The sequence below is a fragment of the Chlorocebus sabaeus genome, chromosome 25, assembly GCF_047675955.1.
Source record: "Chlorocebus sabaeus isolate Y175 chromosome 25, mChlSab1.0.hap1, whole genome shotgun sequence".
Taxonomy (NCBI): Eukaryota; Metazoa; Chordata; class Mammalia; order Primates; family Cercopithecidae; genus Chlorocebus; species Chlorocebus sabaeus.
The window spans coordinates 26,303,455-26,422,483 of NC_132928.1; the positions used below are offsets into that span (position 1 = coordinate 26,303,455).

General features: G+C 49.1%; 4 protein-coding genes across 10 annotated transcripts; 3 read left to right on the forward strand and 1 right to left on the reverse strand.

Moving 5' to 3' along the window:
* Positions 1–5,689: 5,689 nt before the first annotated feature.
* CHI3L1 (chitinase 3 like 1) lies at positions 5,690–13,665 on the forward strand. Its single transcript, XM_007988888.3, has 10 exons — positions 5,690–5,983; positions 6,259–6,288; positions 7,219–7,420; positions 7,972–8,028; positions 8,812–8,962; positions 9,749–9,870; positions 11,308–11,431; positions 11,944–12,126; positions 12,720–12,836; positions 13,012–13,665. The coding sequence occupies exons 1-10, from the start codon at positions 5,959–5,961 to the stop codon at positions 13,150–13,152; spliced, it is 1,152 nt and encodes a 383-aa protein (XP_007987079.2). The 5' UTR covers positions 5,690–5,958; the 3' UTR covers positions 13,153–13,665.
* A 3,192-nt stretch (positions 13,666–16,857) lies between these two features.
* On the forward strand, positions 16,858–25,250 carry MYBPH (myosin binding protein H). The gene is made up of 11 exons (XM_007988890.3): positions 16,858–17,396; positions 17,486–17,620; positions 18,352–18,519; positions 20,932–21,020; positions 21,391–21,586; positions 21,769–21,908; positions 22,519–22,678; positions 23,583–23,719; positions 23,880–24,066; positions 24,298–24,348; positions 24,881–25,250. The coding sequence occupies exons 1-10, from the start codon at positions 17,192–17,194 to the stop codon at positions 24,312–24,314; spliced, it is 1,434 nt and encodes a 477-aa protein (XP_007987081.2). The 5' UTR covers positions 16,858–17,191; the 3' UTR covers positions 24,315–24,348; positions 24,881–25,250.
* Positions 25,251–25,556: 306 nt separating this feature from the next.
* ADORA1 (adenosine A1 receptor) lies at positions 25,557–113,571 on the reverse strand. 7 transcript variants are annotated; one of them, XM_037985727.2, is made up of 6 exons: positions 113,363–113,571; positions 112,244–112,466; positions 65,277–65,377; positions 64,780–64,934; positions 63,995–64,316; positions 25,557–27,743 (listed from the first exon to the last, which is right to left on the reverse strand). In XM_037985727.2, the coding sequence occupies exons 1-6, from the start codon at positions 113,569–113,571 to the stop codon at positions 27,104–27,106; spliced, it is 1,650 nt and encodes a 549-aa protein (XP_037841655.2). In that variant the 3' UTR covers positions 25,557–27,103. The 7 variants fall into 7 exon arrangements, with proteins under 7 accessions (XP_037841655.2, XP_072867726.1, XP_072867727.1 ...); XM_073011625.1 differs by lacking the exons at positions 64,780–64,934; positions 112,244–112,466; positions 113,363–113,571 and having other exon boundaries at positions 25,557–27,347; positions 27,443–27,743; positions 63,995–64,392; positions 65,277–65,551; XM_073011626.1 differs by lacking the exons at positions 65,277–65,377; positions 112,244–112,466; positions 113,363–113,571 and having other exon boundaries at positions 25,557–27,347; positions 27,443–27,743; positions 63,995–64,392; positions 64,780–64,912.
* On the forward strand, positions 110,692–113,385 carry MYOG (myogenin). The gene is made up of 3 exons (XM_073011628.1): positions 110,692–111,313; positions 112,087–112,168; positions 112,862–113,385. Exons 1-3 carry the CDS (start codon positions 110,768–110,770, stop codon positions 112,981–112,983), a joined length of 750 nt encoding a protein of 249 aa, XP_072867729.1. The 5' UTR covers positions 110,692–110,767; the 3' UTR covers positions 112,984–113,385.
* Positions 113,572–119,029: the final 5,458 nt, after the last annotated feature.

Consider the following 119,029-nt stretch of genomic DNA (forward strand, 5'->3'; position numbering starts at 1 on the left):
AATCACATTTCTACATGGTTGTCAATCATGACTACCCAGTGAAGTCTCCATAAAGGGCCATGATGACAGGGTACAGAGCACTTCCAGGTAGCTGAGCCTGTGGAGGTTCCTGGAGAGCAGCACCCCCAGGGAGGGCATGGACGCTCCAAGCCCCTTCCCCATACCTCGCCCTGTGTATCTCAGCATCTGCATACTTTGTAATATCTTTTATAATGCACCGGTAAATGTGTTTCCCTGAGTTCTGTGAACCGCTCTAACAAATTAAACCTAAAGAAGTGAGTGTGGGAACCCCAACTTGAAGCTGGTCAGTCAGAAGTTCCAGAGGCCCAGACTTGTGGTTGGTGCCTGAAGGGGCAGCGGTTTTGTAGGACTGAGCCCTCAACCTGTGGTATTTGATGCTCTCTGCAGGCTGAGAGCATCAGAATTGAACTGGAGGACACCCAGCTGGTGTTCACTGCGAGTGCTTGCTTGGTGCTGGCGAGAGACCCACACACTTGGTGGCAGAAGTCTCCTGTGTTGATGGTTGTCATTGTGTTGAGTGAGAGAACAGAACAAGCACACTTTATGTTTTTTCCTCTTATCAGTGCTTTTACAAGTTCCTTTCCTTTTTATGATCAAATATCCTATGTTATAAATTTGAGGGGGAAAATTGTAACCAAATAAATTAATATAGCTTATTCACTTCTAGGTAGAATGAATGTTTATGGTCGTGTAGGTTATTTATATAGATCCAATGAGAATCTGTCCTTTTTCTTACCAGAGAATAATTGGATATTGACCATGCCAAAATTCCATTTAATTAGGTATGTGTTAAAGAAAAAAATTATCCAATGCCACTTGTTGAAGTATGTAAGGATATCTTTATTCAAGATCGTCATGATAGGTACAGGAACCAGGGCAATGGGGTCTTGCGGTTGTAGGGAGAGATTGGACTCAACTATGAATACAGCATGGGCAAGTGGAAATCAGTAGCTAAGGACCAGGAGGTCAGTGGATAGAAATTACTAAGAGGAAACAGGAGGAAGGGGGATTCTGGCTAAACAGACCTAGCAGGATTCTTGCTGCAGACAGGCCAGGGTGATCAAACATCCCCTGGGGCACGATGAAGGACAAGGAACCTGGTCAGATGTCAAGGGTGATCAGATGTTGAGGGTAGGGGGTTCTTGCTAAATTGACTTAGCAGGGCTCTTTGCTAAAACCGGATTTTACAAGGAAGCGCACAGATGGGCCTAGGAGAAGATTCAGAAGCCCGACTGAAATTTGGCCAAACAAAGAATTTTTGTTATATGATAAGCCACTATTAAGGAATAAAGAATACATTTTACATGTGGAAATGACACCTATGAAGTCCTCTAGAAAACTCTGGCATGGTTTTAGAATGGATGAAATTCCAGCCTTAGAGGTAGTAAAAAAAAAAAAATGAATAAATAAAACCTACATTTCCTGGCAGTCTAGGAATATTAACACATATGGGAATCTTACAGAAAATGGTGCTGATATAATACTTTACACATAAAAGTAATTTCTTCCCAGCCCTAGGGGCTTTACAAAGCCTCCAGACAGAAGCTCACTGTAAAGCATTAATATCATGTGGCTCTGGTTTCACTAGCCATACAAAAAGAAAGTATTTATTTATTCATCAACATCTCCTGTTTTGTCAATAGAAATACATTTTGGTCAAATAAAACAAAATATCAATTTGATGATGCTGCATCAGGAAGTTATTAAGCAACATATACTGTTAAACCCATGCCTCAATGGCAAGGATTTGCCCACAAGGAAAGAAAATCCATAGATGCAAAGCCCAACTCTTCACTCTGCTGGCTTCATTCATGACCAAGTACCACTGCCGGGTGGGGATGGGGGTAATTTGCATCTGGAGATAAGCCAAAAATAATATGTTATCCTGACTGGTTTAGGACTCTAAAATAATAAGCCTTGGCTATTTCCCATAAATTTGGATTCCCAGCTGGGTGCGGTGGCACACGCCTATGATCCCAGCACTTTGGAGGGCTGAGGCAGGAGGATGGCTTGAGCCCAGAAGGTTGAGGCTGCAGTGAGCCCAGATTTTGCCACTGCACTCCAGCCTGGGTGACAGAGTAAGACCCTGCCTCAAAAAAAAAAAAGAGAGAGAATTCCCTGACAAAAACAATTTCATCCCTGATTTTTGCTATGCTGTTAAGTGAAGCTGTGTTGTAAAAATGATGCTGATCTCCACCAAACGTGATAACCTTGGGTCATTTTTTTTCCCCTTCAAATACTTGTTGCGTTTCGTATTTGACGAGCCCGTCTTTCTGAAATCTGACTCGCTTCCGCTTTTCACAAGCAACTGTTTTCTTCTCTAAGTGTTTCTGCCTCTGAGTCTTCGACAGCTTCTACTGTGCGCCAGCACCACCGCCGAGCTGAGGATTTGGAGATGATTTGAATTCCTGCCTGGCAGAAGTCCACCCTCTGGAGGAAGAGACTACTTGAAAAAGAGAGAATTCTCCTCAAGTATTTGGTGGGGCGTCAACACCACCTCTGTTTGCTCTGACACGCCATGCAAAATGAAGGAATCCTCAAAACCACTGTGCCCAAGGAGCCAGCCCAGCCTCCCAGGAACTTGTTTTCTGAATGGTGGTAATGTCCACCCTTTGGCTCCTGATCCAGCCTCACCTTGTGCCTCTCTTGAGCTCCCTCCCCCTAATTCCATGCCTCAACCACTCTTGAATTCTTCTGGTTCCTGGAACATAACAGCCTCTTCCTGCTCCAGGTTTTTGCACAGTTTTTTTCTGTGGGGCTGCAGTGGGCAGGGGGCAGGCTAACACCTACCTTTCCTTTGTAATACATTACTTGTTTTTCTTTGTTTAATATACATCTTCTTGGCCAGACTGTATGCTTCATGAAGACAGGGACTGCCTCTCTGTTCCCATTCACCTTTCTGTCTCTACTGTCTACCTCAGTGCAAGGCAACTAGTCTAGTACACTTGCTTAACAAGCATTGATTGAACACTATCAATGTACTGTGGGGCCTAGAAATGTTTGATTAGGGAAATTAAGTCAGGAAGCTTGTTTTGTGGTTTTACGGCACCTCCTGAGTCAGTTCTTCACAGGGTAACAAAAACTATTGAATGAGATGAAATTTTGAGAACATCAGGGTTTAAACTCAAAATATAAGAGTATGAAGTTATGCACCATTTTGAGATCATGTGTTCATTTACTAATTTATTCAATGAGTACTTTACTGAGCATGTACTATGTCTCAAGCACTGGGGATAGATACAAAGGTGGATAAAATGACCCAGCCCTTGCCTTTACTGAGTGTCTAGTGAGGGAGGCAAACAATAAAACATCCACTCCCACACACAACATATAAAATTATAACTGAGTCACGTATTAAGGAGAGAGGTACAAAGTGCTCTGACAGCCCCATAGCAGGTTTTCTGTCACCTGGAGATTGCCTTTTCTGCAGACAAGGTGCCTGCTGAGCTGCAGTCTGAAGGATGAGGAAGAATAAAGCAGCCAAAGAAGAGCAGTGTTAGGCTGCAATTCTCCATGGGTGGCCTGCATTTCCTGCACAGCTTATGGGCAGAGGCACCGGCTTCTTTGTTCTAGGTAATCTTTTTAGTGATGTTTGCACAGCAAACAGCCTTGGAAGTTAGAAAGAGTGTCCCCCTCCAGACCAAAAGGCAGATTTGTTTACTGTCCGGTAATAAAGATAATGTCTCCCTTATCTTGGGCTGGCCAAGGTGAGGAAGGCTTACTGCTCAGCATGAAAGATTTGGGTTCCTTAAACTAGTGATTCCTCTGCTGTAATGTAACTCATTGCATTCACAGCATCTACCCAGGCTCCTCCAACACTGCCCTTGTGGGACTTGGGGGCTAAGGGGAACTGACCCAAACATGAAGTTCATGCTGCTTGCTGTGCCATGGATAATAAAGTCCTTTGTCTCTGACCTAGGAATCTCCTGTCTTCTGCCAACATCCATGAAACTGTAGCTATCTCATTAATTTTCAAGCAGCATAAAATCTCAGATCTTTCATAGTTATTTACAGGCAAGTGGATGTCATATATAAAGGCCCTGTGGTGGGAGTCAGTAGAGCAAATATAAGGATTTTAAAAAGACATACAAGCATGAGTGGAATATAGGGAGTGTAGGGGTCATGGTCTGAGATAAGGCTGGGAGGTGGTGAGCCTATGGGACACTTGGCAAATCCTGTCGACACAGACCCAGGGGGTATCTTGGCCATTCGTTGTGACAAAGCTGCCTTCAGACAGAACATGTGGAATTAATAAACTGAGCTGGAGGGAGCATAGGACAGCAAGGCTTGGGCCAATGTAAGCCTATGAAATAATTTTTAACAAAGGAAGATAGTGAAAATAGGAGGTGTTTTCTTAACATCCTGTGCTCCGTGGTGAAAAATTTTGCATTAGCATGCCACTTCATAATATCACTATTAGAAATTAGAAGTCCTCCTCTCAGCGCCCCAAGTGAACAAGAAGCTATCATTGACTATCATTGCTGTCAGTCATCTTGGGTACAAAAGGAGGCAGTCATCTTAAAAAGGAAAAGTGATGCCCCTTTAGTATTCACCAAGCGTGATTCTGGACAAGCCACTTTTTGTCCACCCCTCTTACAGTGAAGGGAAGGGACTGGCTGAGTTTTAAAGGCAGACAAAAGGGAAAGAGGGAGAGAAGAGGGAGAGAGGAGATAGACCTCACCAAGTGAGAGCTGCAAAACCAGCCTGGACAAAATTTGATTATGACCTAACATTAGTGAAAAATAAACGTAATTTCTTGAGCAGCCCTCGGATCCATTCTGGCTCTTGGAGATCTGAACTGTTCACTCACTGCCTAGTAAGCCTGCAAAGAATGGAGTTGTCCTGGATATTTGGCCAGAAAAAAAAAAACAAAAACAGTATCCACAAACAGGGATGTAATCAGGCAGAGAGCCTCGTTAAGAAGTTTTGTTCTTGTCCTAGGAGTGATGAGAGATCACCGAAGGATTTAGAGAGGGGCTGTATCATCAGGCTTGGGTTCCAAAGCCTCACTGAGAGAGCCGGGGAGCTGACTGATCTGAGATGCTCCATGCAGCTGCCCTGTAGGGCCTGTATTTCCTCCGTAGTGCCTCACTGCAGCACTGAGCTTGCAAAAGATCCTATCTCACTCATCTTTATGGAAATTTCAAAACGGAAACAAAATAGCACCAGGGCTTAAACCATTCTTGGGAATTTCCCCATCTTTCCCTCTAAATAATCAGCACATAAATTGCAAAAAAAAAAAAAAAAAAAAAAGCAGACATGGGCCCAAAAGGGAGTGCTCAGTTTCAAGCTGTTTGCTTTCCTTCCTCCCAAGGCTCTCTGGCCCTTACCCGGCCTGAAGACACAGAGAAAGTGTGAGGGGGAGGGTAGGAGGGTAGGTCAGGCAGGGCAATGCTGAGCCTGGGAAGAAAACAAGAGCCTTGTTTAGGGTACTGTGGCTTATGTAACTCAATTGTGCCCAGTTTCCACCTGGCCAGGGGCCTGGAGTGAATGCTGAAGATGCAAAAGTAGAGGCTGCCAGAAAAGCCAGGAAACTGCTGGCAAGAGCGCCAGTGGTGGGGTGCAGGAGTGGGAGGAAGGCTGGGAAATGCGGCTGAGTCACATCTCCGGAAGCCCCCCATCATCACCCTGGTGGCTCCTCTGCTGGCAGGTGCCTCATGAAGACCTGACCCAAAGTTTTCAAAACTCTGCGGTTTCTCAACCCTCCTCTAGTAATCCATAGTACTCCCCCGCCTCCACTTGCCAGCCTCGTGATTCCTTCATTGACACATAGCTCAGTTCCCATAAAAGGGCTGGTTTGCTGCGTCGGGGAGTGGAGTGGGACAGGTATATAAAGGAAGTACAGGGCCTGGGGAAGAGGCCCTGTCTAGGTAGCTGGCACCAGGAGCCGTGGGCAAGGGAAGAGGATACACCCTGACCTGCTCTGCGGCAGCCAGAATGTGTGTGAAGGCAGCTCAAACAGGTACCGGGGCTAGTCAAGGTCAAACCATCAGAGTTGTGTTTTCAGGCCCAGACAGCCCGCAGAGCCCTCTACCTGCTGGGTAGGGGACTAAGGGACTGGGGAAAGGGGGAGGGGAAGCAGAACCAGGGGCCAGGGGAGGGACTAAGGCTACAACCAGGAGGCGGGGTGGGCTGGGGGGACAACGGTGTGAGGGGGGTTCTCAGTTGCTTGGGGGAGGGAGCAGGGCGGAAGGGCAGGATGCACTTGTGGGGTTCTGACCCTGGATTTCTCTTCAGGCTTTGTGGTCCTAGTGCTGTTCCAGTGCTGTGAGTAATCCCTCCACCCCTACTTTAAGTCCAGCGGTGTGGCGAGGGCACAGGGCAGCTGTGGAAGAGGTCTTAGATCCAGGGGAACACTTGGCCAGGTTTCTTCCGTGCTTTCAATGGCTTGGAAATATTCACGTTTGCTAAACCGGAGTGAAGAGTATATGAATGTTTATTTTACTATACTCTTTGGTTATGTGAAAATTCTCAAAATAAGAAACTTTTAAAGGTCCTGGTTCAGTGAAGGCTTTGACTAACAGTCCCTGGGAGCCGCTAGTACAGTTGCCCAATAGCTGCTTGGATGAGTGATGCCCACATTGTTTGCAGCAGGAGAAACGGAATTAGAGGCGAGGAAGGACTTCCTGGTCCATTGTGATATTGTGCCCCAGCTTGGGGGACCTGCTGAGAGAGCACAGGACAGCCATGCTGGGTGGGTTACGAGTTAAAGGCACTCTCACCAGGAGGCAGAGAAAGGTGGGCCAGAGTCCCTCATGGATGAAGGACCTCACTACAGGTCACTAAAGGTGCCAGCCTGAATGCCAGAGCCATCTGTGACACAGGCTGTCTTGGGCCTGCCCCTCCCACAAAGCCACTGCTTCCGAGAAGCCTATTGTGTTGGCACCAGGTCCCATCTCACCCTTATTCCCCAGCTCCTACCCTTCCCCCACACAATGCCCGTAGCGTATTCATCCCCTGCATTTGATCTTTTCTAAGCATTTTCAGAACAGGCCTTATTTTCCATAGTCAGGGAACTCCCCAGAGGCAGGGGGACCTGAACCAGCTCCTTTCAATTAAGAATTAGGACTTTGCTCACAATCTGCGTCCCACTCCTCCTCACCCACCCCCACACCCCACTGGTGCTCAGCTCTGGGCTCAGCCTGAGGTCTCTTGCCGAATCCTGGCCCCGGGCCCCACCCCTGACTTCTCCTTCAGGCTCTGCATACAAACTGGTCTGCTACTACACCAGCTGGTCCCAGTACCGGGAAGGCGATGGGAGCTGCTTCCCAGATGCCATTGACCGCTTCCTCTGTACCCACATCATCTACAGCTTTGCCAATATAAGCAACGATCACATCGACACCTGGGAGTGGAATGATGTGACGCTCTACGGCATGCTCAACACACTCAAGAACAGGTTGGGCCAGGGCTGGCCAGGAGCGGAGGGACCCGCTGGGCTGGTCCCAGGGCAGGGCAACCCCACCCAGAAGGATGGGCGAGGCCCCACCCTACTCATCTATGACTGGAGAATTAGAGGGGCTTGGCTTAAATGGGCGGAGGGGATGACCGTAGGTGCTGGACAATATTTGGGGTGATGAGAGAGTGTAGATGGAAGCACAGCTGAGCCCCTCTGGGAAGGGGGAACCCTCTCCCTGCCTCAACGTGCTCTCCAGGGAGCATGGAAAATGTGCATGACTCTACTTTGCCATACTCTGTCTTCTCCACTGGGGAAAACAAAAATGGGCAGCAGACCTCAGAGTAACTCCCATGAAGCCTATGACCCCTCAGAGATCCACCACTATGAATCTCTATGGGATTCCCAAGAAGTCCTATGGGAGGACATCAGTGACTTAACCCAGCCTCTCACCCAAAGCAGGAAACCTACTATGGCCCCTCAGACATGGGGCCACCCAGTGTCATGACAACCACATTCCACCCCTGCCCTCCCCACCTCCCTGTGCCCCACAGGAACCCCAATCTGAAGACGCTCCTGTCTGTCGGAGGATGGAACTTTGGCTCTCAAAGGTAGGAGCCTCTCCCCAGGGGCAGGACAGCAGAGGATGATGGCAGAGGAGTGAGGAGCTTGGGTCTCCCCCACCCACGGTATGGATGTTCCAGGGGCTCCAGACTGGTTAGGTACAAGGCCTACCTGGTTGTCAGGGGCCTGCCTGATGTGTAGCAAAGAAAACAGAGCCCAGAGAGGGAGCGGGACTTGCCAAGAGTCACACAGCAAGTTAACAGTGGATCTCCCAATTCCCTGCCGACGCTCTATTTACTACCTTACAGGCCCAAAAATATGGGACTTCTGGGGCTACTGCCATTAGGGCTGGAAAGAGACAGATGGAAACCAATGGTGAAATTGAGGAGTGGGGAGACCCTGGGAGAAGTCTTCGGATTAGGTGGGGTTGGAGCAGGGCTTGAAATGGGGGTGGGTATGGCCATTGTTGGCACCTATGTGCTGGGTGCTCTCTCTGTGTCCAGCACCCTGTCTCCCCATGATCCCATGTCGTCCTCACAATAGCACGGTGAGCTGTTATGATTGTCCCCATTTTACAGATGATAAAACTGAGACTCAGGTTATAACCTTTCACAGTAACTGGCTAGTAAGTGATAGAGTAGGACTTGGAAACCTGGAATGCTTGGCTCTAAGGCACATGCATGCCTGGAGGTGACCCCTCTCCCAGTCATGCCCTCCCAGAGCTGTGTGGCCTCAGGCTCCCAGCTCTGCAGGTCCTGGAAACCCCACCAAAGGCCCAAGGCACCTAGCATATCAGTGTTGAGCACACCTCAGGGCTGATTTGGTCCTAGATTTTCCAAGATGGCCTCCAACACCCAGAGTCGCCAGACTTTCATCAAGTCAGTACCGCCATTTCTGCGCACCCACGGCTTTGATGGGTTGGACCTTGCCTGGCTCTACCCTGGACGGAGAGACAAGCAGCATTTTACCACCCTAATCAAGGTGCTGGTCAGGTCAGGGACAGGGAGGGAGGTGGGCAGGTAGGAGGGAATGGGGTGGGCTAGAAGCTGGCTTCAGCTGCTGTCCTCCTGAGGACAGGTAAAGAGGGACTTCAGCCTCGCTGCAGTGTCCTGGGACCCTGTGCCCTGAAGACCTCACACAGCAAGGAAGGTTTCTTGTGACCATGGTGGGAGGTGGGAGTGGGGTTCTAAGAGGTGGAAGGTTGTGACTGAGCGGAGCACCCACTCGTCACCACCCACTTAGTGCAATGCCCACTGTCCACCCTGCAATCCCATCCTGATGCCACCCATACCCAGCATGCACTGCGTCCAGTGGCTCTCAGCTCTGTCTGGGGCAGCCCAAGCATCTCCAGTTACCAGGGGCAGAAGGAAGTCTAAACAAATTGTTCACAATACCAATAGAAATCACTTTAACTTTGGGATTTCACGTACCAGCTAGAACAAAGCACAGACCGAAAGGCAAATGTCTCCCAAAGTCATTTGCAGGCCAATAGGGGTCACCCACTGTTCCCATGCTCCCTCCAGGACAGGGAGTAATTGAGTGCTGATGGGTGTGCATGGGTCTGGGGACAAGAGTAGTCAGTTTTTTAGGAAAAGGATGGGTGACCTGAGGACGGGACCACTGATGAGCCACTTTATCACTTCCACTAGGCCCCAGGCAGGTTGGAGATCATAGCAAATGGGATGCACAGAGACCTAGGCCCCCTCGACAAGTCTACCTCTCATGCCCTCTGGGACCCTCTCTCTCACCTGCCTGTCTCCCATCTAGGAAATGAAGGCCGAATTTGCAAAGGAAGCCCAGCCAGGGAAAAAGCAGCTCCTGCTCAGTGCAGCAGTGTCTGCGGGGAAGGTCACCATTGACAGCAGCTATGACATTGCCCAGATATCCGAGTGAGTCTCCTGCCCCAGGCAGCCTCCCCAGAACCTCTGTCAACACTCCTGTTTCCCCACCACCCCCAGCCCTAGCACTGCATGTAGACTGAGGACACTGGGCTTCCAGTCCCAGTTCTTCCAAAGCCTTGATGTGTGACCTTGAGCAAGTCGCTTACCTGCCCTGTGCCTCAGTTGCCCCATCTGTCAAATGGGGCATAACAATCCTTGCCTTTCCTTTTTCACTTGGGCTGTTGTTGAGCAGTTGAGAGAGTTGCTATGAAAGTATTTTGGAAAGGGAAATGGAAAAAGCTATTCAAACCCTCTGGCCATTGCAGAGTTACTTTCTCCATGCCAGGCTGAGCAGAGTGCTGGGCCCTGGAAAGGCCAACAGCAGCCTCTTTCTGGAGTGCTGGGGAGTCCTTAAGGCTCTCTCACACACACAGGCCTCCCCCTTTCCTGTTGGCCCCACGCCTCATCCTCACCCTGCCCCTCATGCCTGTGAGGAACAAGGAGCAGCCAAGCAGCCTCATCTCTCCAGAGAGCAGAGCCATGGGTCTTGGGAAACCCAGGAGTAAGGAACAAAGACTCTTCAAAATGACTTCAGAGCTTCCTTTAGGATCCCAGGGAGGTGTGAACTCAGTGCTTAATTAAATGGATTCTTTAGAGGGTGGGAAACAGGTGGCTCTCAAACATTTGCCCCACGTATCCGAAGAAGCTCGTATTCGTGCAATCCGCCCCCAGTGGGCTCACCGGGTTTTGCGGGTGTGCAAAACCTCCTCCCACCCAGTGCCTCTTAGGTTCAGGTCATCCTTTGGCCTTGCTCTTTCCCCGCCAGGCTGTCTGTTGATGCTACTTTGAATCTGCTTTCACTGAGATAAGCATGGCAGGAGTGGTGGGGGGTAAGGTGGGATAGACGCCAGCTCCCAAACGTGTGCTGGGCATAACAGAGGACCCGTTCTTGACTGAAGTGCCCTTGTGGGACCCTGAGCCCATGCCCTGGAGTGGCACAGGGTGGTGTGGCAGCAATGGGGTTCAGGCTAGCAGCCTGTCCGGCTGCTGTCTGCTTCCCTTGTTCACATCCTGCTGGAGCCTTAAATGGGAGCCCAAAAGCTTTCCTCTTTTTTTATTTGTTTTTTTGTTTTTTTGAGATGAAATCTCACTGTGTTGCCCAGGCTGGAGTGCAGTGGTGCAACCTCTGCAGCCCAGGTTCAAGCAATTCTCCTGCCTCAGCCTCCCGAGTAGCTGGGATTACAGGCACCTGCCACTGCCTCTGGCTTATTTAGTAGAGACGAGGGTTTCACCATCTTGGCCAGGCTGGTCTTGAACTCCTGGCCTCATGATCCACCCTCCCCAGCCTCCCAAAGTGCTGGGATTCCAGGTGTGAGCCACTGCACCTGGCCGAAATCTTTTCGATTAATAATTTCCTGCCTCACCCTCCATCACCTTCCTCCTCAGACACCTGGATTTCATTAGCATCATGACGTACGATTTTCATGGAGCCTGGCGTGGGACCACAGGCCATCATAGTCCCCTGTTCCGAGGCCAGGAGGATGCGAGTCCTGACAGATTCAGCAACACTGTGAGTTCTCAGAAGGAGGGAGGGCCAGGAAGGGGCCGCAAGACCTGCCATCTGCCAGTGCTCACACACCAACCCCTCTAGTCCTCAGTACAGTCCGGCAAGACAGGGGTTATGAGGCCCATTCCACAGATTAAGAAACTGAGGCCCAAAGTCTGGGCATGCTCCGTGCCTCTGGGAAGGTGGTCTGCAGGGTAAATGGAGTGTAGGCAGGGGGCAGAATGGGGAGAAGCTGGGAACTGAGGAGGTGGGAGCCATTGTGCCCCCAGAGCCAATCACCTGATTTCTGCATCTGTCAAATAGTAATAGTCCCTTCCTGTGCCTCAGAGGATTTTTTTCAAGAATGCAACCGTAAAATTCACTTTAAAGTGACATGATCAGTTCCCGGAGGGACAGGGGAATCCCCAGTGCACCGTATACCTATAATTGCTGTCAAGACAGCAGCAGTATTAATTGCTCAATCTTCCGCACCTGCGCACTAACTGCTCACGTTGTTCCCACCCTACCCCACCCAGGACTATGCTGTGGGGTACATGTTGAGGTTGGGGGCTCCTGCCAGCAAGCTGGTGATGGGCATCCCCACCTTCGGGAAAAGCTTCACTCTGGCCTCTTCTGAGACTGGTGTTGGAGCCCCAATCTCGGGACCAGGAATTCCAGGCCGGTTCACCAAGGAGGCAGGGACCCTTGCCTACTATGAGGTAATGGAGTTAGGGGAGAAGGTAGGATTCCCCCCACACCACCAGCAGGCCTGGGGAAGGTGATTCCCCACCACGTTCTTGCTTTTTCTCCTTTGGGAATAAAGAAAATGTCCGGTTGCCCCCGCATGCCAGAGGAAGTGGAAGGGAAAGGTTAGGACATTTGTTGCTGAAAGTCTCCAGCAGGTACAGGCACATGGGCCTGCACCACTAGGCCCCTGGGATATCCCTCTGGCTGCGGGGCTGAGGTCTCCCTTCCAGCCCAGGAAAGAGCAGAGGTCAAGAGGCAGGGTTTTTGTTTCATCTAGCCTCCGCTGCTCTATATGTCCTTGGGCCTGTCCTCAGTGTCAACCAGCAGGCCTCGCATCTCTGTTTAAATGGAAGAAGCTAAGCAGGGCCAAGGCAGCCACCATCTCTGGGATATTTGCATCTGTTTTCTATAAACTTGTGTGACGCATGCAGCCTGCAGACCCTGGAGAGAGTGAGGCCGCAGGAGGCAGCAGGAGCTAAAAGAGATTTGGAGAGTGGCATCTCCTGGTGACCTGCAAGGTCTCAGAACGACTCCCCACATGACCCTTCCCCTGTTATCTGCTCAGATCTGTGACTTCCTCCACGGAGCCACAGTCCATAGAATCCTCGGCCAGCAGGTCCCCTATGCCACCAAGGGCAACCAGTGGGTAGGATACGACGACCAGGAAAGCGTCAAAAGCAAGGTAGGCTTCCCCAAGGCCACGCCTCAGGACAAAGAGAAAGAAGGAGGCCCTGCTCCCAGCAGCCAGATTCCTGTCCCTTGCACTGAGGGCTGGGCTGGGCTCACAGAGCACATGTGCCCTGTACACACTCTGTGCCAGGGAACCCAGCCCTGCTCCTCTGGGCCTCCCCTGCCAGGTGCAGTACCTGAAGGACAGGCAGCTGGCAGGCGCCATGGTATGGGCCCTGGACCTGGACGACTTCCAGGGCTCCTTCTGTGGCCAGGATCTGCGCTTCCCTCTCACCAATGCCATCAAGGATGCACTCGCCGCAACTTAGCCCTCTGTTCTTCTGCACACAGCACGGGGGCCAAGGATGCCCCATCCCCCTCTGGCTCCAGCTGGCCAGGAGCCTGATCACCTGCCCTGCTGAGTCCCAGGTTGAGCCTCAGTCTCCCTCCCTTGGAGCCTAGGCAGAGGGCCACAACACACAGATCTGAGCTCAGCCCTGGTGGGCAGGGAGGTAGGGATGGGGCCGCACGGATAGTGAGGCATCACAGTGTAAGACTCGGGATTAGTACACACTTGTTGATTAATGGAAATATTTACAGATCCCCAAGGCTGGCAAGGGAATTTCTTAAACTCCCTGCCCCCCAGTTCTTATCAAAGGACACCATTTTGGCAAGCTCTATCACCAAGTAGCCAAACATCCTACAAGACACAGTGACCATACTAATTATACCCTCTGCAAAGCCCAGTTTGAAATCTTCACTTAGGAACGTAATCGTGTCCCCATCCTACTTCCCCTTCCTAATTCCACAGCTGCTCAATAAAGTACAAGAGCTTAACAGTGTGTTGGCGCTTTGCTTTGGTCTATCTTTGAGCGCCCACTAGACCCATTGGACTCACCTCCCCCATCTCTTCTGGATTCCTTCCTCTGAGGCTTGGGACCCCTGAGCTTGCAGAGATGAGGCCATCATGTCCTCTGCCTAGCCGCAGAGAGCCCCAGTGGGAGGCCAGCATCCTCAGATTCACCTGCCTTGGACTTAACCCAAGCATGGCTGATGACCTTCCAAATATTAAGAGGCCGAGTCAGGGTGGATCACGAGGTCAGGAGATTGAGACCATCCTGGCTAGCATGGTGAAACCCCGTCTCTACTAAAAATATAAAAAAAATTAGCTGGGCGTGGTGGTGGGTGCCTGTAGTCCCAGCTACTCGGGAAGCTGAAGCAGGAGAATGGCTTGAACCCGGGAGGTGGAGCTTGCAGTGAGCCAAGATCACACCACTGCACTTCAGCCTGGGCGACAGAGGGAGACTCTGTCTCAAAAAAAAAAAAAAAAAAAAAAAAAGTCATTGCCATCCAGATTTCTAAATTAAATTCCCTGTTGAAAGAAACTTTTTATGTTTCCTGAAGGTTAGCAGGCCCTGGGAAAGAAGTCTTTTCATCCCAACACTCCATCTCTTCTGACCCATGGGAAGGTGGTGGGAGCTCATCACAGGACCAGGTTAGAAAGCCCCGAACCCTGGACCCTCAGGGCCAGCAGGAAATGCAGATGCCATCTCATGCACCCTTCCTGCCTATTGGGACTGGAGTCCCTTCAAAGTGCTTAAGAGATAGCCCTCCAGCCTCCCAGTGAGGGGCAGCTCATTACCTTGGAAGCAACCCATTCCATTGCTGGACTGAAATCTGTCAGCAGTCCTAGGGCTGGGCTTAGCCCTTTGTTCTGTTCATCCCTCCCCTAACACTCATCCCTCCACCCGTCCAGAGATCAAAGTACCTCTGCTCAAGCTGGACTGAGAGAGGAGGTCGGGAGGATGTGATGGGGTTGTTCAGAAGAACAGACAGATTTCCAGCCTTTATGAGATGGAGATGGTCTCATCAGGCTTCTGTTGAATTCCCAGAGCCCTAGGAATGCCTTTATCCAAAGAGACTCCAGATATACACTCCAAAACTAAAGAGAATTGATTTGTGGATTCTCTGATGTTTGGATTATCTGTGACTTGGGATAATCACAAGCTGGCCTGATGATTTGTGACTCTGGTTTGAAGTGGAGGGAAGGAGGAAATATCTGAAATCTGAACCAGCTGGAGCTGGGCAGATGCTACTGATCCCAAGGTCATAGCCCTGCTGAAGGCGAAGAAAGCAAGGACTCGGCAAGGCGTGGGGTGGGGTGTGGGGAGGGGGTACCTGGCATTTCACCTTTGGCTAGTGGGGCCAAGTATTCCCTAATCCCTGCCACTGCCCACCCCACCACACAGGGATCTTTGAAACCCCAGGGCTGCAAGCCTTCATGGGCAGCCAACCGCCCTCCCCTGGGGCCACCCTTCCCCCCGCCTGGGACAGACTCTCCAGGGCTGACTCAGGGTCCTGTGGGGTTAGTCACATTCGCTTATAGCTGCAGAGTCAGAGGCCAAGGATGGAGATTGGACCAGCTGGGCACCAGCACCCTGGCTGTTGAAGGCCAGTCGGGGTGATGGATGAGGGAGTGACTCCTCAAGGGGCCCTTGTGGTTCCAGGACCCGCTCCCTGCCTGGCAAGACATGGAGTCATCTAGCAGAAGGCAAGGGCATCCAGGGAGGGCCAGATCCAGAGGCTCCCAGGCCCTGCACTGCCACTCCGCAGCCGAGACAGCAGGGTTGAGAGGCAGCCACACCCTGGTGTCCCTAGTCCCCAGGAAAGGGAAGAGCATGCATGCTGCTGAGGCCCCTGAATAAATCATTTACTTATTTTTACACTGTGAGCACGTCTTACATGCTAAAGAGTGCATAGATGTATTTGTTTCATTTGAAGAATGACTATGTAGTGAGAACCTGTGTAACCACCACCCGGGTCAGGAAAGGAAACCTCATTAGCACCCCTGCAGCCACCATGCTCACATACACTCCTGTTCCTCTGCCTAGAGGCCATCGCCATCCTAACTTTTGTACTGGCCTCATCTTCCTTTCTGGCCTTACCACCCACGGATGCACCTTGAAGAAGAGAGCCCGGTGTTGACTACATTTGGATTTAATGTAGATGAGACAGATGAGACGCACCATTTCTGTGTGCCTTGCTCTTCTGCTCATCACTGGGTCTGTGAGTAGCTGAAGTTGCTCATTTGACCCCATGCTTTGCTTTATATTTGCATAAACACTCCACAGTTATTTATCCATCTATCCATCACACTGTTGAGGGGCAGCTGTTTCCCCCCAACATTTTACAAGTACAAATAACATTACCATGAACCTTCTTCTTCACGGCTCCTGGGGCATGTGTGGGTGTTACATGAGTGGCACGGCTGGGTCATGGAGTAGGCACCTCATCCATTTTACTAGGCACTAGTAAAACTCTCACATTTTCCAGAGTGACTGCTCCAACACCAGCAATAAAAGTTCTTAATGCTCTCCCTCCTTCCTGACACATGGTATTTTCTGGCTTTCCAATGATTCCCAGTCTTAACATTTTATTGAATAAATGAATCAACAACTGGAAATCTGGCCATATCTGCCTCCTTTGGCACACTGAGAAAGTCCAAGCCCACAGACTGCTTGGAAGAGTCTAAAAGCTTCAGAGTGCTCTCCTCCACTGGGGCGTCTTCAAGATCTGCCTATGACTGCACCCCACCCCGAAGGGCAAGGGGTTCTCTGTAATAGGTGGAAAACTGAGGCCCACGGCAGGCATCAGGGAGAGTAGCTCCTTACCAGCCGCCCAGCAGAGACAGGAGCCAGAGGACTTAGTCCCCCTTTCTTAGTTCCAATGCTGGAGGACCATCCTCTGAGCAGCTCCACCCTCAGCATCTCAATTCCCTCCCTCTCTAGGGCCCTCAGCCTCATACAGCACAGGCAAGAGTCCCTGGGAACTGTGGGAGCCTGGGGAGCGTGGGCCCCAGAGGCAAAGCTGGGAGTGTTCACAAGGAAGACTATTCCAAACTCTCAGGGCCCCAGCACCCAGTCTGAGAAGCTCTGGGCACAAGCGGCCCCATAGAGGCCAGACACACAGAGCCTGAGCTGGGCTCATTCTCCAGATAGAAGTTCTTCCTCCCATTGCCCTGACACCTGGCACACGGCCTGCTTGATGTCCCATCTCACCCATCTGCGCCCTCCCCCAGCTGGGCACCAGCACCCTGGCTGTTGAAGGCCAGTCGGGGTGATGGATGAGGGAGTGACTCCTCAAGGGGCCCTTGTGGTTCCTCCCCCAGAGCTATTCCTGGCCTGGGCGCCTCTCCACCCTCCAGTCCTCCTGCTTGACCTGACCCCACAGCTGGGAATCGTTTGCTGGGGGTGGGGCAGCCCCTGACTATATAAGCCTGGACCTAGGTGTCCTGGGCACCCTAGAGGCCCAGGACCCCCAACGGCTGACCCCTGCACACTCCAGCCTGGCCCCCCAGCCAGTCCAGCAATGATGGAAAAAACCACCTCCGAGGACCCTGCCTGCAGTCCAGAGGAGACCGCATCTGAATCTGCCAAGGTGCCCACCGCAGAGCCTCCTGGAGAAGTGGCAGTATCAGAGTCCACCAGGGAAGAGCAGGTGCCCAAGCCACAGGCCCCTGCCCCTCAGGCCCCTGCAGCCCCCACAACCACTAAGCCTGCACCCCCAAGTGAAGGTGACTGAAGGTGGGGCAGGGGAAGGAGGGAGGCAGGCATGTCAGGGGTGGAGGGGAGCTCTTGGCCATGAACCTCTTCATCTCCCCAGATGTCCCCAGTGCCCCACTGCTGCTGACCCTGGAGGATGTGAGCAACAGCTCTGTGACTGTGAGCTGGGAGCCCCCAGAGAGGCTGGGGAGGCTGGGCCTCCAGGGCTATGTGCTGGAGCTCTGCAGAGAGGGAGGTGAGTGCTGGGCTAAGTCTTGCATACACCCAGGGGAGGTTGTCATGGAAGGTTGCAAGGACAAGTGCGCAGGCCCTGTTGTTGGTCAATCTGGGAGAGACACAGAAGGGGGTGATGCAAGCAGTGGGCTCCTCAACCCACCTATCCTTTCTTGCTCCACCAGCAGGAGAGCAAGAAAGCGTAGGTGGGTGGGTTGAGGAGCTCCCTTGTCCTCAGTTCCAAGGAGTCTCTGAGTAAGAGAAGGGTAAGGGGACTCTGGGTTCTCCTTTGGCGAAAAGGGAAGGAAGTGCTAAGTCTCAGAGGACCCTGAAGTGTAGGAAGTGGAGAGGGAGGAGCAGGAGAGGGCAATGTTAGCATAAGAGACAGTGAGGAGAAAGCAGGAATGGGGTGGGAGTATGGGGGCTACATCCCTGATGCCACTGTCCCCCTCCATGGCCCAAGTCCAGCCTGGCCTCTGCCTCTGTCTCTGCCCTTACCTTGCTGTGTGACTTTGCAATTGTGTCCAACCCTCTCTGGGCTTCAACAACCCCATCTCTGGCCATGATTTCAGGGCTCTAACATCAGGTGTCTTTTATGCCATTTGACAAGAAGTCAGGGAAGGCAAAGAAGGGAAAAATGAGGCCCAGAGAGGGAGGCTGATTTCCCCAGATCACCAGCAGGAAAAAAAGCCCCATGGAGAGGGGCGCCTGTGGCCACACTGCCAAGACCTCACACTCCCTCCACCCCCTCAGCCTCGGAGTGGGTGCCTGTGAGTGCCCGGCCCATGATGGTGACCCAGCAGACCGTGCGGAACCTGGCTCTGGGAGACAAGCTCCTCCTGCGGGTGTCTGCAGTGAGTTCCGCAGGGGCTGGCCCGCCGGCCATGCTGGACCAGCCCGTCCACGTCCGAGAGAATATCGGTAAAGCCCATCCTGGCCTTTAGCTCCCCAGCCCTTCCCAAACACCTCATCTAATGGAGAAACTGAGGCCAGCAGGTAGAGGGAGCCAGGCAGTCATTTCCCCCGTCCCACACTCGCATGCACAAGCCACACACTATCACATCTTGCCTGAAGAGAGTTCCAGGTTCCTCAGCAGCAAGGGGCCTCTGGAGGTCTAAGAAGCCATTTCCCTGAGTGGTCCAGCCCCCACGCCTTGAGGAAAGGGCCTCCTGATGCTCAGAAACAAAAGGTCAAGTTCCCTGGGTCGCCTGCTCAATGCTAAGGGTCCATCTGTTCTTTCTCCCATCTAATCTCAATTCCTCCAGTGGCCATAAACACTCATTTTTTGCCCATTTCCTGTGTCCTGGGTTCCAGATTCTCTCAAAGGTCTTGAAACAGAGAGAAGGCCCTACTTGCCCCTCGTTCCACCACGGCCCTAATGGAAAGAAAAAGAGGGTCTGCGAAAGGTCCATGAGGACTTCTCCATCGCAGAGGGCGTACCTCACTGGGGCCCCGCAGGCCAGCTGCCATCCCCATTGCTAATATTTCTATTTGCAAGGTGCATTAGCCTCAATCCTCCCCTTGCTCCCCTCCCAGAGCTGATCAGGTTTCAGTCTGTTAATGACAGTGAGTCATTTGGTGTGATCTGAGGTCTCTGGGGACGGCACAGTCCCCCAGGGTGAGGAGAGACACAGGCAGGCAGGTGGCCTGAGGCCTTCTCCACCTTCCTTCTTGTTCCTCCACAAGGGGATGGATGGTTCCTGGGAGAGGCTAAACAGAACTCTGTAGCTCTAGACAAGGCCTCCAGAAGGAGAGGGGATCCACAGGAGGGGTCAAGTCTGGATTCAAAAGGAAATGTTCAGCTCTGAGGCCTGAGACACATGGGAACCATGGGGTTAGGGAGCTTAGATTCATAGACTATCGAGGCCAAGCAGATCCCAAGGAGCCCAGAGCATCCCTTGAGGTCACCCAGCCTTTTATGGGCAGTCCCAGAGTCTGATGCCTACACAGGACCACTCATGCCCCACTGCACTTCACGGCATCTTCTCCAGTGGCACCCAAAACCCAAGGACATTCCCAGCCTTTGGCTCTGAGTGAGATGTGGCCCCACCTGGCAGCTGCAGTATGGCTGTGTCGACTCTAGTCTTGGAGGTGCCAGGAAGGCCTCTTGGTTGGGAGGGTGCTGGGCCTTCCCCAGGGAACCAGGGAGCTCAGACTCTGAGAGGCCCCTCAGGCCCAGCATTGATGGACCCAGCCAGACTCAGCACCCACTTCTCCATTCAAATTCCTCTGGCAGGAGAGAAGGGGATTTCCTGGAGAGAAGAGGGAGAGGAGGCTGTGAATAAGTGGGGAATAGCCAGGCTTGTCATGGGCAGGGCAGAGTGGGGGCCCTGTCCAGGATCCTTGACTGCTCAGCTGTCTCTCCTCAGCCACCTGGAGCTGCCAAACATTCTTGACCCCCTGCAGCTGTCCCTAGAGCATTCCATGCCTGAGCTCACAGAGCCAAGTGCCCACTCAGCTAATCCTCAGAGACACCGTGTTCCTTCTCACTGTCTCATCCTCCTCCGCCCTGCGTGCCACCAACCAACTGCTGCCACCTGTTTGCTGCAAAGGAGCCTCAGTCATGGGCCCAGCACCCACCCCAGGGGACAGGGGTGGTGGCCACTGCAACTTCCTTTAGAATGCCCAGGGGCTTCAGTGGTTGCCCCTGACCAGATGAGGGTCAGAAGGTCATTCCTTAGCATAACAGGTGGCTGAAATAGGACTTCAGGAAGGACTTCCCAGCTCAGTGACTAACAGATTATGGGAGGGTGACAGAGGAAGAAGGGGGGATACCTGCCCTGGCTTCACTTAGGAAGGGAAAGATCCTAATCCTCTCAATAAGGCCTGGAGACAGAGGAATGGACAAACAGGGTTTCATAAGGACTTCTCTGAAAGTCCTGGGCTTGTGGTGGGTGGGGGGTATTAGAGCAGGAAGACGGCAGTGGCCTCCCCTTCTCAGAAGTGCAGCCGGACAGGTGCAGCACCTGCTCCCCAGCAGGGGGAGACAGAGAGTCAGCTGGGGCCCATCTGGTGCTTGGGAATGCCTGGGCTGCAAGGCAAATCCCATCCTGGCAGAGTCGAGGCGCCAAGGGAGTGCCCAGGATGCTTACCAGTTCACACCGTGGAGGCGCTGACCTCCTGAAACCTCCTGCTCCCTTAAGGGACGTGGGCCCCTAGACCTCAGGAGTGAAAGTTTCACCCTTCCTGCAAGGAGGGACCCCACGGCAGCCAGGCACACGCAGGACCATCCTCCCAGCCAGCATCCCTCACCAGCTATCCCCTGCCCCACCTCAGAAACCCCAATCAGCCACCCCACTGCACTGCTAAGCCCAGACTCTTGCTTTGATCCAGAGGACCCCAAGATCCGTGTCCCCCGCCACCTCCGTCAGACCTACATCCGCCAGGTGGGAGAGACGGTCAACCTGCAAATCCCCTTCCAGGTGGGTATTACCCCCACCAAGGGTAAGAGGCTGGGTGGGAACCAGGGCCCCCATTTAAGGGGAGCCTGGGAAATGGCAGGATCTCCAAGGGTTGGGCTGAGACCCAGTGAGACGGCCTCATCCTCCCACAATCATGTACATGACTCATTGGTGATTCTCAGCCTGGGGATGGGCAGGTGGGCCCCAGAGCGGGCTGGACACCTGGAGGATGTGGCTCAGGGCAGCCCCTGTGGCTCCAGCCTCTGCTGCCCCTCCTGAGAAGGCCCAAAGGGACAGGCTTCCCCGAGAACAGCTCGAGACTCCTGGAGTTCAGGGGGTGTGGGGATGCTGGCACCTCCCTACACTCACCCTGGGGGCTCCTCCCTGCCAGGGGAAGCCTAAGCCTCAGGCCACATGGACCCACAACGGCCATGCCCTGGACAGCCAGCGGGTGAGCGTGCGCACCGGGGACCAGGACTCCATCCTCTTCATTCGCTCGGCCCAGCGCTCCGACTCGGGCCGCTACGAGCTCACCGTGCACGTGGAAGGCCTGGAGGCCAAGGCAGCCATTGACATCCTGGTGATTGGTATGGAGCCAGGGGAACAGTGCTGCCTCAAGGGGGACCTGGAGCCCCCGACCTCCTATCCCAGAGCTGACGGCTGATGGGAGCAGGCCAAGGGAGTGTGGCAGGAGCCAAATCTTGGATGTAGGGGCTTTGTGGCCAGCCTGGCCCTCACGCTCACTTCCCCTCACACTCTGGGCCTACAGAGAAACCTGGACCTCCCAGCAGCATCCGGCTCCTGGACGTCTGGGGCTGCAACGCTGCTCTTCAGTGGACGCCACCCCAGGACACAGGCAACACAGAGCTCCTGGGCTACACGGTGCAGAAGGCAGACAAAAAGACAGGGGTGAGGCTGGCTGAGGCAGAGTGGGGTCGGGGTACGAAGTGGTCAAGGTGGTGGAGAAGGCCCATCCCACTGAGTCTAGGGACCGAGTCTAGGGATCCAGTTCTGGTCTGCCCACTGCTAACCTGACTCCCTAGGAGGCCCTTAACAAGACTTTTCCTCTCTGGACCTCAGATGCCTCCTGAAGACTGTGAGGAGGGCTGGCCCGGGCTATCTGAAGCCTTTCAAGCTCTGGAGCCACACTTCTCAAATCTTAATGTCCACATGAGTCACCTGGGGAGCTTGCTAAGAGGCAGAGTGTGACTCAGTAGGTCCAGGGTGGGGGCTGAGGGCCTGCATTTCTAAGAAGTTTCCAGGTGATGCTGAAGTTGCACATCTGTGGGCCACACTTTGCACACGAAGGCTCTAGGATTCTCTGAGGACCCTTCAGAGGTCACCTGAGTGACCCAGGGGGCCCTTCTTCCAATTCAATGTCCCTGAGGTCCAAAGCTGGATGGTTCAGCATCCCAGGGTTGGGGGCATGGAATGAGTTCCTGTGAGGAGAGGGCTCCAGGGTAAGCAGGGAGGGCAAGGACAGGGGTGAGAAATGAGGGTGACGCCCAGGGCCCTGCAGCAATGGTTCACAGTGCTGGAGCGCTACCACCCAACCACCTGCACCATCTCTGACCTCATCATCGGCAACTCGTACTCCTTCCAGGTCTTCTCAGAAAACCTGTGTGGACTCAGCGCCTCAGCCACCGTCACCAAGGAGCTCGCCCACATCCAGAAGGCAGGTGGGTTTGGGCCCAGAGCTGGCTGTGCTAACTCTCTCCCTGTCCCTGCCTCTTCCTCGGCATCTCTGCACCCCTCTCTCTGGGCTTCTCCTGGGTGTCTGCCCCTGGAACACGTGCTGTCCCCTCACTCCACAGCTATGCATACACACGCACAGAATGGCTGTAAAGTAGTGGATGTGGCTGGTTGATTTTAACAAACACATCAGAGCAAATCCACACAAATGAAAGATGCCCCTTTGGAGGCTGTGTACTTATTCCAGAGAAGTGTGTACATCTGCCAAGTTTCAGGCAGAGAGTGTCCGAAGGGAATCTAAAGGGTGACCTGTGCATGGATGGGTAGTGTGCTAAAAAGGGTGAGTTTGCTAAAAACAAGCCTCCCAACCCTAATACACACCACATAGATGGACAAGAGAGATAGGAGTATTTACTGTCTCCACACAGGCACCTGACCCTCTTGCGTCAAATGTTAAACCCTGGGCCCTTTTCCCTGTCCCTTGTGTGCCCCGAGGCCCTCTCCGACCCACAGTCTGTGTGGGTTCCAGAAGGCTAACTTTTTTTAACACTAGCCTGAACTGCACAGAATTAGGAAGAAATTTTTGTTTAGAAAAGGAAAGCCAGTCAAGTCTCCAATGACAAACACAAAGGAAATATGGCATCTCTGAGTTACTAGCCTCCACCTTCTGCCAAGATGCTCTCATCTCTGGTTTTTCCACCTTCTCTTCTCTGCTCTCCACCCTGACCCACCCAGCTACAGTCTCAGCTCTCTCTGCCTCTCTGAGATTGTCCAAGTTCCCGCAAATAAGCCATGACTTGCTATCCATAGATCGTGGATCACAGTCAGTCCTAACAGGTCTCCTTCACTCCTGTAAGCTCAGATTCACCCGACTTTCTCCCCTGAACCCAGATATTGCTGCCAAACCTAAAGGGTTTGTTGAGCGAGACTTCTCAGAAGCCCCTTCATTCACCCAGCCCCTGGCTGACCACACCTCCACCCCTGGCTACAGCACCCAGCTGTTCTGCAGTGTCCGAGCTTCACCCAAGGTGAGGGTCCAGGCCCTGCTGTGCCCTGGGCTGGTGGGGGCAGATGGTGACAGCAGGGCTGAGGAATCCTCCAGGCATCCACACCTAAGCCTGGGGATAGCCTTTGAGTGCCCCGCTCCAGTCCACACCTCCTCAGCTCTCTTCTGACCATGCCTCCCAGCCCAAGATCATCTGGATGAAAAACAAGATGGAGATCCAGGGCAACCCCAAATACCGCGCCCTCTCTGAGCAAGGCGTCTGCACCCTAGAGATCCGGAAACCCAGCCCCTTTGATTCTGGGGTCTACACCTGCAAGGCCATCAACGTGCTGGGGGAGGCATCTGTGGACTGCCGGCTGGAGGTCAAAGGTGAGAGTTTGAGGATGGGAGAACAGGAGTAAGCACCTCTCTGGAGCTGAACTAGAGGCAGCAGAGAGCTTAAAATCAAGGCAGAAGAGAAGGGGTAGTAAGATTGAGGTCAGGCTGTGCCGATTACTTTCCAAGCGGGAGGGTGGACAGGTGTAGAAGAGGGTGTATAACCATGAACCTTGTCAGTTCCCCGCCACTTCCCCCAAACTCTAACTGCAGCCTTTCTTCCAGCCTCAGCCACGCACTGAAGAGCCACAGGAGGAGGCTGTGATGAGGAGCAAGGTAAATGGCCTGACCCACCCCCTCTGTCACCTCTGCGGGTGGCACGGAAGCAGAGAGGAGGCCGGGAGCAGGGGGTGAGAGTGAAAAGGGAAGGTGGTGGTCAGCTCTGGGTATAAACTTGAGGACACAGGCAACTAGCACGCATGTCCAGAGACTCGCAGTGACGTTGCAGGGCCAGGCGATGCCGGTGTGGTCCGGAAGGGGGTTGATTCCGTGGACCGCCACATGACCAGAGTCTGCTCCCAGCTCTGAGTGACCTTCAGCAAAGGTGTTCTCTCTGGACACATTTCCTCATCCGAAAACTGGGGATAACAACCTTTCCCTGCCTTCCCTCCCCTGGTGGTTCTGAGGCTCTGCATAAGTACAGAAGTATCTAGAACTGCAGTGGGCAGAGTTCAGACCTGGGCTTGGTCCTGAGGGAGGGAGGCCTGGTGAGAAAGAGGGTGCTGCTCCCCCTCCCCTCTCTGCACCTCTCTGGCCTGCAGCCAAGCTCTGCTCACACCAGGGGCTCAGGAAGCATGTCCTCCTCCAGGTGCTGCAGGCCTGAAGGGTCAGGTCCGCCAGGCCCACAGTCAAACTCCAGAGATGTCCAAGACCCCCACTTCCATAGCGACGGCTGATGGAACTGCCCCTGGTACCTGCTGGCCTCCCTCCCACAGAGGCTGTTGTCCAGAACTCAGGACTGGGCCTGGTAGGCCCCGGGCCATGCTATCTGGGCTCAAGGGGTGCTGGAAGGCGCAGAGATTGGCGTGCCCTGCGGAGTTGTGCACTGGGTGGGAAGCACTCCAATAAAGATGCGTGGTGTTACAGTGCGGGGCCTCTGTGCCACTGAGCGTCATCATCTAGGGGGAGGTGCTGTGTCACCAGGAGGCGGGGGTGTCTGAATGTTTCACCATGAGGGGTTCTCCAGATATGTCACCATGAGGAAGATGCCAGGGGGAGAGGTCTCAGGATGTCATGGCTGGGGCGGGGGGTGGGGGTTCTGGACATGTGAGTTTTCAGGATCTCACTTCCTGATCAGGGTTTGCTACCCCAAGTGTGTAACTATGGAAACAGACACACCCTCTCTGGAACCTTCCTTCCTTGAACGCCTCCACAGGCCCACTCTCACAGCTCCTCCCGGCCCCCGCCATTGCTTCCTCTCTGCTGAAGCTGTCTTGTTGCCCTCAACAGTGGTGGGGGTGGGCGCCCAGCAATGTGCTCTCCACAGGGTTCACAGTTTTTTATTAGTCACATGGGCCTCCCTTGGGAGCCAGGGCACACCCCCTTTCCAACAGAGGGAAGGGCCTGGAAGCAAGGCCTGGAGTTGACACTCATGTTCAGAAGGTCAACTCAGTGACCACCTCCCCTCCCCCGCCTCGCCCCCCGCTACACGGGGGCTCCAGGCTCCCCCACCTTACCTCCCCTCCACCAGGGCTCCAGGCTCCCCCGCCTTACCTCCCCTCCATGGGGGCTCCAGGCTCCCCCGCCTTTCCTCCCCTCCACCGAGGCTCCAGGCTCCCTGCCTCACCCCCCCAACACAGGGGCTCCAGGCTTGGCAGGGCATGGGTTGGTCCTTCCCCAGATCCCTAAAGTCCTAGACCCCCAGACACCTGCAATAGAGCTTCCAAAGTCCCTGAAAACCCAGACAAATACTAGGGTTATTGAGGGATTCACATGACAGCAAGGCCTTCTCCCACACACTCTTGGGGGGTGCTCTCCTCTGCCTGCTGCAGCCTGCTAAACCCACCCCAGGGGGACCCACAGTCAACACTGAGTCCTTACAGACCCTTTCCTTTGTCCACCCCGTCCCCAGGCAGGCAGAATGTCTAGGGTTCTCCTCTCCATTAGGCCCAGAAGCAGCAGAGATGGGGTCACCTAGGACAGTTCAGGCCCAGCATCGGGTGGGCCAGTGGAGCTGGTGGCCCAGATGACAGGTAATTACACTCCAGGCTCCTCCCTGGAAAACTCAGGGCAAGAAGGAGGGCTCAGAGCTGCCACCTCATGGCTGTTTGAAGCCAGCACCTACCGCACCAAGCTCACTCCCCAGGGCATGGAGCCAGCACTCCAGCAAATATCAGAAATGATTTCTGAACCTACCCTTTCTGCCCCTCCCACGTACAATCCTGGGCTGACCCACAGCAAGGAGAGCAGGCACCCTAGCACCTGGTATGGCCTGGGGCCCAGAGTCCTCAGAGGTGGGAATGGAGGCGCCTTGATTCCTGCCCCTTAGCTGCCTCTGGCCACCTTCTCCTACAGAACAGGAGAGACAGGCAGGCCAGTGCGTCCTCGACCTCTCTCCTTCCATCCGTCTCAGAGGGGATGCTCTCCTCTCCTTAAGCTTGGTCCTGGGGCTGCACCACCAACATCTAAGACAAGCAGACTCCCCTGGCTCACTGCAGAAGCCCAAGCACCTTCTCCCAGCCCAGGTGGCTCCTCTGCAGTCTTGGCCTCCCCAGGACCTGCCCAGCCCTGAAGCACTGGACTGCTCATGGGATGGTCAGGCAGGTGGAGGCTCAGGACACTCTTGCCTCTGGACACCCGGTCCCTCTGTAGGATCCCTGCCCTCCCAAGCCTCCTGCAGGGCCCAGAAGTATAGGGTAGTTAACTCCTAGTGGAGGGACCACACTCTGTGGGTATCTCTTCAGAGCCTCCCCCGTGCCCCTGGCCCACAACCCAGCTGGGGCAGGCTCAGGGAGACCCCCGGGACAGTGAGCAAGTGAGGACTGGACTGAGACCCCACTGGATGTGGGCTGGTGGGAGCAGAAGGTGGGGTCTAGTCATCAGGCCTCTCTTCTGGGAGATCCTCGTCAATGGGGGGTGCAGGCTGGCAGCGGAAATGGTCATTCCAAATCTTAAGGAAGGTGACGCGGAACTTCTGGATGCGGAAGGCGTAGACGATAGGGTTCATGGCTGAGTTGCCGTGCGTGAGGAAGATGGCAATGTAGGTGAGGATACTGGGCTTGTGGCAGGACGGGCAGAAGAGGGTGATGCAGTTGAGGATGTGCAAAGGCAGCCAGCTGAGAGCAAAGAGGAAGAGGATGAGGGCCAGCGACTTGGCGATCTTCAGTTCCTTCCCATAGTACTTCTGCGGGTCGCCAGAGGAGGCCGATACCTTCTTGCTGAGCTGCTTGCGGATTAGGTAGAAGACCTCCAGGTAGATGAGGACCATGAGGAGAAGCGGGGGCAGCACCCACACAAAGAAGTTGAAGTAGACCATGTACTCCATGCTGATGACCTTCTCGAACTCGCACTTGATCACGGGCTCCCCCATGCTGCCGTTGGCTGCCCAGGCCCGCTCCACTGCGCTCAGATTGTTCCAGCCAAACATAGGGGTCAGCCCCACCACCAAGGAGAGGATCCAGCAGCCGGCGATGGCCACCGCCGCCCTCCGGGGGGTCACCACCATCTTGTATCTGGGGAAGAAGAGGGCAGAGTGTCAGGATCTGCCTCCCAGCTGCCTCAAAAGGCCCCTCCAAGGCACACCTGGCCTCCAGGGGCCTCTAAGAGGAGCACCCTCCCCATCCAGGGCCCAGTGAGTGGAGAGATGCATGTCTTTTGCTTGAGGGCCGAGTCTTCAGGATCTAAGATTTAGTGCTTGCCATGCATTGGCTCACTCTCCTGCAGAGAAAGGAAATCCTGATTAATGACAAAAATAATAATAGAAAATCACGGAGGAGCTCCTTTAGGAATTTCAAGGAAAAGTAAAAATTCCTCCCATGCGCTCAGCACGCCCCCACTGGTTATCTCACCCTTGCTTCATGACAGCCTTCGTCGCGTAGGAAGTCACCGGCAGAATGAGGGCTACCCAATCGACAGATGAGGAAACTGAGGTTCAAAGTAGTCACAGGATCTGCCCAAGGCCACATGGAAGGTGGCAGTGCCATTCCATGCTTCCTAAAACGTGTCTACACTGACCGAAACACCCAGGTGGTTAACAAACCATCCCTTCTCTTAGGCCAGCAGACACAACTGTCATTTCAAAAAATCTTTCACACAACCCCCCTTCTCTTGGCCTTGTCCCATACTCCCCTGCCATACCCCGTCTCCCACCTCTACATTAACCTCCTGTTTCCCCTTCCAATCACTGTGCAGCACTTAACTCCCAACGGCTTTATCTCAAGAACCAGCCCTGCACTCCCAAGCTAACTGGAAATGATGCTCAGGAAAGAAAACTGATATTCACTGAGCATCTACTACATGCTGGATACTTTCACTCATTCATTCATGCATTTACGCATGCATACATGGATGCATTCATTCAGCAAGCATTTGTGAAGTGCTTTCTGTGCTAGGCATTGCTCTCTGTGCTGAGAATAAGATAAAAGATCCCTGCTTCTACATATCTCACATTTTGGGTGAAGAGACAGATAACACCAAAGCAAGAAAATAAACAAGACAACTACAGATCATGATACGTCCTTTAAAGGAAATAGGTTGAGTCAAGGGCCTAACTTTTTTCATGTCATGACCCACAAAGAAGATGGAAACATCTGGATGATGAGGCTGCTCATGAGCCACAAGGGTTGGGCGTTTTCACATCTCAGGGGTTCCTGCTTCCCTTTAAACCAATCTAGCCAGCGGCCATCATGGCTTCTGCCTACACACTGGCCTTGGAGACAGTGCCAAGGGCTGGGTCTCGCCAGCTCTGTGCTGAGGAGCCGGCTGAGCAGCAGCAGCTTGCCCAGTTGTTATTTTCCAAAGCAGCTTCTGAAATGGATGGAGTGCCCTCCTGAGCATGTAAACAGCTTCTGAGACCCAGGAGTGTGAAGGGAGAGGCTGCCGACCGTTTCCTTCTGCCCCAGGGATGCAGAATCTGCGGCTTTCTCCTGCATGGTGATGATGCCTAAAGTCTGTCTCACCCCAGACAACGCTTCTCCTAGATCCTTTACCATCCATCAAAGCCCACCTGCTCTGTGAAGGCTATAGAAGTAGGAAGGGAGACAATTTGCAGAGTGGGAGGAACCAGATGCCCCCTCTCCACCCCATCTAGAAGATAAGGACTAGAAGAGACCTTTGGAATCTCATTTTCTATCCCTTCATTGTCCCAGTGAAGAAATTGAGGACTAGGTGACTCCAACACCTCGGAGCAGTTCCCCTCTCCTACTCTGTGATCATAGGATTCTTGTGCCCCAAACCACCACCAAGGGGCCTTGAGAGGTGACTGGTTCACTTGTGACTCTGAAGTTTTCTTAGATCCAATCCTCACTCTCTTGCTGTAATTGAAGCCCTTTCCCTCCTCTGTATCCTCAGCAGAATGGCCAGGCCTGGTGCAGACACTGTGAGTCAGAAGACCCAAACTTGGGCCGCCAGTCTGCAACTTGCTAGATCAATGTCTCCTCTGTAAAAGAGACCTACTTCAGAGGGGGAGGATCAAATGAGATACTACATGTGCAAGTACTCTGTAAACACCCGACCAGTATTCCTTTGCCTGAGCTCTTCTTACCCCTCCAAGCTCCTAGACAAATGGCCACCTGGAAAACTCCAGTATCTCTGGATGCTCAGCAAACACAGCCTAAGGGCTATTTAAACATCTTCCTCACATCTTGTTCCTGACCATCTCAAAGCGTTCCCCACATGTCCTCTCAGATATGGTGGAAAAAGTTCCAGGAGTGAGTCTACAGGAAAAGACCAAAGGAACGTTGGTCATTCTGAAGGCTGAGAGATGCTATCTCAGCAGCCACACAGCGGAGAGCAGGGCCAGATCCCCAGGTGAACCTCAGCAGGGAAAGACAGCTGCTGCTGCAGAGAGGACGGGGCCAGGTGTCCTGCCTACCCCTACCACCCACCACATCTGCTATTTATACCACATTTATCATGTACAAATCCCTTTCTCAGTCCTATCTCGGGTAATCCCCATAACCGCTGCTGTGGTGAGCACAGCAGACAAGGGAATGCCCATTTCACAGATTAGAAGCTCCACTGGCCTGGGTCTCCTGACTCCAAGCCTAGCTCACCTTCAGGGTGCCAGGCTGACTGTGGGTTGCTGAGATGCAGATGATTGGCAGGTTGAAAATATCCCTTGCCTATTAGATTTAAAAGGAGAACTTCTAGACCTTGCCCAAGGAAGGCACCGCCCAGAGTCAGTGGGGTGGGCCAGGTGACCTCTGGTGCTGCCGTCCAGCCTATGGATTGAGGGATCTAGCCTGGGACTGACATCAGGGCAGTGATGACCTATGGAGAGAGGAGAGGTAGACAGTGACAGTCTAGACACTGACAGGAGAGAGGGAAGAGACAACTTCTAGCTACAGAGGTGGCTCCCTCCCCTCTTCTCTCCTCACACCTCACCCTTCTGACCGCCTGGAGCCCCCGGGGTTAAAGCTTTCCTGGGGCTCCTCCAGTACCCAGTCCCAGCAGACCCTGCAGCTTAGGGTATCAGCTCTCATCTGTTTTTCTTGCTATTTTCTCCCTTGTGGGAAAGGGCTGGACCCAAGACCTTGGCTGAGGTAGGGCAGGCTCTCACAGGAAGGGCTGCCTCCCAGGGCCAGGGGAGAAGCTCACCTCTCCTTACACGTGGGAAAGGAAGCAGAGGCTGCAAGTCCTGGGGCATGCATGGGGTCGGGGTGTATGGAAGGTGCCTCTGACTTGGGAATGCCCCTCCCAAGTCCACAGCATCCCTGAGAGCTGTGCTGGGAGCTAAGCAGGGAGATGCTGCTCTCAGGAGTGTGCAGCTCAGGCGTGCACGAACGGGAAGCAACGGAACAGAGACAGGAAAACACCAAGTGGGGCCCCGTCCACAGGCCAGCAGGGCAGACGGTGCCTTAACGATAGCCCTGAGGGAACCGGGTGCAGTAGCTCATGCCTGTAATCCCAGCACTTTGGGACCCCGAGGCAGGATCACGTGAGGTCAGGAGTTCAAGACCAGCCTGGGCAACATGGTGAAACCCTGTCTCTACTAAAAAAAAAAAAAAAACACACACACACACAAAATTAGCCAGGCATGGTGGCGCATGCTTGTAATCCCAGCTACTCGGGAGGCCGAGGTAGGAGAATTGCTTGAACCCAGGAGGCAGAGGTTGCGGTGAGCCGAGATCGTGAGATTGCGCCATTGCACTCCAGCCTGGACAACAAGAGCGAAACTCTGTCTCAAAAAAAAAAAAAAAAAAATAGCCCTGAGGCAACCAGGGAGAGCCCCACCTCCAGAATCTCCTTCAAAGTGCATAAAATCCCACAAGGAATGAGACATTCCTTTGGGTTAAGAGTTGCCTTCTCTGTGTGCTATTTATTTATTTAGTTTATTGAGACGGGGTCTCCCTGTGTTGCCCAGGTTGGTCTCGAGCACCTGTGCTCAAGCAGTTCTCCCCCCTCGACCTCCTGAAGTTCCGGAATTACAGGTATGAGCCACCACGCCCACTTGTATGTTATTTTTAAAAGCTGAAATGACATGAACTCCATAGTATGAATTAGTTTATTAGTCGGAACTTCTTATTGATGATGATAACATGAAAAGACTGAGTCCCCAGAGCAATGGGCCACAGAGACCCTGAGAGGAAAAGGGATCGCTTGAGGAAAGAAATGGAAGGGGGTTCCTGTTGAGTCTCTCAGTGCTGGCAAGAGCTGGTGGCTGAACAGAAAAGGATTTCATATCATAGCTGCTGCAGGGGTGTCAATATGGTTTAGAGGTGGAAATGAGGGAACGAAGTCTACAAATCCTGTGTCCAAATAGGGCACGGCAGAGAGAGCCGTTAGTTCTTCCCAGGACACCCTGGCAGGGCTGCCATAGGAGGGGTGGGAGATTCTGGAGGCTAAGTGAGGAAGGAGTTCGAAAATAATAGTTATCTGATCAATAATAACAATAATAAAAATGCTGGTAAGCGTTAACATTTATTTCTATGCGCTGGGCACTATTTATGTATGTATGTATGTATGTATGTATTTATTTATTTAAGAGATAGGCTCTCACTCTGTCTCATAGGCTGGATTGCAGTGGTGCAATCACAGTTAACTGTAACTCTAACTCCTGGGCTCAAGAGATCCTTCCACCTCAGCCTCCTCAGTAGTGGGGACAAGTGTGGGCCACCATGCCCAGTTATTTTTAAGTGTTTTTGTAGAGATGGGGGTTTCACTATGTTGACCAGGCTGAACTCAAACTCCAGGGCTCGAGTGATCCTCCTGCTCTGGCCTCCCAAAGTGCTGGGATTACAGGCGTGTGCCACTGCGCCCAGCCCGTGCGCTGACTTTATAGACATGGTTTTATTGATACTTCAGCACAACCCTATCACTTAGATACTACAGGTTGAGCATCCCTAATGTGAAAATCCAAAAGCCCAAATGCTCCAAAATTCAACACTACTTGAATGCCAACAAGACACTCAAAGAAAATGTTCACTTGAGCATTTCAGATTTCCAGATTAGGGATGCTCAACCAGTGAGTATAATGCAAATATTCCAAAATCTGAAAAAATCCCAAATTGGAAACACTTCTGGTCCCACGCATTTTGGATAAGGGATACTCAACCTGTGTCATTATTCTTATTTCTTAATTGCAGTAACTGAGACTTTGAGAGATTAGAAAACATGTCCAAGGCCACTCTGCCAGGAAAAAGCAGGAAAAGAATTTCTAAGATTCCAGTATGTCCAAGTGCAAAGCCCATATTGGACCCAGCTCTGCCACTCTGGGAGACGGAGGACACATGAGGATTGGAGGGCGGAAGCTTGGAGCAGAAGAAGGGAGCCATGGCTAGGGCCCGGAAGGCAAGCCTCTCCTGCCCCAGGCAAATCTCCCTGGACTAAGCAGTTGTGAGGATGCCATTGTGCCTTGCCTGGGAGCCTCACTTCTCCCGCAAAGTCTGACCTCTTTCTGAGTCATCAGAATGACCTGTTCACATGCATGTGCTGCCCAGCTATTTAGTTGGTGTCTTGTTCCTTCTGGGGGCAATCAGGTGGTTGAGACTCACCCTTTCATTTATTGAAGGGGTATTCATCGAGCACCTATCAGGTGCCAGGTTCTAGGTGTTAGGGTTCAGGAATATAAAAGAGAACAGACTCATGAAAGTATCATTCTGCAGACAGAGAAACAGGCAATAGATATGCAAACAAATAAACCAGATCATTTTAGAGAGTGAAAAGACCTACCAAGCGAAATAAGCAGGGTAACCCAGGAGTGAGTCAGTGGGCAGGGCACGCTGCTGATATGCAGGGCAGCCTCTCTGAGGATGAGACAATGAGCTGAGAGCCAAAGGACCACCAGCGAGTCAGCCAGGGAAAGATCTGGGACAGAGCCTTCTAGGCAGAAGGTACCATCCGGGAGAGGTGCTGAGGCCAGAGTGGCAAGAGAGGGCTAGTGTGAAGGAACCGCAGGGGTGAAGGCCAGAGAGGCCGGCTCAGTCAGAGAAGAGGCCTAGGGCTGAGAGGGCTGCAGTACGTGTTCTGGGGTTTATTCTAAGTACAAGGGAAAGTCATTTTAAGCAAAGGAATAATATAATCGAATTTCTGTTTTTAAAAAACAACTCAGGCTGCTGTGTGGAGAATGCGTTGCAGCAGGGAATGAGGGAAGGCAAGAAAACCAGCAGGAGGCTATTTTAGCCATCCAGGCAGATGAGGGTGGGATGCTGTAGCAGGCGGCATGGGAATTGAGAAGAAGCATATGGCTTTGAGATGTATTTAGGAACAGGGCCAACAGGACCTGCTGCTGAGTTTGGATGTTGCTATGGTTTGAATGTGTCCCCCAAAGCTCATGTGTTGGAAACTTAATCCCCAATGCAATGATGATGAAAGGTAGGACGTTTGAGAGGTCATTAGATCCTGGGAGCTCCGCCCTCTTGAATGGATTAATGCCATTATTGCAGAAGTGGGTTCATTATCACAGGAGTGGAGTCTTTATAAAAGATGAGTTTGGCCACCTTCTTTTCTGTCTTGAGAGTGTTCTCTTTTGTCCTTCCACCCTTGAGCCATAGGATGAGCCAGAAAAAAAGGCCCTTGTCAGATGCAGACCCTCGATCTTGGACTTCTCAGCTTCCAGAAATGTGAGCTGAGTAAACTTCTTTTCTTTATAAATTATCCAGTTTCAGGTATTCTGTTATAGTAGCACAAAATGGACTAAGACAGAAAATTGGTACCAGAAGTGGGGTTGTTGCTATAACAAATACCTGAAAATGTGGAAGCAGCTTTAGAACTGGGTAACAGGTATAGGCTGGAAGAGTTTGGAGGAGTAGGCAAAAAAAAAATGCCTAGACTGCCATAAATGGAGCATTAAGGGTAATTCTGGTGAAAGCTGAGAAGACAAGAGCTGTAGGGAGCAACTGAATCTTTTAAGGGATGATTTGAATGGTCGTGATTAGAATGCTAGCAGAAAATCTGGACACTAAAGAAATTTGGATGAGGTCTCAGATGGAAACAAGAAACAAGATACTGAAAACTGGAGTAAAGGTCATCTTTGTTATGTAGTTGTAAAGAACTTGGTGAAATTGTGTCTTGTGGAAGGCAGAACTTTAGAGCAACTAACTGGAATATCTAGCAGAAGAAATATCCAAGCAACAAAACATTCAAGGTGCTACATGGTTTCTTTTTGCCATTTATAGCAAAATGAAGGAAGATAGAGATGATTTAAAGATGAAAGTTATCATTAAAAGGGAAGCAGAATGGAAAGATTTGGAAAACTCTCAACCTGGCCATGTAAATAATTAAAAAGTGTGTTCAGGAGAGAATAGTAAGGATGTGGCCAAAACACCATTTGCTAAAGAGAATAACATGGATAGAAAGAAGCCAGGTTCTATTCATCAAGATGATGGGAGAATGACCACACAGGCATTTCAGAGATTTTCAAGGCAGGTGAGGACCCTTAGAGCAAGGTTTCCAGAGACACCAGGCGGGACCTCGGCGTTTGCTGCCCAGGGCCACCTCAGGACTCTGCTCCACCACAGTGCTCCTTGGCAGCCCCAGTCATGGCTCAAGCAGGCCCAGATGTAGCTTGTGCTGCTGCTCCAGAGAGCACAAGTGGTAGGTAGGTCTTGGCAGTGTCAGCATGGTGTGGATTCTGCAGGTGCACAGAGTGTGGGAGCTGTGGGGTCACGCCAGCCTCCAATTAGATTTCAAAGGATATCATGGACAGCCTGGAGGCCCAGGCAGAAACTTGTCATAGGGACAGAGCCACCACAGAGATCCCTCACCAGGGCAATGCCTCCTGGAGTCATGGGAGTGAGGCCACTGCACAGACCCCAGCACTGTAGGACCACCAGCATGCAACTCCAGTATGGGAGAGCTGCAGGCATGAGACTCCAGTTCATGAGAGTTGCTTCATGGGCTGAACCCAGTAGAGCCAATATGTCCAGAAGGTGGTACATGGAGTAAAAGGCTATTCTAGACTCCCTTTGTGTGTGTGTGTGTGTGTGTAATTATTATTTTTAATGTCCAGAATGTGTAATACAAGGGCCAGAGCTTCCTCCTGGACTCAATTTTATAAATTCTCGATTGGTTGGTGAGGCCAATAGGGATACTTTTTCTTGTCTAATTTGGTTTCTGGGAAAGCTTCGTTCAAGTCCTCAATGGTCATCTGATCAAATGGAATTAAGTTCTTTATCTTCTCCATCTGTTTCTCATATTCTACAATCCTGGCCTTTGAGAGAGACACCCACTCAGCACAAGATTTCACATCTTCTTTTTCTTTGGCATCCACCTGGGCAGTATATTTATCCTCCGGCACAGGAATCTTCAGGGCATTAGACTCTTAAGATTTAATGTTGTCTGGCTTGTTGGGGTTTGGACTTACTTGGGTCCTGTTACTGCTTTCTTCTTGCCTATTTCTCCCCTTTGGAATGGGGATACCTATCCTATTCCTGTCCCACCATTGCATTTTGGAAGCATGTAATTTGTTTTGATTTCATAGGCTCACAACTAGAAGGAAATTTGCCTTAGGATGAATCCTGTCTTGAGCCTCACCCGTATCTGATTTAGATGAGACTCCGGACTTTGGACTTTTGAGTAGATGCTGGATCTAGTTAAGACTTTGGGGGCTACTGGGATGGAATAAATGTATTTTGCATGCAAGAAGGACATGAATTTTGAAGGCCAGGGCAGAATGCCATGGTTTGAATGTGTCCCTCAAAGCTCATATATTGGAAACCATCCCCATTGCAACAGTGCAGAGAGGTAGGACCTTTAAGAGGTAATTAGGTCATGAGGCTCCACCCATATGAATGGATTAATGCCAATACTGCAGGAACAGGTTCGTTATCACAGAAGTGGGGTCCTTCTGAAGGACGAGTTCAGCTCTTGCCTGTGTGATGCCTTCAGCATGTTATGAGGCAGCAAGAAGGTCCTTATCAGACATGGTCCCCTAATCTTGGACTTCCCAGCCTCTAGAACTGTGAGCCAAATAAATTTCTCTTCATTATGAATTACTTAGACTGTGCTATTCCATTATAGCAGCAGAAGATAAATAAGACAGATGTCCAGGTGAGAGAAAAAATCAACAAGATGACTCTGGTTTTGATCCTGACTGCTGAGCAGAGGGTGCCCTGTCATTCCCCCAGTCTCCCTGACCCTTCTCTCCCTGAAGGGCCCAACCCCTTACCTTGAACTCCACTTCACTCTCCCTGAACTCCACTCTACTCTCACCATGCTAGTAGACACTCTTTCGTTTACATACCTGGGGCCTTTGCACTTCCTGTTCATCTCCTGAAAAGTCTGGGAAGGTGCATTCTCCATTCACTCAGGTCTCCACTCAGATGGCAGGTCCTAAGGGAAGATCCCTGACTGTCCTGAAAAATAGTCTCTATCACTGTATCCTCTTGCCAGATTTAATTTTCCTGATAGAGCTTATCACTTCCTGACCTTCTCCCTCCTCTGTCTCTCTCACACCCTCTCTTCCCCCTCTATCTATCTATCTATGCATTTATTATCAGTTTCTCTCCAGTACTCCAGTAGAATGTGAGCCCCATTAGGACAGAACCTTTATTTGGCATGTTTACCACTGCATCCCCAGTACCTATATCAGTGCTCAATAACTATTTGTTGAATGAATGAATAGATACATGTAAAAATGCATTAATGAAACCATACATCCACTTATTCAGAAATGATTGCTTGAGGATCTGCCATGTGAGTACATCTCAGGAAACAAGAGATAAGGATTAAATGATAGGTGCTCAATTAGAGACAGTCAGATTAGAAAGGCATGACCCTAGCCCTGAAGTCAATTATGATGCCCTGGATGAGGAAAATCATTCTCTGGTTCATTCCCTGCTGTGCTGGGAGCTGTAGGGAATCCACTGCTGAATCAGACAACTCCTGGTCCCCTGCCTAGGTCCTGCAACGTAAGGCTGCTATGACAAGGGCCTCTTATGAAATGTATGAGAAACTGCCACCAGGCCACCAGCCAGCCACCAACACGTCCACAGTGGCTTGGAGTTCCAGCATTGCCCTGCACACTGTGAGACCAGCAGAGGCTTCCCTGGCCAGAACTTGCCTCCCCAGAGTCTCTTAGCCTGCCTCCCAGAAAAGCAAGTCTTCATCTCACGCTAATTCCCAAAAGACATCATGAGAATGCCCAAGCTCCTCATTGGTCCTTTGCCTCATGAATCGTCCTTTTCAGGGATGAGATCACTTCTAGTTGGAGGCCCAGCAGTGCACAGAGGGGTGGCCTCTCCTTGTCTACACCCTCAGAGGGCACTCCTGGATGCCTTTGGGGACTGATTGTTAGGCTGACTCAGAGAACATAAATGATAAGCCACTTTAGAATAGGAAGAGCTCAGTCTGGGCGCAGTGGCTCATGCCTGTAATCCCAGCACTTTAGGAGGCCAAGGCGGGCGGTCACTTGAGGTCAGAAGTTCGAGACCACTCTGGCCAACATGGTGAAACCCCATTTCTACTAAAAATACAAAAACTGGCTGGGCATGATGGCAGGTACCTATAGTCCCAGCCACTTAGGAGGCTGAGGCAGGAGAATCGCTTGAGCCTGGGAGGCAGAGGTTGCAGTGAGCCATGCCACTGCACTCCAGCCTGGGTGACAGAGCGAGACTCCATCTCAAAAAAATAATGGGAAAAAAAAAAAAAAAAGTAGGAAGATGCCATCAGATGGTGAACACACCATGGGACCAATCAGTGAAGACACATCTGACAGAGAAAAAAGAAGGAAGAGGGAGTGGGCACAGAGGCCCTACAGAATTCTCTTTGGTGAATGCAGAACAGCCAAAGTGAGAAAGGTGTAAAGAAGCCAGCCACCACTGCAGGGATGACACTGGAGTGCGCCGGTTCTGAAGCTGTCTGTCCTTGGCTTTCTCTCCTGGCCCTGCCCTGCTTTGTATCACCACAGGGCTGACCGGGGCAGGCTGCGTTTCCCAAGCCCTGGGGCTATCCAGGTCCACAGGAAATACTGCAGTGCTGGAGCAATGGGGACGGGTGGTGGGGGGGAGCTGTCCACCTCCCTGACCCAGCCGTGCACTAGGCAGTGGTTATGACTCCTCTATGGCTCCACCACACACCAGACAAACCCACCATGGGTGCAGCTTCTACCAGCCAACTGCAGCCCCTGGGCTCCAGGATCACCACCTCCTCACTTTGTCCTTCTGCCTCGGGGTAGCTTCCTGTTGTTACTCATCTCTGGGTTACTTCACTCTCCCTGTTTGTGTCTCGGCTGCTTCATCACCAATTCCTGGTATAAGACCCTCAGCTGTAAACACCTAAAATGATTTCTGTGTTCCTGGTTAGACTCAGATGGTTCAAGAGTAAAGCTGCATCAGGAAGAACTGAGCACAGTCATCTCTAAGAACCCCCTGCCAGAGGTATAGGTATGAGTGAGCCACCCAACTCTTACAAACGCCTTCACTCAGAGGCGAAAGAACCCACACGTGGGTTTGGAAAATGCTAACAGGATGACACAGTGTCCTTTCAACTGCTGAGACCGGAGCAGGGTCCTCAGGCCTGGCCATCCCTGTTTCTCATCACCTGTTCCTCATGGAAGGACATGGGTGCAGGGAGGTGGAGGGCCGGGGGATGCCAGAGGTCCACGTCTTTCTGCGGTCCTGCGGTTTGGATAGTTAGGGACTGAATCCTCCCTCTTCCCTTCCCTCGCCCTTGGCTGGGAGGGAGTGACAGTTCATAGCTCTGGTCCCCTCCTTCCCGCCTCCTCTCTTATCAAGGATCTCAGCCACTTGTAACTGGAAACTTGGATCTCAAGAGCAGGAAAATAAGGCTTTCAGACTATTAAACTACTTCCTGCAGAGAAATTCTTCCTCCCCAAGGAGAACAGGAAACCAGATACAATCAAAAGTGCTGGGCACACTCCAGGGGCCAAATATTTAACAGTAACATTGCCCAGGGGAGTCTGCTTCAGGGGCCCTGGGGAGGGGGCAGGATATCGAACCTAAGAATCCTGCCTTGAATCCCACTGTGAGGGGCTCTGTGGCATCATTCACCATCTAGAACATCAGTGCCCATCAATCCCCAAAAGGAGACCTGGGCTGACACCCCAGGCCAGCCTGCAGGGCTACAGGGAGTGGGGAAGACACTCTGTGTCTTGAAAGAAAAGAGCAGGATAAATTGACTAGGTCATTAGTGTAATGGGCCTTGGAAATCACTCCTGGTCACTTGCTGAGGACAAATAACTCCTCAGCCTGGTGGGAAAAATAATGAGGTTCCTGTGTGTGACTCAGTAACATCCTCTATTCTGAGCAACCTCCCCCATCATCTGTCCTTCGGATTCAGGGCCCCTTTCTGAGCGCTGGACATGAGCAGAATAAACATAGCTCCCACCATGAAGAAACTCTCAGTCCACAGGAGAGGCCCAGCACCTGAGCAAAGGGATCCCCAGTCTGATGAGAGCGGCGTGTGCTGCAACGCACAGGGCAGAGTTCGCCACCAGTCCCCCTACTCAAAGGTTTCATGGATGACTGACAGCACAAGCTCCCCAGAGACCTGTGTGCCTGCAGAGAGCTCTTCTCTCTCTCTCTCTAGGTGGGCGTTCTCATCCCAACAAACAGAAGTTTGGATTTGCTCTGTGGTTCTGATCCAGAGGGGGCTTCAGAGGGTGGGGTGCAAAGTGGGAGGCTTTCAGATTTGGAGGAGGCATGTTTTCAAAGTATATTTGCCTCTGATCTTCATCCCTTTCTCCCAGTCCAGGGCATATCCTATGGAATATTTTTCCACAGCCAGGAGGCCAAGGTATCGCACTTTGAGACAATGTCCTTGGCGATTTCACAATGCAGCCACCTCCTCACCTCCCAAATTCAGGTATAGCCCCCACATCCCTGTGAGAGGTTGGTCCTCGAGGAGGAGGGTGTCTCACCTGGATAGTACACGCAAGAAAACCGGACCCAGACCTTGGCATTCTCAGCTTTTTCTGCACTGAGATGTGATTCTCTCCACCTCTCCAAGGAAGACCGGGATGGCAAAAGGACCAAGGCCAACTGGCCCCACCTGCTATGGGTGACTGTTTCTGACTCATCCCGTGGGACAGGAAAAAACCATCCCATCTGCATTCAGACTCAATGACCTGTGAGTAGCTGCTGCAGGGAGACCTCACTGGGATGGCCAGGGCGCTAACACGGGCAAAATTCCTTTTCCAGCGAAGTGGAAAGGCCTGCCGTGGTGGGAAGGGAGCTGATGGCTTTATGCGGCTTCCCATAGGCCTCTCTGGTCTTTGCAGACTGTGGCCACTTAGGAGAGCAGCAGAGAATTCTCCAGCCCAGCTGGCACATGTGGAGAGCCCAGGCAGGAGGGAGCCAGGAAGCAGCAGAATTCTGCAGGCTCAGGAGAACAGAGGGGGCCCTGCTGGACCCCCAAAGGAGGGCAGTCCTCCCTTGGAATACCTCACTGTGGTGGGAATTGGGAGACCCTCGTTCTGGTCCAGGCTGTGCCAGAAGTGAACTGGCCTTGGGGGAGACCCTTTCCCTTTTGGGGCTTCTGTGTCCGTGTCGGGATGATGAGGGATTGAATGAGATCTTTTCTGGGCTCTAGCAGGTCATGGTTCCCTTCTTCTGGAATGTGTCAAATCATCTTCTATGGAGAGCTGAGTTCAGTACTAGCAAAGGGAGGGAGGGGCACTGAGCACCGAACTCCTCATGGGGAAGAGGAGACCAGGGGCGGTGGTGAGGGGCACCCACACCTCCCCGGAAGGGAGCCCCTCCTGCATGCTCTAGCTCTGTGCCGTGGAGAGGAAGATGGGGGGCAAGATGGAATGTAAAGAGAAATAAATATGTATTGAGTGGAATGAATGAATGAATGAATGAATGAATGAATGAATGAAGCGTGCTGTGGGGTAAGATCCGAGTTCAAACTGTGACTCCACCGTTAACAGCTTGTGGCCTTGATCAAGTAACAATTCTTTGAGCCTTTGTTTTGTCTGGGCACGATGGGAGGAGAAGGCTGGCTTGGCAGGCCCCCTGTGAGGATGAGGCTGGCGCAGTAACTTATCTGGGCACTCAATGAACAGTAGCACCAGGTGACCATTGCTATCTCCAACAGGAGCACACCCCTGATTCTACTGGAATACACAATCGGCCCTTGAAGAGATACAAAACAGGTTGCAAGGACATAGATAAACAAAAAATTACTTCTGTTTCACTTTGGAAGGCAAGTCACATGGTTTCCATATCTATTTCACAGCCAGCTCTCCTTCTTAACTCAACCTCGTACAGAACGGGTCTGTATTCCCTGATCTAACTGACGAAAGTGTTTGAGTCTGGGGTGGGGGTTTGGGAACCTGCTCAGCCCAGCACTAAACCCTACACAGGGTCCTGGAGAAGCCACACTCCCTGGAGAACCCCAGTAAAGCTCCACTGGGGAAGTGGCCAGGGAGGAATACTAGAGATATGGGAGATGGAATCGGGGGAACCCATGCCCTTCCTCCCACCTCCCTTCAGAGCATCTCTTGGCCTGCCTAGAACCACGGGGTACAGGGCATCTGCCTGAAGGCCTATTTCCACCAAGGGACTGTAAATCCGCCCCACTGGAGAGATCCCGTGCAGACTCGAGATCAGCCCAAAGACACCAGCTGGAGTTGGGACCTAGAAAGCAGGTTGGATGCTTGCTGACAGCCCGGAGTGACAAGAGGAGGTGCCTCTTGAGCCGGACAGATTGGGATGCTGTGCTCTGAGGAGGCGGCTGTTCTCACTGAGCTTGGGTTGTCAGGGCCCCCTAAAGATCACAGCACCTAGCCCCCATTCTGGAAAAGATTCGACAGACAGCAGGTAGAGGAGGACAGAGAGGACAGGAAGAGCTCACCACCTTGGAAATCTTTCCAAAGAAAGAGTCTACCCCCACACTCAGCTCCGCATTCCATAGCTTGTGCTTCCACATTAGAAAGTCCTTCCCAGAGTCTAACTTCAGTTCTTCCTGCTGCATCAGAACTCAAGGAGACACCACTCTTGGGACCTGGAGGAAGTACAGTCATATTCTCCCTGCTTCTGGCCTTTTTCCCCACCTTGCAACCAGGCCAAGGAGTGCAGAGCCCAAATAACAGCGGGAAGTACCCGGGGACCCAGCAGTTTTCCATTGTCCCTCCTTGGTATCTCCTGACGCTCTCTTTGCCCTGTGTCCCTCCACATAAGCACTCACCAAGCCCACAATGTACAGAGTCCCTGCAGAAGCCACAGGCCAAGCCCAATCCAGGAACCAGTCCTCCCCAGCCAGCAGTCACCCAGGCCAGGGCAGAGCCCAAGAAAGAGTTTAGCAGCAGCTACAGCCCTCCCGCCCCACTGCATGTGCTCAGGGGCTTCTGCCCCAGCTCCAGGGATGGCTTTGTGGAGGAGGGGCCCAGACACATAGATGCAGTGGGAGGTGGGGGGCACCCAGGCTCACCCAGTGGGTACAGGTGAGCCAGAGACCCCCCTCCCCAGAATAACACGCAGCAGGAAGTGGGAATGTAAGGTCTCCTAGATCATCTGGGGGCTGGCTCCCTTCTCTTCCCCATGTGAGACAATCAGAAAAATTCTTTTATTTTTCTCCCAGAGCACATAACTGCAAGTACCTGAAGGGCGGAGACCAAATCTGGTTCAAAATCATCTTCCTAGCACCTACCACAGTATCTGGCACACAGTAAGGACTCAATAATATTTGGGGAAGGAAATGCAATCATATAAAATGCTCAATTAAAACCAGAGAGGCAGAAAAAGAAAAGGAAAAAAGAAAACAAACGTAATGACTAGAAAACAGTTACAAACATGGCAGATCATTAAGCCGAGTATTGCAATCATCACCTTAAACGTGAAGAAAGAAGGAGGAATTGGTAAGAGGAAGCCATCCTGAGTCTTCTTGCTCATCTCAACAACATCCCTACTGGCAGGCAGCAGAGCTCTGCTCCCCACGGTCACAGCTGAGGGGCCTCCTACAGAATGCACAGGGTCTCCACTCGAAGGTCCTGCCTCAACCACCCAGCCCCAATATCTCAAGCCAGTTAATTAGGTGGTCCTCGCAGGCATCTAGCACACTTCCTCCCGCTGCAAAACCAGCCCTTCTCCTCACTTGCCGGCCTGGGTGGAGGTGGGGAACAGCCTGTCCTCCTCCTCCTCTGGGAGCTGGTCTGAGCCCCCGGCATTTGCACGGGTAAAACGGAACAGCATGTTAGCTGCTGGCAATGTCCCAGGCCAGGAGCCTGCCAGGCAGCTTCTCTGAGGGTTGATCAATAAACTCAATTTCCGTCATTTCTTCCACTTCTGCGAAGTCCTATAAATCACTCCGATCTGCCACGACCCTGGAAGGGGGAAACGCATGGTGTGTGTGGAGGAGGAGGAAGCTTATTAAATCAAATCCTTTTGTTTCCATCCACCATTCATGGAAACTTCAAGGTGCTGTGCTCAGAGCTGGAAAAAGAAAATGCAAGCCGGGTGCGGCGGCTCATGCCTATAATCCCAGCACTTTGGGAGGCTGAGGAGGGTGGATCACCTGAGGTCAAGAGTTCACGACCAGCCTGGGCAACATGGTGAAACCTGTCTCTACTAAAAATACAAATATTAGCCAGGCTTGGTGGTATACACCTGTAGTCCCAGCTACTCAGGAGGCTGAGGCAGGAGAATCGCTTGAACCCGTGTGGCGGAGGTTGCAGTGAGCCGAAATCGTGCCATTGCACTCCAGCCGGGGCAACGGAGCAAAACCTCCATCTAAAAAAAAAAATAAAAAATGCAGAAAGCCAGTAGTAGTGGGCCTTGGGGAACTCCACCAGGCAAGAATCGGGCAGGACATGCACTGCGACCAGGGGAGGCGTGGACATGAGCAGTGGCACAGAGGGCACGTGGGGGAACAGGCATAGAGTGGCTTCCTTCACCCAGTTGACAGAAACACTGACGGTCTGGGACATTTGGAAGGTTCAACCCCAGGGCCTCCAACTTCCAATTCCACAAAGGCCTGACTCCTACACTGCTCTCTCCCTTCCCAACCTCCTCAGCTGGTGCCCGCCGTCTCCCACAGAGCACAGTGGCTGGCTAGGGGGGCCAAGGCTCAGGGTGGCAAAACACTGTGAGACTCTTGGCAGCGTTAGAGGACCTGGATTGGAATCAGACTTAGACCTGCTGTTAGCAAATCACGTCACCTCTCAGAACCTTAGGCTCCTCATCCGTAAGATGGAGTTCGATGTCTGCTGCACTGGTGATGTCAGAGCTACCATTTAGCATTGAGCTTTCGCATACAGCCCTCCTCTACTCTTCATCCTAGGAGGAAGGGACTCATCTCCACAGGTGGAGACTGGGCAACTTGCCCAAGGTCATACAGCTAGTGACCAGAATCGTCATTGCAACCTAGGCCAGCTGCCTCTAAAGCATGTATTTTTGTTGTTTGTTTTTTGCGACAGGGTCTTATTGTCGCCCAGGCTCGAGTGCAGTGGTGCGGGATCTCGGCTCACGGCAACCTCTGCCACTCCAGTTCAAGTGATTCTCCTGCCTTAGCCTCCCGAGTAGGTGGAACTACAGGCGTGCATCACCACGCCTGGCTAATTTTCGTATTTTTAGTAGAGACGGGGTTTCACCATGTTGGCCAGGCTGGTCTCAGACTCCTGACCTCTAATGATCCGCCTCCCTCAGCCTCCCAAAGTGCTGGGATTATAGGCATGAGCCACCAAGTCCTTTGTTTGCTTATTTCATGGAATTTTATTTCCTTTTACTGAAAAATATTAATTGTATATACTTATGGGGTACAACATAATGCTTCAAAACATACGTTGTGGAGTGAGCAAATCCAGCTTTCAAAATTACGGTAAGAGTAGATTTTAAAATCAGTGTTCTGTATTTCATGCACTGCCATTCCCGTGAGGCTGTGAAGAAATTGAGGACAGGGACTGCGGTTTTATATTCCGCAGTATCCTTCATTGTCTGAGCTTCTCAAACTGTAATGTGCATGTGAATCGCCTGGGGTCCTTTAAAAATGCAGCTGATGAGTCAGACAATCTGGGCTGGGGACTGAGACTCTGCATTTCTCACAAGCTCCCGGGAGATGCCAAGGCTGCTGGTCCCTGACCATGCTTTGAGTAGCAAGGCCCAGTGGCACTCAGCCCAATATTGGGCACAAAAGGAGCTCTCTCCACCCTTGTTTGGGGAAGAGAGTGATTGAGGAAGCCCAGAAAAAGAAAGGCATTGTTTTGGATCATGAAGGAAATAGGAACACAAATCCCTGCAGGATCCATCACAGATTCACCAGTGAGACCAGTTTCTCTTAATGGATAGCCACCTCCCCCGATATGAGGAAAGGAAAGGAAAGGCCAGGAACCAGGATGGGAGAAGAGAGGGGAAAGAGGCTCCCTGCCTCAGCAAAATGATAGCAGTCCATCACAACACCCCTGGCAAAGCACTTCCAAACCAACGATCCTATCCAATGCACACTCCGGCTTATGAGCTAAGAAGAACAGGTTCTGCGGTTGCCACTTTACAGGTTGGAAATTTGAGGCCCAGGAAGGTTCAGTGCATGCCTACAGCTACAACTTATATGGTTAGTGTTTAAGCTGAGACTGAACCCAGTCTCCTCTGCCTCTGAGCCCAGTGCTCTTTGCGTGAAGCACTCTACCTATGGAATGGTGGCAGAGAGGGTCTCCCTGGGCCCTTCATCGTGCCTCACTCCCAGGGCCTACTGGGCTGCTTCTCCAGCCCATCTCCACCGTTCTCACCTCTGTGGACCACATGGGATTACTTCTGCTGCCATGATGCTAGCAACACCTCCTGAGGTAGCTCCCCTGCACCTGTGATTGAGGCAGCAGACTCAGGCTGAGAGAAAGCCAGCAGGACCAACAGAAACCCAGGCAGCAGGCCAGACAGGGCCTGGCCCGTGCCTATAGCACTTTCCATCTCAGAAATCTCAGCCCTCTTAGCTTGGCCAGTGCTGATTTCTCTGTTATCTGCAAGATCTTGTATTCTCTCTCTCTCTCTCTCTTTTTTTTTTCAGACAGGATCTCACTCTGTCAACCAGCCTGGAGTGCAGGGGTGCTCATGGCTCACTGTAGCCTCAACCTCCCAGACTCAGGCGATCCTCCTGCCTCACTCTCCCAAGTAGCTGGGACCACAGGATCACGCCACCACACCTGCCTAATTTTTTTAATTATTTTTAGAGACAGGGACTCCCTGTGCTGCCCAGGTGGTCTCAAACTCCTGGGCTCAAGCGATCCTCCCACCTTGGCCTCCCAAAGTATTGGGATTACAGGCATGAGCCACCATGCCTGGCCAAGATCTGATATTCTGTCTTGCCCTCAGCCTAGAAACCCCCTTGAAGACACTGGCAAAGGGAAGTGATGTTGATACCAGCCTTGCAAGACTAAATAAAATTAAATCTGCTACCAAAGAAGTCACCCGGTGCCACCCCTGACACTGAGAAGATGCCCAACATGTAGGCACCCCTCCCCCACCAGGCTGCAAGTCTTCCTTCCTTGGGAACTTCTAGTGCCAGGCAGCCCCTTGGGCTCCCAGAGGAGCTGGAAGGAGGAAGGGAGGTGCCCATCTGAGATTTCAGAGGCAGGTGCCCCAGGCACCATACCCAGAGCAGTGAGCAGTGGCAGAACACACTCTGACCTGAGTGCAGGGCTTTATACGCCTCCCAGCCCTGCCACAATCACTTCCCCAAGGCCGGGCTTGCCAACTTCAGGCCTTGGCAGGCTTGTACAGGAACTCCTCAAGCCACACTGTCCACCCCAACCACAACAGAGACAGACAGACACACCCGCCACTATCCATCCATCCTCCTCCCTCCCACCAAACAGCAGGAAAAGAAGAATGAGCCCCTGAAACTGGAGAGAGATGGTGGTTACACATTGGTTCCCTCCACAGTCCCGTAAGGCGCATAATATTAGTTCCACTTCACAGACGTAGAAGCCGAGGTTCAGAGAGGATAGCCACGGGCACACAGCAAGCAGGTGGCAGAGCTGGGACTGGGAGACTGGTTCGGCCAGCCAGACTCCAAAGCCCAAGCTGTGTTGTGTCCCTCCCGGCTGCACTCAGCATTCTGTGACTCTCAGCGCCCCTTCCCTTCTGTCAGCCCCTGCACACACCCACCACTCACCGGATCCTTACAGGCGGCCAGACCTGCCTCAGTAACCCTGAGAAGTCAGGCTGGGTTGCCATTCCCATTTACTAATGAGGGTGCAGGTCAGAGGGGAAGGTGGCCTCCAAGTGGGCACCATGGCAGCCCAGGCCCAGAGTTCAGGCATCCTGTTTTCCCAGCCCCAAGTCTCCCCTGTGCTGGGCAGATTGCGGGATCACTTCACTCTACCTGGACTCAACACACTTTCCTCGTCTCCTGGTCAGTGTCTTCTTAACCTGTCTAGGCCTTGGTGTTGTGGAGAATGACAAAAGAAAGGGATTTGACATCAAGGCCACCTCTTATACACATTGGTTTATAAGTCTGGTGGGGGGTGGGGGCCTCCTCTGTCCTTGGTTCTCCTCCTTTGAACATTTTTTCTTCAAGTCTTGACTGTGGACTGAATTCAAACTCCCGGGCACATGAGGTAGGGAGCCATGCCTTGGGGATGGCGGGGAGGGAGCCCATAGTGGTTGAATTGTACGCTGGCACTGGGCTTGAATCCCTTGAGGATGAGGTGGCTCTGGGGCTCTGCACAGGAGGTGGGTGTGAGTCGGTGTCTCTCCCACAGCTGAAGTCTGCACAGACAGGGAGGAGACATTCTCTAGGCCCTACTCTTCCTGTCAGGGCAACCCCTCCACAGGCACACTCAGAGCCAACTCACCCCTGAACAATGAAGCCATTCTCCCTCCCCTTCCAAGAGCACTGCCTCACAGACAGCTCCGCAGTGGGGATTGGAATGGTGCCCATCCTATAAACTGAGACCCACAGAGGTAAGTGATTTGCTCAAGGTCACCCAGCAGCAAGCACTGGAGTCAAGGCTCAAGTACAGATCTTTTCATTCATGCATTCAATTATTCATTCAACAACTCTGGTTATACTTAGCTGTGTGGCTGTTACCTGGTAGTTTAATTTCTCGGAGTCTCGGCTCTCTCATGTGGAAAATGGGGATATATTATTTAATTTATTAGTATAAAATACTATTAGGGCCTCTTCATAAAATTGTGCAAGGATTTCAGCAAGATAATCTATATAAAGTATTTAGCACAGGGCCTAGCAATCCTAGGCACACAAGCGTCACTACTATTACCATTCATTCAGTGATTCATTAATACTGAAACAGCAGAAACTACCCACTACTGTGGGTAGAGAGATGAAGAGGCTTGGACTCCACCTTCAAATCGCTCACAGGCCACTGCAATTGGATAAGGGTTATGTTAAAGGGGAACACAGGGAGCTGTGGGAACATGCAGGCCAAAACAAGGAAGGCTTCCTGGGGGAGGTGTCATCTGAGCTGAGTGTTAAAGACTAAGTAGAAATTAGACAAGAGAAGGGAACAGCTGTGTGTGTGTGTGTAAGAGGTGGTCTTGATGTCAAATCCCTTTCTTTTATCATTCTCCATAACTCTCAAACAGGTTAAGAAGAGACTGACTGGGAGACAAGGAAAGTGAGTGTTGAGTACAAGTGGAAAGAGGTGTGGGGCTGCGCCTCCACGCCGGGGAGGTGGCCTTGCACTGTGTGCCTGGACGTGGGCCAGGCCTGCTCAGGCCTCCTGCCACCGCAGCAGTTGGAAACGTGCCTGTCTCCGCACTGACTGTGGTCTACGTCCTTGAGGACAGACTTATGCCGTCAGAAAACACTTGTTGACTTGAACATGTAAACTACATCAAGAAGGATTAATGGGTGGGGCACAAACAGGAAACCATTAGACTCTTGTCTGGCCCGTGGAGAATGAGGGACTAGGGGCAGGGGCTGCATGGAAGTGAGCAAGCAGAATTGAATGAAAGGTCTGGAAGCCAAGAATATCACTTTTTGACTTATAAATAAAGATTAAAAAGCTATAACCCCCTACACACACACACACACAGACACACAGGTGTACATATGTGAATACACACCCCACTAAGAACCTGAAGCCACTGTGGCCTCCTGTCATGATTAAAGGTGGTGGTGGAGGGGGGTTTCATGCCTTCACACTTGATGTGTCACCCAAATTTCATGTGTTGAAAACTTAAATCCCCAAATTCTTATGCTGATGGCATTTGGAGGTGGGGTCTTTGGGAGGTAATTAGGATTAGATAAGGTCATCAAGGTGGGGGTCCCCCCAGTGGAACTGGTGGCTTCATAAGAAGAGGACAAGAGGCCTGAGCTGACACGCTCTTGCCCTCTCACCATGTGATGCCCTCCACTGTGACACAGCAAGGAGGCCCTCGCCAGATCCCAACACCATGCTCTTGGACTTCCCAGCCTCCAGAACCATGAGCCAAATAAACTTATTTCTTTGTAAATCACTCCATCTGCAGTATTCTGTTACAGCAACAGAAAATGGACTGAGACAACACCCCTCATTCTAAGCTGTTATTAGCCCCTGGGACCTGACACAGCCACTCTGAATGTTGTTTGCATCACTGTTATCAAAGCCACTCTATCAGCTCTCCCAGTTATGGCCCCAGGAGACCATAATGGTGGGTTGGGGGGTTGTTTTTACAGAGAACAGGGCATTGTGGCAGGTGTGTGTGCTGGGCACAGCCTGCTGAGTCCCCAAACACACTGAACGGTTTCCTCCCTGGAGTCAATTTACAGAGCTGCCAGGCCCCAGGGGAGCCCTCACTTCAGCTCCCTCAGAGCCAGCTCCCCACTAGGAGCTGCACAGGACAAGGCCTCCAAGAGAAGGGGGAATCAGGAGGAACTACTCACACCCTGGAAGCAGAGTCATGTCAACACTCTTCCCCGCATACAACCAGGCAGCATGGGGACAGCAGGGAGCCAAGGTGAGAGTCAGGAGACTAGGATACTCACACCCTAACCTGCTGTACAAGCTCCGGTGACCCCATTCACCCCTCTGTGCACCCCACCCTCTGAACTCTTAGGGATGTTTTAATTAAATAACCTTTCCTTCTCCATTACCTACCTTTGTCTTCTGTAGGTGAATATAAAATATCCAAATGACTTCTTCCCAACCTGGCTACTCAGTCTTCCCCACTAAGGTGTCCTTCCTCCATTGGAGCATTCCCTCATTTCTTCACTCCACAGACATTGATTAAGCCACCTACTAAGTGCCAGTCAGACACACGTTAGGTGCTGGTTACGATGGGCAGGAGAGTTGGATGGTACCACGCCCTGCCCTCATAGTGCATGCAAATCATTTTGACACTGACCTGAACCCACAGGGATCATAGTGGTCACATAACATCAAGTAGTAAATAAAAAACAAACCTTGGATTATTTAACAACAGTAACAGCCCCACTTATGGAGTGCCTACTATGTGCCAGCCCTTGAACGTACACTATCTCCTAGCCTCACAGCAACCCTAGGAAGGAGGCATTATGAATCCTGCTTTACAGAAGAGGAAATGGAAGCAGCTCAGAAAGGTTAAGCAACTTATTCGAGACAACACAGCTTTAAGCACCTGAACTATGATTTTTACTCCAGTCTGACTGCCTGGGGAGACTGCTCTTACCCTTCAGTTCACTAGAGTGTCTCTGTAAAGCAGCAGGAAGAAGACGCCTCTTGGAAAGGGGGTTGATTAAAAATATCCAGGTTAGGCCAGGCGTGGTGGCTCATGCCTGTAATCCTAGCACTTTGGGAGACCGAGGCAGACAGATCACTTGAGGCCAGGAGTTTGAGACCAGTCTGGACAACATGGTGAAACCCCGTCTCTAACAAAAATAGAAAAGAATTAGCTGGGCATGCTGGCATCAGCCTATAGTCCCAGCTACTCGAGAGGCTGAGGCAGAAGAATCGCTTGAACCCAGGAGGCAGAGGTTGCAGTGAGTCGAGATCGTGCCACTGCACTCCAGCCTGGGCAACAAAGCAAGACTCTATCTCCAAAAAAAAAAAAAAAAAATCCAGGTTAGAGGAGCTTTTTCCAAACAGACCATCCCATCTCCTGCCCCTAGAGAATCACTGGTGCGTTACCATTCCAGCAGGGTGGGTATGCATCAGAGCCCTCAGTTCTGTTGGCATAGAGAAAAGGAGCTGAGAACCAGCTCTTGCCATGCTGGAATCTCAGCCCCTGCTCTCCCAGTGGTGGGGAAGTGAGAATTGGAAACTGGTAGCCTCTGAGAGCAAGGTGCATGGTGAGAGTTGGGAGGTCTGGCTCTCACCGCCCACACCAATCCTGCCAACTGCAGTGCAAAGTGTTCTCTGCTACATGAGGCAAAAGGAGATGATTTCTGCATGTAGGAGCTGACGGGGCTGCCGCGAGCAGGCCAGGATGACTGGGACACAGCGTGCCCCCATGCCAACCCTGGGGCTCCCCCATCACTCCTGCTCTGCCATCAGGGCCAGGCTAGAGCTGGCACTTGTCGATGCCTGCTTATTGATTGACCAGGTTCTCTGCTGCATTAGCTGAAATGGGGCCACTCAGTGCTCTATAGCAGCTATGAGAGGACCCTGATTGTTGTGAGTCAGAGTAGGAACCACTGTGCAGGAGTTAACACAATCCACAATGCAGACCACTGGCTGGGTTCCAGCAATAATGAGAAACGAGACCCTGGAGGCACACAGAGGCAGGGATTCTCCTAAGCATTACTGGGGAGGGGCAGAGGCCTGGGGTAGGGATAGGAGGCCTTAATGTCCCAGAAGCCACTGTGCCACATTCTAAAGGAGCCTAGCCAGAGGGCCCCCCAACTCTGCTGTCTCCTTCTGGAAGCTTCAGGGAGCCTGAAGCCTCATGCTCCTACTGCTGTGGTCCCAGTCTGAGAAAGGAATGGCTTCCTGAGAAGTAAGGTGGGAAGAGAGCAGCTGGAGTGGCTGAAGGCATCTGGGAATGTCTGGATTGGTGGGTGTTTAAGAGACCCTTCCATGAGGCTGTGTGAGGCAAGAGAGAGCTCCTCCGCCTGACCACATCAGGGGAGGAGAGCTGGGGAGTGGTGAGAGAGAAGACACCAGCGGCCCTGCCATCACAGTGCTTCCATTTGGATACCTAATAGGATCTGAATCATCCTCCAATTTCTTCTTCCTCCCCACCCTTCCCCATCCCCAGAAACAGCACCACCATCCACCAGTGCCTTAAGCCATAAGCGTGCATCGTCACATTAGATTCCTTCTCCCACATCGCATCTCAACCCATTTCCAGTTGGTTCCAACTCTAACATGCCTGAAATGTTTCCAGTTCTGTCCATCTCCACGGCCTCCTCCACTCCCTGCCTGCCTCAAGCCCCACCTGCTGCCCCCCAGTCCTAACTGGGCTCCCTACATCCTCTCTAACCCCACTCCAACCCATCCTCCACAGAGCAGGCAGAGTGACTCTCTTGTGTTAGTGTGATGAATTACACTGATTGATTTTTTTTTCAAATGTTAAACCACCCTTGCCTAGATGGAATAAACTTTTTCGGGTGGTGATATATTATCCTTTTTATATCACCGGATTTGATTTGCTAATATTTTCTCAAGGACTTTTGACCTTTTTAAAATGTAATTTGAATTACGTCATTCCCTGCTTAAACCACTCAGAAGCTTCATAGCACACTTAGAAAAAAATCCAAACTCTTGAGCAGGAACCACAAGGCCTCCAAGGCCTTACTGAAGCCCTTGTGGGTCTCTCTGGACATTGATGTGGGTTTTGGAGAAACCAACAAGGGCCTGCCCCAGAGAACACCAGCACGGCTCCCTCTAAGTTCACAAATGGCAGTCGAAGGCACCTGCTTGCTGGTGTGTCCCTGGGCTCTCGCTCCCTGCTAGTTTCTAAGTGCCATGAGGGCAGAGACCTGGGTCCCCTTCTTGCCCATGGTAAGGTCCTTAATCTCATCATGAATCTGGCATTCTGAGTTAATGAAGGAATAAACTCTCTGCCTCCTCCACACCTAGGCCCACGCAGCCGAACGTGGCTGGTGAGAAACACACAACCACGCTGCTGAGTTGCATTTCAAATTCATCATCGCAAACTAAAGGGGGGCCCTTCATGCTGCCCTCAATTATACTAGACTTCCCGAGCCTAGTCACTCTCCCACTTCTTAGAGAATTATTTCACACTTGCTGCTCTCTCCAACACCTCCTACTGCATCCTCACTCTTAGCTGGTGACCTTGCTTCCCAATTCACTACGAAAATGGAAAGAATCAGGAGAGAGCTTCACCTACCAGCATTTGCACCCACAGATGCCGCATGTTGCCACAGAAGAGCCTCCAGGATCCCGTCTAAAGCCAGTCTCTCCATGTATGCCCCACTAGCCTAAACCAGGATATCACTTTAGAAATTCTCTCCTTTGTTTCATCACTAGTGTTTTACTCTCTGCTGGATCATTTCTGTCAGCACACAAACTCACTAGCCTCCCTTTTATCTTAAAAAACAACACAGGGGGCTAGGTGCAGTGGCTCATGCCTGTAATCGCAGTTGTTTGGGAGGCCAAGGTGGGTGGATCACTTGAGGTCAGGAGTTTGAGACGAGCCTGGCCAACTTGGTGAAACCCTGTCTCTACTAAAAATATAAATATTAGCCAGGCATGGCGGCATGCACCTATGATCCCAGTTACTTGGGAGGCTGAGGCAGGAGAATCACTTGAACCCGGGAGGCGGAGGCTGCAGTGAGCCAAGATCATGCCACTATAGTCCAGCCTGGGTACCAGAGTGACACTCTGTCTCAATCAATCAATCAATCAATCAATCAATAAAATCCCAGCGTAAGATAGCTTGCTTCCACTTCCCCTGACAGTTACTGCCCCATTCCTTTGCTCTCTTTGCAACAAAATTCCTCAAGAGTACTCGATACCAGTCCTTTTTTCTTTTGAGCCTTCTCCATTCAGGCTTTGCCCCCATCACTCCTTTGACATTGCCCTTGTCAAGGTCACCAATGGCCTTGCAAAATGCAGTGGTAATTCTCAGTCCTTATCTCACTTCACCCATTCGTCAACCCTCCTCGGTGGAATGTCTACACTTGGCTTCCAGGGTACTACACTGGCTCTGAGTTTTCTTCCTGTGTCTGGAGTTCTCCTTCAGTCTCCTTTGCTGGTGCCTCCTCTTTTCCCACCTTCTCAATGCTCGGTTATTGGTCTTCCTCTCTTCTGTATCTGTGCTGTCTCTCTTGGGGATCTCATCCAGCCTCATGGATTTAAACCCATCTACATACCATGGCTCTCACACTTACAACCACCTGCCCAGGCCTCTCATTCTTGTATATCCAACCACCTGCTCAACATTCCACTCAGATATCTGTTAGACACGCCAAAGTCAGCATGTCTAAATCTGAACTCATTTTCTTACTTCCACCACCTGCAGCCTTTCCCACCTTAGATGATGCCAACTTCATCCTCCCAGTTGCTTAGAAGTAGAAGTCTGGTCATATTGACTCTTCTTTCTCACATCCAATCTATAGGAAAATTCCCACATCCAAGTCATAAGCAAATTCTTTGGCTCTTTTTTCCAAAATACATCATGAATTTAAACAAATCATGGTACATTCATACAATGCATGAATTCTAACAGCAATGAGGGGGAAAATCCTACTCAGTAACAGGGATGAATCTTGGCAAGAATTTTGAGCTTCAGAAGCCAGACATAAACTGCTCGACTCCACTTATAAAAGCTCAAGAACAACCAAAATCAATCTATAAGGATAAAGGTCAAAATAGAGGTTGCCTTTTGGAGGGTAGTGACTGGGAGGGAGCCTTGTACAATGCTGGAAGTCTCCTAAATATTGATCAGGGTAGTGGTATATAGGTATATACATATGCAAAATTTTATAGAGCTGAACACTTGAGATTTATGCACTTTACTGGATAAAATTTTTACTTCGATACGAAGTGGATTAAAAGTTAAAATTTTTAAATGCACATCCAGAATTAACCACTTCTCACCACCTCCTCTGCTATCGTTCATCTTCGAGCCACCTCCGTCTTCCCTCACCTGAATCGCTGCAATAGCGCCTAACTACTCCCCTGTTTGCACCCTTGTCTCTAAAGCACATTCTCAACATGGCAACAAGAGTGATCCTTTAAAGCTTCAGTCAGATCACGTCACATCTCTGCTCTCAATCCTGCAATGGCTCCCCATTCCCCTCAGAGTAAAAGCCATTGTCCTTCCAGTGGCCTCCATGCTGTACCTGGGCCAGTGGCCCATAATCTCTGACCATTCTCCCCCTTTATCTCTCCATCTCAGCCCCACAGGCCCCTTTGCTAGTCCCTAAACCCTCCAGGTACATTCCTGTGCTAGGGCCTCTGTTCTAGTTCTTTCCCCTGCATGGCACGCCCTCCCTACACATGCATGGCATGTTCCCTCGCCTCCAGGCTTTTGGTCAAATGGTCCTTTTCAGTGAAACCTCTTGGACTACCCTGTTTAAAGTTGCAACCCTTTCTCCCAGCCCCATTTTGGGCTGGGGCATTTCCAATCCCATTTACCCTGCCCCCTTTTTCTTTTTTCAATAGCACATTCTACCTTCTAACACTCTACATGATTTAGGTATTGCATTTATTATTTAGCATCTGATTTCCAATTCATTAGAATTCATTCTCCATGAGGATCTCTGTTTTATTGATGAAAGTATCTCAACAGACCCTGGCTCATATGAGGCACTCAATAAGTATTTGTTGAATACATGAACAAATGAATGAGTTAATGAATGAGTAGGTCTATCTGTACCAGGGCCCTGTGTAGGGACAAGTCAGCTGCCCTCCTCTCTCAAAGGGGAAGCAAGAGGCAAGAAGGTAATTTCAAAGAGCCTTTCCTACACAACCCGGGCTGCATGGAATGAGTGTGGAGTGGGATCCAGCTGCCCAGCCCAGCTCTGCAAGGCATCAGCGGCCAGTCTCCTGCCATCCCCACTCCCACCACAGGTGAGGTGAGAGTTTCTCCTTGGCCACCTTGTTCCATGGGAATCCATCATCTCAGCAGAGACTCTGAGCTGTCAGACAGAGGTAGAGACCAGATCAGCCTGCCCATCTTTGTATCCCTAGGTCTGGCAAAGTGCCTGACATATAGCAGGTACTCATAGCACACTTATAAAATACATAAATGGATGTTGCCAGCCCCTCAGCCCCACACTTCTCTGCAGTTCTGCTGGGGAATAAACTTCCAGGATAAGGAGCAAGGCAGGAGAAGGTACCCCCAAGTCCTCTCCCTTGGGGTCAGGGAAGCCCCTTGCCAGCTGCCCCCATCTCCCTGCCCACCTTCAAGCCAGTATTTCTAAGAAGATGTGTATGCCAAGACCCACCCGCCTGCCTCTCCTTCTTCTCCTTATCCCCACGGCCACCTGCCAGGCTTTTCTTTGGACGCTGGCAGGTGATAGTTCCCTCTGGGCTTGAATTAAGAAGGCTGAGGTTAAAGGAGTGATTCACGCCGCCCAAGGAGCCATGTGTCTCCACTTCCTTCCTCTCTGTTCTATATGTCTGTCCCCACTTGCCGAATGAGGCCAACTGAGATATGCTTCACCCCAAGTCCTCTCCCAGGGACACTGATTCCTCACCACCAGGATGCCGAGGACTTCAGGAAAGAGACTAGGCGATAAGGACTAGACTTGGGACCCACAGTCCTGCCCAACCCAGCCCAGAAGGGGAAGTGGGCTAAAGAATGCCAGATGCCCCGTGGGGATTTGCAGTGTGGGTAAAATTGGTGAGGGAGAAAGGAGAGTTGGAGTAAAGGGAGTTGGGAAATATTTAACCTCACAAGGCATTCCTTCCAGATAGCACCTATGCTATTTGCTGGGTGACACAGCCCAGGTTCTGACTTGGCTCTGATCCTATGAACAATGTGAATCATTAAAGTGTTTTTTTGTTTGATTTTATAATTTTTTTTTTTTTTTTTTTTTTTTTTTTGAGCAGAGCCTTGCTCTGTTGCCCAGGATGGAGTGCAGTGACATGATCTCAGGTCACTGCAACCTCTGCCTCTTGGATTCAAACATTTCTCCTGCCTCAGCCTCTCAAGTAGCTGGGATTACAGGCGTGCACCACCACGCCCGGGTAATTTTTGTATTTTCAGTCGAGACAGGTTTCACCATGTTGGCCAAGATGGTCTTGAAATCCTGACCTCAAATGATCTGCCTGCCTCAGACTCCCAAAGTGCTGGGATTATTAAAATACAAGTCAACTTGTATTTTAATAGATTAAGGGGTACATGTGCAGGTTTGTTACACAGTAAAGCATTTTTCATAACAATAAATAATCAGAAACAATTGAATTAGCCAGTGATATAAGAATGCATGAATAAAATATGATATTCAAATATTCATTTATTCAAAAAAGGTTTCCGACATGCCTGCTCTGTGCCAGGCATGGGGAAATGGGGGTATGTAAGCAGATGTGGTCCTGGCCTTTGGGAACTTACCAAGCCCAGAAAGAGTGACATTAAATAGAAAGCAACCCAGGTGATGAGTGGTGGACTCGGAAGGAGAAGGAGATTCAACCCAAGTGCCTACCAGAGGAAACTAACCTGGTCCAGGTGGGGTGGGGCTCAGGGGAGGCCCCCCTAAGGAGAGCCCATTTTAGCTGAGACCCAAAGGATGAGTAATAATACAATCCAATATTATACCGCCATAAAAATCCTTACAAAATCATTTTAGTTGACATAGGGAAATTCTTGTAATGTTAAGTGAATAAAATAGGATATAAAACCATGTATATATAGATGTTCTCAATATGTAAAAATAATATATCTATATATACATGTGTGTGGAAAAATTTTCTGGAACACCGAAATGTTAACGGTAGTTCTCTGTAGGTGGTAGAATTACTGGTGATTTTACCGTCTTTATTCTTTCTTCCATTTTTCACAATCAACATGGATTACTTTCATGCTCAGAAATAAACAGCAAACGTCAGGGTGCAGTCCCTACAGCTCCGCCTCTGGGTAAAAGGCATCCTGGCCATTCTCCGGCTTCCACGCAGGGCTGACACCTCGGCAGGTTGCTCCTCAAGCACTCAGAAACTTCCGGGAAGCCACGTGATGCCAGCTGGGGGAAGCTTTCACACTTGAAAGGAGTCCAGATGCCTCTTCAATTAAAGGCCATGTTCTCCCTTGGCCCAGCAAGCTGCTTGGCCTAACCCACCTGAAGGCTATCCCTAATTCAGAGAAATTATTTTTCAATCACAAAGCAACTTCCCTCCGTCTCATTCCCCTCTAAGCCTGCCACTGATCTGCTGACTTCACCCACTGAGGCTGCATATTTTCCTTTTCTGTTCCTTGAGGGGCGGGTGACTGCAAAGAGCTCTTCTGCTCAAGCTTTTTATATCAGAGGCGGGGGAGCAAGTATTCAGATGAGAGGAGGAAAGAACTCCCAGCCAAGTAATCTTGCGTAAGCTCCTCCTCTCTCCAACCTCGGTTTCCTCCTCAGTCCACAAGTGTGAGAGTTTGGGCTTCAGGGCTTCCTCCAACTCCTCTTCCCTCTCAGACACTTCAGGCCTATGACTAATCCATCCTCAGACACAGGATCTGAAGACGGCCTACCTCTCTGAAAGCGGATGGCAAGACCTGAGAACAAGTGTTCTGGGACCCACAAGCCACAGACAGTCACCTGCGGGGGCATGACGGCACACAAGGCATTTCAGGGTTGTCAAGAAAAGCCCAGGCTAGCCAGGGTGGGGAGGGCTAAATTGATGCCTAAAAGTGAACATGCCCTAATTTACCAGATTTCTTTCCCCGCTCCGGCTCAGCACGCCGGGCTCCTCCACCACTCCTTGCTGTGCTTCCCCGGGTCAGCAGCCCAGTGGGGCAGGCTTCCAGCTGTGGACAGAGGCAGGACTGCCAAGGGCTCAACTGCCCACTGGAGTGAAGGTGGAGGGAGGGGAAGATGCTGGGTGGGGGCTGAGCAGAGTGCAGAGGTCATTGGCAAAGATCAGAGGAGAAAAATCACCCTACTGACAGCTTCCTAGAAACTCCTCCAAAAATCCTGCAGCTTCTTGGGCTGACGCAAGATACACATGAGCTTACTGGTTGAAGGCATCTGTTAGGCCTAGAGTCAAATCCTGCTTCTGCCCCTGACAAGCTGTTTGGCAAATTACTGAAACTCCCTAAGCCTCAGCCCTCAATTTAGCTAAAGAATTGTCTATAGAGAGGCCAGGTGCGGTGGCTCATGCCTGTAATCCCAGCACTTTGGGAGGCCAAGGCGAGTGGGTCACCTGAGGTCAAAAATTTGAGACCAGCCTGGCCAACATGGTGAAACCCCATCTCTACTAAAAATACAAAAAATGACCTGGGCATGGTGGCATGCACCTGTAATTCTAGCTACTCAGGAGGCTGAGGCAGGAGAATCACTTGAACCTCGGAGGTGGAGGTTGCAGTGAGCTGAGATCGTGCCGCTGCACTCCAGCCTGGGCGACAGCGAGACTGTCTTAAAAAAAAAAAAAAAAAAAAAAAAAGAATTGTCTATAGAATGGGGGTAACAATAAGCTCTACTAGTGAGACTATGAACATTGAATGAGATGAAGTATATTAAAAACATAGCATTGTTCCTAGTATACACTCCCTAGGAGCTAAAACACACTACACAACAAAACCCTCCCAGGATCCCAACACAGCACTGGCAGGAGTCAGGATAAGGAAGAACCACAGAATTAGAGCTGAAAGGAACTTCAGAGACCTAAAATCCCACCCCTTCATTTATTTCTTTTTATTTATTTATTTATTTATATTGAGACAGAGTCTTGCTCTGTTGCCCAGGCTGGAGCATAGTGGCGCGATCTCAGCTCACTGCAATATACACCTCCCAAGTCCAACCGACTCTCCTTCCTCAGCCTCCCAAGTAGCTGGGATTACAGGCATGTGCCACCATGCCCAGCTATTTGGTTTTGGTATTTTTAGTAGTGATGAAGTTTTACCATGTTGTCCAGGCTGATCTCGAACTCCTGGTCTCAAGGGATCCACCCAGCTCGGCCTCCCAAAGTGCTGGGATTACAAGCATGAGCCACCGCGCCCCGCCTCCAACCCCTTCATTTAACAGATGGTGAAGGGGAAAGGCTCAGAGAGGCTGAATAACTTATCAAAGGTTGCATAGCTGATTAGTAACAGAGCAAGGTTCAAACTCAGGTCTGCCTGACTCGCAAAAACCTACCACCCCTCACTCCACTCCAACCCAGCTGGCCATGGACAGCCCCCTTGCTGGGGTCTCCTTCCCACAGAGAGGTTTGGTCAGGGAGCTCCCTGTTAGCACCCTTCCCTACAACTAGCCCCCGGGAGTAGGCACCAAATTGCCAGAGTGCCACCAAGAAAACTCTGGGTGAGGAGGTAGGGGACAAATGATAGAGATTCCCTAGAACTAGGAGCTGAGGGGAATAGGGTTTCAATTACCAAGCATGTGGAGGTGCTATGCAAATAGCATGCAAACCATATGCAAATGACCACAGGTTACTGATGAATCAACAATTTGAGCTTTAAAAAAAAAAGTTTGTAACTGGATCATATTATATGGTGTGAATCTCTTTTCTCTCTTGGTTTTCTGCCAAGTAGAAAGAAATAAAATTCGTGGTTCACTGACCAAACCATGCCCCACTTGGTGAGAGCCAGCGGACAGCTGTATCTGGGTGCCCCAGACACACCTCGCCAATGCTCAGTCAGTACGACTCTCTGTGCCCAGGGCCACATCTACCTTTGACTGGCATGGCAGGCCAGCAAGCCTGGTGCCCAGGGACCTCTGGCCAAAGGGGGTTTCAAAGACCCAGCAGCCTGCTGACTCCAGCCACGTAGAGAGGAACAGAGCATGTTGTTCCTCCTGAAGGGGACCTGGGCAGTGGCACGCAGGAGCCCAGAATGGCCCAAAACCTCAGCCAGGATCCCTGCTTGAGAAGCGAGGCCCCAGCAGCCTTTCCCTAACTCAGGAGAAAGGCTCCTCTCCAGTGTGCCAGGACACTCCTGGGCATTGCTGCTGTGTGGCTGTCAAGGAGCCACGCTGAGCTGGTGGGGGCATTTGTGATCATGGCCCTGAATCAGAAGTGGGGACAGGTCTAGCCCACAGCAAGAAAGTGAGAGGTTAGACTTCTGGAAGATCTGCTTGAGGCTCAACTGTGTGTGCTCCGGAAACCTGGCCAATTCAATCAATGTTTATGGAGGGTCTGTGATGTGCCAGACACTGAACTGGGCATTCTGAAGAATTTGCAGAAACAAATAAGATGTGGTTGCTGCCCTGAGGCACCAACACTCCACCAGAGGAGTAGAAACATGTATAGATATAACTTAACAGTACTTAGACACTTCCTTGGAGATGTGTTGTGTATGTGTTTGTGTGTGTGTTTCTTCATGTACATGTGTTGACACCGAATGACACCTAAGAGCGTGAGTGGCGGGAGTAGGGCTTGCCTCTCCAGCCACACTTGAGCCATATGTTAATAGTGACAATAAAACTACAAATAAGACCTCCCTATGGCTTGCATATATTAGGCATAATATTAATACAAATGCTTTGCATATATGAGTTCATTAAATTATTCCAATAACCCTAGGGAGTAGGCACTATTATTAATGTTCCCTTTTATACATAAGGACATTAAAGCTTAAAGCGGTTAAATAAGTGACTTTTGCACAGCTAGAAATTCCCAGCAAGGATTTGAACTCAGGCCCACGGCAGCCTCTGTGCAGGCCCCTGCCTCCACCCTCAGAAGACAGCTCCCCAGGACGCCAGCCCTAAAGCTACAGCAGCTGCCTCCTGAAGGAATAAGCCTGCTGTCCCCACCAGCACAGCCATCCCCACCCCACGGGGCAAGTAGGGCACATTCTGTCACTGCAAGACAGGACCTTTGGCACACCTCAGCACTCAGCAGACAGAATTTCTCCAGCAGCCTTCCTACAGCTGAACATCTGCATGAGTTTCCAAATGTGGCAACACTTTGTTATAATGGCCAGGCTCAGAGGCCCTGCTCTTCTAATGCACTGAGACCAGCTTTCTATGTGCAGCCCAGCAGCAACCTGGGACTAATGGCAGCATGTGGGCCCCTCAGTGGATGAACCTATGGGGCTTCTGGCTGCGTTCCCTTCTTCACCCCACCTTCCCTGGAAAACCTGGAGGGCAGAGGGAGGTAGACAGGGCAGAGAGACTGGCATCAAGCTGCTGGGCATGGGGGAATCAGGAAGGAAGGCAGATAATTAGATCACACTTCTCTCCGAGTGAGCTTCAAGGAGACCCTCTGAGTCTTAGTTTCCCCTTTAAAAGCTCCTGTTCCACCTCCCTTACAGCAGCATGATGATAACAGGAAAAAATAATGCATGTAAGAAAGGCTTTGAAAAGTTACATGTGCACAAATGTAACACAAAGGGAGAAACATGGGTCCCTAGGCCTACCCGGGCAAGGGGCCAAGTGAGGTCAGAGGCCCTACATCCCAGAGAAGCTATGCCGGGGGTGGCAGGTGCTGGAGATGGTCAGAGCTCCCTAGGAGAAAAGGAATCTACTGGGGGCAAGAATTCAAAGAAGGGGCAAGCACGCCTCACAAGAGCGTCCCAGCAGGGCCAGTCCCTGGCAGTATGCCCAGGCATTCGCTGGCACTTGGTGGCCCAAGGCACTGCCTGGTGATGAGATTGTGGCCTGGCAGCTCCAGGCAGGGAGCCCCAACATGGACTGGACACTCACACTGAGGATGGCACCATCAGGCCACCCATCCCAGTGCTGCCAGGAAGCAGCACAAGCACCTCTACTGTGACCAGCAAAGACATGGTTTTGCAACATAACAGCAATAAGAAGAGTAGGCACTAGCATTTTTCCTTCCTCCTGTCTATAACAGAGATCCCATAAGTGGGAGTGAGGCAAAGGTAATCAGACCATTGGGTTCAGCTGGAAAGCCCTGGAAGGAACAGCTGGCTAGCACAGAGATACCTGGTGAACAAGAGAGCCAAAGCGTGCCTTCAGGAAGCCTGCTGGGGTCTGGCTGGAGAAGCAGCGCTCCTACCCCTGTTGTGCCACCCTCATTATGTTGCCACCGCACCCTAAATCTCTTCTCTGCCTCTTTCTCTTCCTCTTCCCCGGGATTGGCAGAGCTCAGGTCATTCCTACCCAGCACTCACTGTGACCCCATCTTAGTGGCTCCTCCAAATCTTTCACCTCCACCCCAGGCCTGACAGGCAGCCTCAGGTTCCCTGGCTGCAAGAGCTTCAGCTCTGAGGTCATGGGCACTGGTAAGTTCACAGTCCAGTCCTCCAGCCACCCATCCCCCTCCTGCTTCTCTGGCACTGCAGAGCGGAGCACAGGAAGGCAGAGTGAGGACTGGAACACAATGGCCCAAAGAACATCTGGCTTACTTGGGGTCTTATGCTCTACCTTTTATCCTTTCTAGATGGCCCTCAAGCCAGCCATCATGCGGTGCTGTGAGTACCTTCAGCGGCTGTGGACTCACCGGAGAGGGATCTTGACCCGGAGGTAGCGGTCCACGGCAATTGCCAGCAGGGCTAGGATGGAGCTCTGGGTGAGGATGAGGACTGGACAGGCAACCATGAGGCAGGTGTGGAAGTAGGTCTGTGGCCCAATGTTGATGAGGATGGCGAGGGGGATGACCAGGGCACCCACGGCCACATCAGCCACTGCCAGTGACACGATGAAGCAGAACGTGGCATCCCGCAGCGCCTGGTTCACCTTCACCGCCCAGATCACCAGCACGTTCCCAGGCACAGAGACCAGGGCAATGAGCACCTCGATGCCGATGTAGGCGGCCTGGAAGGCTGAGATGGAGGGCGGCATGGCGGGCACAGGCTGGGCACATCAGCAGACGGGCACCAAGGGGCACGAGGCAAGCACCTGTGTGGTCAGGGAAGCCTGGGATGGGGAAGCCTGTCTGGGAGGGGCAGGGAGCTCAGGCTGCCCTGGAACTCCAGGTACCCCATGGAAATATGTCCCACTTGGCACATGCAGCTCCTACCCAGGCTGGAGGGGCACCTGGCTCCTTCACTACCTAATCTTTGTCCCTTCCCTTTATCATTCCCAGAGGTTCCATTCAGCAACTTAAAATAGCAGCGCTCACTCCTCCACTGGCTTTTTTATCAGGTGTGAGGCAGCTCCCAGCTCGCGCGCGCGCGCGCACGCACACACACACACACACGCACACACACATACACACACACAGAGGGGTCTCCCATGACTGGCTCTGCCCACCCTCGTGCACAGAACAGGATACAGGGAGCTCACCATCCTGCCTGCTGGCCGGCAGGGGTCCCAGAGGCAGTGCCCAAAGTTCCAGGCAACAGAGCTCCGGGCCGCGCGCGGTAGGGCTGGGCTGGGCTGTGGACACCGCGCGGCAGCTCATAGTCCTCCGGCTCCCGCCGCAGAGCTCCCAGCCCGGCCTTTCAAGCAATCACATGGTGCGGCAGAGACTCAGCCCCGGACACTTTTAAAGAGGTAGCGCCCCTGTTTCGCACCTGGGACTGGGGTGGCAGACGTGGGTCTGGGGACGGAGCCCAGGACAAGGCTGGGGCGTTTCTCCCTATACCCCAGCGTGCCCGCACCTGCCCTGCGCCACCCACTTGAGACCCGTCTGGTGCCTGGATCTTAGCAGTCCCCGGGTCCCGCTCTGTCGGGGACCCTTGCCCATGGCCTGCCCCAAGGGGGCATTCCGGTCTCTTCTTTCAACCCTCTCCTGCACCCCCATTGGGGAGCCCCAGGGGCTAAACGAGACTCAGACTTACCCAAGGTCACCAAAGCTGGCAGAGTTCCCGGCTACCTGAGCTGTTCTGTTCAAGTGCCCCCACACCTTGACGCCTTCAACAGCCGCTCGCTCCAGGGATTCCTGGGGAAGCCGAGGCAGGCCTGTAAGGTCCAGAGGGATGGTAGCTGGCTGGGACTCGACTCGGGCACCGGCGGCTCTGTCGCCCCCGGCGCGGGAGCTGAGTGACAATCGGGCTCCGCACACCGGGAGGGGGCGGGGGTGGTGGCGGCACCCGCGGGCCCCTCCCTCCTCATCCTCCGTCTCCTCCCCCACCCCCTCCTCTTAACAAAGGAAGTGATACTGGGTGAGAAAAGCTGGAAAAAATGTGAGCTTTTCGAAGGGCCTGGTGTGCGCGCCCAGCCTCAGGACTGGACAGAGGCGAAGCCTTCCTGTGTCCACTCTCTCCCTTCTCAACGCAGGACTCCTGGGAGCCCTGGTCTGGCCTCCAGCGACCCCTCACCCCTCATGGCACAGCATCTCTTCTGCAGGACTTCAGAATGCCCCCTCTGGGATCTCCCAAAGCAGTCAGTTTGTAGTCCTGGCACCCTCCCCCAATCCTAAAACCCTGCTCTCTCTATGAAACCAGTCCCTGCATCTTCTCATCCCACACTGTTTTGCAGGCTCTACCCTGAGTCATTATATTCCTTTCTCATCCATCTTTCAGAACTGCCTTTTAGTCTATTAGCAATTTCCATTTTGCAGATGAGGATGCTGAGGCTCAGGGAAGGGACCTGGCTTCCCAGGATCGCCTGTCGGTGTCACCAGCTCTGCGCTCCTTTTCCTTCCTCCTTCTCCCTCTTTGTAGCACAGCACTAAGCCATAAGGCATCCAGTTCAATCCCCTCATGTTATAGATAAAGAAGCAGGCTCAGGGAAGGAAGGGAATTCCGGAGGTCACAGGGAAAATCTTAACAGGAGCAAAATAAGAATCCCAGGCTCCTGACTCTCTCCACTGTGTCCAGACCCCTCCCCTGGCCACCTTCTGCCAGTTTCAGTTTAGGCAGTCCACTGGTGTTAACTAATGACCAGACCCTGGAAATGAATGGATGCCTCGCAGAGATCCCAATCTGAGAAATCCTTGTTTGTGGGTATTGGGCCAGGGTCCTAGGAGGGCAAAGAGAGTCAGGCTGGGGACCCCAATGTTAGCTAGCCACAACCCAATCGGGCCTCTAGGGGCACTGCCCCGTCACTGGATCCCAGAATGCAAGGAAAAGGATTCTGCCCAGACAAGGGTGGGCACGTTGCTTCCGTTGGGGGCTGCACTGAATCACAATGAGGAATGATGTGGGACCCAGAACCTGGGTAGCTGGGAGGCAGGGAGGAAGGGCAGTTGAGTCTTCTGAGGAGGAGGGGGAAGCCCTCTGTGGGGAAAGATAACTTCCATTTCTGCCTTTAGGGGGAGCAAGGAATCAGTGCCTCAGACAACAAAATTACATTCCTTCCCTAGCAGCTAGCTGGAGAAATTAGGAAGTGTAAACTCTCCTTCCTCCTCGTCCCCCTGCACTTCCCCTGCTGACTTTGTCAAAACGCCCAAGGGCACCTGACATCCTGCCTACTCCCCCTGCCACCCAGACATGCAGACCTTTGCGACCATCCCCTGCCGCTCCACCCTTTCCTTGGCTTAAGCCATTTTTGGCTCAAGGCTTTCTCTCTCAGTTTACACTCAGTTTGCCAATGGTCACACATCTAGATGTCAGAAGAGACTGCGAAGACCCAGATGGGCCTGGCTTGGGGACAGGGATGGGTGACTGGGGTCACCCTCTCTAACTATTGGCAGCATCTTCAGCTCTGGAGGGCACCTGAGCACCCACCACCACCTCCCACACACATACACTCCCACCTCCTATTCGTCTTACCACACAGGTTGCTGACATGTAGTGGATGCATTTGCACAATACCTGTAGGTAATTTGTTTGTTTCACAGTTCTGGGCAAAATAAGCCAAAATCTTCTTCCCTTCTCTTCTCCATCCTTCCACTCCTGCCTGTTCTCAGGCCTCAGGGATTAGACCAGCCTATCTGAAAACAGAACTGGCCAAGGCAGGGTCTATTCCAGAGAGCGGCCCTGGGGGAAGCACAAGGTCTCCTCAGTCCTCTGGCTTGACACAGAGGTGGGAGAGTCGGTGCTAAGATCTCCTGGGCGGCAGGGTCACTTGGTGTGGTGAAAAGAGCACTTGACCGAGAGTCAGAAGAGCTGGAAGCTGGCTTCTAGGCTCTACTCTGCCACTCACTGGCTGTGTGACCTCAAGCAGGCCACTTTTCCTCTCCTGGCCTCAGTTTACCCATCCTACATCAACAGCTGGTAAGTCCATTCCAAGGTGGGAGAGATGGGCTGAGATGAGACCACAGAACTGGGTCCTTCCCCCTGGAAACCTTCTAACTACCAGCTCCCCCATGAGGGGCAGATAACAGGGGTGAGAGAAGGGGAAGTTTGTGATGGAGGCAAGTAGAGAAAGAGGCAAGGTCACAGGTCTATAGCGAGGAAAGGACAATGAGGGAGGCTGTAGGCAGAACAGGTGGAACCAAGGTGTCCGGAATGTATCCTGAGCCAAAACTCTCTGGCTTTCACAGTGTGTCCAGGACCCTTAGACAAGATGACCCTCCCCACACCAGGGTCCCATCACACACTGCAGCCATGCGACCCTCCAAGCTTCACCTGCCTTCAACAGCTGAGCCTCGGTTTCCCCATCTGTAACAGCAGTGTAGGAATACCCCTCTGTGTAGGATGGTTATGAGAACATAATGAGCTGGCTTTTGGAAAGTGTCTAGCACTGATATTTTATCAAAAAGGCAAGCAGGCAGCACCAGGCCAGTGAAGCACAGGGGTGGAAAGGGAAAAAGAGTGCAAAATTATGAAATCTGCACTGTGCAGCCAGGGATGCTAATGTTGGTACCAAATCCCACAGGTACCAAGATTAGGTGCCCTCCAAGGTGCCCAATGCAAAGCTACTATTTCCCATGTGGCTCTGGGGGTGAGATAATGCCACAGTAAACGTAAAGATCCCCTAGGGTCCTTTTACCTCTTGATCCTACTTCTTTTCTTCCTGAGCCCCTGTCCTGGGTCTCTCCACTGGCTCCTTGTACCTGCAGCATCCCCACTGAGGGCAGAGGCAGGTGGGGAAGAGGCAGGGCTGAAGGGGAAGCACTCCTGGGTGAGCGGAACCTTGCTGAGCAGCCCTGCTCTTTTCTCCCTGGAACTCTCCAAATTGGACTAGATTTCCCAGGTCGGAAAGGGCCGCCCAAGGAGGTTGAAGTATCCCAGCACACCCCTCAGGAGCCCAGGAAGGAAGGCAAGGAGTAGTGGCTGTCAAGGCTTGGCTCAGCCCTGTGGGTAGAGCTTGGGGATTGGAGGAGGTTTTATAATTTTTCTCTGTCCTTTCCAGCAGGCAGAAGGATATTTTGGTCCCTGTCTTGTTTTTTTCAGCATTGCTCTGGCCAGTGTGTGCACAAGGAGGAGAACTGTTGGATAAGAGCAGGCAGTTGGGATAAAAAGATTTCTGGGTGTCAGGAAAGCCCTCAGCTCTTCCCCTGAGGGGTACATAACCATGCCTGCCTGCCCCGGCAGTGACTTCCTGGAAGTTCCCTTCCTCTGCTTTTCCACCACCCTCCTTCTGCTCTCATTTGTACTCTGGAGCTCTCTGCCTCCTTCTCCCTCCCTCCTTCTAGCTTACTTCTCCCCAGTCAGGGCTTCTCTGGGCCAGACACTGGGCCTACGGGAAGAACACAGGCAGCGTGTTTCCCTGTGTGTTTGTGAGGCGGCAGGGAGACACGGGGCAGGTCAAGGGCATCTAGTTCCTGTTCTTCCAGACAGCATGGAACCGTTCCTACCTCCTAAAGCAAGGTTGTCGTTCACATTTCTTTCCTAATCTCACCATCATTCATTCATTTATTCTGTTGGGTAAACATTTCCTGAGCCCCTTTTGTGTATCAGTGAGCTGAGCATTGAGGGTAGAGGCATAAGACAGCCACAGTCTCTCCTGCAGGCTCCAGAAAGAGTTCACACTCAGGTAGGGAAGGCATGAAGGGCCTCAACACACAGTCCGTCCAGTGAGGATCAGGACGTGTTTCCTGGGTCTTGATACACTGAGGACCCCTTAGGGCTCCACAGAGGAGCTTCAGGACCTCCGAGGCTAGGAAGCAGGGTCAGGTCTTGGGGGCTCAGGGAGTCACCCTGTTTTAGATGAAGCAGCTCTGATTATTTCATATATGGGTTCCTGGTATAAGACTTTCTTTGAACATAAGATTTTATTAGCTTTGTGGCTCTTAAAAACAAGAAGTAAAAATCTGAGCTTCAATCCAACCCCTCCAGATAAGGAAACTGAGACCCAGAGGAGGAATGAACTTAGCCATACCCATCCAGCAGTGAGGGGCAGGGGTTGGTGCCCGGGAAGGTCCCGGAGGTGAGCCTCATTTTGAGCCCTGGTCCCACCTTCCCTCAGGGAATCCCTCGAGAATCCCTCAAGCATCAGCCCTTTAACCTTAGAACCTGACGAAGTGAGGATTCTGGGCTTTCACACCCTCCCCACCTTAGAGCAGAGGGAGGCGGTGTTAGGTGGACACACCTGTATGTAATTATAAAGCCCCTCACAGGTGCACAGAAGTTTAGTGTTTATAAGAGAGTTCCCTTCAAGCTCATTCTTGTTGGTATAATAAAAATACGGAAATTCTCACAGACAGTATCCCATTGAATGCTCCCTACACACCAGGGAGATAGCAAAGCAGGTGTTATTAGTCCCTGGTCACAGATGAGAGAGGTTCACGGGAAGCCATGTGGCAGAGCTGACACTAGAACCTGGACCATCTGAGGCCTGAGCCAGGTATGATGTGTGGTTTTTTGTTTGTTTTGTTTTGTTTTTTGTTTGTTTTTGAGACAGAGTCTCACTCTGTCACCCAAGGTGGAGTGCAGTGGCGCGATGTCAGCTCACTGCAACCTCTACCTTCTGGGTTCAAGTGATTCTCCTGCCTCAGCCTCCCAAGTAGCTGGGATTACAGGCACCCGCCACCATGCCTGGCTAATTTTTGCATTTTTAGGAGAGAAGGGTTTTCACCATGTTGGTCAGGCTGGTCTCAAACTCCTAACCTCGTGATTGCCCGCCTCGGCCTCCCAAAGTGCTGGGATTACAGGTGTGAGCTACCACGCCCGGCCGTGTGATGCGTTTTACCCATGAAGGTGTATGTGACGGTCGGGAGGTAATTGGAACTGCTGGGCCAATTGGTCTGAAAGGGCTTCCTCAAGGAGGAGAATCTCGGGTAGCCCCATCCACCATTTATTTCTTTGGCATTTGTGGAGGACCTACTATGAAGATGCCCCCCAAGGGCTGCAAGCATGGGTGCTGGAGGCCCGGCTGGGTCAATTCCTGCTCAGAATCAGCTGGAGCTCCCAGCGGTGTGTTCCAGGGGTCCCAGACAAGGGAGGAGCATACTGGCTGGCAGGGGCTGGGAAGGATTCTTGAGAAAACAACACGTAGCCTAGGGCTTGGAGGAGGCGCTGGATGCTCTGTGCTTGCAGAGACGGGCTGGTGGCCTGGAGGAGGACTTTGTGGGCAGAGAGTGAATGAGCAGCCTGACCAAGGAGTGTGAGAAACTACCCGGTGTGTTTTGGGCAAAACCAAGGGCTTGGCGGGGCACTGGATCCAGGCTGGGCAGCAGGGTGACAACTAGGGGCCACATTGCTGAGGTCCCCAGGGCAGACTGAGAGGACTGTAGTAAGCGATGCACCCACTTAAAAGCCTCACCCACAGAAGGCCTCAGCCCCAGTCCTAGATCTGCCCTGTAGCACTGGGTGAAGCCCGACCACTCCCCACACACCCCTGAGCCTCAGTTCTCTTATCCATAAAAGAAGAACAACATTACCTCTTTGACTTTATGTGAAAGTGCTTTTTAGGTTGTAAATCACTAGACAAATATACTCTACTCTGTTGATAATGGAAAGCTTTTGAGGATTTTTGAGGATTTTCTGACGGACCTGAAAGATGCTATAGGAAGATCATCCAAGACACCGTGCAGAGGGGAGGAGGAGAGGGTGAGAGCAGGCAGACCTGCAGACAGCAGTCATGGTCAAAGATGATGAAAAGCTAAACCTAAGAGGAAGCAGTGGGAACAGAGACGAAGATGGACAGGAAAGATGTCTCGTGGGAGGACTTCTGGGCATAGTGGCTAGGGGACCGAGGAGGCAAAGATGACTCTATTTCAAGCTGAGTTCCCAGGGAAATGCTGATGAGGATGAGGAAGATATGATGGACAGGCTGGTTGGGGGGACAGGGGATGGGATATGAAGTCCACTCCTGGACAGGTTGGGCTGGCTGTGCCCATAGGAGGAGTCCAGCAGCCTTCTGGAAATGGCCAAAGGGTGATCGGAGCTGGAGCTGGGTCACTGCAATGGAGGTGACAGTCAAGGCCCTGGGAGAGATGAGGCCACCTAGGAGAGGATGCAGAGAAGACGCTGGGGAGAAGCTGGGCTGTGCCCACAGTAATCAAGAGGGAGGGCAGCCAGAGGGGAGGAGCAGGCTACCAGACGTTTCAGGAAGCAGGGGTGCTGAGTGGTTCAGGGCTGAGAGCTGAAGGGCAGCTGTGATAGGTCTGAGGGGGATGTGGTTGGATTTCGTGAAAAGAAGGGTGTGGAGACCTCAAAGAAGCTTCAGGGGATGGGGGAGTAGGAGCGCTTCTCATAGGTTGATGCTGCAGCAGGTAGGCAAAGTGGAGGCCGTGGGTGCAGACGAGTCTAGTTTGAAAGAGTTTGGCAGGGAGGATAACAAAAGATGGATGGTGAGCCGCAGGAGAGAGGGGTCAAAAAGAGGTTGGTTTTACATGGAGAGCTCTGAGCATGCTCACAACCTGAGGGAGGGAAGCCGTGGCAAGGAAGAGATGAATCAGAGGGAAACGAGACTGAGCACAGACCCCAAGGAGCTAAGCAGTTAATGACAGCTGGCTGGGCACAGAGCTCTGGATGTCCCCAGAACTGGAAGTATCTAGTTGTCCACCAGTTCCAAGCCCTCCCCCACTGCCACTGGGTCCTAAGGGGAGGCTCCCAGGTCTTCAACCCTAACCTGGCCCTTCCCTGAAGCCCCTCCACTCCCCCACCTGACACAAGGCCAGCAGTTGGCCAGCCACACTGCAGCTCCATTAAAGACTCAGCCTTCTCCCAGCACCAGCTCCTCTTCATCTGACAGCCTGTGGCCCAGCCCCAACCCCTAACCCTAGCCCATGGGGTACCAGTCATAGATTTCTTGGCTTCTCTGCCCCTGTCTGCAGCCAAAGAGGTGCCTCTGGGCAATCTACCTGCCACCCCGCCACTGTCTGGGAGATCCACCATGTGACAGACTGATAAGCACTCATGCTGCCTTGTGCAGCCCACCCCATCCCAGCCAGCACATGCACCCCACCTTCCTAGACTCCTCCAACAGCACTTCCAAGCCTTCAAAGGCAAGTAATCCTCTGTTTCCCCTCCCCTCACTAGGCAGAAGGGGAAATTGAGGCAGGGGAGATGATGTGATGTCTGTTGGAGGTGAGGCAGCCTGGTATCTGACTCCCTAATCGCTCCCTTATTCCTCCCCACCCATCAGGAAGTGTCCTTGTCCCTCAAGAAAGACAAACACCCCCACTACCTTGTGTATGCTCCAATAGGGAGAAGAAGGCTGTCAAGACTAGAGAAAGAAGGAAGGATGGGCAGAAATAAAGTTGCCAGACTAAATTCAGGATACCCAATTAAAAATTTTTAACAGCTTTATTGAGATACAATTTACATATTATAAAGTTCACCCATTTAAGGTGTACAATTCAATGGTTTGAGTTACTTATGGAATTGTACAACCATCACCATCATTTAATTTTTGAACATTTTCATTACCTTTCCTCCAAAAAAAGCTTTGCACCCATCAGTAGTCACTTCCCAACCCTTCCCCCCACCACCCATCCGTAGGCAACCACTAATTTACTTTCTGCTTCCATGGATTTGCCTATTCAGGACATTTCATATAAATTGAATCACACAATACATAGGATACATAGTCCTTTGTGACTGGCTTCTTTGACTTACCATAATGTTTTCAAGGTTCATCTGAACTGTGGCTTGTATCCATACTTCATTCCTTTTTTAAGGCTGAATAATATTCCATCTTGTGGACAAGCCACATTTTGTTTATCCATTCTTCAGTTGATGGACATTTAGCTTGTTTCCACTTTCAGGCTACAGTGAATAATGCTGCTATGAACACTCGTGTACAAGTTTTTATTTAGTTATTTTTTTTTTTATTTTTTTATTTTTTTATTTATTTTGAGATGAAGTTTCACTCTTACTGCCTAGGCTAGAGTGCAATGGTACAATCTTGGCTCACTACAACCTCCGCCTCCCAGGTTCAAGCGATTCTCCCACCTCAGCCTCCTGAGAAGCTGGGATTACAGGTGTGAGCCACCACACGTGACTAATTTTTTCTATTTTTAGTAGACACAGGGTTTCACGATGTTGGCCACTCTGGCCTCAAACTCCTGACCTCAGGTGATCCACCCGCCTCGGCCTTTGGAAGGCTGGGATTACAGGCGTGAGCTACGACGCCTGGCCCACATACAAGTTTTCATGTGAGGATATGTTTTCATTTTTCTAGGGTAGATACGGACAGAATGAAAGGTAGAGCACCTGCCTGGCCCTTTCTCACATTTATCCCCTGTATCATTACCCCACCTGGGTGGGAAGCTATTATGATCCCCTTTGACAGATTAAAACACTGAAGCTCAAGGAGAGACCTGAAACCACTGAGTGCTGGCGTTGAACCGTGAGCTCAGGCCTCCTGATTTCCACTCCAAGGTTCTTTCCAGTTCATCACAATAGCCCACTCAGAGAGTCTGCAGTCCACTGAGGGAATGAAACAGAAGGAACTGAAAAGCAACATCTTCCATGTGAACCATCACCTCATCCTTCTGAAGTCCCAATTAGGTGCTTCACGGACCATGACCTGGGGTGTGAGGGCTGAGATTGAAGCCAGAGGCTTCACGGAAGGAATGAGTTTTTGCTCCGCTCGGTAAAAAGCTAACTGGGATGAAATGGCCCCTGTCCTCACCCAGTACCCCTGGGTCCCCTGAGAGCCTGCAGGAGAGCCCACCATGCACACATTCTCGTAGTTATTTCTCTGAGTGACGCCCTTCCCAGCAGCGATGGAAGCCAGGTGTGGAAACACTAGGCATTCACTCATTACACTCAGGAATCAGAACTGGTCACACAGGCTTGGCCACTGATTCTGGCTTCAGCCCATTCCCTCAGCTCCAGTCTCATCCTGGCCCCAACATCCCTGATGTTAAGCAGAACCCAAAGAGCTAGTCTAGAATCATTCCCTTGAGATCTGCCTCACCCCCTCTGCCCTGAACCCTGTCACCAGCCAGCACTGGGCATGGAAAGGAATTTGCGCTAAGTGCATGTTCCTCAGGTCAGGGTAAAGAGGTAGTGGATGGCCTGGGCTCCCTGGTCCTCTGTGGGCTCATCCCAAAGTCCTACATTTCACACCAGAAAAACAAACAGCAGCTTGCTAGAGGTGTCTACTCTGTAGTTAAAAACCACTCACTCTCTCTGGCTCGTCAAGTGGGGTGGGAGACACAGAGAAGCCCTTCACTTACTGAGCTTTTCTATTTCAATCACTATCCCCGGCCCGAGTTGGAGAGACTTCATTCAGGGCTTAAAATAGCTCCCGGTGCATAGAGCTCCAGAAACATTGATCGAAATGTCCAGTGTTCAGAGTAATACACTTTGAGAGCACAAGAAGGAAGTCTCACAACGCTTTATGCTTTAGAAGTCATTTGACTCTCATAGCATTGCCGGTGAAATAAGTATAATCATTTTCCCATTTCGCAGAGGAGGAAACTGAGGCTGGGGGCGGGAGGCGGGGAGGGTGGATCTGCCGAGCAGCGGGATCTAGAGCCAGAAGCATCCGCCCAGCTCAGGGCTGTTGTCCGGGGCTCGGGGTCCCCCTGCTGGCCAAATGGAAGCCTGGGCGTGGGCGAGGAGCTGGGCAGGGCCAGACCCCAGTCCCGCAGCCAGAGTTCCCTGCCCTGCCGCGCTGGGTGTTGGGTTCCCGCGGCAGGGAGAAGGAGGAAGAGCCATAGCTGGGCTCAGGATTAGAGCGCCTGGCGGAGCACTGCGCAAGGCTTTAGGTGAGATGCTTCACCCGGCATCATGGGCCAGAACAGACAAAACAGGCAGCGCCTCAGCTCTCCACCTGCCGGAGCCTCTCCTGAGCTGATCTGCAGAAAGGACAAACGGGACGGCGCCTATGAAGGCCCAGCAGACCCGCCTCCTTGGAGGGAAGAGACAGATTCGGTCTCCTGACATCCAGACATCCTGAGTCCAAAGTGCTTTGTTCCCACAGCATTGTCTCCTCCCGTTTCCGGGCAAATCTCCTAAGCCAGTCCCAAGAGAACAGAACCCTCCTCTTTGGATCTTGTCGCCCAGTCTGGAGTGCAATGGCGCGGTCTTGGCTCACTGCAACCTCCGCCTCCTGGGTTCAAGCGATTCTCCTGCCTCAGCCTCCCAAGTAGCTGGTATTACAGGTGCCTGCCACCACGCCCGACTGATTTTCTATTTTTGGTAGAGACTGGGTTTCACCACGTCGGCCGGGCTGGTCTTGAACTCCTGACCTAAGGTGATCCGCCCGCCTCGGCCTCCCAAAGTGCTGGGGTTACAGGCGTGAGCCACCGCACCCGGCCTTCCAGCGCCTTTACTTTCACCCCACTTCATCTACCTGCTCTCAATTCCCACAGTGAGGAAGGCTAACTTAGACTGATCCACCACGTCCAGAAGTCACCCCTTGTTGGGGGATGGCTGGCCCTCGACTGGGCATAGAACCCTCTGTTATTTCAACACTCCTCAGAGGTTTTAAGTGTGGTCTCTAGTGCCAAATTTGGCATGAAATCTCACTTATGTCTCTTCTTAGTGTGTGACTTTGTGCACATTACTGAACCAAGAAACTTCCGTTTTCTCATCTGTAAAATAGAAATTATAATGCTTTCCTAATGGGCTGTTGGGAGGATTCAGTGATACATTATACAATCAACAGCACTGTGCCTTGCTTAATAGTGAGTGTTTGGTAAATGTTAATAATGGCCATTACTTATCCTACCTTAACACTTAGCTAAAGAGAGAATGGGGTGAAGGGTACATGGGCAGGTAGTTCTGGAGAGAAAGGTGCAGAGTGCCTCATCACATGCTTGGGTCTTCTCCAACCTGGCCACCTCCTTGCGTTCCCACCCCCTGTCTGCAAGGCGGTGGGTGGCAGCTGCGTCCCTCCCCTGCCCATGCCCTGACAGTGCCAAAGGGTTGGCACAGCTGCTGCAATGGCCCAAATGCCTCAGGTTAGGCCTAGGTAGGGGACAGCTGGGGGTAAAGGAGAAGTGTGAGGAGGCAGAGCAGGGGCACCCTTCTCTACCAGTATGTCCACTCACCCTGCAGCTTCCTAAGCCTTTCAGGTCGGCCAGACACCTCTGACCTCACTCCTGCCCAGCCTGAGGGGGCTTCCCCCTCTTTCCCTCTCTTGTTCTCTGCCCTCTAGTATCTCCTCCCCCATGGCTGGACCCACCCAGTCTCCCAGCCCCCTTGCCCCACTCCCTCCCCCGCCCACATGCTGCCCAGCTGTCGCTGCCCCTGAGCTGGCACTCCGCCCACCTGCACCACTCATGAATCGCCAGCATTCACACTCTGACCCCAGAACCTCCACCTGTTCCCCTCGGTCTGAGCAGCAGGGCTGTGTGGCCCCATCTGTTGTCCTCCATCCAGGACTCAGTGCAAGAGACTACACTTCAACCCCCCAACTTCCACCTGCCAGGAGGGGGTGGGAAGGACTGGCTGGTATGATGTCTGATTTGGGGGGCTCCTTATCTCCTAGAAGAGCAGGCCTTGTTCTCCCCTGCCCCAGGCCCACCAGCACTGTCCCGAAAGACCAACGTTACAACTGAAAAAGCAAAAAGCCCACTCTTCCCAAAGCACATTTGCATATTTAATAGCATTCTCCTATTGCATTTCACTTGTTGATGGCCAGCCCCTAAATCGGAAGCTGGTCAGTGCAAGATGGTAAGCAGAAAGACACAACAGTGGCAACATTTTCAATTAATGTTTCATTATATAAGCAATATGTGAATGCACTTTCCTTGATAAAAAAGTGAAACCACTGTAGTTCAGGCTCAAATTCCATTTGACCAGTTACCCAAATCAAGACCCTTTCATCTAAACACAGAGGTGACCATTGTTACCAGTTTAATGTGCATATTTCCAGGAATTTTTCTATGTATTTGCATAATATAAGTGTGTGTGTGTATATGTACATTTACACAGAAGTGTGTTTACATTACATATAAATAAGAGTAGGTATATACCCCTATACACACATTTATATATGCAAATATTAAAAAAATATATGTAGTACTATCATGGGTTTGGGTTTTGTTATTTTTTTACATGAATTGTAAACTACAAATATTCTGCAACTAAATTCACTAAAAACGTCTTATCAAGTCAGTACATACAGCTCTGCAATCTCTAAATGATACATAATTCTAGCATGGACACATCATAGTTTGTTTAGCCATTTCCCTATTGATAGGCATTTGTGTCTCATTTTCTCCCACTACAAATAACATGTCCCTGTCACAGATTTTAGCCTTCTCCAATTTAGTCTTACCTGGTCCCACCTGGTCCTGTGTTTCTACCTCTTGTGAACAAAAAGATTTATCATGTAACTCTTTTTAAGGGCACAAATGTAACAAATATGTCCTTGGGAACATTTTATTACAAATTTTTAGTAATTTTTTTCAAAACCCTAGGTCCCACTATCATGATTTCTGTATCCACTCAGAAGCAAATTATTGCTCTAGGAGAGAGAGCTGCAGTCAAGGAGGTAAAAGGAGATACAAGAAAAAAAGTGAAGAGAGAAAAGGTGAAAAAAAAAGGGAACAGAAGAAGCAAGAAAGAGAAAGAAGTAAAAGTACAGGCTTATTTATTACAGCACTCTCTGCAACAGGGCAAAGCTGGAACTGTACAACAGAAAGGAAACAGTTAAGTAAAACTCGGCATATCCATTCAGTGGAATATTACTCAGTCATTAAAATAATAATTGTGAAGATTATGTAGGAGCATGGATGCTTCTGATATTAAGTTACAAAGTAGACTACAAAATTAAAACTACATTATGATGACAACTATGCAAAATGATGTGGGCATACAGAGATGGGAAAGGAATATAGACAAATGAAACCAATCTGATTTGTTGGAGTAGCAGAATTGTGGGGGCACTATTATTTACTTAATTCCATTAATATTGCTGTAATATTGCTTGTGCATATATGATTAATGCTAAAATGAAACAGCAATGGAAAGAAGGCAGGAAAGGAAAGTGAATAAAAGAGAAAGAGGGAAAAGGGAGGGAGGGAAGAAGAGCACGAAGGAAGGAAAGAGAGGAGAGGGTTGAAGAAGGGAAATGAGAAGAGGGAAGCTGGCATCAAGCCCACGTAGGAGGGCTGGGCTGTCTTCAGCAGATCTGTCAGTCACAGTGTCGATGCAGGCTTTTCTTCCAGACCCTTTGGATCAACAACAGTTTTCACTGTTCGTAGAAGACGGGATCTCCCCCCTTCTTCCCTCTAGTATTATTTGAAGCCTGCCAAGGAGCTAGGGATACCAAGCTCAAGACTGTGCTCTTCAGTGGCTGAGAGTCTAGTCAGGTGGGGAGAGATGGAGGCATAGATATGTGACCAGACTATGACAGCCAGCCCACAAACACTCAAATAGAGATCTAATCCTCTAAAGGTTGAGGCTGTAGGGTTCCAGAAGGCTTCACTGACCAAAGAACATTTGAGCTGGGTCTCAAAGGATGGACAGGAGATTTTCAGGCAGAGAAAAGGCAGTAGCATCCTAGGTAAAAGGCACACATGCAAAGGAACTGAGGCCTAAATACACACCCGTACCACGTACACTACCATTCATATGGCTAGACACAGGACTCAGGAGAGACAGAGACAAGAGATGATGCCTTGACTTTATCCCCAGGGCAATGAGAAGCCCTAAGGGGTTTAATCAGAGCAAAGGCACACCCTGATTTGTCCTTTAGAGACAATGAGAAAAGTGAGTGGGAATAGGGCAAAGCGGAGAGAGGGAACATTAATTAGGAAGTTACTGTAAGAGTTCTGTTGAGAAGAGTAGGACCCTATGTTGGGCAGTCAATGGGGTGAGGGGAGAAGGATAATCCAATAAATTCTTAGGTAGAAATGACAGAACTTCATTCATTCATTCAGCCAGTGTCTTTTGAGGGCCTGCTATGGAATTGGGTATTCAGAGATCAAAGAGAGTCTGTGTCCTAACAGGGAAGACAGATGGTTACAGATCAATGTGAAAAGAGCTATGACTGAGATAAGCCAGTGGGGCTGCGGCCGTGAGACCAGGAATTGATGGGCTGTGGGAATGGAGGAAGGTCTCGTAGGACTTCTAAGTTTCTGCCTCCCACGGTGAGTGGAGAGTGGAGCCATCCACTGAGACAGGAGGCACAGAGTAAGGCCATGTCTAGCACATGTCTAGAGGCAGATGATAATTTTTATTTGGGTCTCTCACTCTTCCTTTGCTCCTGACCCATTCAAAAAAGGCAAATGTAGCTTAAAGAGCTTGTTGCCTTCCTGACAGAATGAATTACATGAAAAGCACCTAGAATAGTGCCTGGCACATAGTAAATGCTCAATAAATATTAACAAAGAAAACAAGAAAATTCAGAAATGTAAAGCAAGGTTCATACTTTTGAAGGTGCCTCTCTCCCTTCCTCCATGAGACCAGGGAGGAACATGCGACTCCTGGCCCTGAAAGGCAGGTCACAGGAGACTTGACAAAACGAGAACTCAACCAAAACTAAGAAGAGCTTGTTAAAAAGAGTGTGGCTATAAACATGCAAAAACTCAGCTCACTGCTGGCAGATGGGACACCTGCAATGAGGGGAGAGATGAGGGAAGAGGTATCTCAGCAGTTGCTTCCCATGCAGAGTTGGCACTGTGTTATTCGTTTGAAGAGTATAGACTGTGCACGTTGCAAATCACATTCATTGCATTATATCATAAAGGAAGCCACCAAAATTGTGAAGTTTTTGTTGTTGTTGTTGCTCTCGTGCTTCAACTATTGTATTTACTGAAATTTTGGAAGATGAAGCAGAGTGTGGAGATATTGTTTATGTTGATGCTGTTGGGTGGTGAAGTCATGGAAACTTGTTAGAAATATTTACTGAACTGCTTCCCCAAATGAAGGACCATGGAGAATTAAAAGGCTTTGAAGGACTCAACTCATCTGACCTGAGGTCTTACTGATGTGACAAGACTTGTAAACACTCTAATCTTGTTTGAAACAATGTTGATGCCTGGGTTGAACTTAAGCTGCCCACATGGACGAGGTGACTGACCACTGGAACCTGCTTTCATTTCTTACTGCTTGACTATTCTAAGCACAATAAAATCACTAATCATAAAGAAATGCAGGCCAGGCACGGTGGCTCACGCTTGTAATTGCAATGCTTTGGGAAGCCAAGGCAGGAGGATCACTTGAGGCCAGGAGTTCAAGACCAGCCTGAGCAACATAGGCCTTGTTTCTACAAAAAAATTTAATAATTAGCTGGGCATGGTGGTATGTGCTTGTAGTTCCAGCTACTCGGGAGCCTGAGGCAGAAGGATTGCTTGAACCCAGGAATTCGAGGCTGCAATAAGCTACGATTGTGCCACTGTATCCCAGCCTAGGTGACAGAGTAAAACCCTGTCAAGAAAGAAAGAAAGAAAGAAAGAAAGAAAGAAAGAAAGAAAGAAAGAAAGAAAGAAAGAAAGAAAGAAAGAAAGAAAGAAAGAGAGAGAAAGAAAGAAAAGAAAAAGCAATGCAATGAATGCAATGCTATTTGATGGACATAAAGTCATATTTTAGGATATATTCTCAGGTTTTGATAAGTCTGAATCTTACTCTAAGCTTCTGTATGCTTACCTTTTTGAAGTTAACCTCTATGTTCCAGGCACATTCCAGATGTTCACACGTACTCATGCATTCAAGCCTTACAAACAAACCTGCGGGATAGTGTCTAGTATTATTCCCATTTCACAAATGAGAAAACTGAGGCACAGAGAAGAGGCAACCACACTTTTAAGTGGGGAACCTCGACTCCAAGTCTGGCAGTCTGGCTTGAGTGCTTTTAACCACTTTGTGTATAAACTTGACAATGTATTTATAATAAATAACCCCCTATCAGTGAGTGGGGCCTCATTTCCAGGGAACTTATTAAGCTGAAAGTGAATTATGCTTGCCAAGAAGACTCAGTTTTCCTAGAACTTTATAAAGCGCTGGATAAATCCCAGAGCCCGAAATGTTGTATTGGTCAGTGGTCTAACACTGGGAATGTTTGAGTCCATTTTGTCATGAAGTGACTGGGATCAGCACTGAGAGCCATCACAGTGATGAAAATCTGGGACGTGTATTGAGATGTGCCCTGACTAAGCACACTCCATGGTGCCATTTGTTAAGTACCTATCCTTGTGGACTTCACTGATGTTCTCAAAATTGACCCACATCTAGCATGGGCCAGTAAGAGTGCATGTTTACATAAATTATGTTAATTCAACTGCTTTTGTACTGTTGTTAACAAACCATAAATTTGTTCAGCTAGCTTCACTAATATAGAAAACTATATTCTTTTCAAACATTATAGACCTCAGTTCTGAAGTATAGTGAGTAGTTTACCAATTAGTTCTCTCAGTAAAGACAACAACAAATATTCAGACAAAAGATTTAAAACCTCTTTGTAAATACATTAATAAATCGGAAAAGAATGAAAGGTAAATTCAGAAGCCTAAAATCATGAGAAGCAGGCACCCAGAGAGATAAGCCTTGTACTGATGTCAGCATTTACACTGAGCTTCAATTTCCACAAACCAAGGGCTTGTCAACAGTGGGAAGTCCAATAGGGGACCACACCCCCAGCATCATCCCATAAACCTGAAACCCAAAGGCTACAATTCAGTCTAACGGTGAATTCAGAATAAATCAGTGCCCCACCTGCCTGCCTTAAACCTGACACTGACATCTCCCTTGAAAATTAACAACTACCAGCTAGCCCTTATGTAGCTTTGCTGTACAAATTCACACTATCTTCATGGTTCTAGAAACCTAAAGCCAATAATTTACTTTCTTGTGATCCAGGGCTGGCAGTTCCCTCAGATGCCTGGCTGATGTAAATGAAAGACTCTCCTGGAGGAAAGGAAAATATCTTCAAGCCAGGCATCAGAGAATTCCCAGAGATATAGTTTTTTTCTTTCTTATTTCAATTTTCAAGGTACATGTGCAGGTTCATTACAAGGGTATATTGTGTGATGCTGAAGTTTGGGCTTCTATTGATCCCATCACCCAGACAGTGAACACAGTACCCAATAGAAAGGATAGAAAGGTTTTCAGCCCTTTCCCCTCTTCCTCCCACCCTCCTTTTAGAGTCCCTAGTATCTATTGTTCCCGTCTTTATATAAATGTGTGCCCAAGATTTAGCTCCCACTTATAAATGAGAACATGCAGTATTTGGTTTTCTGTTCCTGAGTTAACTTGCTTAGGATAATAGCCTCCAGCTGTATCCGTGTTGCTGCAAAGGACATGATTTCATTCTTTTTTATGACTGTGTAGTATTCCATGGTGTGTATGTACCATATTTTACTTATCCAGCCTACTGTTAATGGGCACCTAGGTTGATTCCAGGTTTATGCTATCGTGAATAGTGCTGTGATGAACATTCAAGTGCATGCGTCTTTTTGGTACAACTATTTATTTTCCTTTGGGTATATTCTTAGTAATGGGGTTCCTGAGTTGAACGGTAGTTTTATTTTTAGCTCTTTGAGAAATCTCCAAACTGCTTTCCACAGTGGCTGAACTAATTTACCTTCCCATCAACAGTGTATAAGCTTTCCCTTTTCTCCACAACCTCACCAACATCTGTTTGGTTTTTTGTTTTGTTTTGTTTTGTTTTTTGACATTTTAATAATAATTACTCTGGTGTGAGGTAGTATCTCATTGTGGTTTTGACTTGCATTTATCTAATGATCAGTGATGTTGAGTTTGTTGACATACATGCTTGTTGGCTGCATGTACGTCTTCTTTTGAAAAGTGTTCATGTTTTGCCCACTTTTTAATGGGGTTATTTGTTTTTTTCTTATTGATTTGTTTAAGTTCCCTATAGATTCTAGATATTAGTGTTTTGTCAGATACATAGTTTGTGAATGTTTTCTCCCATTCTGTAGATTGTCTGTTTTCTCTGTTGATAGTTTATTTTGCAGTGCACAAACTTTTTAAAGTTTAATTATGTCCCACCTGTCAATTTTTTGTTTAGTTGCAATTGCTTTTGAGGACTTAATCATATTCCTTGCCACGCATGATGTGCAGAAGGGTAGTTCCTAAGCTTTCTTCTAGGATATTTATAGTTTGAGGTCTTACATTTAAGTATCTAACCCATCTTGAGTTTTGTATATGGTGATACACAGGGATCCAGTTTCACTCTTCTGCATATCATTAGCCAGTTTTCCAAGCACCATTTATTGAATAGGGAGTCCTTTCTCCATTGCTTCTTTTTGTTGACTTTTCAAAGATCAATTGGTTGTAGGTTGTGCAGATTTACTTCTGGGTTCTGTATTCTGTTCCGTTGGCGTATGTGTCTATTTTTGTACCCGTACTATGCTGTTTTGGTTACTTGTAGCCTTGTAATATAGTTTGAAGTTAGGTAATGTGATGCCTTTGGCTTTTCTTTATTTTTGCTTAGGACTTTTTTGGCTATTCAGGCTCCTTTTTGGTTCCATATGAATTTTAGAATAGTTTGTTCTAATCCTGTGAAAAAAATAATTTGTAATTTGACAGGAATAGCATTGAATCTGTAGATTGCTTTGGGTGGTATGGACATTTAAATGATATTGACCGTTTCACTCTACGGACATGGGATGTTTTCCCATTTGTTTGTGTCACCTATGATTTCTTTCAGCAGTGTTTTGTAGTTCTCCTTGTAGAAATCTTTCACTTCCTTGTTATATCCCTAGGTGCACGTGCATGGCTACTGTTGCATTCTCGATTTGGCTCTCAGCTTGAACATTATTGGTGTATAGAAATGTTACTGATTTTGCATGTTGATTTTATATCCTAAAAGTTTCCTGAAGTTGGTTATCAGGTCTCAGAACCTTCTGGCCGAGTCTTTAGGGTTTTCTAGGTATAGAATCATATCATCAGTAAAGAGACAGAGTTTGACTTCCTCTCTTCCTATTTGGATGCCTTTTATTTCTTTCTCTTGCCTTATCCCTCAGGCTAGGATTTCCAGTACTATGTTGAATAGGAGTGGTGAAAGGGGGCATCCTTGTCATGTTCCAGTTCTGAAAGGGAATGCTTCCAGCCTTTGCCCATTCAGTATAATGTTGGCTGTGGGTTTGGTGTAAATGACTCTTATTATTTTGAGGTATGTTACTTCGATGACTACTTTGTTGAAGGTTTTTTATCATGAAGGTATGCTGGATTTTATCAAAAGCTTTTTCTGCATCTATTGAGGTGACCATATGGTTTTTGTTTTTAATTTTATGTGGTGAATTGCATTTATTGATTTGCATATGTTGAGCCAACCTTGTATCCCAGGAATAAAGCCTACTTGGTTGTAGCAAATTACCTTTTGATGTACTGCTGAATTCAGTTTGCTAGTATTTTGTTGATTTTTTCATCTATATTCATCAGGAATATTGGTCTGTAGTTCTCTTTTTTGTTGTGCCTTGCCAGACTTTGGTATCAGTATGATATTGGTTTCATGGAATGAATTAGGGAGGAATTCCTCCTTCTCAATTTTTTGGAATAGTTTCAGTAGGATTGGTACCAGCTCTTCTGTATATGTCTGGTAGAACGTAGCTGTGAATCCATCTGGTCCAGGGCTTTTTTTGGTTAGTAGGTTTTTATTACTGATTCAACATTGGAACTTGTTATTGGTCTGTTTAGGGTTTCAATTTCTTCCTGATTCAGTCTGGATTGAACCTCCCCAGGGAGGTTGTGTGTTTCCAGGAATTTATCTAATTCTTCTAGATTTTCTAGTTTGTGCATAGAGGTGTTCATAAAAGTCTGTGAGGGTCTTTTTATTTCTCATAGACATAGCTCTGAGAAATACAAGTTTGCAGTTAGAAAAAAAAATCACTAAACACAAGAAAATGAGACACCGTGAGGGACAGCTCATGGGGGAAAAACAGAGAGCACTATGTTTCACAAGACAGGACAATTTTGCCCTCCAGGGGACATTTTTGGTTGTCACAACTGGGGGAGAAGGGAAGAGTGGTGCTACCGGCAACTAGTGGGTGGAGGCCAGGGATGCTGCTAAACATCCTACAATGCACAGGACAGCCCCTACAACAAAAATTCATCAAAAAAATAAAAAAGGTTAAATTCAAAGAAAGTGGAATAAACCAATTAAAAGAGAATTAAGAAGAAATGAAACAATAGGAACAAACTGCCAAAAGCTAGTTTTTTGAAAAGTCCAATACAATTTATAAAACTCTGGCAAGAGTGATCAAGTAAAAAGCAGAAGAAGCGATTCCAAAATACTAAGAATTGAAAGGGGGGACAAAATTATATCGGCTGCAAGGATTTTTTAAAGATAGTGAGATAATATTAAGAAAAAATTTGTGCCAAAAAATTAGATGAAATGGAAAAATTCCTAGAAAAAATATAGCCTACCAAAACTAAGTCAAGAAGAACAAAACCTGAATAGTCTTATAAATAGTAAAGAAATTACGTTAGTAGCTCTAGTAAAAATTCAAGAAACAAGTAAGTCCAATCTTACAAAAACTCCAGAAGACTTAAAGAAAAAAACCCAACTCATTTTATGAACCTAGCAGAACCTTGATGTCAAAACCAGATTTTAAAAAGTATGAGAATAGAGTTTTACAGGACATTCTACTCATGAATATAAATGCAAAGTCTAAACAAAATGTTAGCAAACCAGATGCTGCAACATATAAAAATGTACCACATCTTGACCAAGATGGGCTTATTCCAGGAATGAAAGTTGCTTTATCATTTTTTAAAAATATATAAATTAATATAATTCACCACATTAATAGATGAAAGGAAAGGAATCATCTCACTTACTGCTGAAAAAAGTATTTGATTAAAAATCTATTTATGACAAAAACTCAGCAAAGTAGGGACAGAAAGATATTGATAAAAGATTGCTTTTAAGGACTCACAGTGAATATACGTAATGGCAAATCCTTGACTATCTTCCTTAAAATATCAGGAACAAGAAGAGATTGTACATTACCACCATATCAACCTGGAAGTTTCAAGCTAGACACAGAAGGAGGAATGCAAAAAAAAGGGAGGGAGGGTGGGAGGAAAGTTGTAAAAATTGATAAAGAGGAACCAAAATTGTTATTTTTCATGGATAAGTTTATTTATGTGGCAAACCCTAAATAATCCACGGATAAATGAGTAGAATAAATTGAAGCACTTGGCAAGGTTACTGACACAAAAATCAATATACAAAAATCAATTTTGCTAAATCAATTTCATGTTCATAAACCAGCAAAAACAGATAGAAAATGTAACTTTAAAAACTATGGTCATTCAAAATAACATCAAACTGTAAAGTAACTAGCAATAGATCTAACAAAAGATTTGCAAGATTTTATGGAGAAATGCGTAGAACTATTGAGAAGCATTAAATAATTACTTCATGTAGCAAACACTTGTGCAGGACCCACAACATGTCCAGTGGTTCTAATGCTTTACAATTACTAACCTATTAAATCCTCATAACCACACCTATGAGAAAGGCACTATTACTATAATCATCCCATTTACAGATAAGCAAATGAGAAACTATCCCAAGGTTACAAATCTACTGAGTGACAGAACTAGAATTTGACCCCAGGAAGCTTAGCTACAGAATCCATGCTCTTAATCTTGTATTATGTTGCCTCTCATAATGAGTTAAATAAATGGAAAAAGACATCCTATTTATAGATTGAAATACATAAAATTATAAAGATGTCAATTATCTTCAAATTATAAAGATGTCAACTCCCCCCCTATATTAATCTGTAGTTTCAATGCAATTTCAATCAAAATCCCAGGATGTGTTCAGGTGCAGCATCTTTCCAGCTTTTGAGGTTCACTTGTAGCACAGGAGGCAAATCAGATCACTGCTGTGCCCCATGTTGAAGTCAAAAACTGGACCACCCCTTTATTAAGCCCCTAATATATTCTGGTCACTGCACTAGAAACTGGCATACAGTGAGGAACAAGACAGACAACATCCCTCAAATAACTGAAATCATACAGAGTATGTCCTTTGACCACAGAGTAACTAAGCAAAATACCACTAACAAAAGATAACTCGAATATCACCAAATGTTTGGAAATTAAACAATATACTTCTAAATCACCCACAGAGGACAGAAGAATTCACAATGTAAATTAGAAAATACTGTGAACTAAATGGTTATAAAGACCTAAGATATCAAAACATGTGAGACACAACTAAAACAGTTCTTAGAAGGAAATTTATATTCATATATTAGAAATAAAGCCTTAATACATACAATAAAAATAAAGCATGAAAATCAATAATCAAAGCATCCATTTCAAGAACCTATTAAAAAAGGGCAAGTTAAACCCAAAGAAAATGCAAGAGAGAGTATAATAAAGATAAGAGCATGAATCAATGAAACAGTTGGTAAAAAACACCACAGAATAAAAAATCAACAAAGCCAGAAGTTGATTATCTGTAAAGACTAATAAAAAACTCTTCAAAGACAAAAATAGAGAAAACATATATTCCAACATCAGGAGTTAAGAGGACCATCACTACAAATCAGATTCTACAAACGTTAAAAATGTAAGAGAACGTTATGAACAACTGCCAATACATTTGAAACTTTTCACAAGATGGAAAAATTCTTGAAATATACAAGTTATTAAAATTAGTACTAAGATAAATAGAACTTATTATGTATCCTATTTCTAATGAAGAAATTAAATCTGTAATTTTAAAATTTCCCAACTCTAGGACTACATGGATTCCCAGGTGAACTCTTCTAAGCATTTAATGAAGAACTGGGCATACATTTTACACAAACTCTTCAAGATAATAGAAAAAGAAAAACATCCCACAATTTGTTTTATGAGGATAGTATTTATAAATGTGGTACTAAAACCTGACAAAACTTTGTAAGACAGGAAAATTATACATCTGTCTCCCTCGTGAACATCGTTGAAAGTCTAAACATAATATTAGCTAATCAAATGCAATGGTATAAAAATTATATATAAAAATGACTTGACATTCAAAAGCCAATCAACATAATTCACCACATTTACAGAACAAAGAAAGGAAAAGAATGAATGATCTCAATAGAGGCAGAAAATGCATTCAGTGCTCATTTATAGTAAAATTCTTTGAAAACTAGGAGTAGAAAGGAATTCCAAGGTAATTTATAGATTCAATGCTATCCCCATTAAGCTACCAATGACTTTCTTCACAGAATTGGAAAAAACTACTTTAAAGTTCATATGGAACCAAAAAAGAGCCCACATTGTCAAGACAATCCTAAGTCAAAAGAACAAAGCTGGAGGCATCACGCTACCTGACTTCAAACTATACTACAAGGCTACAGTAACCAAAACAGCATGGTACTGGTACCAAAACAGAGATATAGACCAATGGAACAGAACGGAGCCCTCAGAAATAATACCACACATCTGCAACAATCTGATCTTTGACAAACCTGACAAAAACAAGAAATGGGGAAAGGATTCCCTATTTAATAAATGGTGCTGGGCAAACTGGTTAGCCATAAGTAGAAAGCTGAAACTGAATCCCTTCCTTACTCCTTATACAAAAATTAATTCAAGGTGGATTAGAGACTTAAATGTTAGACCTAAAACCATAAAAACCCTAGAAGAAAACCTAGGCAATACCATTCAGGACATAGGCATGGGCAAGGACTTCATGTCTAAAACACCAAAAGCAATGGCAACAAAAGCCAAAATTGACAAATGGGATCTAATTAAACTAAAGAGCTTCTGCACAGCAAAAGAAATTACTGTCAGAGTGAACAGGCAACCTACAGAATGGAAGAAAATTTTTGCAATCTACTCATCTGACAAAGGGCTAATATCCAGAACCTACAAAGAACTCAAACAAATTTACAAGAAAAAAACAAACAGCCCCATCAAAAAGTGGGCAAAGGAAATGAACAGACACTTCTCAAAAGAAGACATTTATACAGCCAACAGACACATGAAAAAATGCTCATCATCACTAGCCATCAGAGAAATGCAAATCAAAACCGCAATGAGATACCATCTCACACCAGTTAGAATGGCAATCATTAAAAAGTCAGGAAACAACATGTGCTGGAGAGGATGTGGAGAAATAGGAACACTTTTACACTGTTGGTGGGACTGTAAACTAGTTCAACCATTGTGGAAGACAGTGTGGCAATTCCTCAAGGATCTAGAACTAGAAATACCATTCGACCCAGCCATCCCATTACTGGGTATATACCCAAAGGATTATAAATCATGTTGCTATAAAGACACATGCACATGTATGTTTACTGCGGCACTATTCACAATAGCAAAGACTTGGAACCAACCCAAATGTCCATCAATGACAGAATGGATTAAGAAAACGTGGCACATATACACCATGGAATACCATGCAATCATAAAAAAGGATGAGTTCATGTCCTTTGTACGGACATGGATGCAGTTAGAAACCATCATTCTCAGCAAACTGTTGCAAGAACAGAAAACCAGACACCGCATGTTCTCACTCATAGGTGGGAATTGAACAATTTGATCACTTGGACACAGGAAAGGGAACATCACACACTAAGGCCTGTTGTTGGGTGGGGGAGGAGAAGGGATAGCACTAGGAGATATACCTAATGTAAATGACGGGTTAATGGGTGCAGCACACCAACATGGCACATGTATACATAGGTAACATTGTGCACATGTACCCTAGAACATAAAGTATAATTTAAAAAATTATCAAAGAAAAAGAATAAATTCTAGCCTTATCCCTTGTAGCTATTAAAGACTGAATACCAAAAAAATAAATTTTTTAGAATTGGTCTAGGAAAAAAAAAGAAAGGAACTCCATTAATCTGATTTTGTTAAAGTATTTTTAAAATAACACCAAATATTATGCTTAGTAGTAAAATATATAAAGATTTCCCCTTTGAAATCAGGAACAAGATAAGGATGTCTGCTATTATGACTTCAATTCAACATTACACTGGAGATATAGCCAGTACAATAAGGCAATACGAAATTAAAATGAATAAGAAATGTAAAACCAAAAATCTATCATTATTAGAGAATATCATGACTGTGAATATAAAAAGTCCAAAAGAACTTACATATGTAAACTATTAAAACTTAGAAGTGCATTTCCCAAGGTCATTGGATATATAGCTAGTATTAAAAAGTAGTTGTATCCCTATATGCTAGCGATACACAATTTTAAAATAAAAAAACTTACAGAGCCTTTATATATCAGCATCCAAAATCATATACCTAGGAATAAATCTAGTGAAAAATATTAAAATTCTTTACAATGAAGACTACATGCCATTACTGAGAGATATTATAGAAAATCTAAACACATGGAGAGATACACCAAATTCATGGGTTAAAAGACTCAATATGGTGAAGATGTTAGTCCTTCCCCAAATTCTAGGAGTTTTTTTGTTTGTTGTTTGCTTGGTTGGTTTTCTGGGAGAAATTGGCAAGCTGGTTCTAAATGAAGAAAACAGTCTTGAAGAAGGACAAAACAACTGGTGCAAGGGTAGATGGCAGACAATATAGTCCAGAAATGCATATATATAGTTACTTGATTTACAATGAAGATATCATTGCACTGCAGTGGGAAACAATCATCTTTTCAATAAATCACATGATGTCAGTTGAACATCCATATGATGGGAAAAATAAACGTTTATTCCTCCACCTCAAACCACCTACAAAATTCAGTTCCAGGCATACGAAGACCTACATGTGAAACATAAAACAATAAAACTCCTGGGAGGAAACAGAAAAACAGTATCTGCGTGACCTTACAATGAGCAAAGGTTTAACAGGAATGAAAAGCATTAACCCTAAAGTAAGAGACTGACAAACTAGACTTCATTTAAATAAAAATTTTCTGTTCACCAAAAGACATGCTTAAGAGAGTGAAAAAGCAAACCAGAGGGGAAGAAGACATTTGTAATTACACACACACACACACACACACACACACACATTACAAAAGACTGCCATTGAGAGTATCTGAAGAACTTCTGCAATCAATGAGAAAATGACAAATGATCCAATAGAAAAATGGGCAAACTACTTGAATAGGAATATCACAGATGAAGAAATCTGAATGACCAGTAAACATTTGAAAAAATGTTCAACTTCATTAGTCATCAGGAATATTTAACTTTTAACACAAGAGATATAATTTTATTACCTCCAGATAAACAATTTTAAAAATTAAGTCTGACACCATTATTCTTGGAAGTGTAAGTTGGTGCAACCACTTTAGAAAAGAATTTTTACACTATTTAGCAATATTTAAGATGCATATACTCTGTGACTCAGCAATTTCACTTCTATATTATATATATATCCTAAAGCAACTTTTCCATATAGGAAATCAAGAGACATGAAGTAGAATACTCACTGCAGCATAGTATTTAGTACTCCCAAACTGGGGGAAAATACTTTCCATTGGTAATAAACTTGAGGAGTAGTTGTGGTTTATTTATACAATGGAATTCTGCACTACAATGAAAAGAAAATGAATTACAACACACACAACACAGATGAAAGAAGTTAGTCACAAAAGAAGATGTAAACTTTGACTCCATTAACAAAATATTTAAAAACATATAAAATCAAACAACATATCATTTAAGGATACAAATAAACAATAATAAATCTACAAAGAAAAGCAAGGAAATTAGGAGCATGAAATTAGCAATGACATAGCTCAGCTCAAGGAAGGAATGGGTAAGATTATTCAAAGAAAATGCTGCCAGGTTCTCTTTCTTAAACCAGATTGGCAGGGATATGAATGTTGTTGGATTATTTTGTACATTACAACTTGTAAATAACTCCTTCTATTTAGTAAAATTTGGTACAACAATTATAACTTTATGGATGTCAGATCATCTGGCTCAAGATGGAAAAACACATGGCTGCCTCTGTACTAGAATTCATTAACCCAGCAGGCCATCAGTCATCGGCATTGTCTGCAGGAAGCCCCTGATGGCACATGTTCTTTCTAAGAAGAGGGAATGTCCTGGCCATTCCATTTATAGTGTTATTAGTCAATTTGGGCTTCCATAACAAATATCCCAGGCTGTGTGACTTTAGCAACAGAAATTTATTTTCTCACAGTTCTGGAGGCCAGAACTGAGGTCAGTGTGCCAGCATAGTCCAGCTGTGGTGAGGGCTTTCTTCCTGAATTGTAGATGGCTGCCTTCTCCCTGTGCACTCATCTGGCATTTTCTTGATGTATGCATGACCCGTGGGTGCAGACAGGCAGTGAGGGAAAGACAGTGAGTGTGCACACAAGCTCATTAGGTCACTGATCCCAACATGAGGGCCCCACACTCATGACCTCATGTAATCCTAATTACCTCTCAAAGGCCTTATTTCCAAAGACCATCACACTGGGGGTTAGGACTTCAGTACATGAATTTTGGGAACACAAGCATTTAGTCCCTAACATATAGCCACCCAGATTAGCTAATTATCACTTTGGCAGGTTGAGAGGGGCCCAGGTGCATAGGACTTATCAAGAGTATATTTTCTTAGAGGGTGAGAATGAGAGTGAGGAAAGAGCCCAAGGATTCTCCCCTCAACCCCCAACGAGGTTGAGGATTTGCTTGGCTTTGAAACTTCGAAGCCCCTCTGCTGTGAGTGGTGCCTGCCTCTAGTCCCCTCATGTTTTCTGTGCACATTTCATCTGCCTGACAGCTGCTGGCCCTGTCCAGCCAATGGCTCAAGAGGGAGCACACCACTTCTGTGCAATTTATTGAAATGGGCACTTCTTTTTAAGAGAACTGTTCCCCAGAGAGTTCCTCGACATCTGCAGTGATGGAGAGTCCATGCACAGGCTTGGGTATGGGGGAGGAAGCACAAAAGGGAAGAAGCTTTAAATTCTAAAGCAGAGAAAACAAAACTCCTGCCAGAAGCAGGGGAAGATGGGGAAGGAGGAAGGGATCTAGGAAGCTTCTGCTTTGGTCTCAGTATTGGGGTTTCATAGCACAGATGGCCAGGGTTATTTATAACTTGCAACAGGCAGAGTTGAGATCCATGAAATGCAAGAGGCTTGGCTGACAATGGTTGGGGCCAGGGTAGGGATTGAGACCTCCACAAGGCCTCCTAGAATGCAGGACTTTGTTTTAGGGATGGGGGTACCACCACGGAAAAGTTATGGAGCCCAAGCCCCCTCCTACAGGCTAGATGAGAAGTCTTCCAGAGAGCTGCTGCTTTTAGGAATAATCACAGTACCATTAATAATAATAAATAATAGTTAACATTGTATTAGCTAACCAGGTGCCAGGCAATAAGCTAAGTGCGTTATTATCCCCATTTCCAAAATGAGAAAACTGAGGCTTGGTGAGGGTAAGGAACCAATTTAAGGCCTCATATCCATAAGTAGTGAAGTGCTCTGCCTGCTCCGTATGGGAAGGAGGAGAGGCCAAGGGTCTAATATCACATCTATGTCAGAGCCCTTTGCCACCCAACAGAGGCAAGATCACTAGGGGTAGAAAATTGGGCAAGGAGCTTTGATTGGGTGGCAGTGACAGGAATATAGAAGGATCTGGGGCTTAGCAGGCCCAGGAGAAGTCCAGAAGGGAGGCTCTGGACAACGTGTGTGTGTGTGTGTGTGTGTGTGTGTGTGTGTGTGTACCTAAGTGATCACCTAGGTAAAGGTGGTATGATTATATGTAGAAGATATTAAATGAATATTTCCTGGCTCTTGAAGACAAGGCAGGCAGGCTGCTAAAGTCCAATGTGGCTTACTCCATTCTGCCATCTGTCACCTTAGGCAAGGACTTCCTCCTCCCTCCTTCTCAGTTTCTCCTCTTTAAAATGACGCAGTTGGTCTAAGATTCTTCCCAGTTGATAATTTGTGCATCTGTGATTTCACTGTGGTTAGCACATGTGGGGGAGGGGGATGGTTGGATGTCAAAGGTCAAAGGTTGGCTATCAACCACCAAGGCTGACAGCCGAGCCCTGGCAAGGACAGCCAGAAAAATCAAAGCAAAAGGAAAACCAGTCAGGAGGCACTGTCTGCTCCCCAAGCTCGAGCCCAGAAGCAGCATGTGCAGGGAGTGAGGCACCACAAACACAACTGATCCTGCCAACACCCACTCCCAGGGCTCCAGGCACTGGTGCCAGGCACCCCCACCAATGGGTGGATGGAATGCTCAGAAATTCACAACTCCAGGAGCGAGGCTGTCTGTCTCAGGATAAACAAAGCCCCAGGCAACTTGATGCAGCTCACCTATTCCTCCAGCTGCAACAACCTTTTTGAAGGTCAAGTCATCCAGCCCCCGGATGCAGTCTACAGTTCTATGTCCCTCTGAATTACATCCTTGTTTTTTCCCAAGGTCCAAATGGCCAGTAATTCACCTCTGGTCACAGAGCATGCAACTATTCAGAGGATTCAGATCTCTGAATTCTCATTCTGTGCCATAGAACAGACTTGCTTCGATGACATGGACTTTATTGCTTAGTTTCACTACTCAATGAGCATGTAGTGAATATCCACAATGTGCACTTGCTGAGCATCTACTGTAAACACACTTTAAAGAGGAGTTGTCACCAAGGTTGTCCAAGGTCAGCCTTAATGGCTGTAGATCTTAATGGAGAAGACTGTCCACTGACTTTGGAGTAAGCCGGGCTGGGTTCCAATCCTGCCTTTATCTTCCATTAGCACCACAGCAAATTTCTTAACCATGTGATATGATTTGGCTCTGTGTCCCCACCCAAATCTTATGTCAAATTGCAAACCCCATGTGTTGAAAGCAGAGCCTGATGGAAAATGACTGGATCATGGGGGCAGTTTCTCAGGGGTTAGCACCATCCCCCTAGTGCTCTCTCGTGATAGAGTTCTCGTGAGAATTGGTTGGGTTTTTTGTTTTTTGTCTGTTTGTTATTTGAGATGGAGTCTTGCTCTGTTGCCCAGGCTGGAGCGCAGTGGCACAATCTCAGCTCACTACAACCTCTGCCTCCCAGGTTCAAGCAATTCTCCTTCTTCAGCCTGCCAAGTAGCTGGGATTACAGGCATGAGCCACTGCGCCTGGCCAAGATCTGGTTGTTTAAAAGTGTATGGAACTCTCCCCCACCGCCTGCTACTATGCGAAGAAGGTGCTTCCTTCCCCTTCACTTTCCGCCATAATTGTAAGTTTCCTCAGGCCTCCCAGTCATGCGTCCTGTACAGCCTGCAGAACTGTGAGTCAATTAAACCTCTTTTCTTCCTAAATTACCCAGTCTCAGGTAGTTCCTTACAGCAGTGTGAAAACAGACTAACACACCACCACTCCCGGTCTGAAAACTGGTAATAATACCTAGCTCATAGATTCAATGTAGGGACAAAATAGTTAATGTGCCTAATCCATTTATCACAGTGCCAGTAAACAGGAAGGTCCTAAATGATGATGCAACTGTTGATGATGGCATAGTGATGATGGTCACATTGTCCTCCTGAGGCAATCCTATTCTGGGCCCAGGTACTTCCTTGACCATCCAACCGCTACCAGGTGACATTACATGAGAATGCAGCTGGCTCTAGCTTCAAGAATAAAACAAAAACAAACAAACAAACAGAAAACACAAAACCATTGCTCCTTGCCCTTGGATCAGGAAGTATGAGAGCTCACAAGCCAACAAACAGCTGCTTTCAGAAATCTAGTAACAGCCAAGAAAGATGAGGCCTGTGTTGTGGCTGCAGCCCTACTGAAAGAGCACGGTAGGAGGACACCAAATCAGGGAAGGACAGGTTCCTGAGCTCCTATCCCAGGCCAGCCCCTGACCCACCTCCCAATGCCTCTACTTCCCCACCTATAAGCGCAGGAAAGCAAACCACAGGTGAGGTGAGTCACAGCTAGAAATCTGAAGTCAGGGCTTTGTCTCCACTGTGGGGCAGCCAAAATGGGCTAAGGATGTGGAACAAGTGAATCACTGAATGTCTGCATGAACTCCTTCAGTGGTGTGAGGACACAAGGGTTGGCACTCTAGAAATGGAAACAGCCTGCAGATAAAAATCCCTGTGCCTGGGAAGCAAGTCCACCCAACCCTGCCCCTACCACTAGGAAGTCATCTGCCGTCAGAAACAGAAAAGCAAATGGGTTCTGACTTAGGCTGGCCCAAGCCCCCACAGAAAGGGGAATGCAGACAGGCAGTGTGGCTCAGGGAAAACACTCCAGGCACCAGGGTCTGGAGGGTGGAACACAGTGTTCCCACGGACCGCTATGCAGGGAACGCGGCAGATGGAACTGCACTAACTCCAGGGAAACATTTGGTTCCTTGTCTCACACCAACTCACTGGAGAGGATGGTAAGGAAGTCCTGAGAATAGACAAACAAACGAGAAGGTCAGGGAAAGGCAAGGAAGCCAAGCCAGGAAGCTGAGCAGAAATTTCCTCAGATTCTTCCAGAGGCCCTGAGCAGGTGGTGACAAAATGCCAACACCGGAAGGAACTTTCTAGAACACTAAATCCAATTCCCTTATTTTACAGATCAGGAAATAGGTCCCTAGGGAAGTCAGCACTGTGCAGTGGAAAAAGAGTGTAGAGTCAGGGAGATGTGAACTCCATAGCTGTGTGATTTGGTGCAAGTTTCTTAACCTCTCTGATCCTCAGGTTTGTCTTTTGTAAAATGGGGACCCTGTCATCTCCACAGTCACGCCGTGAGAAGGGAGTGAGGTACTCAGCACAGAGCAGAGGCTCCATAAATGCCAGCTTCCAATGCTCAAAGTCACATAGAGGTTAACAGCAGGGCTAGAACTAGAATCCAACGTCCCAACTTTCCACACTCCTTACTCCAGTTACAGAAAAGAGTCAAAGAAAAGACATGCCTGTGATGTGCCACTGGGGGTGGGGTAGGGAGAGGGCAATGCGATGTTAGAAGGGATTTTCTCATGACCGAAGCATGGGAATGCATTACCAAGGGTTCCATTTTGGGAGCTTATTTAAGTGTGCGCCTGAGATGGATTAAAGGCTGGGAATGAACTAAATGTCATCTTGATGACCTGTTCAGCCCACAGATGGTAGAATTCAATTTACCAGAGGCAGGGCTGGCTATGCCACTCCCTAAACTCCCCCAAAGAAAGGAAATGAATATGCATTCTTTCACTCAACTAACATTTATTGAGCACACAATATGACTGGAGAACAAGGTTTTCTTATTATCATTTTTGCCTATGAGGAAACGAAGGTCCCAAGATATTAAAGGCAGGTTCCACGCAGCTAGCAAGTGGCAGAGTCAGAATTCAATGCTATCTTAGTCTGCTCTTTGCCCAATGCCATATTGCATCTCCTGTCTTTTGATAGACTGAAAGGGGTAAAACTGTGCTAAGGCTGAACTTCCTCAGAATAGTGTGCACGGTGTGCATAGACAGAAGTGTCTTAGAAGAACTCCCCAGCTTCCCTTTCCTGGGGGTAGAAGTAGCTCCTGGAAGCTGCCTTGGGATCTTGTTTCTGGAGCTGCTCTGGGAAGGAATCTGCCTAGGATCTCCTGGCTCCCTCACCAAGGCCAGATCTATCCACTGGACAGAGCTTCCCGGGCCCCTCCCAGAATATCTTCACTGCCCAGAGCTCCACTGCGCTTCCCATATTCACAGTCCTCTTATGAGAACTGAGAAGCAGGCAAACAAAAAAATTCAGAGCCTGAGAGGCAGATGCAGTCCCTGTCTAATGGTGGAGACACAATCCCTGACCTCAGGGAGCCCCCATTCTTCAGAAGAGATGCAGCCCTACTCCGCCAGAGAGCTCCCAGGATAATAGAGTGATTGAAGAAACATTACTTCTGCTCTCAGGAAGCTCCCAGTCTGATGGAGGAGACAAGGACAAAAGGATGTAAATTAATAACAGAGCTAGGCATGGTGGCTCATGCCTATAATCCCATCACTTTGGGAGGCTGAGGTGGGAGGACTGCTTGAGCCCCGGAGTTTGAGACCAGCCTGGGCAACATAGGGTGGCTCCACCTCTACAAAAAAACAAAAAAATTAGCTGGGCATGATGGCATGCACCTGTAGTCCCAGTTACTCCAGAGGCTGAGGAAGGAAGATCACATGAATCCAGAGGATTTAGGCTGTAGTGAGACATGACTGCACCACTGCACTCCAGCCTAAGCAACAGAATGAGGCCCCGTTTCATAATAATAATAGAACTAATGCTTATTGAGTGCGAGGCACTTTATAAATATGAAATCATTCAATCTCTACAACAACCCTGTGAGACACATCCCATTCTTATCCTTATTAAACAGAAATGGAAGTTGCTATGGTCTGAATGTGTCCCCCAAAGTTCATGTATTGGAAACTTAATCCGCAATGCAACAATATTGAGAGATGGGCCCTAATAAGAGATGATTGGGTTTTGAGAGCTCTGCCTTCATGAATAGATTAATGTCATTATCTTGGGAGTGGGTTAATTATCATGAGAATGGGTTGTTATAAAAACAAGTTTGGCCTTCCTCTTGCTCTTGCCCTCTCTTGCCCTTCCACCTTTCACCAGCACAAAGGCCCTTGCAAGATACTGGTGCTATGCTTCTGGACTTTCCAGCCTCCAGAATGATAAGCCAAATAAATATCTGTCTGTTGTAAACTACCCAGTCTGTGGTATTCTGTTATAGCAGCATAAAGACAAAGACAGAGGCACCAAGAGGTAAAATGACTTACATAAGATTACAAAGCTATCAAGTGATAATTCCAGGATTTAAAATCCAGGCAGTCTGGTTCAAAGATCTCTTAAGTAAAAGAGAAAGATAAAGTGAGCCACTGAGCAGTTCTGGAGACTCTGGGGATCTCCTGGCTACTGGTGGACTCCAGGTGGGCCAGCGACAGTTGGTTTGGTCTGAGAAGGCTGCCTGAGGATAACAGAAGAATAGTGTTGCAGGTCTTGCAACATCTGGACCTGGATCCACATCTTTCTGGATAAGGGTCCAGAAAGCCCTGGATTACAAAGCAGGCCTGCTGAGATCAGGATGGGGGAGTCAGAAGTAAAAGCAGTGAGGATGAGACCCTTAGAGGAAGAAGGCCTTATGAGGTGTCTGGATCAAGCACCCAGGGAAAGCCAGTGGCCCTGCCAAGGAAAGAACTTACTGGGGACATAGGAAGCTCACAACAGAAGAACAAGAGTGAGGAAGAACATAAAAGAACACCCTATGGTAGAGTTTCCATGGGGAAGGCTCTTGAGCACCAAGCCTAGGGGTGAGATTGTTGTGGACAGGGAGTTGGCGAGAAGGCAAGCAGCATCAGCAATACATCCTTCACCCCTCATACCCAACAGGGTACTCAGCACAGCTCTCTGCGGGTGCCCATCTTGAATGCTGTAACTAGTTGCCTGTGGAATAATACACTGATCATGAACTGGGCTTTGACATGAGACAGACCTGGGTTTTTGCTCCTAGGTTTACAACCTACCAGCTGCCTCTCTGAGCTCTGGGGGCTCATCTGTAAAACAGCGATCACTGTAATTACCTTATGGCATTATTGTGAGGATTAAATGTGGCATGGTTTATGTAGCACTTAACTCAGGGCTTTATTTTTACCTAGTTTAGTAAGTAATAACCCATAGGCTATATAGAATTTTAATTTCCAAATATTTGGGGATTTTCCAGAAATTTCCATTATTGATTTCTAATTTAATACCATTGTGATTAGAGCACATACTCTTTATTATCAGCATTTTAAATTTTATTGAGATTATTTTATAGCCCCGTGTATGATCTTGGCAAATGTTTTACGTGTCCTTGAAAAAAATGAGTATTCAGTTATTGTTGAGTGGAATAGCCTATGAACATCAACTGGTTAAATTGATAGATTAAGTTTTCTATTTCCATAACGACTTCATCTACTTGTTCTATGAATTACTAAGAGAGAAGCACTGACATCTCTAACTAAAATTTTGGATTTGTCTATTTCTCCTTTCAGTTTTGCTTTGTGGACTTTGAAGGTCTGTTGTGAGGTATGTATAAATGAAGGATTAATAAGTCTTACTGATAAACTGATCCCTTTTATCATTATGGAATGTATCTCTTTATTCCTGGCAATATTCCTTCTTCTGAAACATACTTTTTCTAATATTAATATAGGCACTCCGGGTTTCTTATGATTAGTTTTTGCATGGCATACACTTTTCCATCCTTGTACTCTTTGCTGTATCTTTATGTGTCAAATTAGTTTCTTGCAGACAGCCAATAGTTGGATCTTGCTTTTAAATCCACTATATGTTTAATGCAGTTATAGATATGGTTAGGTTTAAATCTACCATCTTGCTAATAGTTTTCAAATTGTCTCATCTTCTCTTTGTTCCTTTTCTTGCTTCTTTTCCTGTATTCTTCTAGATCAACCGAGTATTTTTAAAACGTTCCAATTTATCTCTGATTAGTTATAACTGTTTTGTTTTTTAGTAATTGCTCTAGTGTTAATAATATGCATCTTTAATTTATCACAGTCTACCTTCAAATAATATTATACCACTTCCCATATACTGTGAGAAACTTACAACAGTATACTTCTAGTCCCCACCTCCCATTCTTCATCCTATTGTTGTCATACATTTTATCTCTATTTATGCTGCAAACCCCATAACACATTATTATTTTTGCTTTAAGTAGGCAACTGTCTTTGAAAGACATTTTAAAACGAGGGGGAACAGTCTTTTTATATTCACCATATGTTTACCACTTCTGATGCTCTTCATTCTTTTATGTACTTTACATTCCCATCTTGAATCATTTTCCTTCTGTGTAAAAACTTCCTCTGACATTTCTTACAGTGAAGAATGGCTGGTGATGAATTCTCCCGCATACTATTGTCTGAAAAAGTTATTTTGCCTTCATTCTTGAAATATATTTTCATTGGATTTACAATTCCTGGTTGACAGCCTTTTCTTTTGGCACTTTAAAGATGTTGCTCCATTGTCTTCTGGCCTTCATTCTATCTGATGGGAAATCATCAGTTTTCCTATCTGTTCCTCTATACATAATGTGTCTCTTTTTCTTTGGCTGCTTTAAAATTTTTTCTGTTTATCACTGGCTTTCAGCAATTTGATGATGTGCCTTGGTGTGGTTTTCTTTGTGTTTATTCTTTTGGGGACTTATTGAATTATTTAGATCTGTGAGTTTACAGTTTTTATTAGACTTGGAACCTAGAAAATTATTTCTTCTAGGCTTTTCTGCCCTTTTCTGGAACTTCAATAACACATATGTTAGCCCACTTGATATGATATTATTCCACAGGTATGAAGCTCTTTTTGTTTTGGTATTTTTCTCTGTATTTCATTTTGGGTAGTTTCCATTGCTTTGTACTCAGATTCAACAAACTTTTTCTGCAATGTCTAATCTGCTATTGATCTAATATTGACTGAGTGTTTGTGTCCTCCAACATTCATATGTTGAAGCCCTAACCCCCAATGTAATAGTATTTAGAGATGGGGCCTTTGGGGGATAACTGGATGATGAGGGAGGGATCCTGGTCTCATGGGATTAGTGTCCTTATAAGACATACCATAGACCCTGAGATATCTCTCTCTCTCTCTCTCTCTCTCCATTCATAGACCAAAGAAAGGCCAGGTAAGCATGAGGACATGAAGGTAATCATCTGCAAACCAGGAAGAGAGCCCTCACCAAAATCTGACCATGCTGGCGCCCTAATCTCAGACTTCCAGCCTCCAGAGCTGTGAGAAAATAAAAGTCTGTTGTTTAAACTACCCAGTCTTAGGTATTTTGTTATGGCAGCCTGAGCAGACTAATACATAATACTATCCAGTAAAAGTTTGATTCCTTTTTATATCTTCTAATTCTCTCTTACATTCATGTTTTTCTTTAAATCCTTGAGTATACTGAACAAATTTATAATCTCTATTTTAATGGTTCTATCTGCTAAGTCTTTTTTTTTTTTTTTTTTTTTTTTTTTTTTTTTTTGATAAGGTGTCACACTATCTGGTCTGGAGTGCAGTGGCATGATCACAGCTCACCATAGCCTCGACCTCCCAGGCTCAGCCTCAGCCTCCCAAGTAGCTGGGACTACAGGCATGCACCACCATGCCTGGATAATTTTTTGGTATTTTTTAATAGTGACCAGGTTTTACCATGTTGCCCAGGCTGGTCTCAAACTTCTGTACTCAAGTGATCTGCCCACCTTGGCCTCCCCAAGTGCTGGGATTACAGGTGTGAGCCACTGTGCCCAGACTCCTATCTTCTAATTCTATCACATTCCTATCACTTCTGGGTCTATATCAATTAATTAATTTTTTTCCTGATTATGAGTCACATTTTCTCCTGCTTCTTTGTTGTCTGCTAATTTTTTATTGGATGACTCACTGTGAATTTTACATAACTGAGTGTTAGATTTTGTTATAATCCTTTAAAAAGTATTGGACTTTGTTTTAGAAGACAGTTAAATGAATTTGATGGTTTTGAGGCTTGTTTGAAACTTTTTGAAGGCAGATCTAGAGTAGTTTTTATTTTATTACTAAGGTGTGACCTTTTTGTGATCTCAGTTAAATGCCCCATATCTTCAATGAGCCCTCTCACTTTGGCTGGTGGAATTGAAAAAAAATCCTGGCCCTACATGAATCTAGGAATTGTTTGGGGCTTTTTTGTTTTGCGTTGTTTTGTTTTGTTTGAGATCGGGTCTCACTCTGCCACCCAGGCTGGCGGTGCAGTGGTGTGATCACAGCTCACTGCAGCCTCAGACCTCTTGGGCTCAAGCAGTCCTCCTATCTCAGCCTCCAGAGTAGCTAGGACTACAGGCACACTCCATCATGCTCACCTAATTTTTAAAAATTATTTTTTGTAGAGACAGAATCTCATCATGTTGCCCAGGCTGGTCTCTAACTCCTGGACTCAAGTGATCCTCCCCACCGTGGCCTCCCAAAGTGTTAAGATTACAAACATGAACCACCATGCCTGGCCTAGGAATTGCTGAGATGAAGAAGAGAGCAGGACTGTTGGACTTGTTGAACAATTAGATGTGGAAGGATAAGAAATGAAGAGCAATTACTGGGTGGGTGGTGGCATCAGTCACCAATAAGAGGGATATTGGAATGGAGGACAGAGTGAGTGAATTCTATATCAGATAGATTTAAGTTTAGGAGTCTGCATGACATGGAAGTGGAGAAGTCTACTAGCACCTTGGATATGTGATCCAGCTCAGGGAAGAGGCAGAGGCTAGAATATAGACTTGGGAGTAATTAATACATAACATAAATACATAATTTGGTACATAAAGTTAAGAGATGTTAACATTTACCAAGCATTTACACACATGGTAGTTAAAACTAGGTGAAAGAATGAGACTACAAAGGGAGACTGCAAAAAAGCAGACTAAAAATTAAAAATCCTTCTTAAAGGGTGGGCAGGGGTGACGTGCGTGAAAAGAACAAAGAGGAGAGGAGAGAGGAAGCAAAGAGAGGAGGAGAAATGGTGAGAAAAGTTAGAGAAGAGCCAGGAGATGAAGGGGTCATGGAAGCTAAGTGAGCAGAGAGTTTTAAGAGAAGCATGGTCAACATTGTCAAACGACACAGACCAATCAAGTAAAATTAAAACTGAGAAATGCCCACAGGATGGTGCCCGGTGAGGGTCTCTTTGATTTTGGGAGGACCCATTTTAGTAACTTGGGAAGGTAGAAGCCAATAAGCAGACAAGCGAATGGGAAGTGAGGAAGTGGAAAGAGTAAGTGTAGACTCCTCTTTCTAGAAATTTGGTGAATAAGGGAAGGTTAGTTTTCAAGTCATAGCTGAGAAGGAAGAGAAGGAATTTATTTTATTTTATTTTTTTATTTTTATGGGAGAGACTTCAGCATGTTTATGGGCTCTAAGGAAAGCCCAGCAGACAGAAACAATGGAATGAAGTCCTCAGAAGAGATAAAAATAATGGGATCAATAGCACTGGCAGAATGTCCCCAAGTCTCTACAGTTAATAGGTGGCAAAGTTACTTATGATTGGTAGGGAAGACATGATTCATCACCGCACTTTAAAGATAGAAAAATGAAGCCCACAGTGGGAAGAGAATTGCCTCAAACCATACAGCCTGGGACTTCATAGAAGAGATCTGACCCCACCCCTGGCCACATGACTTTCTATCCCAGAAGGCTCCCTCTGTGTCAGTGTAGAGCCCTGGCCACCCCTGCAGAAACCCAGGAAATGTTGGATGTCTGAGTCCCAGAGAGGAGAATGTAGGGAGGGTCATAGGGCACATTCTGGGAAGGGGAGGCTGTCCAGAGAGGGACTGGGGAGGAGAGGACAGAGCTGGGAGGAGAGCAAAGGCATCTCCACCCAGGCAGCAGCTGCTTGCAAATATGTTACAACTTGTCAAAGGGGCAGAAATAGATGCAGTCCAGGGAATGGAGGGGGTAGCGGCATGCTAGGGCTTCTGAACCCACAGAGAGGGCAGATTTGCGAGGGTGGGAGGGAGTAGCAGGGAAGGGGACAGCCAGGGGGACAAATCCAGAGGTGAGTATGACAAATATATGCCAAGAAGTTCTAAGTAGGTGGAAATGGGTCCAGAGAACCATCTGGTTACCTTTCAGTGAGGTTAAACCTGGGAGCCGAAGTGGAGATGGGAAAAGGACAAAGTATCTCTAGGAAATCTACCGTCTCGGATCCTGTGAGTCTACTCTTCCGGGCTAAACCTGGTTCAGACAAAACAGTCCTCCTACCCTGATTCCATGAGCACTTCCTCCAGATGCACATGCTAAGTCAGGAAAACAAACAAACAAACAAACAAAAGGCATCCTAACCAGTCAGTCCGGCATCTTGGTTTACAGATGGGGAAATTGAGAACCAGAGAGAAGAAAGGACAGCAACACGAACTGCCTTATCCAGGGCTCCTTCTACTTTCCCTCCACATCCTGATGGTATTTGTCCTAACCAGGAGCTGAAGGCCCGAAGGCCCTGTTCCCATAGGAACGTAAGATTCTTGTAAGAAATCCCCGCCCGCATTTCCAAAGGCCCCACCAGAGCCAGGTCCCCAGTTCACACTGCTGAGCCCAGTGCTGGTTATTTTTAAAACCAGCTCTCTGCTTTGTCTCCACCAAACACCTCCCCTTGACCCTCACCCACTCTCCTCCAACCCAACCCCTTCCACCTCCAGGTCTGCACCTTCCCATACCCTAAAGCCAGAAATTCTTGAAGAATGATTCTGGCTCTGAGCATCAGATTCCAGGCAGGGATGGGATTTCCCAGTGGTCATCCGATGCTCAGTCCTCCATGGAAACAATGTGTGGCTGCAGAGGCCTGGTGGAGGGGGGACCCTCCCCTCCTCTTCACATCTCAATCCTGGCATCTGCCTCCAAATCTCCCCTGTCTCAATCCCTCAGGCCTCTGCCCGGCACCTCCAGCCCACCCTCTCTCTCACACCTCTCCTCTATCTTCTTTTCCTCTCTCCAGCAGTACCTCTCCTGATGCCTCTCTAAACCCTCCATTCAAACTCTCCAACCCCTCACTATCTGCCTACTTGTGACCCCAGGCCCACCGGGAAATATCTACTCACTTGCTGCTTACTACTTACACTTCCTCACCTGCCAGCCGCAGGGAGGGAGGAGGCTCCCGGATTCAGAACAGGCACCCTTCACACTTCTGACATTCATCCTCTGTACCCTTGGGCAAGTCACTTCCCTTCTCTGGGCCTCCATTTCCCCATATGTGGAGGAAGAAGGTGGACTAGTGGATTCTAGACTGCCTTGCAGCTCTGACATTCTGTGATTCTGTGATCTGTTCTCATTCTGCTGCAAAGCTACTGCCCCACAAATAATCAGTGCTGATTTGCATGTAATTTTTATGCATCTATGTCCTACTGAAATGCACATGCATTTGCCACCCGCCTCCCCCCACCCCCCACCCCCTCCCACCTCATCCTATCCAGCCTAGGAAAATATATGGTGGGAGACCTGTTTGGAGTAGCGAGAGGCCCCCACCCTTCCAGACCCTTCTCCTTCTTGCTCCTCTATTCCCAAGCACATGAGACTCCAGAATGGAAAATTTGCTTTGATTTTAGCCAAGTACTATGCAGCCCAGGTCAGCCCACCTGCAACATCAGCAGGGACTAGAAGATGCTGAAGGCCAGAGAGCTGTGACTGGGTGTGCAGCAGAAGGGGTAGTAAGGAGCAAGGAGCAGGTGAAGGGGATTTCTGAGCATTTTGAAATCCAGCTGCTACCATGCAAATGACATCAGCCCAGCATGCAAACAGACAGAATCAAGTTGAGACAGTCAGGGTGGGGGAGCCAACAGTGTGGCTCTGGAGCCCCAGTAGGGGTAAGGGCTTCCTCTGGAGGGCGCAGGACTGCTGGAGGAGGAGGCTACAGTAGAGGCAGGGGGCCCTGTGTGCCCAAGCCAGCAGGGATGGGGATTAGGGCCGGACGCCCTGCTGTCAGGTTGGAGCTGATGGATCGCCGCTGGTGGCGGAGCACAAAGGCTGTTCTGTGCTTGGCACCAATGTGTTCCCATCCATCAGAGGGCAGCTTGTGGGGGTGCGGGGGGAGGAGGACCAAGCCTCTAGATGAGGCGTCTCCACAGCTTGGCTCTGAGAGAAGAACAAGATGGGTAAAGGGCCAATCCCCCCCCCATCAGGGTATGGAGAGGTCAAAGACACCTGGTTCACTCTATCAGCTCAGTCCTAGGAGGGTCTGTGCCCCATAGCTGGGCTTTGACATGGTCCCCACGCTGCTGTAGTCAGACATACACAAACACACGCACAGACAGGGATTCACAGAAACCAGGCACACAAGGTCACCCTAACCTCCCGGCTCTGCCCTCATGTTTGGTCAGAGGCAAACATCATCCAGACAGAAGGCCAAATGCATGCCCGACAGAGCTTCTGCAGGCAAGCGCCGAGTCTAGGCACTGCTCTTGCCCCAGGTCAGGTCCCAGCCGGGGAAGTGACACAGAGTGGGTTCTCAGTAAATGTGTGTTGAGCAGATGGAGTGAATGAATAAATTCCTTCTCTGGAGTACATCAGCACTTTCTCTAGCCTGCTCTTTCTACCTTGGTTAGATGACTTTGTGAACTCATTCTCCTTACACATCAGTGAACACACTGAAGGCAGACAGGGCATGTCTTAGTAACCCAAGCACCCGGCACAAGGTGCTGAATGCACGGTACTTGATCGAAAAAAAAAATGGATGAATGAATAAACACACCCAGGGTGGAGCCAGGTTTTCCCTCCTCCATTCCTGCTGCTGTGGTCCCCTGCAGGGCACGCAGAAGTAGAAGAGAAGACAAAGCAAGAAAAGGGAATAACATTTACCAGGAGTATCCATGTGCCAAGTACATTATCATTTAATACAACCACTCCCCTATTGCGTGCATACTCGCCATCCTTTGCTAGTCTGAAACATGCGCCCTCTCCCAGTCGAATTCATCCTCCTGCCTCTGAGGGGGTTGTTCAGACCTTCATCATCTCATTCCTGGATGACCATCACGCTGTTCTGTGTGGTCTCCTTGCCTCAGCTCTCAAGTCCTTCCCTGCCCAGTTGGGCCTCCTCTGCTCTGTGCAAGTTTGTCTCCAATCGCCCCCTTACCTGAACCCCAAGCTCCATACAAACCAGCCTACCCAAAGACCCCTTCCCCTACTCCTCTCTCTTCATCCGAATCCTACCAGTTCTCAAGAGCTGGCCCAGCATGCTCCCCAAGCCTTTTGCAGAGCCCCAGCCTTCAGCGATTTTGCCGTCCCAAAAATTCCCGAAACGCTTTTGAAGAATCTACTGGTTTGTAATTGATCACAGCCCCCATATTTGCTGTGGAATCATCATAGCTCTCCCTTGTCTTCTAATCCAGCTTTGACATGTCAGCCCATGCTCACCAACTAGATAGTAAGGTCTGGAAATCACCATAGAGCAAGCCAGCTCTGCCTCCATTTTAGAGGAAGACATATTATTTAGAGGTAAGTCACACTGGATCCTGGAATTACAAAAGATGCAAATATAGGAGTTCCTTTAGTGGCTTCAACATGACTTCTTTTCTCAGGGCTCATAGGATTGGAGAGTAAACTGAGGCATTTTTTTTTTCTTTTTTCTTTGTTTGGCAGGGGATGTGTTGGAAATAGAGACTCTTCTTCAGCCCAGCTTGTCAGGGGAAAGCAAAGTTTAGAACCCACACAGTACCTATGTTGCTAATTTCTTTTTTTTTTTTTTTTTTTTTTTTTTGAGGCAGAGTCTCGCTCTGTCGCCCAGACTGGAGTGCAGTGGCGCGATCTCGGCTCACTGCAACCTCCGCCTTCTGAGTTCAAGCAATTCCCTGCCTCAGCCTCCTGAGTAGCTGGGATTACAGGTGCCCACCACCATGTCCAGCTAATTTTTGTATTTTTAGTAGAGACGAGGTTTCACCATCTTGGCCAGGCTGGTCTTGAACTCCTGACCTCGTGATCCACCGGCCTCGGCCTCCCATACTGCTGGGATTACAGGTATGAGCCACCACACCCAGTCTATGCTGCTACTTTCTATCATGCTGGTAAGGCCAAGAACAGAATTAAGACCTCACTGTTCTCCCTCAACATGCTTAGGGCTCTTTTATTGTTCAGCTATGTTCCCTCCTTCCCCCCGTTTCCTATCCCAAAAGGACATCAGAATTCTCCTGGCTCTCTGCTGTGAATAATGAGAGGAAGGAACACAGGTTCTTCACATGCTGCACAGATCTCATCTCCCCTGTAATCTCCCCTGAGTCCCCAGCAGGGTTCCCCTTCCTCTCATTGTCCTTGCCACTGGCTTGAACTTGTCATTTTGATCTGTCATAGGATGAGGAGCAGGACAGATCAGACTTGGTCTATGGGGCCTAAGGGAAAAAACTAGAAAGAAAGGGTAAAAGATAGAGAGAGAAGATTGCAGCTCAAAGCTGCACGTCAATGGAACGGGCTGTCTCCTGACGTGAGCAGAAGCTGAACAGTGGTTGCCTGGGAGGAGATTCGGTCATCAGGGGCTAGGTAGAAAGAGGTGACCACCATTGTCTACCAGATGGTAAGGTCGAGGGCAGGGACCCTGTCTGGGGTGTCCCTATAATCCCCAGCCCTAAGACTGAGCCTTGTTCACTGCTGGTGTCTGAGGTCTGCCCACTGCATTGGAAAGAATTTGTCCTCTCAGACCCTGAGGCACCTACTGAGAGGTGATCATGGCCTGAGAGGCCTGAAGATTATACAGTCCCTGCTCCACCTGACATTTGAGACCTGCATGATACATGTAAAATTGATGGCTCAGACGAAGAGGCAGAACCACCAAGCCCGATGGCCAAGGAGAGAGGAGATTTACACTGAGTTTGAAGGGCTCTGTTTTTTCTCCTTTTTCACCCCCATCCACAGTAATGAGTCAGGAAAATTCTGGTGTTGGAAAAAGAGTTGAGGAGGTAACATAGAAGGACAGATCAATGGTCCGGAGTGAGACAGGGAGGAGACAGGGAGCTTAGTACATCTTGACCTTGTGGCTCTGGGGAAGGTGGCACGTGTAAGCTGTAAATTCTAATCTCTGCTCTGACCACGGCTGCTGTATTAAAGAGAAAATTTCTCTTGACCCCTGCCAAGAAAACCAAAACCCAAATAATTTCTCTTGCCTCAACTTACCCCCCATCACATGAGACCTAAGAGAACATACAGGTCAGAGCTGCTTGGGAACCCCAAAAGTGGAATCTATTAGCTGCTCTGAGTCTTGATCCCTTTTATCCCCGGATACTGAGTGCCCATGAATGCCCAGAATCTGAAGCAGTCCCATTCTTTTGGGAGGGAGGTCTTTAAGAGTCTCATCGACTGATGTAGTGTGGTTAAGGTGCTGTCAGGAAGCAGGGAGATGGATAAGTTGGCTCTTAAGGCCTCTTCCAGCCTAAGCCTACCCTTCCTTGTTCCCTCCTCCCCCTACACCCACCAGCTTCTTGGGGACTAGCAAGGAGAGAGCAGGCAGGCCGCCCAGCTAGGAGTAATTGAAAGGAGCAGATGAGAGGGGAATGTGTCCTCCCCCAATGCCCCTGCCCCACAGGGGCTGCTGAGAAATGAAAACTAATCAAATTACACCCGACGGCCTCCCGACCCGTGCACAGGAGCCCGCCTGGGCCAGGGACAGGCTGGCTGGGTGGGGTGGGGGCCATGGGGGAGAGAGAAGGGGAATCACATCTAATCCACTGTAAACGTCTTGATGTGCAGCAACAGCTTAGAGGGGGCTCAGGTTTCTGTGGCGTTGGCTATATTTATCTCTGGTTCCATGCCAGCAGGGAGGGTTTAAATGGCACCCAGCAGTTGGCGTGAGGGGCTGCAGGAGCTTGGGGTCTGGTGGCAGGAACAAGCCTTTTCTGACCCCATGGAGCTGTATGAGACATCCCCCTACTTCTACCAGGAACCCCGCTTCTATGACGGGGAAAACTACCTGCCTGTCCACCTCCAGGGCTTTGAGCCACCAGGCTATGAGCGGACGGAGCTCACCCTGAGCCCCGAGACCCCAGGGCCCCTCGAAGACAAGGGGCTGGGCACCCCTGAGCACTGTCCGGGCCAGTGCCTGCCGTGGGCGTGTAAGGTGTGTAAGAGGAAGTCGGTGTCCGTGGACCGGCGGCGGGCGGCCACACTGAGGGAGAAGCGCAGGCTCAAGAAGGTGAATGAGGCCTTTGAGGCCCTGAAGAGGAGCACCCTGCTCAACCCCAACCAGCGGCTGCCCAAGGTGGAGATCCTGCGCAGCGCCATCCAATACATCGAGCGTCTCCAGACCCTGCTCAGCTCCCTCAACCAGGAGGAGCGTGACCTCCGCTACCGGGGCGGGGGTGGGCCCCAGCCAGGGGTAAGTGGCCATCCTGTCCCCCTGCCCCAGGGGGAGGGGGCCAGAGGGAGGCACCTGGACAACCTCAAGACCCCAAGAGGGGCTCAGAGGGTTGGAGCAGGTGCCAGACAGGGTCGAGGGGCTTCAGGAGCCCTTCCCTGGTCAGAGCTGGGCTATCCAGCTGACCTCCTGTGTCCTGTGTTCTTTCCAGATGAGATAGAGGCAGTGGGGAGGAAGTGCAGAAGGGGTGGGGGTGGGGAACACAGGACTGAAGAAAGGATCAGGAGCAAGGCCACAGTCAGCCCGGGTAAGGGTGAGGATTAATCACAGAGCCTGAGTCAGAGCCTAAAAGGCCAGGCCAAGTTCACCAGAGAAGGCTGCTTTGCCCCCTGCCCCACCCCCATCCTGGGTGTGGCTGAGCAGAGAGAAAACCCACTCAGTCTCATTGGAACTCCAGCAGGCCTGCACAGAGTGACCTTCACTGGGCCAGAAAATCTGTCTCCATCACCCTTATCACCAGAGTCAGGAGAACCAGGGACCTTTAACCTGGGGTCCTGTGAGGGCAGAACCACCACTCAGGATGGAAGCCAAGAAGGCCTGGAAGCAGGGCCTCTAGGACATGAGAGGAGCTGGTTACTAAGATTCTGGGGTTGGGGATGGCCTGGGCTGGAAGGCCACAGCCTGTGGCCCACCCTCCAACCCCACCACAGGTGCTTCTGCCCACTGGGACTAGGCAGAGAGACACATCAAAGAATGGCTGTGCCCCGACCTTGGGCCTTCGCCCTGTCTTGCAGGTGCCCAGCGAATGCAGCTCTCACAGCGCCTCCTGCAGTCCAGAGTGGGGCAGCGCACTGGAGTTCGGCGCCAACCCTGGGGGTAAGTGAGGCCTGACCCTGGTAACCTTGACTCCAATCCCTCAGTCCCTCCCTGGGCGAGGTTCTTCCCTCTTACCTTATTCCTTGCTCCGGTCCTCTTCCCTTGGGTCTCTCCAGGGACCTGCTGACTCCAGGACCCAAAGGGTGGGCTGGGAGGTTCTGTGTAGCCCTGCAGTCTTGACCAGCAAAGGAGTGATAGTGGCTCCTGCAGCTCCCCAGCTGATGCCTGGTGGTTGACCTTCTCCACAGAGAGGACAATGTCCCTGCCCCAGGGGTCTCTGCGAAGTGCTGAGTCAGTGCTGCAAAACCGGGCCGAGCAAAGGGCAGGTCCAGTCTCTGGGGAGCTCCATCCTGCTCCAACTTGAGTGACTGCTTCCAAACCCTACCTCACTAGGGGAGTTCAGAGAAGAGGCGCGCGTGCACGCACACACACACACACACACACACACACACACACACATAGGGGAGTTCAGAGAAGAGGCGCGCGTGCACGCACACACACACACACACACACACACACACACACACACACACAGAGCATGGGGAAAGGCAGGGACTAGGGAGTAGAACTCCGGAGCTTTATCCCCCATCTGTCCTGGAAAACCTGTGTCACCCCAAGGGTCCCATCCTCTATTCTGGGCCTCAAGAACCCCCACTCCTCACCCAGGTACCACCTTCCCACCTCCCCTTACAGATCATCTGCTCACGGCTGACCCTACAGATGCCCACAACCTGCACTCCCTCACCTCCATCGTGGACAGCATCACAGTGGAAGATGTGTCTGTGGCCTTCCCAGATGAAACCATGCCCAACTGAGATTGTCTGCCAAGCCAGGCATCCTTGCAAGCCCCCCAAGCTGACCACAGATGCCACTGCTTCTGTAGCAGGGGCCTCCTAAGCCAGGCTGCCCTGATGCTAGGAAGCCAGCTCTGGGGTGCCATAGGCCAGACTATCCCCTTCCTCATCCATGTAAGGTTAACCCACCCCCCAGCAAGGTACTGGATGCCCTCATTCAGCTGCCTCCTTAGAGGACAGGGCATCCCCTTTCCAGGAAGGTAAAGCAGGGGACCAGAGCGCCCCCTCGTGTATGCCCCAGTTCAGGGGGCAAACTCAGGAGTTTCCTTTTTATCATAACATGGCCTCTAATTCCACCCCCTAAGTGAAACGGTTTGAGTGACACAGACAGTGTCCTGACCTGGACAAGCTGTGCACGTCTCCTGTTCTGGTCTCTTCACGATGCCAGTGGCTGGGCTGGGCCTGCCCTGAATTGAGAGAAAAGAAGGGGAGAGAAACAATCCTCTGTTCCCAAGTCCCTGGGGGGCCAAACTTTTGCAGTGAATATTGGGAACCTTCCAGTGGTTTTATGTTTTGTTTTGTTTTGTGTGTTGTTTGTAAAGCTGCCATCTGACCAAGGTCTCCTGTGCTGAAGTTGCCGGGGACAGGCAGGGAAAGGGGGTTGGGGGCTCTTGGGGGTGATTTCTTTTGTTAACTAAGCATTGTGTGGTTTTGCCATTGTTTTGTATTTTTTTTTTTTTTTGCTAACTTATTTGGATTTCCTTTTTTAAAAAATGAATAAAGACTGGTTGCCAGAAGAGTGTCGGTGATAATGCAGAGGGAGGGAAATGACTGACAGCCCTGCCCCCTCCCACTGAGCAGTCCAGACACACCCTAGTGGGCGGGGCTCCACAGCACTGAGGGCCTCATCTTGCTGGTGGTCACTAGGCACTGGGGACCCCGGCTCTTTTCACCATGAGGAAGGAAGTCGAGCATATCTAGACCTCAGTCTAGGTGGAGACCAGATTCCACAGACATCCTTGTGGGACACGGAGGACAACTGGCTATGACTATACTTCACAGCCATTGCTCATAGGCTGCTGTGCTCTGCGTCATGTCCCAGCAGGTCCTCCGGTTTCAGTTAACTGAGCAATTCGTGAGCCCAGTGCTCAGCCTACAGCCAGGGTGCAGAGCTAGAAGTTGTGGTTTCCCTTCCCTAGTCCCCACCTCTGCCCTGGTGTCACCAGGAGCCCTATAGAGAAGTGGGAGGTGAGGAAGGCAGTGGGGTCAGACACTGTCATTTCCTTGCTGGCCAAATAGCATGGCCCCTCCCCATTCTCCTCCATTCCCTCCAGGCAGAAGGGGATTGTGGTTCCTGCTTGCAGCTCCCAGCATGAAGGAGATTCAGATTTAGCTCGGGGAGGGTAAAGGGGTCCACAAAGAACAATCGAAGAGAAGCTGGGTTCTCTTCATTTGGGGTGCTGTTTTTCAAATATTAGCTTCTTGAGGGTAGAAGGTGGGTGGGAAATTGAGAACAGAGATTTTTGGTTAGACATTACACAAGGATTAACTGGGGAGTTAACAGGAGCTAGAATTCAAACGGAACATGGACATCTACTGAAAACGTTATTAATTCCAACAGCTTGGGGCTAAGTTCATGTGATTTACTGCAAATTATAAGTTTCAGAATCATTACCAAAGCAGGGATTCAGAGCATGGTACATTCCAGCCCTACTTAATTCTTTGGGGCCCTTGACAATGGACTTAACCCAGTATTGCCTGAGGCTCTAGCGACCCCCCTGCACCCGCTCTGAGCTCAGCTGGGCCATCTCTCCCACACCCACCCTCCTGACCTTACTGCCAGAGAGGAGAGTTAACACTGTGCCCCCCGAGTTTCTTCAGAAACTCTGCCTAAGGAAAACAATCAGAAGAAGCCTCTGGAGACTCACAGAACTCAGGTGAGGGTGCAGAAGGGAGGGTCTCCCCCACTGCCTGCTTGTCCCAAACCAGTCAGGCAGGGCTTATTGGGAATTCCAAATTGGCCTCCTCTGCTCCCATTGGTGGGATTTTCTTCTTTTCAACTTGGTGTCACTGAATTTAGTCTTTCCCCCTTGGAGGGGCTGGAAAGGAAGACCAAGGTCATTTCCATGACTCTTAGCTCTGATTCACTGCCCTGGAGAATGAGGAGGGCAACTGGGCTGGCTGCAATGCCTTGGCTCTGGAATCTACATTTACTCCTTTATTACCCCCTAAAAATTCTCAGAACACATTCATGGAGGATCTTCTCCCCTCAAGTTCATTTCCTCTGCCTCTGGCACCTCCCGCACTCCTAGGGTGGAAACAGCCCTGTCACCTGCAGCTGTGACCTGCCCATCCCTCACCCTCCTTCTCACTGGGATAAGAAGGGCTGGCCAAGGAAGGCACTCAGCTCTGCTGAAGCACAGGTTCTGGGGCTGCTGGATATATTTTTTTAAGTCTACTCCTCTTCAGTTATTCTGACAATTAGATAGTGAGGGTCTCACTCAGACTCTGGAAAGAATGAACAGTCCTCAGCAATGACACTGGATGCAACAGATCCCTACCATGGTGGAGTGTAGTCACTCTGTCTACTTACTTTTTCATGTCTTTAAGTCCTTAAGGGAAAAACAATTTGCTAGAATTCCACAGGTGTGAATGGCAAACTCTGCTAAGCAGGAGCCCAGCCTCACTCGTTATTTTCACAGAATAAACAATTGTTATCAAAGCAGGAGGAATTTTTTTTTTTTTGACGGAGTCTCGCTCTGTTGCCCAGGCTGGAGTGCAGTGGCGCGATCTGGGCTCACTTCAAGCTCCGCCTCCCGGGTTCATGCCATTCTCCTGCCTCAGCCTGTCGAGTAGCTGGGACTACAGGCGCCCACCACCACGCCTGGCTAATTTTTTTGTATTATTGGTAGAAACGGGGTTTCATCACGTTAGCCAGGATGGTCTCGATCTCCTCACCTCGTGATCCACCCACCTCGGCCTTCCAAAGTGCTGGGATTACAGGCGTGAACCACTGCGCCCGGCCACATGGGGACTTCCTTAAATTAGCAAATGCTTAATCTTCACAACAGAATTACAGAGAAGACTCCAATTAATGAATAATGAGTTGGAGTTCTTTAGGGAGATTAGCTCAAATGTGTTCTTTAGTTGGAAGCACCTACAATAAATCAAACCGGGTTAATCAAATGTTGCCTAATAATGGACTTTAGGGAATCCACTACAATGAAAAGATAAATATTACTTAAAATTGGCATACCAATTGTTGGTGTGTAAATAGGAACTTCTTAGAGTGCTGAGATAATTGGTGTGAACTGAATGCTTACAGTGCTACTTGTGGCACTCCGATAAGCATTCCTAGGGATCTAACCTCTCAGAGTAATTTATTTGGTAGACTGGAAAACCTTCTTAAGTGCTGCAGGTATAGACAGGGTGGATCAACTGGAGAGGGAGGCAGCAGAGGGATGGCAGAGGGTGAGAGGAAAAGATACCCCTCAGCTCAGGTATCTGTTTCCTGGATAAAACGCCACCCCAACATGTTAGGTTCCTTGGGCTTCCCCAGGCTTCTGGACCCCAGGCTGGGGCAGAAAAGCCTGAGGGTGGGCCTGGAAGACTTCAGGTTGAGCCGGGATCTTGGCTAAGGAAGCTCAACCCAGTCCTGAGTGGGAACTCCAATCATAGCCCCTCCACGATTCTGGCTGTGCCTCATCCCTGTCCCCCTCAGCCACAGGTCCCCACTTGGATCCGGGCTCCTGGCCCCTCAATGCTTGGAACATTCCTAGAGGGAGCAAAGGAAAGGGTTCAAGGAAAGACACCTAGATTCTTCTTCCGTACAAGTGCGGATGGAACCATGATGTCCAGTTCTCACCTTAAGCCCAGCATGTCCAAAATCAAACTCCCATTTCCACATAAGTCGGCTCCGTCTATATCCCCTGTCCTAGTGGAAGGCAGCACAACGAAGTCATAGTTTTCCTGGATCCCTCCAGTGAAGATCTCATTCCCATCGCTAGCCAGTCACCAAGGCTCATCAATTTTACCTTTGATCCTGGAGAGGGTAGCAAGGGACTCCCAGAGGCCTGTAGGCACAGGGCCAGTACCTTCCCTCACCTCTGTTTTCCCTCCCTGGGCTGTGTCCAGGGTGCCTTGTCCCACTCCCTCCTGTCACTTGTGCCCATGGACTCTGCTGTCCTTGTTCCATCCATGTTTGGGGCACCATCAGCCTTAAAGAGGACACAACGATGCAGGGTGCACTGTGCTACACAAAGGGGAGTTCACCACTCATGGGAATAGGGGAAACACGGCCCCCCGAAGATTCATAGCAGCCAAAGACCACGTGAGTTGTACACACAAAGGAGTCAGCAAAAGGGAGCTGGGTAGCTTGGGAAGGCTTGTTGAGGGGTAGGGGCTTGAGTTCACTTAAAAGAGAAGATAGCAACATTTGATAAGCATTCCTTTTCATCATGCTACTCCTAATGAAAAAAACAAAGACAAAAACTCTTGGCTCTGGGTCAGGAGTTTGAACACACATATCATAGTTAAGGACAAGGCACCGAAGTCAGGAAAGCCTAGGTTTGAGATCCACATCTGTCTCTTACCAGCTGTATTATCTTAGTCTTAAAATGTCCTGTTCTAGAAAATACTAAGAATATATCAGAGTTGTGAGGATTCATGAGTTAATATATTTACTATGCTTAGAACAGTGTCTGGCAAACAATACTACTCAGTAATTTTTAGCTTTTACTAATATTAATCCTTATACAACCCTCTGAGAGAAGGCTGGTGCATTTATTCATTCGAGGATATACACCTAGGGGTGCAGAGATCAACGAGGCTGCCCCAAAGGAAGGAACTCGCAGTCCAGCGTGGAAGGCAATCACTGCCCAGCCTGTGCAGTGTGCAGAGTGTCCGGAGAGCAGAGGTTGCTGGTTAACTAGTTCTGCTGGGGAAAGGCAGGTGATGCCTCCCCAGTGATGCCTGAAGTGGTCTTGTCAGCTCAAAACTACAACGGTAAGGACAGAAGCAGTCGTGCTGCCTTCTGGTGATGGGGTTGGGTGGACACCATGTTTCTGAGTTAGGTGGACTGGGGACTGGTGGGAGGAGGAGAGGTGAAGGAGCCAAGTCATGAATGGCTTCTTAGGCCACACTGAGGAGGAACTGCAACTCTGATCTAGAGGTGCTTGGAGCTGCTGAAAGTGGGAACGGGAACAGTGGAGTGATGTGACCAAGGGGCATTCAGGAGAAGGAACTCCAGGAGCAGCGGGAAAGGGTGACAGCCTGACCAGGTGAGAGAGATGAAAGAAGACACCAGGCTCTTCTCTCCTTATCTGGTCCTTTACCCACTGGGCACATGTAACCCAAACATTAATCTATCAATCCTGTGCTTACATAAACAGACAGTTATTGATTATAAGTTCTGAAAATTGTATATTTCCTTCCCAGAGTACAGCAGCCTTTATGACTGTGAAAGCAGCTGGAAATCTCAGGTGAGTTCAGAGTTTAAAAAAAAAAAAAAAAAAAAGACTGGAGGCCATTTGTACATTATCTTAAAACCAGGTTGTTTATTAGTACGTACACACCCACACTCACACCCACACACACCCATACACCCATTCCTGATGCACTGAGCAAGTACAGTACTGAGAAGGGACCTGATGAGATACAGGAGGCTGGTGTGGAGGGCTCGGGTCACTGGTGACTCGCCAAAGAAAAAAATATATTGACTATGAGGCAAGGGATACACCAAGACAACAGCCTTCCATCACTGTTTGCACAGATTTCTCCAGATTTCTCTTCTTAACACCTCCCTGCAATACTTCTCAGGGTGCTCTGAATGGACCCAGCTATCCTGGCACAGCTACTGCCTTACGACATGGCCAACAGTGGCAGGAGTTGTAGAGGAGAGAGGCTGGGACTGAGTCTCCCATACAGCCAGCCCATCAAGAGCACCCTGAAGGAGTCAGATGGCTGTGCATTGCCCAACTCCACCAATCTTAGGAATCTCCATCCTCTTAACATCCATTATGCAGGGATGGGAGCTCTTTATCTCCATACAACTCATTTTCTGCACAAT

What these genes read in the sequence shown, in the direction of transcription:
- ADORA1 (XM_037985727.2), bottom strand. Translation starts at nt 113,571, where the DNA reads ATGGCAGCTTTACAAACAACACACAAAACAAAACAAAACATAAAACCA. An exon ending in GGACCGGAGCAAGGAATAAG is followed by an intron (nt 65,378 to 112,243) that starts GTAAGAGGGAAG and finishes CGGCTTCCCCAG; the next exon opens with GAATCCCTGGAGCGAGCGGC. An exon ending in GCCGGCCAGCAGGCAGGATG is followed by an intron (nt 64,317 to 64,779) that starts GTGAGCTCCCTG and finishes CCTCCATCTCAG; the next exon opens with CCTTCCAGGCCGCCTACATC.
- CHI3L1 (XM_007988888.3), top strand. Translation starts at nt 5,959, where the DNA reads ATGTGTGTGAAGGCAGCTCAAACAG. An exon ending in CTGACAGATTCAGCAACACT is followed by an intron (nt 11,432 to 11,943) that starts GTGAGTTCTCAG and finishes TACCCCACCCAG; the next exon opens with GACTATGCTGTGGGGTACAT. An exon ending in AGGAAAGCGTCAAAAGCAAG is followed by an intron (nt 12,837 to 13,011) that starts GTAGGCTTCCCC and finishes CTCCCCTGCCAG; the next exon opens with GTGCAGTACCTGAAGGACAG.
- MYOG (XM_073011628.1), top strand. Translation starts at nt 110,768, where the DNA reads ATGGCACCCAGCAGTTGGCGTGAGGGGCTGCAGGAGCTTGGGGTCTGG. An exon ending in GGGGTGGGCCCCAGCCAGGG is followed by an intron (nt 111,314 to 112,086) that starts GTAAGTGGCCAT and finishes CCTGTCTTGCAG; the next exon opens with GTGCCCAGCGAATGCAGCTC. An exon ending in GTTCGGCGCCAACCCTGGGG is followed by an intron (nt 112,169 to 112,861) that starts GTAAGTGAGGCC and finishes CTCCCCTTACAG; the next exon opens with ATCATCTGCTCACGGCTGAC.
- MYBPH (XM_007988890.3), top strand. Translation starts at nt 17,192, where the DNA reads ATGATGGAAAAAACCACCTCCGAGGACCCTGCCTGCAGTCCAGAGGAG. An exon ending in GCCTGCACCCCCAAGTGAAG is followed by an intron (nt 17,397 to 17,485) that starts GTGACTGAAGGT and finishes TCATCTCCCCAG; the next exon opens with ATGTCCCCAGTGCCCCACTG. An exon ending in CATTGACATCCTGGTGATTG is followed by an intron (nt 21,587 to 21,768) that starts GTATGGAGCCAG and finishes CTGGGCCTACAG; the next exon opens with AGAAACCTGGACCTCCCAGC.